The sequence below is a fragment of the Mercenaria mercenaria genome, chromosome 14 (genome assembly GCF_021730395.1).
Source record: "Mercenaria mercenaria strain notata chromosome 14, MADL_Memer_1, whole genome shotgun sequence".
Taxonomy (NCBI): Eukaryota; Metazoa; Mollusca; class Bivalvia; order Venerida; family Veneridae; genus Mercenaria; species Mercenaria mercenaria.
Genome location: NC_069374.1, coordinates 74113162 through 74257340, shown reverse-complemented (window position 1 = coordinate 74257340; position 144179 = coordinate 74113162). Strand labels below are relative to the sequence as shown.

The following is a 144179-nucleotide window of genomic DNA, read 5'->3' as shown; positions in this document are numbered from 1 at the left end:
ATAAAACATTTATGCCCCCAATGATGGCTTGTCAGAGGCAGGTCGGGATGTATTTTGATGCCTTGGCCAAATGACTTCAAAAGCAACGAAGATCATCCACTGACTACATGCAAACGCCCTATGTAGACTGACAGTCAGATTGTTCTTTAGTTATCAAGCAGAAGCCATTATTATTCTACAGATCATTGTGACATTGACATTTGACCTAATAAATGCCCAAAAACATTATTGATCATAACATTAAACTGACCATGCATAGGCAATAATTGTTTGAAGTTTGACGTTTGAAGGTCAAAGCGTTCTTTAGTTACTGAGGGGAGATTGTTTTCCGTCTAATGGTCATTGTAATGTTGAACTTTAATCTACTGACCCCCAAAACAAGAACGATCATTTACAAAATACATGCTATCATCCTATAGAGTTCTACTTTCGTGAGAACGAGCATTCTCTAGATTTAAGATTTAGATAAGAAACAAAGAAGTCCACCGACCGACCGAAAGCCAGTTAGCCAGACGGACACCGAGCAAAGCAATAAACCCCATGTTCTTCAAATAGTTCGGGAGGATGTTACAATTTCCGATTTAGTTATGTTCAGCCTCTTTATCATTATAATATAATAATTCATTAATTTTTACACTTTATATATTGTCATGTTATTCACAGTTATGCAGAAAGCTTTTGAGATTGTTCTATTGTAGGGATAAAAACAGTTATTAGCTTCGAATTAATGATGAAGTATGAATTGGTGGAACAAAAAGGCATATTAGAAGGCAAAAACCAAATTGCCACATTTTTACATGACCGGTTTCAAATTTCCCTTCGAGATATATATGACATAACTTTAATGGAAACAAAAGAGGGTAAGTGATATGTTATGCTAATTTGCTATTTTTTTGTATGTTTGATTTCCGCCCAAGTGCGTAGTGTATCGTTGTTCAGATAAAAATAACTACCGAATCATTTGTACTTTTAAATCAAATAATCCTACCGTCCTGCAACTTAAGCCTGGACATTGTAGTAAGTATTCCGAAGAGAAGCGATGACGATTACAGACAGTAGGATGGACAGACAGACAGATAAGTGGATACACATTTTTCTATGCTAATATGATTGTTTCCCAATGGTTCGCGGTACAATTTAACTGACACGTATTATAGTTTACTTTTACATCTAATTTTGTTATCTTAAAACACATTTTCAACAAAAATTATTTACAATCGTCATAAAGCATCAGTCTGTTTCATGAAATTTTCATTACAACAGGAAATACTGCTATCGTGTTTTCGGTGCCACCAGTGATGACAATAGACAGACAGGTATTGTTGGCGAATGCGGAGTTGTTCGTAGTAGGTCCGTGTAAGGATACATGCAAACTGCCTGGTGGTACGAACACGGAGGATGAATGTAAATTCTGCGGTTACGTTAACTTGTTTGGAACAAATGCATACACAAACCAACAGTCCTTCCAGTCAAGACAAGAAACATGGACAGGTTTGATTACTTTTTGTGGTACGAAATACAGAATGGACCACCCGATATTAACTTTTTTTCTGAAGTATTGGTATATCGCGCCTTATTTGTTTTACATAGTAATAGATGTGTGAAAATGACTAAAACAAAGCGCAGTTTTACGGGAGGCTCCGTTGCAATATTTGACTCACGTTAATGATTTGTTGTGTTTAGGTCCTATCGAACAAATGTGGATCATATGGCGACTTTATATTTATTTACCTTTTTGCATCACAGGAAACGAAAAGAAATTTGAAATGACGAAAATTGAAAAGAAGTTGTGCCCGGATCACCAGGTTTTCTCTTTTTTTATTGTTAGTTTCTTTATTATAATTATTACATTTTGCAACATGCTCATCAGTAAAGATATAACTATTTACGAGCTCACTAGTTATATGTTAAAACGCGTTGAAAGCAATTTTCAACGATTAACAAGGGAAGATACTTCCGGCATGCGCACTTGCTAAATGGATACTGTTTGAATGGAGTTCACGTCGCCTGACGCACTGGACATTTAATTTCATCATTCCCTATAAATAAGCTATATCTCCGTATCAAACGTACAGTACACTAGTGCTTACAAGGAAGGAATATCAGCAATGTAAGGGCTTGTGCAGGCTGATCTTTATCTACACTGGTCGCAAAGGCAGAATATATCGTGCCCAGCATAAAAGGTGTTGATTAAAAGCTTCGATATAGAAAAGGGTGATAAGTAAAGTAAGGGAAATTAACGAAACATAAAGCAATATTTTTAAAGTTTAGTTCTCTTAGAACTTCTATGTGAAAACATGATCGTGCGAGAGTGCGGTGTAAATGTGATTCTTTGAACTATTTCTATTTCATTTATTATGTTTCCCACTGTCAATATTTCTCATCCGATCTTTAAGAAACTTGAACAAAATGTGTTTGACCATGACCAAGTTCAATAACTAGCCAAATCGACCAAGGCACTTCGCAATTATGACCCTTGAATTACCGATATGCCGCTTACTCCAATACTATTAAAGGCAATTCACTCCAAAACTTACGAGACATGCGCTTTTCTCAAAAGCAGCTTTTTTTTCTTTTTCTTTTTTGTTAAATATCTTAAAACTCGACTTAAGTTTTAAGTACACATATTGGTAAATACTGATATTCTTGTCTACCACTGCTGAACAGAAATTAAATATAAACGTTTAAGCGGTAAAAGAATTTATTTGTTGGACTCGCTGATATATCATAAAAAATGTATTGTTACAGACAATCATTTCATGCAGGGGTAATCTCGGAACTGGTGTATAATTCAGAGCGTATTCAACATTCTTTTCAAGCTTTAACGTATCATTGGTATGGCTGTTTTCATAGAGGATAACCTAAAAAATCAAACATAAAACGCCGACTTCAAGACTGTGGAAATTCCATTTAAAGTTATCCATTCAGCAGGTCCGTATGCGGTATATTATATCTGCTACGAGTGCATGAAAGTGTGGACAAATACAAACTCATTGCACGTAGAAGTTGTTACATTATTGAAGTAATTAGTTTCCAGATTTCAATTATAATTAGGGAAAACATAGAAATATACGGTTCTTCCAATATTCATTTTCAAAGACGACCTGTCTTATAATGTCTTATAACTATGACTATGAGTAATTTTATCAACGTCTCCATTCAATTGAATGTAAATTATGTATTTCAAAACTGACTTTGCTACTTAATAGATGGACCCTTGTATATATGTACAAATATGGCGTCGGTAGCAAACGGAAATGCATTGAAATAGGTTAGAGCAAGGACATTTTCTTACCAGGAAATAGTATACATCAATTTAAATAGCACCGTCGTATACCGAGGGTATCACACACGGTTAGAGCAGGTGGTACATGTATATGTAATCTAGAACTTACCTGAATCATTTCTGAAAAGGTCTTATTTGTATGCTGTCTTAACATGTTCCTCTCTTTTTAAGGAATTTTGCACAGACGGCAAGAGTAATTCTAAGTGTGTTGGAGTTGGACGGTGTGAGCCAAACTTTTACAAGACCATTAGATAAGTATTTACACGTTTGATTGTACTGAAGATTGCAGGGTAGTCGCGATTTAAAGGCTCATAATAAATTTGTTTCATAAGTGGCTGCCGCATTTTCCATTATGAACATAAAATACTTTAATTTCTTGTTTAGATCCTATTTCTGATAATTACTTTCTTAATCATTTGTTGTCAAAGTTTTGGATATTGCTAAATATACCAAAATGTTTTATTAAATCTATTGTTTTTGATTACCTCCCTTTATGACTCTTACTATAATAGTTCGTAAGCAATAATAAAAGTAGTGCATTTCTAACCACGTAACTACGCATAGCACCTATTTGGAAAGCTGTTTCCAATGTTTTTAAGATCAAAATTGAAGCATTATACAATGTAATATATAGAAACGATTATCTTCATGCTAGTTTTTGAACATTTACATGACCTTTACACGTGTAAAGGCCTTTCAGATGGCTGAATTGAGCGGCAGCTAGCATACCTTTATTAACCCTTCATCAATATTTAAAAACACAGGCCCAAATCTATATTTGAAAAACAAAAAGAAATAACTTCTAAGTATCCGAGTAAACATAAAATGAACATGCTTGTTTGTATGAACAGTACTGTGTGTTAGGTTTAAAATATTACACACCTGATACATAATTATATAACTAAGCAGATTTAATAAAACAAAACAAAAATGTAAATGTAGTTCTGCAAACATAGAACATAGAAGAGGATTTTCTATATTTAATTTTAGTATCTAAAAACTACTTGAGTGAAAAATGCGCATTGTGTATCTTTAAAATTAATGTATATTTCCCCAATGAAACAGAAAACTAATTTTATCAGCTCGGACAAGCTCATTTAGGTTTTACGCAACTGCTAGATTTTATCATTTAGTCATAGAATGTGTAATATTGGAAGCAAACAAAATATATTGATAATGGCAGTTGATACTAGATACGTATTCATTAGTATTGTTAGGATGGACCGAGGTCCAAATCAGAAAAGCACTTAAAGTTTAATACCTTTACTTTTTGCACTCAACCTGGTGTAAAAATATTTTTCTATTTAATTATAAAACAGAACTAAAAATGTCACTTATTCATGAACAAATACCTGTAATTTCTATATATTAATCATTTAATATATCTTTTCCTTGTTCTATCTTATCTATTTTCTATAACCGATTTCTATCTGCTATGTAGGCCTAATTCCATACAACAGATAACAATTTGAATAAATACTATAGTTTACATTGCGACGTCTTCAGAAATTATGTTTTACCGTAGAAACAGAGTCGCCCTCCAGAATTCTGGGATACAAAATGGCGGACAATTATGACTTTGATGTAGGAGCAACTATACACAATTAATACATTGTCAAGATAATATATAGTGATTATATACTTAAGAAGGTACATGTCTAAATGCTAGTATCTATTATTTTTGATAGAAAAGACATCAAGTAGGTGGAGAAAAGCACAGTCATCATTATAGCAACTTTTTATCTAGTGTAATTTGCAAAGGTTGCATTTAATTAGTAATGAAATTTATTAAGGGATTTGTCAGTGAAGTTCAAATACCATAAGTAAAATAATAAAGGTCAAAAAGAAAATGATAAGGAAAGTAGAATATCATATTTTAATTTTTAAGGTCTATAAAAGTATGCACTGAGGCTTCAACCTATTCTTCTTTTGTTGGAGTATTCAAATCTCTCTATCGTTTATGACAAATCTGTATCTTCATTTTCTATTGAGCTGTAAAGCAAACCTTTATGACATACTACCAATATTCTAAATAGAATGTTTTCCATTTCAGCTGTTTGTTGTTGTTTGTTCTTAACCACCTATAAGCTCATTATAAGCTGTGTCGGTGTTGCATGTCTATATCACATCATTTGTGAGAATATACAATATTTCATCATTTGTATGTAACGCACCTTGCTAAATTCTAAAACATTGGTAGGAAAAGACAGCAAGACATAATCTATAGGCCTTATGGCTTTCCGAAAATTGAAATATTTCTGTTCAGCCTCTTAGTATTGTTTGAATGAGACTTACCATAACGTTCTTAAAATACGTTTCAGTTGAACAAATATCTCCTCTATATCTTCTGTATCTAGTAACAATGCGTGGAATAGCAGCTTGCTTTAACTATTGGATTCTTGTAGGCACTTTGCAAAATGGTTACACAATTTACAATGTACAGGTTATAAAAGAATGACTTAAGTAGAAAACTGAAAAGAATAGTATGACTGAAGATCATCGATTTTACATTTTACACAAAATACAATCTTAAGCCGAATTTTGATTATCTCGATGACTTTGAATTCGAAATATCGAATTTGCACTGTATTTATAAGATCTGCAATCTAAATTTCTACAGGATCTGTTGAAGTTTATGGAAGCATTAGGGTTTTAGATATTGACGGTTTAGATACAGCGATTGCCACAATAGAGAACAGCATGACTGCATTACATGGATTTTGTAGGAGTGCTGTACATGCCTCATTATTTGATCATGGTGAGAGATTTAAACATAGTACTATAGTATATATTAATAGAGATCTATCAATGGCGCAGATATTAATACTACCTTTTATTTATGTATGCAGCTGTATGACACCAGAACTATGAACAAGATGGTTAAAATTTAGTGAAAAGTCATTTTCATAAATTTCATAGAGTTGTTTCTTGGTTTTACATGTGGCGTGTTGTATGAATCATATAACATAAGGTCTTCCAGTAGTAACCTAATTAAAACTGGGGATTACATATTTATCAATGGCATGACAAGTAGCACATTTTGCTAGGGCAGATACATGAAAATTAGATAAGAAGATACAGAAAAGCTTAAACAATATGCTGAAAATGATCAAAACAAGACTTTATACTCGGTTTTAAACGTTATATATAAGAACTCAACTGAAGTTTTAAAATTGCTTTTCATGATTTATTTTTTAGGTATTATTATATAAAATGTTCTAGAATTCAAAAACCGAGTATACAGTTATACCAAACCCCATTGCTAAGCAACATAACTCTAACCCATGTCTAAAGACATTTTCCCCGCGATACACATATATAAGTGGAGCGGTACTGTAGTAGTTAAAGGTGTAGGCTGCTTAATTCGGATGTCGTTCCCACTGGGATCACGGCCATGCCTTGCAATATGACACCAGCACTATTTTGTCCAGGACGCGGACTCGAGGCTGAATAAAAAATAGTTTCAAACATACATCACAGTAGAGATAAAGTATATATGTATAAATTAAACATAATAATTTTATTATATAAACAAGAGTTCGAATTTGCATAGCTTAATATAAATTGTGGAAAATTTGACCAACATTATCAAATAAAAATTTCAAAACTGATTCTTATTAGGTAGAATCAAAACAGGAATGACTTTCACGGTAGATCCTTCTCTTGGGAGGAAAGAGGCTGTGGACAAGTTTCTATACATGATAGAGAGCACTGATTATATAGAGATTTCAGGTCTAACTGTGTCCAAAGTTGAAAATTCACTCTCCGTAAAATATTTGGATCCACGTAAGTCTTATATGATTTGTTTAAATAGATCTGTATTATAATTATCTTATAATTCAGACATACTGACTAAACCCTTTCCAAAAATTGCCTTTAATGTCATGCTTGTTTCAAAATGACGCTATTATATTGGTTTTATCAAACAACAAAGCAAATATGCAAAATGCATATGTCCTGGCTGCTCATTAATTACAAATCACCTTGCAATCAAGGATACATATTTCGTTGATCTAAGGGCTTTTGGGGTTCTTTCGGGTTTTGTTTTAAATACATAATACACATTACTTTGAATGAGACAAAAGACATAATATTAAATTAGGAAAATATCATTACGATTCGTACACCTGCAAAAATGGTAAATAAAAGTAATAGAGGTGCTGCTATTTTAATATATACAATATACTAAAATTTTCCGTTTCGTTTATTGGAACCGCTTCAGGTATGTCTATACGTGTATGTTGATTTTAAGGTTTTCTGTAATGTATGGAATACTTTATAACAAGGTATTGCTAAATAATAAAATTGCAAAACAGAAACATACTCAAGCTGGAAAATAAAAACTGATGTAAGAGTTATGTATTCTATTTCAGACAAGCCGATTCCTAGATATATTGATAACGACTGTTTTGGCTGTACCAACAAAGAGGTATTCTCGTTTTCTGCATGTATATTGAAAGGAACTGTAATAGGGATCAAAGGCTATAAAGACTTAAAATGAAGTTTGTGTCATCTTTTCGTGGTATATTTGTACATAGAAAATGATTTATTTTCTCATGCACTTAGCATCTTTATTACAATTTTTTTTATATTTTTTTTTACATATATCAACACTTTGTCTGGAAACAGACATAAGTGGTTTAATTTTGGGTTCATACTAAATGAGTAATATTCTGAAACAAGTGAAAGTGTCGTAAGAAACAATTTGGTGTCCATGCAGTTTAATATCATAAAAATAAGAGAGCACTGATGAACCATTAAGCAATATAAACTAGTACACTGTGTGGTTACATAACCTGGACTTGAAGAAAATTTGATCAGCTATGACTCGCAATGTGTGTTAATTTGAAAACATTGTTTTCGGGTATATTTGTTTCGTGATTAACCCATACCATGCTGGACATTCTGCCTTTGCGACCAGTGTAGATCATGATCAGCCTGCACGTCATGATCTGCACTGTCCGCTATTTAGCCAGTATCATTTTGGTATGAACCCCTTTTAACAGTTTATAGTTCTGTTCAAAGTGGAAGATGGACTAGTTAGTTATAGAAACCTAGCAGGGAAAGGGCTAATTACATTGTTTTAAACATTTCTTAGAAATATTACTTGTATTCTCGAAAACATATGATGCGATGCACTTAAAGGCAATACATGCATAAAGCCATTCTTACACTATTACAATGTTTGAATCCATATAACGATTATTCCGTTTAATTTTTATGTATGTCTACAGCAGCAGAAAAGTTTCAGTGAACTATTTTATATCTGTCATAATACAACTGTAGAAAACAATTGTAGTTTATTCATTAAATAATCAAGGCCTTTGAGTGATTGGAAGCCTGATTTATCACAGTTCAGAGATCAGATCCGCAGGTATAGAACCACGAGGGCGTTAGCCCGAGTGTTCAATTATCAGAAGTGTTTAATTTTACGCCAGACCACAAGAAGTTCTTGATTTTCTTTTCGTTTTTACAGATTCATTGAAATATTTTGATAAAATTATGCTGAAGTTCATTAATTCAAGTAGAAATGAACTGGACGTCATGCGACAATTTTACATCATAATTGACGTCATAATGCTCCCTTATATATCCGTATGTCAACCGTTGTTTATCGCAGAATATACAAACTTTGACCTTCTTTCTTAATTAACTGGCAGTCAAATCGAGACATATTAGAATTGTCGCTTAAGAGCGTGCCCATTACTTTCTGTATATCATTATTCTGCATACCGTCAGGTTCGTTTTTCAATATGTCCAAATTTTTATCAAACTTTATTCAACTTACGCCTGTATAAATATGCTCTTGAATTAATTTATTAATTATTATCTGATTATTTTTTCAGATATGGTGCATATTGCCGAATATATCATTGTGTCTTTCGAAATTTGAGTGCCTAGGTTTAGTATTGCATTTTCATATGATATAAGATATATTTATTTGTTCAATTCATTTTCAATGTATTTGTTTTATTTTGACAATAACTAGAAATGCATGAGCAAGAAAATATTCGAACGTGTGTATTTCAATTAAAATCAATAATACCCGATAATTACATTGCTAATATCCCTTTAACTACTCCAAACATCCTGCACACACTCTGAGGAAGAGTGGACTGTTCTAAATAAAACCCGGCGCAGAGGGAACAGTCACGTGATTAAATATTTACGATAGCAGAAAGCATGCCCCAATTTCACGCAAAATAAAAAGAAATTGCTTATCTAAGCCTATTATCTTGTATGCGTCTTAAATACTGACTGTTTTTATCTGTATCAGAATGGTATATGACTATTTCTTAGATAAAATCACAACAATTCTGAATTTTACAGAAAACGAAGTATAGAAGTAAGAAATATACTGAGCAAATACTTACGTTCGTTATATCGGGCTTAAATAGATATATCATATTTACTTTATATTTGTTTTAGTTCGATCCCCGGGCGGGGCGTATGTTCCCTGTGACGATTTGATAATTTAATATAAAAAAGACATTGTGTCTGAAATCATTCGTCCTCCGCCTCTGATAATTCATGTGGGGAAGTTGGCAGTTACCTGCGGAGAACAGGTTTGTACTGGTACAGAATCCATGAACACTGGTTAGGTTAACTGCCTGTCGTTACATGACTGAAATACTGTTGAAAAAACGGCGTTAAGGGGACGCATACTTTGAAATTAGAAAAAAGTGGGTGGGGTATGATAAAATTTACCTGCAAAAAAGTACAAGATTTTGGTACATGAAATGGATACTGTTTCAACTGTTATAAGTACACAAAGGATTGCTCACTAAAATAAAAATGAGAAAAACTGAAACAAGAAAGTTATTGTTGAATTACATAAGACTTGTTGTGTACATTCAAAGTCAACAATTAATACTTTTTTGTGCGAAAATAATAGTGCTTCACCTTGTCCAAACATTTATCAATGTCCTACAGATCCTAATTTAAAGAAAGAATGTGAAATAAGTTCACTGTCTTGCTTTTCATTTCGCATATGTAAGCTAAAACACATTATTTAGTTTGTTTACAAAGTAGTGCATAAGAAAAGATACGGTGGTCAAGGAATGCCACATTCCAAAACTTAAAGAGTATATTCCCCTTGATACATTAAACATTTATCGTTACAGAAGTCTAGTGGCTTACAATAAGGGCCTAGAAATGTTGCCATTATTAATTTTTAACTTGGTATTCATGAACTACAATGCACTTAAATATCAAAACACATTCAACAAACTTTTGAAAATGTATTTTCTTAAAAATCCCTGAAATAAGGTATGGAATTTGGTTGAGAGGTCCAATCAATGTGTATATGTGCAAAAGTAACATTCTAATCTTGTTCACAAAATTTACTAATACACAGCAGGAATGTCAATGATCAAAACTGGACGAATATACAGTTATCCTCACTTTAATGTCTTTTATAATTTGTCCTTGAATTCTCCACCATACTTTTCATAACTCTGTTTGCACGAGTTGCACGAGAATGCTGTCATTCACGTAAAAAACGGGGTCAAATAAGTTGTAAATGCAATATCATCTAAACGTAATTAATGGATTATTTTTCAAGATAAACTTTATCTCATAACGTAACGAACATGTATAATGTTGTAACAACAGTATACTCACACTGATTTAAGTAGCAATCGGTTTATAAATGACTTTATTGATTCATTTTGTGTTTTGTTATTGTTGTCAAAAAGTATAACGGAAGTGCCTCACAACTGAAGCGGAAACCAGTTTGATGCGCAAAGTAGTCCACTGTAAGTAATATTTTTTGATAAATGTCCACAGAAATTAATAATTTTCTAATATTAAAGACGAATATCTGAATAGGATTCATTATTTGATAAGAAATTATAATCATCGGCATGTTTTTTTTAAAATCGTACACGTGCTGACACCTAAGTTGTCTCCCGTTGTTTATTAGAGTTACCTTTCGTCCGGCGCAGTAATACATTTGCAGTGAATCGCCGAGAAGTCGTGGGAAAATTAAAAACCATGTAAATAAACTAAAATTAATCACCTTTTCAAGATGAATTTCAAGTGATCGACATTATGCATTTAACCCGCCTGACCTGTGTAGCATCTTAGATATCTGATCTAAGGTATTCATTGTGTAGAATGTCATGTTATGCCCTTGCAATGCTAATCCCACTCTGATTTGTTTGTTTACATTTTTTATCAATGAGAAATATGGCGTCCATCCCGAGCTGAAATAACGTGGCGTTAAATTTTTACATGTTTAAGCAAACCTGGTGTGTTAGAAAGAAAATTTCATCCCTTCAACATTATTTGGAACACTGTCATTGTAAAAAACCTGTTTTTTCCTTATACAAAAGCTTAATATTTTGTGTTGAATGTACTTTCACAAAGACCTCTGTTTTCCTGTTACATTCATAGTACCGCATCCTTATCCACAAAGTACTGAATATTACAGGTGTCCATCAGTATTATATCGGTTTAGGAATATGTTTTTTATTTTCCCACCATCGATTTCTTGAATATGCACCCCTTCCGCATTTCTGTATGAACTGTGAATGTAGCAATATGCGTCCCCTTAAACCCAAAACAAAAAAATATGAAATAAGTACTGTAGAGAAATGCTACTAACCATAATGTAATTTAGCTATAAATACATTGTTATAGAAAACAAATCAACATTAAATACCAATAACTTAAGCAATAGCACGGTTTTAAAATAACAGACTTTACTAAGAAATTAATTAAGTTTTTTCGTGACATTGGGGACAGGTTTTGGTTCCTACAAACCATAGATAATGTCAGTAGTGCTGGGTACCAAAGCACATCAGTGCACTACTTCATTCCTTTGACAACAATTAGAAAATTACTCTAGTATGTTTTAACACTGTTCTGAATAGTCGAAGGAATATAACTATAAGCATATTTAGTTCCGTTGTACTTTAGTATAAATGGAAAAGAACAGAGCCCAAGAGCAATTATTCTGAAACTTCTTAATACTAAGGTCACTTTATCCGAATTATGTTTACGGACAAGTACATTTACTTCATCAGAAATCTTACTCTTTTTTTTTTTTCAGAAAAACAGGCAGTTTCTAAGAAATTTGCACCTGATACAGAAATAGTTCGTGTCAGTATTTTGATGTCAAGCGAAACAGAATTTGTCAGTATTACTGATCAGTTAAAAGATGTGATGAAACAGCAAATAGCAGGCCAGCTGTATTGCTCAGATGAACTGTTGAAACGTGTCAATATGGTTACGGTTACATCAGGTAATCTTTTGAATTGACATATTTCATGATATATCATGTATGTTTAAAATCCAAGTATAGCCGCATTTTAGTGCAACATTTCAGAGGAGATTTAATTGTGAGTGTAGCACAGTGGATATTGTATAGCTAGAACGAACAAACAGCATGGGATTTTCATTAAATGATTGATTTAATTTGTTTGTTTTGAGTTGGAGTTTAATGCTATTTTTCAACAGTATTTCAGTTATGCCACGACGTTAGGCAGTTAAACTAACCCGTTTTACTGGATCCTGTACCAGTGCAAACCTGTTCTCAGCAAGTAACTGCCAACTTCCCTACATGAATCAGAGGTGGAGGACGAATGATATCAGACACAACGTCATTTATCAAATCGGCACGGAGAATATACGCCCCGCCCGGGGATCGAACTCACAACACAGAGATCCGTAGAACTGTTCTCTCCCTATTAAGCTAAGCGGGTTGGCATTAAATAATTGAAAACAGTATTTGTAATAGTTGTAAAGCTGCATGAAAGATTTTGTTCTAAACAGATTTATTCACGTACAAATTGTCTAGCTAGAACGAAAATAGCAGTCTTTAAATTGTTATAGAGCGCGAGATTGTTATTATAGACTGATATAGAGAATCTAAATCTTTAAGATGTAATAAATGTAAATCTATGAGCTGTAGAGAATCGATATGTATAAGATAAAACGAATCTAAATTTATAAAATATAGTAAATCTATAATATATAGAGTCTAAATCTATAAGATATGGTAAATCTGAATCTATAAAATACAGTGAATATATACATAAATGTATCTATAAGATAAAAAGTATCTAAATCTACAGAATATAGAATATAAATCAGCAAGAATATATAAGAATTTTCTTCGGTGGACCTAAAGGAGCATTCAATTTTTGCGTTGGCAAGCACTTCCTTAAATTTTGTTCGATAATGCAAACAGTGTATATAATTGTTTGATGTGTATGCGGACTGATTGAATCTAAGTATCGATGTAGTTAAAAAGGAAAGGTTTTAATACCAACCTGGCGCTTAATTACTATTGTAATAAAGTTTACATTGACATACTCACATAGCATATACATTGACAAAACATACACTTATATTGAAAATAAGCAAATGCTGTCATTTATATTAATAACTATGCTGTAAACCGTCCCACAAATTTATTAGAGCCACTCTGAAATTTGATTTATCTCATGCATATAAAAATGAGACGAAAAGGTTACTTAACCTTTAGTTTGCTGGCGGCAAGTGATTCTGCCTTTGTGACCAGCGCAGACCAAGATCAGGCTGATCATGGTCTGCACTGTTCGCTATTCGGTCAGTACGTTTTCAGTGAACACCCCTTCGAATAATAAATGCTATTGCCCAAAATGAATGATGGACCAGTTCGTTGTAGAAATTTAGCAGAGTAAAGGTTCAGATAGAACTTATATTCTATTTCAGAAAAGGACACATATGAATTAGGATTTGACATTGTTCTCCGAGATAACAACACAGAACTCAGAGAAATTGTTATCTTTCTTCAACGTATCGTTGACAGAGAGGAATTGCACATCGAAACACCAGAAGTATCATTGAAAGCTATCTCAGAAAGTCTAATATATCAGCAGTTCATCTCCGGCTATCCGAAACCAAAGAAAGACGACATAGTTTCCTCACATCTAGGGAATGCAATAACAGGCGGAAGCTTTGTCGCTTTAGTGATTTTGGTCATTACACTCTTGGTGAAAGCTAGAAGACAGTCACGCGATAAACATGTACACCAAACACCAGGCATCAGTGGTAATAAGTCTTAGTATTTTACAGAGATAAAAATGCCTATTAAAATACACAATTATATATGTCCTAGACGATATTTTCCATAACTTTAAAACAACAATTTAAGAAGAAGTTGAACAAGTATATCTACGTAGGGCAGTAAGTTTGAAAATTGGTGAAACTCGATATCTCGAGCTCGCTTATCTATAAATTCCGGCTGTCTCGAAGACAGCCGAAAACACGTACACAAAAATCCTTTTTAGTCCAATTTCGGTAATCTCCCTTGGAATTCGAAATATTTAGTTTCAGCTGTATACAGTTTGCCAGTTTTAGTCCAATTTCGGTAATCTCTAAGTAAAACGCTCGGTCTCTTGGAATTTGAGATACTGAGGTTCAGCTGTATACAATTTGCCCCGTAAAATTGTTGCTGACTATCGGCAATTTAATAGACGACATAAATTTTAAAATATTTCTTGGTGTCTCATATATATTCGATACAAGTTATAGCACCAGTGGTACAATGCTATAAAAATATGTACGTTTTAAAAATATGAAAATAGGACAGTCATAATTACAAAATACTTCTGCATTTAAAAAATGATATAGCAAAAAGGATTGTTGTTCTAAATAAAAAATAAGGGGACGCATATTGTTATTCGTGCAGAAATGAAGAAGGGGTGGATTTTTAAGACATTGATGGTGGGAAGATTAAAAGAAAAACACAGTCCTAAATTGATATAATACTCATGGACACCTGTTATATTTAGTACTTTGTAGATAAGGATGTGGTACTATGAATGTAATAAGAAAACAGAGGTTCCGTGAAATTACATCCAACATAAGATATTAAGCTTTTGTATAATGAAAAAAAAACAGGTTTTATATAATACCAGTGTTACTAATAATATTGTACTTCTGAGTTGTTCTTTCTAACGTACAAGGTTTGCTTTAAACAGGTAAAACATTAACGCCCCGTCATCTCAACTCGGGATCGACGCCATCTTTCTCATTTATAAAAATGTAAACCAAAAAATCAGAGTGGGATTAGCATTGCAAGGGCATAACATGACATTCTACAAAATGAATACCTCAGTACAGGTATCTAAGATGCTACACTGGTCTAGTGGGTTAAATACAAAAAGTCGGTTACTTGAAATTAAACTTGAAAAAGTGAATATTTTTCGTTTTCCCACGACTTCTCGGGGATTCGCTGCAAAAAGAAGTTACTACGCTGGAAGAACGGTATCTCTAATCATACAACGGGAGACAACATAGATGTCAGCACGTGTATAATTTAAAAAAAAACTTATCGATGTTTTCTTATCAAATAATGAATCATATTCAGAAAATGCCTCTTCAATATCTGAAAATTGTTAATTTCTATGGACCTTTATAAAAAAATATAACTTACAGCGGACTATTTTCCGAATCGAAGTCATTTCCGCTTTCAGTTATGAGGCACTTCCGTTATACTTTTTGACAATAATAACAAATACAGAATGAATTAATAATAAAGTCACATATAAATTGACTGCTACTCAGATCAGTGTAAGTGTAGTTGTTGATACAACATTAAACTTGTTAATTACGAGATAAAGAATTTCTTGAACTGCATTATCAATTAATTACGTTTACATGGTATTGCATTTACAACTTTTCTGACCCCGATTTTTTACGTGAATGACAGCAATTTCGTGCAGCACGTGGGAGTAATAAAAAGTATGGTGGAGAATTCAAGGGCACATTTTAAATAGCATCAAAGTGAGGATAATTGTATTTATGTCAAGTTTTGATCATTGACATTCCTGCTGTGTATTAGTAAGTTTTGTGAATGAGATTTGAAAGTTATTTTGCACATATTCACATTGAAGCAACCAAATTTCATATTTTAAAGATTTTTAAGAAAATATATTTTCAAAAGTTTGTTGAATGTGTTTTGATATTTAAGTGCATTGTATTTCGTGAATATCATGTTGACAATTAATAATGGAATCATTTCTATGCCCTTATTGCAAGCAACTCGACTTCTACAACAATAATTGTTTAATGTATAAAGGGGAATATACTCTTTTAGGTTTAGAATGTGTCCTTCCTTGACCACCTTATCTTTAAATATGCACTACTTTGCAAACAAACTAAATATTTTGTTTTACTTTACGTATACAAAATGAAAATAAAGATAGTGAACTTATTTCACATTTTGTTCTTTAAATTGGAATCTGTAGAATATTGATAAATGTTTGTACAAGGTAAACTGCTATTATTTTCACACACACACACACACACACACACACACACACACACACACACAAATTAATTGTTTACTTTGAATGTTCAACAATAATCAACAATATCTTTCTTATTTGAGTTTTTTTATCTTTATTTTATTGAGTATTTCTTAACGTACTAGTATCAGTTGAAACAGTATCCATTTCATGTATCGAAACTTTGTATTTTTATGCAGATAAATTTTATCATACCCCACCCACTTTTTTCTAATTTCAAAATATGCGTCCCCTTAAAATAAATAAATAAACACGAGCATACCATGTAATAAAAGGGCAAAAATAGTTCTTACACAGTAAACTATCTAGAAAGTAATTGCTACAATTGAATAGTTTGACACCCGTTGTATAATGGTTATTTCTGAGCTGACAAAGAACGACTATCGTGGCCTCCGATTAATATCTGTTACTTATCAGGTATCATTCGAGCATTTAAATTTCAGTTTTGTAGTCAAGAGAGGTCATTATGAAGACGCGATATGCTATTATGTAATATTTGTTTGTTTTAACAATCTAGCCAAGTAGAAAATATGCACTTGCATAACAATTTCACGTGTATCGTTGAGACTGTTCCGTCTTTGAGATGATTTACTGATAACACTTCGATAATACTTGTTAGTTACCAATCTTTATGAATTGAAACAGACGGTATTTTCTTCTATTTCCAGCAAAGCAAGAAACGAAGTATCAAAAAGCTTCCATTAAGCGACCAGATATTCGTACCCTTTTGAGAAGAAAATAGTTGGTTGGAGCTTCTATATGCTATTCAGTTTTATTACCACACCATTTGATTCAGATGAAAATCTGCTACATAGACTTTCCAGTTAAATTTAGGGTTACTTTTAAAACTGATTTGCTGTAACGGGCGTGCATTGTAACAGACTGAAACTCTTGTTAAAGAAGACCTATAGATACTAACATTTATGTTGTGAACACATATGTAATGCATTTTGTACTTGTACATCACCCATTGTATCTCATTTTTTTTGGAGAAAAAAAAAACTTACCCAGCCTTACCCTGTCATATACCGTTAAGGCAGTTCTACAGGTTCGGATTAGTTTTTTTTATTAAACCCTGATTTTTCAAATCTTCATAATATGCTTAGAAAAGTCTGCAAATAAAAAAAGATGCTTGATATTTTGCTAGACTAATTAAAACATATATGTTTTCAAAATAGGAGTCACAATTTCGATAACATTTTCGCAAATAGATTTTTTTTTCTACGATTTAGATTTTAATGAATCTTCTCACAGTTGTAAATAAACACAATGTCCTATAATATGTTGAAATAAGATGCAAAGTGGGCTTATCGATTTCGACCCATGATTTGACAGATGATTCAAGAGATCCTCGCATTTAAGGCTTATTTTAAGACATTTTTTGAAATTATTTAATATGTCAGATGTTTTGATATCATATTTTAAATTTAGAAAGATAGTTATGTTGGCGTTGCAGTTAATTTACTCACCGCTTGCCATTTATTAAAAAAAAAAAAAGATTTTTATTTCCGTATGTTTTCATTTTATTGTCCGATATTTGACACTGGTATGAACTGAATCTGTAACTTTTGAAAATTTATTTGTCTTGGAAAGTTTCATTGGATATTCTTTTTTTGTGTTTCAAAGCCATACGAACAGGAAACAATAGTGAAGACACTAGTATAGATCTAGAATACCCGACGAACTGTTGTAAATTTCACCACATTCGTGTATATTAGATAAGTTTATTCACTTTATGTATGACAGTTGAGTATCAACTTTGAATTTGGAGTATATCTTTGGCAGGGAACTCCGTTAGGGAATAAACTTTTAAAAATAGCAAGGAATAAGCGTGTTGGGGGTCAGGGGGATTATTTTTCTAAATTTTTCAAATGGGTAGATTTTATCAAACAGTTGTGACGGTATAATATTATTACGATCTACGAGAAAGTACAAATTCAATTTAAAAACCAATCATCTTGAAATAGTGCATATTTTCAAATGTTCATATTAAACATGGAAAAAAATCATTTGTACAAAAACAAGATTCGCGATCCTAATAAAATCACTACGTATTGTTTATAAATTATAATTGACATCATTTTATTTGGTTGACTTAACGTCATACCGTCACAATTTAGGCCTTATCTTGCTGAATTTCTATACTGAACTTGTCCATCTTCCAATTTGGATAGTACCATTAACTGTTAAAAGTGGTGCTGACCAAACAGGTACTGACTGAATGGCTAATAATGCAGATCTTGATCAGACTGCATGGATGTGCAGGCTGATCATGATTTACACTGGTCGGAAAGGCAGAGTCAGTCGTGTCCAGCATGATAATGGTTAAGCTATATAGACGAATGTTCCAGCTTTTGATTGTAAAGACACTGGCTACCTCTCCGGGCTTTGTTTCTGGCATCCACTTGCATCTTGGTTGAACCATATATCGGTGAGGTGTCGAAGCCAGTCCCTAATTGGTATAGTTTAGATTCAACATTTGCTGTAGTTTATATTTTGTTTATGTCATGGTTACATGTCTATGAATTCTGCTTCACTTCAAAACCTACATATTTATATGTGTTTTAGCTGTTGTTATGCTTTCCGTTTTGTATAAAATAAATACTCGTGCTACCCCTCAAAAAAGCATATGTGGTTCAATATCGTGACGTCCATACAATTGTATTGCAATATTTCTGCTTACACCGCATTTCACCACGATTTAGTCAGAACATTTACTTAAATGATGTATGATTATAGTTCATATGGATCAAATAAAAGACTAGCAAGTGTATAAACAGTTTTCGTTTTTATTAGATTTGCATTCTACGAATGCCACTAGACATAGAGTGTATATATGTGTGTGTGTGTGTGTGTGTGTGTGTGTGTTCAGGTTTACGTCTTTTTCAACAATTTTACATTCGTTTTATTCTTTTCCATTGAAAATTATGACGTTCATTTCGTATGAACTGCAGAAGGAAAGGCGCAAGAGTTACGTCAACGCTGCTTAGTGATAAAAGTTAGAGACCATCAAGTGTTTTCCCATAGACTTACATTATATCATTATGGCGTGTACGGCCTTCCATAAATCGAAACATGCATATCTTATTTCAAGAACTATCTTAGTTTTACCAAAATATCGCACGAAAAACATATGAATATTGATACTTTATTTAAGTAATTTTCGTGTGAATGAGACCCCATCGTTGGCATGGCGGGAGAAATTCGTTTGATAAAACTTTTTTCAATACACATAAAGTGTAGCAAATTTTGTAACAATGTATAATTAAATACTGTAAATGCGGTCTCAATTTTGAAAACAATAATCACTTCTTGGGTGTGTTTACATGACTGACCAATCAGAACGCACAGACGTTACCTTATTCCCAAGTATACACTTGCCTAATTCCCAATATTTTTTTAATTGGTGGTCTCTGACAATAACGGGATGTCCGCGTATAGTCAGGGAAAACGTTCCTTAGATGAGGTCACAGTTGTTCCGTCTGGTGAACAGAATGGCGGTAAAGCTGATTTTAATGTAAATGCAAAATAGTGTGTGCACTTTATAATAAAACATTGTTTACATATGGAAAGTAATTGTAATGTAAATATGAGAAATGAAACTTTTTTTGCGGTGCTCATCCGAAATGAACGGCAGAATAGGATCAGCAAATTAAACATGGAATTGCTAGCGCGATTCATGGAGTTGGCGATTCTATTGTTATTTATTTTCGATTCTATTCTGTCGTTCATTTCGAAGAAAATGTTCTTTTCTTAAATAAACGACGGTGTCTACTTGTAGCAATGAGTACAGTGCCCAACTTTATAGTGCTGCCTCACTGGAATATCACGTCGTAAACACGTGACATGATACCTCACCCAGCCACATTATACCGGCACCGAGCTGACCAGTCCTATCACTATGCTCTAATGCTGAGCGCCAGGCGAGGAAACTACTACAAATGTCCACTCTGCTGTTCTCGATCACTACACAGTAAAGCGCCCAAGGACAGGGGCGCATGGCATCAAGCTGCTACATGACAACGCCTAGGCCCATTGTTCAGCCGTAGTACAGGAATACCACAAGTAGAATGATACCGAGGTTTTACCACACCCACCATATAGCCAAGATCTCACCCTTTGTGACTTTTGGATGAACCCATTCCTTAAATGCTTAATGGGCCTCAGCTTTGAAACGCGCAGCGCAGTTGGAAGCGCTTTAACAAACTGTATAAACAAAATACATAAAAAGCGCTTCCAAAATACATTTTCTGATTGGCTTTTGAGCCTGGAAAAGTGTGTACAGTCAGGTGGGGAGTACTTTGAAGGTCTGACACATAGTCATTTCCTGGAAAATGACTGCGGTATGGATAGCCTGCCACTGTTGCCACTACTGCTCAAACGCTCCTCGATATCAATACGTTTCGCGATTGTGTCAATCCAAACAAAGAAGAAAAATTCCAATGTATATCTTCTTTATTCTTAAATGTTGGCGGATTTAAGTCCCAAAGAAATATAAGCTTTGGCAAAAGCCGTGACATTTTACGCAAAAGAAATAACATTTTTGCAGTACTTGTTATATTTTCTGGTACTTCGGGATCATTGATTTCAACTCATTTAGATTTGAAGATTGAATACTGCTCAAGCCGATGCTAGGGTCATGGGTAATGTTGCATTACTGCCCACGAACAGACTCAAGCGAAACGAGTCTGCAATTTTCACTGTTTGTTTTGTTCTCGGTGCTTCCGAGGCATCTACTTTTCAGATTGTATTGTTTCAATTGGCAAGCCTAAAACTTGGTAGTATCTTTAAATCAAACGATCCAGAAAGTATGGCCGGGCAATGCTTTTATTGATGTGAAGTGTAAGATTGTTATACAACTTATAAAACTAACCCGTACAGCTTTAAAAATATCACAGAAAAGCTTAAAAAACATTCTCCAGATCATATTAAAGGTGAAGTGTATTTAAAAATAATTACTTGTCAATTGTGACATATATAATTTTAGTTAACATGTTAGAACTACATTTACTAACCCATTTTGTATTCATTGACTCATATAAAAGAAAGAAAAATTAAATACAGCTTTAAAGACAACAATTAAAATCTTAACGGGTCTGGGAATCGAACTCACGACGAAAAAGTATAATACGAATACAGTAACCGCCAACGAGAATCCTATAGAAAATTCATGCGGGGTCCCAGTGGAATCCCAGTGCAATAATTCTAAAGACTTTTGTTTTTGTTGGGCTTTACATTACTTTATCTTGGGACCAAACGCCGCTTTTCATGGAATTACACGCCACAACACGTGTATCATTGAAGGTTCCATGTTCACCGCCGTTTGAATATATCTGCGGATGTCTTTAAATTGCTTTTTGTACTTTTAGCATGTGTAAATGTTGAGTTCTGCTCAACCCGGGGCTAGAGGGCGTGGACGGTAGCATGATTTTCCACTATCGTCCATGAACAGGCTCAATCAAACCCAGCCTGCAACATTTTCGTTTTTGTCGTGTTGAGCGACCTGTGACGTTTCCATATTTTCTATTTTATGCCGCACGACACAATGATAAGTTATATGATTACTTTTCAGCTTTGTTGGTGGAGGAAGACCCCAGGTGCCCCTTTCGGGTGGCCATTCGGGTAGAACCACCGACCGTCCGTAAGCCAGCTGGCTGACTTCCTCACATGAAGAAGTCAACGCCCCGAGTAAGGCTCGAATCCACAAGAGGCAAATGATTTGAAGTCAGCAACCTTATCCACTCGGCCACGGAGGCCCCTAATTATTGTGTATTACTGTGTAGACGGTTAGGCACAGAAGAAGATGAATAAGAAGGAATTAATATCTTATTGTAGGTTATAGGATATTCTTTCTGGAATTAAAAACGATTACAACATTACTGTCAGAATATGTAGGATATGGAAAAGAATAGTACAGTCAGTAAAATATGTCAAATACTGTAATATAATAATAAGAGCGAAGCTAGCGAGATTATTTTGGAATAAACTTCGTGAATTTTTTTTCTTTATAACTAAAACCAGACGATTAGTATATATTAAATCTAATGTTGGTGCTGGATTTTACCTTTCTGTCAGGTTCGTCCCTGATTTTCTAATTGTCATCGCTTTTTTAAATAAAGATATGAATAGTTCGATTGCTCCAAGTCAGCTTTGAAATATGGTTGTGACTACAATTTTAATAAACATTTCACACTGGGTACATAACTACGGAGCGAAAATCAGAGTTCGGGTGGAAGAAGAGCAGATATCGAGGGTTCGGCGCAAGACTATTGTAACTGCTTTTCTACAGGAGAAGGACTGTAAGTTCCCTTTAAAATGTGAACTAGAAGCAGGAGCTACTTCATTATAAAACTACAGATATACCAAAAAAGAATTGCATTTGTGACTTTAATAGGAAAGTTTGAATTACGATAGTCTTGCCTCTGGAAACACCAATTTGTAGCTAGAAGTTATGGTGCAAGACTATGGTAACTTGACTTACGATAGTCTTGTCAATAATCTTTTCAATATTTGATATCAAAATCCAATGCAAGACTATAGTAAGATAAAAAAAGCTTTTAAATATAACTACCTTATATTCTTTGAATTAAATTTTATTTTATCAACTGTTAAGAAACAGATTTAAACATAATGAATTGTACATACATGTAGTCAATTATGAATATTAGCATCATTAATTTGAGATGCAGTTTCATTCATCATCTTCATCACAAATCACTTATGATTTAAGTATTAATTATTATATTTTTTTCGAAATTTATATCTTCAGATAAGCAACAAATAGAAACATTAGAATGACATGCATTATGTTAAAGGTCCAGTAACACATTAAATTTACTTACAAAAACGTTAAATTTTGTTATTAGCTCAACTATTCCAAGAATAGTCTAGCTATTCTACTCACCCTGGCTTCAGCATTGGCGTCACACCTTGGTTAAAGTTTTGCATGCAAGTACATGCAGCTATCATTTAAAGGCATATAACTTTGAAACTTTTGTTTTAGCTCACCTGAGCACTAAGTGCTCAAGGTGAGCATTTGTGATCGCCCTGTGTCCGTCGTCCGTCGTCGTCCGTCCGTCGTCAACAATTTGACTGTTAACACTCTAGAGGTCACAATTCTGGCCTAATCTTAATGAAACTTTATCAGAATGTTACCCTCATAAAAATCTTGGACAAGCTCGATATTGGGTCATCTGGAATCAAAAACTAGGTCACCAGGTCAAATCAAAGGAAAAGCTTGTTAACACTCTAGAGGTTACAATTTTGGCTCAATCTTAATGAAACTTGGTCAGAATGTTACCCTTAACTCCCTGGGGCCGAAATGCGACTATAGGCGTTATATTTTCTACCCCTGTAGCGTCGATATGCGACTATACGCGCGTTATCAGGACTCCCCAGGACGGCGATTGACGAGTATAGTCGCGGCACCGAGATCATGATGATTGCGATAAGTACTTGTTAATTTTTGATAAGTTTGACAAAAGCAAAATCACTTTGCATACGGCTATTATTTCTTTGATGTAATAATTACTAGTTGTGCTAATAATTAGTCCCCTTGTTAAAATAAATGTCTGTAACTATGCGGTAATGTAAATGAAATAAAATCTCCGCTGTGTTTCGTTCATACTGTATTTCAAAAGAGTAGTTTAAAAATAATGTCGTCGGCCAGAGATCTTTCTTAAAATGAAGAAAATATTTATTTATTATCATGCTGATTCTGAAATATCAGTTCCGTCGGATGATGATTCCGACGATGCGATTCCATTATCAGACAAATGAATGGTCGGAAAATGTTAAGTTTTAGAAGGCTGAAATATTGGTACACTTACATCACATACGATACAAATGGATTAAAAATAACACAACAAAGCATGTTTCATAAAATACAAAAATGTATATGTAAATAAACGCATGTTTGTAAATTTAATAATTATTCAAAGATGGATGTAAATATTACAACTTAACTGTATCAGCGCGTGGCACACAACATTTGTGTACATGTTTAGAAATAGATTATACATCAAAATAAACCACTGATATTCACACAAAAACGGGTGTAAATTTATGTAATGCTGATGTAAATATTCAGTGATGCATTTCTATTTATTGGATTTTAATGTTCAAATATCTATTAAACGCAGTAGGTGTGTTAAAATTGTGAATATTTCGAAGTGAAAATTGTGTTCTATTTGGATATAAGCTACGGACGAAATTGGATATAAAAATATTTGTTCAAACTTCGAGTATTTTGTAAGTATATTTTAATTTACACCCAAGTTAATAATGTTTCCCTGCATGATTTCAACGGACTGTATGCGGGTGTGATTATGATAAGGTTAGATAATGTCTTCGACGCCAGGTGGTAATTCTTATCCCGCCGCAGCAGGTATGTTACGATATCGGCCTCAGGGAGTTAATAAAATCTTGGAAGAATTTGATATTTGGTCATCTGGGGTCAAAAACTAGGTCACCGGGTTAAATCAAAGGAAAAGCTTGTTAACACTCTAGAGGTCACAATTTTGACCCAATCTTAATGAAACTTAGTTAGAATGTTACCCTCAATAAAATCTTGGATGAGTTCGATATTGGATTATCTGGGGTTAAAAACTAGGTCACCAGGCCAAATCAAAGGAAAAGCTTATTAACACTCTAGAGGTCACAATTTTTGCCTTATCTTAATGAAACTTAGTCAGAATGTCACCCTCAATAAAATCTTGGATGACTTTGATATTAGGTTATCTGGGGTCAGAAACTAGGTCACCAGGCCAAATCAAAGGAAAAGCTTGTTAACACTGTACTGTAGAGGCCACATTTATGAATATATCTTCATGAAACTTAGTCAGAATGTTACTCATGATGATCTCAAAGATCATTTTGAATCTGGGTCATGTAGGGTCAAAAACTAGACCACCAGGTCAAATAAAAGGAAAAGCTAGTTAACACTCTAGAGGCAACATTTATAATCATATCTTAATGAACCTTTATCAGAATGTTACTCATGATGGCCTCAAAGTCCATTTTGAATCTGGGTCATGTAGGGTCAAAAACTAGGTCATTGGGTCAAATCAAAGGAAAAGCTTGTTAACACTCTAGAGGCCACATTTATGACTGTATCTTCATGAAAGTTAATCAAAATGTTAATCTTGATAATCTTTAGGTCAAGTTCGAATCTGGGTCATGTGGGGTCAAAAACTAGGTCCTCAGGTCAAATCAAAGGAAAAGTTAGTTAACACTTTAGAGACCACATTTATGACCATATCTTAATGAAACTATCTTGATGATCTTTAGGTCAATAGGTCAGGTGAGCGATACAGGGCCTTCGTGGCCCTCTTGTTTCTTTTTTATAGGTGAATTACCAACCTCATTGGGTCAAGTTCCATAACTCTGACATGTATTTTGAGCAAATTATGACTCCTTTTGGACTTAGAAAATTCTGGTTAAAGTTAAACATGCAAGTTACTATCTCCAAAACTAATGCAGATATTGAATTGAAACTTCACATGTGTCTTCGGGGTTATAAAACTAGTTGATAGTACCAAGACCCGTAACTCTGATCTTAATTTTGGCCAAATTATGCCCCCTTTTGTACTTAGAAAATCCTGGTTAAAGTTTTGTGTGCAAGTACATACAGTTATTACTAAAAGGCATATAGATTTGAAACTTATTTTTTCTTTTTCTAGATCAATTTCCAACCTCACTGGGTCAAGTCCCATAACTCTGACATGTATTTTGGCCAAACTATGCCCCTTTTCTGACTTAGAAAATTCTGATTAAAGTTTGCATGCAAGTTACTATCTGCAGAACAAATGCAGCTATTAAGTTGAAACTTAACATGTGCCTTTGGGGTTATAAATTTAGTTGATTGCATGAAGTCCCATAACTCTGACATGCATTTTGGTCAAATTATGTTCCATTTTGAACTTAAAACTTCTAGTTAAAGTTTAGCATTGCAGGAACTGGATTGAAACTCTATAGAGATTTTAATATTTTGGGAAATATTTTCCTGCTTCTGGGACAATATTTAAAATAGGCTAGCATTGGCTGTCTTACAGACAACTTTTGTTAGTTGTGTTTAGTGTTTAATTTTTACTTTAAAACAATGTTACCATGATATAACTTTCTGTGGCATTTATAGTCGTCGTCTCTTCATGGAAAACAGTTAACAAAAACATTTAATATCTTTTCATGGTACTGTATAAGAGAATATTTCCATTTGTCGAAAAACAATTTTGAAAATCTAGACGTTTAGTGAGCGGAAATATTATGAGATGTCAATGAAGGAGTTCTATGAATAATTTACAAGTACTGCCTGAAGCAATCACAATTATAGTTCGACCACGAAATGAAATTTTTACAAACATTTTGAACTGTATGGATGGCCAAAATCTTGAAATTCGGCAGCATAATACAAAAAATATTATTAAAATTTAATATGAATCCATTATAAAAGGAAGAGGTGAGAGGAAACTTAGTGCATGTAATTTCAATCCAGGATCTCTCAATATTAGAATAATTTCTCTGAGTCATTATATAGTTTCAAATGACTTTGATTTGAAAGCGCTCACTGAAACCTGGTTCAGAAATACATTGGATAAAACATTCATTGGCGAACTTATACCAAATGTTAATTATTCAATTAAAAATGTTGCATGGTGCAGCGGCAGCAGTGGAAGGAGCTGCGGCTGTCAAACGTAAATCTGCATTTACTCTTTGTGTTATTGCATCTAGTTGTGACAAAAATTTTACATGAATTGCAACTTGAGTATAAATGGATTTTCTGCATGAGTGACAGTGATACATAGACAATGACCAACAAAACAAAATGGTTTACAAACTAGTATGTTTCTATAGGAAGAATGCATGGTCTGCTTTCCTTGGCAGATATGCTACAGTTGATAAAGATATCACCATTGTGGGACACATGAATTTCTGTCCCGATATTCCATCAGATCGAGATACTGTCAGATTTACCAGTGTACTTCACTCATGTGGTATGTATCAACATGTGAATGGACGTACCCATGCCCGCGACCATACACAAGATGTTATTAAAACCAGGGACAGCAGCAGACTAATATCAGGTGTCGAGGTGATCAATCCAGGTCTTTGTGACAATACTGGTGATATGTTTCAAGACTGTTATGCAATTTATTTCAATGCCTGTGCCACAAAAACCAGCTCCAGTGAGGAAGACGCTTTCTTTTTATGAAATTATGCTCTACTGACGTATGTTCTAGCTTTCAAACAAGGCATCTCAGCGTCACTTGTACTAAATACATTTCCAGAAGGCACACAAGAATCAGCCAGTGAGTGCATATTCAGATAAAAACGCTCCCCTACGCACAAAAATCTTTCTTCGACCTAGCTGTCATGGTTTTCAAAAAAAAACTTCATGGGGTTAAACACTTAAAACGCAAACGTGAAAAGAAATAGCATAAATATAAAGTAACAACCAACGATCAACTTTATAGGGACCAATGTGCTACCGTAAACTTCCCTGATAAGGTAAAGTCATGTCGCACTGACCAAAAATTATCAGCCAAGATAACTAAAAGCTAGGAGATGGTTAAGATGCTGCCCGTTGCCTCCAACGCATCCTCAAAGGAACTTGCGCAGAAGCTTAGTGACTTTTTCATTGATAAAATTAAAAACATTCGTATAGCCAGACTGATTGTGATTTAGCATACTTTACTTATTCAAAGCATCAAGAAGTAGCAAAATGTCCTGTTGATTTGGCTTCTGCAACAACAGAAGAAGTAAAACATATAATACAAAAAATTCCAAACAAATTCTGTGAACTTGACCCTTAGACCTTTACCATTATGGCTTTTGAAAAATGGCTTGATGAGCTCTTGCTGTTGATGACAAACATCATAAATACATCAATGGAATTAGGTTATATACCAAAAGAGTTTAAGAGTGGGAGGATAAGACGTCTGCTTAGGAAACCAGGTCTTGAACCAAATATTCTCAAAAACTATAAGCTTGAAGCTCCCTTTCATTAAAAAAATCTTAGGAAAGGTAGTAGATGTGCGTCTTGAGCGGCACTTGAGTGAAAATAAGCTACATGAGGGACTGCTGTCTGCGTACATAAAGTTTTATTCAGCTGAGTCGGCTTTGATAAAGGAACAGAATGACATCTTCACATTTATTGACCAAATTTCTAAACAGTCCTCGTACTACTTGATCAGCTTTCGTCACTATTGTCCACCAAATACTGTTACAAAGACTCGAAACCCCAGCCACCCCTCTCTGAAAATATTTGGTGACGCCTATGAAATACAGGAAGGATTTTTTAAAAGCTGCCGACTTTCATTTTGAAATGTAATTTTGCAGATAAAGCTTCACAACAGAAAATATCCTGGTAGTCTTTAAGATGATCTACTTGCATGTTGTTCACAGTCTTCAAATTGTATAAAAACAAACAATGAGTTCATAGGTCCATAACATTTAATTCAACATAGTTGATTTAATATCAAAGTGCATTAAAAACTCATTTATGCCAAGTGGACCTCATATTATTTAGTAAAAAAGCAGCACTAATTTATTTTGAAGTACCTGAAGGTAAGTAAATTTGAAATAAAATAAAAAAAAAAACATTGATTCGTCAGTATAAGTTAAAATTCACATCAATTATTGAAAAAAAAATCATTTTCATTTCAGATACAACGTTTTGCACTTAAGCATTTTCCCCAAATCTCTGCATTTTAAGTGAAGAACGGTTGTAACTGACAGATACAACTGTTTGCACTTAAATGTTTTCCCCAAATCTCTGCTTTTTTTTAGTGCAAAATGGTTGTAACTGACTGTTTAACAAATATCTTTTTTTTTAATGCAAGAACAAGGCCAGTGCTGAAAATATGTTAAATAAAATGCAAAATATGTTTCCATGCAATAAACTTGGTTTGAATGATGAAAGTTCCAAATATTATTAAGTATTATTGTCTTCCTTTAAAATTTTCAAAATTGCAATTACAACCGTTTTGCGCTAAGCCGCAAAATCTGATGTCATAACAGACTTTCTTTCTAAGAAATTCATATATTTTATGCATGTACTTTATGACTTATTATACTCTTGCGCTGAAAGAATATAGCAAGTTATGTGTTTTTCACATGCACAACTATAGTAAGTTGAGTTACAATAGTCTTACAATCAATAATGTTTCAAGTTGATGATATTTCCCAATGCAAGACTATCGTAACTCGAGTTACAATAGTCTTGCAATTAAGAAAATATGCATTTTGAGTTACCATACTTTTGCATTTATGTTATACTTTTAAAATATTTAGTGTATGTGTGTAAAATTTTGTCAGGACATGAATACATAAAAAATGTTTCTAAAATCAATAAAAGGTCATTTTTGAGATAAAAAAGCAGTTACGATAGTCTTGCGCCAAACCCTCGATATGTTCGGTCATTGTACAATATTTTATACGTTTTTAATAGTATTAAATATGGCTATAAGCATCGTTTCTAAGGGTGGTCAACTTCAGTTGTGCCATTACTTTGTGATTTAGTATTAATATTAACTGATGATATTCGTTGTTGCCTCGAGAAAACCCCCAATTTCTGACCGAAGTGCATAATACATGTACGTAGTTGTAAGTAAATACATTTACGCCGAAAAGGTCTTATAAAATACTTACAGACATACTGTTGCAATATACGCTCTAAAATATTACGTAAGAAAAACTGTATGAGGTAAGATTTTTTCGATACCCGAATTGATACTTTATATGCATATTAAATCCACAAATCAAACCGTGCGGATATGCATGTAAAGTTATAAGCAAATCACAATTTCATTAAATGCACAAACTGAGCACAATAATAACAACTTAATATATGCATAAATCGAAAAACGTATCTTCCTGTAGATTAAATGAAATAGATGGGTCATGATACGGTCCACGGTAAAGCGTAGGCAGTCTGATTCTGAGGATGCGGGTTGGAATACCAGCAATGACCAGAGTCCCCATTGCTGTTACGACACGCGATAATTGGTCAGAAATGATCGACGTACCTACATACATTGCGAGAACTTTCTTCACAAACTTGACTAAAACATCTATTTAAATTCGCTGACATTTGCTTATGGTATAATATTTGGAAAAAGTATCGAATTTAAAGCTGTTGCACTGAACAAACAAGTTTGACCCTGATGGACGCTTGGAAAATCTAGCACTAATTTCGAGCGAGCTTGAACATTGAATTCAAAATTTCAAAACGTTTGGATATCGAATTTTTCTCTAAGCCAGCTAATAGATCGAAATTCAAGTTTTCCAAAGAAAATATTAAGGTTCGACCTGGAGCTGAAACTGACCTACCTAGAAAATAAGGATTTAAAAAGGTAGATTCCACATTCGAAATCAGATGTATATATTTAATAGGTTTCCATGTAAATTAACTTGTATCACGCGACGACCATCATCACTTCCGTTAATTGGAAATTAAAATCACACTGGAAGAACTGAATATATTATTGCCAGTCGTGAAAAGTAAACAATAAAACAATCAAATTTCATAAACATACGGTTTATTTGACTTACTTTACACAGAATTTGATATTGTATACGACTAAGCGTATTTGTTAGAAATATTGTACACGAGATAATAGCATACCTTATTATGTCGGTTAGTGATGTTCCTTTCCTGAAATGAAAGCCAATAGTTAACTGGTAAAATAATAAACCGTGCCTACTGCTTATACATTGTAAATGAAAAGTTTTAGATATAGAGTTTTAATTAGACTTGGCAGTTTTGTTATGCAAAACGTACCCGTGTATGGTGTAAGTATGTTAAGAAATTCTCTTTCTCCCCGTAAATTAGTTTTATATTTTTGGACCTTTCGGATCATGGAATGCATTCAAGTTTAATAAATATTCGGTACCAGATATGTACAGATTCAATCAAACCGAGACTGCAATTGTTTTGCGTGGTTGCATTATATGTTTCCAAATGAACTACTTCTAGATTTTATTAATTATCACTCAGCAGAAAAGTGATGTAAAGAAAATCTGAAAAAAAAAATCGATTAACATACATTTGTAGATGATACTTTGGTATCTTATTTAAATTGCCGTTATAATTTTTTATAGATTTACTCTGTAATTTCAATCAAAATTTGCTTAAAATTATTTACATGTCATTTAGTTTGGTGAATACCTTCTGTGGTCAGTACTGTAGGAAAAATAATCACATAAACATTTTGGTTTGAGCGGTTCATAACATTTTCTTCATTTATAATGATGCCATGTTACTTTTTCCTTCAAAATTGTAAGCTATCAAGAGGGCAATCTTATTTAAGCAGTATTTTATGGTATTTTACACTTTGCGTTTATTCTATTAGACAAATATATTTATAGAATTAAAGATACTTTAGAGGTATATCTCTATCAAAAATGTAGATTTTACTGACTTTTTCAAAATTTTGTCGTAATCCTCTTTAAAGCTAACTGGGAAAATAGTTCAACATGTTCATTTTCACAGTTTGAATCATGTTTAATGTACTGTTCTTTTACTTTTAAAAGAAAAGTGCAAAAAGGCTTTACAAATTTTAATGAGCTTACAAATAAGTATTAATTTTAGCAGAATTAGAGGCTTCTTTCCTAAGTTTTGAAAATATTTATTCTGTTAACTTTTATGTGAATTCATTATGTCAGGATAAGTACTTTCGCCTCTGCTTTTATCTATTAAATTGCCGATAACACAATGTCCTCAAGAAACTCGAATGGATGATAGTGAGAAAGGTGAATTGAAATACAGTATTTCAGAGAGTAGTAGGGATGAATATAATAGAATTTTAGCCGAGAGCATAATAAATGGTTGTTTTAATTCAGTAGAAGTTATGCTGAACGATGACAGCAGTGATATAACGTAATCGTAGTTGAATTTGAGACCGCGATATTAAGTAGCAGTGAACAGTTTCGTCACTGTAAGAAACGCATTACTGGTGGTACAAAGAAAACATGGTTTGACAAAGACAGTAAAAAAGCCAAGTCTGAATCAAGGAGGCTTTTAAAACGTTATCGTTCGAATCGTTCTGAACAAAATCTAAATCAATTTCTAAACAGCAAACGTAAATATAAAAATATGTGTAAACAGAAACGTAATTGGTATAGTAAGGTGACGCTTACAAAGCTTGAGCGGAATACTGGAGACCCCAGGTCTTTTTGGTAGGAGATTAAAAGGCTTACCGGTAAACATCGCTCTGTGCCAAATATACCACTGAACAGATGGTATGACCATTTCAGTAGTTTATTTACGGTTGATACTGATCAAAATAATGAACATTTGGATCATGCCACAGTGTATGATGCTGATCTGGATGAAATAGAGCAACTTGTATTTAACTCTACTATTACGGACACTGAAGTAGTTAGCAGTATAAAATCGTTCAAACTAAATAAAGCTGTAAATGGAGATATTATTCCTCAACATTTAGTTTATGGTGTCAATGTGTTATTGCCTTTTATAGTTAAGCTTTTCAATAGGCTATTTTCAAAAGGCGAATTCCCGGAACAGTGGACCCAATCAGTTATAATTCTAATACTTAAAAAGGGGGATGTTAATAACCCAAATAACTATCGGGGAATAACTTTGTTGGAAGCGTTGAGTAAAGTTTACATTTCTGTAATAACTAAGCGTTTAACATTTTATGTAAATGCATACAATAAAATCTGTGAGTCACAGTGTGGCTTTAGAGCTAGTTATTGCACGATTGATAATGGTTTTATACTCTATTCTATTGTCTCAAAGTACTTCTGTATGAAGAAAAAGCCTGTATATGTAGCCTTTATTGATTTTCAGAAGGCCTTTGATTCTGTTGATAGGTCTTTACTGTACGAGATTTTAAGAAAAAAAGGTGTAAAGGGTAATTTATTTAAGTCTATACAAGCAATATATGTTTCAGTGAAGGCATGTGTTAAAACAGATAATGGTGTTACTAGTAATTTTGAATGTCCAATGGGCTTGCGTCAAGGATGCAGCTTGAGCCCTATATTGTTTGTAATGTTTATTGATGAATTGTACATGCTATTTAGTGAAAACAATATCCGGGGAATTCAGTTATTCCCAAGTACTGTGGAAATATTTTTACTGATGTTTGCTGACGATATTGCCCTTCTCTCCGATACTATTTCAGGTTTACAGAAAGAACTCAACCTGTTATATCAATTTAGTAATCAATACAAGTTAAATTTTAATATAACAAAAACAAAAGTTCTAGTATTCAAAAGAGGCGGGAGATTAAGTAGAAGAGAGAAGTGGAAATATGGAGGTAGCTATCTTGAAATTGTTAATGTTTTTACTTATGTTGGAGTTTACTTCTCAAATAGATTATCTTTATACAAAATGGCCGAAAGTATGTCTGTTAAAGCCAGAAAAGTTCTTCTTTATCTTTTAAATTCATTACAGCAGTTTCAATGTATGCCATATAAGACTTATTTTAAAATATTTGATACCAAAAGTGCACCAATTTTGTTGTATGGGGCAGAGATTTGGGGTTTGAAAAAGCCACAAAGTGTTGAAAATGTACAAGTAACTGCATGTAAACGTTTTTTAAACGTTGGTGAAAATGCTTGTAATGATGCAGTAATGGGCGATGTTGGTAGATACCCAATGTATATATTTGCTGCTAAACGATGTATTAAGTTTTGGATTAGGCTTTTAAATATGCAAAGTCACAGATATATCCGGCTTTGTTATGAAATGTTACTGTACTTAGACAGATTAGGTTATAGTAACTTGGTTGCGGAGGTGAGAACTAACCTTTATGAAAACGGGTTCGGGTATGTTTGGGAAGAACAAACAGTTGCACATCCAGAAAAGTTTTTAATGGTATATGTTCAGCGATTAAAAGACCGGTATATACAATCTTGGAAAGTTACATGTGAACAAAATGTAAAACTAAATTATTACGTGAACTTTAAAACCTCTTATATTGTTGATAAATACATATATGTTGTTAATGTTAAAAAATATAGAAAACAACTTGCTATGTTTCGAAGCTCAAACCATAATCTTATGGTTGGAAAATGTAGGCATTATGGTATTGACAGAGAATATCGGCATTGTTCCTTTTGTGAAAGTTCACTAGAGGATGAGCTTCATTTTACATTATTCTGTCCTCTGTATAATGACACCAGAGCTATATATATCTCAGACTTTTACAGTACATATGCGAATGAAGAAAAGTTTAACATGCTTATGTCGAACGGAAATGTCGAAACAATACGGAATCTTTCAATGTATTTATATTATGCCTTTCAGAAGAGAGAAGAATACTTGTCTATATTCAAATAGTCTATTGTACAGGGAAATAAAACATATCTTTTTATATAGAATGATTGTAATACGCTGGCTTGTAACTGTCACTGTATATTATGATGTTTACACTGTATTTGTGTATGGGCCGGAGGCCTTATGTACAATAAAGAATTGAATTGAATTGAATTGAAACAGATTTAGGTTGTATTATATACTTCACTCTTGCTGATTTGTGCTTTAATGTCTCATAATTTTTTTTAAAGAATATCAAAATATTTAAAGGACGATGACAGCATTTACTTTCTGCATTCGCTCATTTCTTCATCACGCCTTTCTGTATCCGTTATACTCATTGGTTTCATTTAAGACATGAATTGGTCGCAGAGGTTTAGTTAAGGATGCGCTAGAGTTTTCGAGCCACTTCTTAAATTTTCTAGTATTGGTCTTACTGTCCGAACGCCCTTCAATTTATCCCGCATTTAAATTTTAAAAAGAGAAACTTGATCACATGGTCATTATTATTTAAGTTATGAACCAGATCTTTGATATTGCTGCTGACGTATTGATTATTTGCTTTATCTGAATTACATTTTAAATGACAATGTATATGGCTTTTGTTTTGTAATTTACAGAATTTCGTCTTTGTTTGTCATTATTTTCTTTTTTTTATTATAAATGTGTTGTATTAAACAGCATATGTAAGTTGGCATTCTCATTTAACAATACCATATTTAGTTCTATTTCTCATTATCTTGTATCTTAAATATTAAAATATTAAACTATATGTTTCTTTTAACTTTTAGCGACTTTATTCTATAAAAGATAGTTCATGAGCGTATTTTTGCTTTACTGTATCTTACATTATCTTTTTCTAACTTGAATTCATGACAAATGTCCTATATTGTACTCACGGAATTTACATATATAGCCATGTTTCTGGCCACATGGGTAGTCATGCCATTTACCCTCATCTAACAAAGTCATCAGAGCGCAGTCTTCCAGATCACTTAGATTATTTGGCTGACCAGGATTCCAATTTTGATAGTAAAATTCTTTAAAATCTGCAAACACGTATGGAACAAATTGCATTTTCGGTTTCTTTTGGTATTAGATAAATATATTTCGAAAATAATTGAAAAAATGTTGTACGTGAAGTAAAAGCTACGTTTGTATGGTACATAGAACTCGGACCGATACCATTACCGCATGTGTTTCTGACGTGTTTCTTAAGTATTCATACTTTGGGAACGTATTCATATATTGTGTCAGGGTGGCTAAAAAAATTGCCTTCGATTTTATCACAGATCTTTCTTTGCAGGAAAGCAGCTATGAGTATATACGTACTTTCACATCATATCATTTATCCGCTCAAAGTAAACAATTACAAATACAGTCAAACCTGTCTATAAAGACCACCATTGGGAAAGCCACAATGTGGTACTTATTGGGAGGTGGTCTTTATTGGGAGGTGGTCTTTATTCACAGGTAAAAATACACTGTAAATGTTAAAATGGAAAACAAAACATGTGGTCTTTAGAGCCAGGTGGTCTCTGTTCAGAGGTGGTCTTTAACACAGGTTTGATGTATATAGTTATGAAAGGACAAAAAAAGACAAAACTGTTTAAGCTATATAAAAAGACTACCGAGAAGCGTTTGCCTCAGTTTAACGAGGAAAGTATACAACTTTACGATTGTATGCTGAGAATAGTATATCATTGTCGTTCATTGGAGAAGCACATTATCTAGAATCGTACGAATTTAGGTGCACCAATAGGGACATCATTGTTTGTACTTGATAACTAACTTGAGTTTCACAGCTCTTAAAAAAGCAAATTTAGTAATCATACATGATCAGACAAAGTATTTTCAAAGCAAGCCTGCATATGGAGATGAGATAATTTTCAAAAGTTCAATATAACATAATTCGATATAAGAAAGAAGAAAAATAGACGGTCCCCTTTTGGCAATATTTTTTTGATGAATCAAGATGATTTGAACACTTTTGAACACTTTTGAAAATTGGTCACCCGAAGAAAATATCTATCAAACTATATTGAAATTAGGCTAGTAGTTCTGACTAGAAGGTGTTTAAAGTGATGCATATAAGGAAATGTATATTGTTTTAGGAATAGTTTGAATATTACGCGTGGAAAGAAACTATGTCACCCACGCCAGGTTTAACCGAATGATTTTGAAAAAAATACTTGATAAAATGTCACACAAGGAATATTTTGTCAGCGCTGTTTAAAAGGAAGGATAAAAGTTTACTGAACAACAAAAGAAACTATCCAGTTTTATAACTGGGGTATTTTTTCGTTAAAAATTTTAATTTATAAATAACCTGTATTTTTCATAAAACATTACACTTGAAGACCTTCACGTGTAAAATAAAAAAAAAATCAATCAACCGTGAAGTCAGTAGTTCTACAAAAGCCGTTTTGCACGAAATTCACGTGCACAATTTTCTTTGTGAAATTTTATTGTCATTGGAAATATTGATAATTGGCTAACTCGAAAAAAAGCATAAAGTTTAAAAGATATTGTTGGTTGCACCGCACGACTGAATCAAATTTAGCGCGAGCGCCCAACTGGGACGTTACAATGCAACTGACGCGCAGAAGATAAAGCCTTTCAAACGGCTATTGTTGGACTACTGACTTCACGGTTGACTGATGTTTTAGAATTTATCACGTGTAGATCTTAAAGTGTAATTTTGGTAAGAAGAAACAATTCAAATTTGAAAAATTATTTTTTTATTTCAAAATATACCAGTTATACATCTGGATAGTTTCTTTTGCTGTTCAGTATATTTCCGTGATAGCCTGGTTTCTCAATTTCTCTCTATTCCTAGGGTAACGAAAATCCTGTCTTACACAAGTAGACATGTTATATCTTTATACTGTGTAAATTAAAATTGTATGTACCACGTCACTGTGTAGAAAATCAAGACATTGCAAAAAGAAACGACACTACCATGACGGGCGAATATGTTCAAAAGTTGAAAGAACAAAACAAAAATTAAATTGCAGTTTTCTAATGCGATATAATTATAAAGTCAATATTACTTGATGTCCAGTTCCACCTTCCCTCCTCAGAATAGTTTTGTCCGTCCGTCAAGCCAATCCATCGTCCTATATCTGGATAGCCATAGGTTCGAAAACTCTACAAGAACACAATGTACATTAAAATATTATAACATTGAAGAAAAGAGGACTTATTTAATGTATCTGGTACTATACACTTCATAAAATTCGTCCGGAGCTGAGTAGCGACATAACAAATTTATGTATATGCGTAAAACAGAATAGAAAGGAAATTAATACATCGCTTAACAGAACCAAATAGACGCTTAATGCAATATCGGAATACCAAATATATTGTTCTAAGAAAATACGCACCTTCGAGGAATCATATATAAATTTTTGCTCTTCCTGCGAATGAATATCAACCAGGTAACCTCCACTGGCTAAACAGCTCATGTCCGCATGATGCCAGTCTCCCAACTCGTTCAGAACAAATAAGTAACAATGGTCTCCCCATGGCAGTAAATTGTCAGTTCGAGGCAGCTTTGCAGGACAGTCAAAGTGTGTGGTCGCGCCTGTTAAAATAAAACAGATATATTCATTCAATCATTAAACTGTCGTAAATCTAGCGTCTTAGATATTCTATAGGAGATTTTATGTATATGACTAAATGCCATCTTGTTACTCCCGTCGCAGAAGTTCTTGAGCTAAGTAAGATCTGGAAAAAAACAACATATGTAAGTAATTCAGTTCTTGCTTCTTGAATAATATTACTGAATATATAACAAGAAAAGTGTAGCTAAATGTGTGTTTTTAATATATTCAGTTTTCTCACCGATGAGAGTTCATTCAAAATTAGACATGGATGAGATACCCTTACTATAAATTTGGCTCTTTATTTATGTCACAACCTCCAAAAACACATGAAAAGTAAAGATTTTGCTACGCCAATTTTGGCAAAACATAGATTACGTTTTATCCACATGCTGAAACAACACACGAACATACGCATTTATACGGAAATTGTCGATTGTCGTTACGGCTTCAAAACCTTAAATCGATGAATTATTTCTTACAGACTATGTAAACATTTGACGGTCTTGAAAAGAACTTCAAGTAATTATCACGTCATGAACCATTAACTAATTTATAAACTTTATATGTTTGATAATTACCGCGTGTAAATCAAAATGATGTTTACATTGAATATTAACTTCAATCAGACATACTGACTTTTATTGTAGCGATGCTCAAAGAGCTTCTATTGCATGTTTAAGTTTTATTTACCAATCATATTGTACAAACACCTGTTAGGCAAGCCTGATCATTGACAGATTCTTACAGGATGCAAAAATGCTTCATGTAACCAGGGCGGCAGTTCTCAATATGAAACGTTAAAATGTCAGAGAAAGAAAAAAAGTGTATGAATCTGGTTTTCTGTGATATTATCATAAATCATTTCTGTGATGTTATCATAAAGCACCTGATTTACGAATCAGTGCTGAATGTTAAGTTGGCATGTGCCTTAAATATGTTAATTCACAAATACTTGATTAACCTTACATGTGACAGAATGTGAAGTCCATCGTACACTTATGTATCGATGATCTCGCAGTTTAACAAAAATCCCTTGACGTGTAGTCAATACTTGACAACACTGTCATTTAGGTGGATGATTCACTAATTTAGCCAAATCCCCAAAAGAGATAAAAAATACAATCTAAAATATAATAGTATACATGTAAGCTAACTGGGTAAAATAGTTCAACATGTTCATTTTCACAATTTGAATCATGTTTAATGTGCTGTTCTTTTACTTTTAAAAGAAAAGTGCAAAAAGGCTTTACAAATTTTAATGAGCTTACAAATAAGTATTAATTTTAGCAGAATTTGAGGCTTCTTTCCTCAGTTTTGAAAATATTTATTCTGTTAACTTTTATGTGAATTCATTATGTCAGGATAAGTACTTTCGCCTCTGCTTTTATCTATTAAATTGCCGATAACACAATGTCCTCAAGAAACTCGAATGGATGATAGTGAAAAAGGTGAATTGAAATACAGTATTTCAGAGAGTAGTAGGGACGAATATAATAGAATTTTAGCCGAGAGCATAATAAATGGTTGTTTTAATTCAGTAGAAGTTATGCTGAACGATGACAGCAGTGATATAAACGTAATCGTAGCTGAATTTGAGACCGCGATATTAAGTAGCAGTGAACAGTTTCGTCACTGTAAGAAACGCATTACTGGTGGTACAAAGAAAACATGGTTTGACAAAGACTGTAAAAAAGCCAAGTCTGAATCAAGGAGGCTTTTAAAACGTTATCGTTCGAATCGTTCTGAACAAAATCTAAATCAATTTCTAAACAGCAAACGTAAATATAAAAATATGTGTAAACAGAAACGTAATTTGTATAGTAAGGTGACGCTTACAAAGTTTGAGCGGAATACTGGAGACCCCAGGTCTTTTTGGCAGGAGATTAAAAGGCTTACCGGTAAACATCGCTCTGTGCCAAATATACCACTGAACAGATGGTATGACCATTTCAGTAGTTTATTTACGGTTGATACTGATCAAAATAATGAACATTTGGATCATGCCACAGTGTATGATGCTGATCTGGATGAAATAGAGCAACTTGTATTTAACTCTAGTATTACGGACACTGAAGTAGTTAGCAGTATAAAATCGTTCAAACTAAATAAAGCTGTAAATGGAGATATTATTCCTCAGCATTTAGTTTATGGTGTCAATGTGTTATTGCCTTTTATAGTTAAGCTTTTCAATAGGCTATTTTCAAAAGGCGAATTCCCGGAACAGTGGACCCAATCAGTTATAATTCTAATACTTAAAAAGGGGGATGTTAATAACCCAAATAACTATCGGGGAATAGCTTTGTTGGAAGCGTTGAGTAAAGTTTACATTTCTGTAATAACTAAGCGTTTAACTTTTTATGTAAATGCATACAATAAAATCTGTGAGTCACAGTGTGGCTTTAGAGCTAGCTATTGCACAATTGATAATGGTTTTATACTCTATTCTATTGTCTCAAAGTACTTCTGTATAAAGAAAAAGCCTGTATATGTAGCCTTTATTGATTTTCAGAAGGCCTTTGATTCTGTTGATAGGTCTTTACTGTACGAGATTTTAAGAAAAAAAGGTGTAAAGGGTAATTTATTTAAGTCTATACAAGCGATATATGTTTCAGTGAAGGCATGTGTTAAAACAGATAATGGTGTTACTAGTAATTTTGAATGTCCAATGGGCTTGCGTCAAGGATGCAGCTTGAGCTCTATATTGTTTGTAATGTTTATTGATGAATTGTACATGCTATTTAGTGAAAACAATATCCGGGGAATTCAGTTATTCCCAAGTATTGTGGAAATATTTTTACTGATGTTTGCTGACGATATTGCCCTTCTCTCCGATACTATTTCAGGTTTACAGAAAGAACTCAACTTGTTATATCAATTTAGTAATCAATACAAGTTAAATGTTAATATAACAAAAACAAAAGTTCTAGTATTCAAAAGAGGCGGGAGATTAAGTAGAAGAGAGAAGTGGAAATATGGAGGTAGCTATCTTGAAATTGTTAATGTTTTTACTTATGTTGGAGTTTACTTCTCAAATAGATTATCTTTATACAAAATGGCCGAAAGTATGTCTGTTAAAGCCAGAAAAGTTCTTCTTTATCTTTTAAATTCATTACAGCAGTTTCAATGTATGCCATATAAGACTTATTTTAAAATATTTGATACCAAAAGTGCACCAATTTTGTTGTATGGGGCAGAGATTTGGGGTTTGAAAAAGCCACAAAGTGTTGAAAATGTACAAGTAACTGCATGTAAACGTTTTTTAAACGTTGGTGAAAATGCTTGTAATGATGCAGTAATGGGCGATGTTGGTAGATACCCAATGTATATATTTGCTGCTAAACGATGTATTAAGTTTTGGATTAGGCTTTTAAATATGCAAAGTCACAGATATATCCGGCTTTGTTATGAAATGTTACTGTACTTAGACAGATTAGGTTATAGTAACTGGGTTGCGGAGGTGAGAACTAACCTTTATGAAAACGGGTTCGGGTATGTTTGGGAAGAACAAACAGTTGCACATCCAGAAAAGTTTTTAATGGTATATGTTCAGCGATTAAAAGACCGGTATATACAATCTTGGAAAGTTACATGTGAACAAAATGTAAAACTAAATTATTACGTGAACTTTAAAACCTCTTATATTGTCGATAAATACATATATGTTGTTAATGTTAAAAAATATAGAAAACAACTTGCTATGTTTCGAAGCTCAAACCATAATCTTATGGTTGAAAAATGTAGGCATTATGGTATTGACAGAGAATATCGGCATTGTTCCTTTTGTGAAAGTTCACTAGAGGATGAGCTTCGTTTTACATTATTCTGTCCTCTGTATAATGACACCAGAGCTATATATATCTCAGACTTTTACAGTACATATGCGAATGAAGAAAAGTTTAATATGCTTATGTCGAACGTAAATGTCGAAACAATACGGAATCTTTCAATGTATTTATATTATGCCTTTCAGAAGAGAGAAGAATACTTGTCTATATTCAAATAGTCTATTGTACAGGGAAATAGAACATATCTTTTTATATAGAATGATTGTAATACGCTGGCTTGTAACTGTCACTGTATATTATGATGTTTACACTGTATTTGTGTATGGGCCGGAGGCCTTATGTACAATAAAGAATTGAATTGAATTGAATTGAAACAGATTTAGGGTGTATTATATACTTCACTCTTGCTGATTTGTGCTTTAATGCCTCATAATTTTTTTTAAAGAATATCAAAATATTTAACGGACGATGACAGCATTTACTTTCTGCATTCGCTCATTTCTTCATCACGCCTTTCTGTATCCGCTATACTCATTGGTTTCATTTAAGACATGAATTGGTCGCAGAGGTTTAGTTAAGGATGCGCTAGAGTTTTCGAGCCACTTCTTAAATTTTCTAGTATTGATCTTACTGTCTCGAACAAATTTACTTCCGAACGCCCTTCAATTTATCCCCACATTTAAATTTTAAAAAGAGAAACCTGATCACATGGTCATTATTATTTAAGTTATGAACCAGAGTCTTTGATATTGCTGCTGACGTTTTTTATTGATTATTTGCTTTATCTGAATTACATTTTAAATGACAATGTATATGGCTTTTGTTTTGTAATTTACAGAATTTCGTCTTTGTTTGTCATTATTTTCTTTTTTTATTATAAATGTGTTGTATTAAACAGCATATGTAAGTTGGCATTCTCATTTAACAATACCATATTTAGTTCTATTTCTCATTATCTTGTATCTTAAATATTAAAATATTAAACTATATGTTTCTTTTAACTTTTAGCGACTTTATTCTATAAAAGATAGTTCATGAGCGTATTTTTGCTTTACTGTATCTTACATTATCTTTTTCTAACTTGAATTCATGACAAATGTCCTATATTGTACGCACGGAATTTACATATATAGCCATGTTTCTGGCCACATGGGTAGTCATGCCATTTACCATCATCTGACCAAATCATCAGAGCGCAGTCTTCCAGATCACTTAGCTTATTTGGCTGACCAGGATTCCAATTTTGATAGTCAAGTTCTTTAAAATCTGCAAACAAGTATGGAACAAATTGCATTTTCGGTTTCTTTTGGTATTAGATAAATATATTTCGAAAATAATTGAAAAAATGTTGTACGTGAAGTAAAAGCTACGTTTGTATGGTACATAGAACTCGGACCGATACCATTACCGCATGTGTTTCTGACGTGTTTCTTAAGTATTCATACTTTGGGAACGTATTCATATATAGTGGCAGGGTGGCTAAAAAAATTGCCTTCGATTTTATCACAGATCTTTCTTTGCAGGAAAGCAGCTATGAGTATATACGTACTTTCGCATCATATCATATATCCGCTCAAAGTAAACAATTACAAATACAGTCAAACCTGTCTATAAAGACCACCATTGGGAAAGCCACAATGTGGTACTTATTGGGAGGTTGTCTTTATTGGGAGGTGGTCTTTATTCACAGGTAAAAATACACTGTAAATGTTAAAATGGAAAACAAAACATGTGGTCTTTAGAGCCAGGTGGTCTCTGTTCAGAGGTGGTCTTTAACACAGGTTTGATGTATATAGTTATGAAAGGACAAAAAAAGACAAAACTGTTTAAGCTATATAAAAAGACTACCGAGAAGCGTTTGCCTCAGTTTAACGAGGAAAGTATACAACTTTACGATTGTATGCTGAGAATAGTATATCATTGTCGTTCATTGGAGAAGCACATTGTCTAGAATCGTACGAATTTAGGTGCACCAATAGGGACATCATTGTTTGTACTTGATAACTAACCTGAGTTTCACAGCTCTTAAAAAAGCAAATTTAGTAATCATACATGATCAGACAAAGTATTTTCAAAGCAAGCCTGCATATGGAGATGAGATAATTTTCAAAAGTTCAATATAACATAATTCGATATAAGAAAGAAGAAAAATAGACGGTCCCCTTTTGGCAATATTTTTTGATGAATCAAGATGATTTGAACACTTTTGAACACTTTTGAAAATTGGTCACCCGAAGAAAATATCTATCAAACTATATTGAAATTAGGCTAGTAGTTCTGACTAGAAGGTGTTTAAAGTGATGCATATAAGGAAATGTATATTGTTTTAGGAATAGTTTGAATATTACGCGTGGAAAGAAACTATGTCACCCACGCCAGGTTTAACCGAATGATTTTGAAAAAAATACTTGATAAAATGTCACACAAGGAATATTTTGTCAGCGCTGTTTAAAAGGAAGGATAAAAGTATACTGAACAACAGAAGAAACTATCCAGTTTTATAACTGGGGTATTTTTTCGTTAAAAATTTTAATTTATAAATAACCTGTATTTTTCATATAACATTACACTTGAAGACCTTCACGTGTAAAATTAAAAAAAAATCAATCAACCGTGAAGTCAGTAGTTCTACAAAAGCCGTTTTGCACGAAATTCACGTGCACAATTTTCTTTGTGAAATTTTATTGTCATTAGAAATATTGATAATTGGCTAACTCGAAAAAAAGCATAAAGTTTAAAAGATATTGTTGGTTGCACCGCACGACTGAATCAAATTTAGCGCGAGCGCCCAATTGGGACGTTACAATGCAACTGACGCGCAGAAGATAAAGCCTTTCAAACGGCTATTGTTGGACTACTGACTTCACGGTTGACTGATGTTTTAGAATTTATCACGTGTAGATCTTAAAGTGTAATTTTGGTAAGAAGAAACAATTCAAATTTGAAAAATTATCTTTTTATTTCAAAATATACCAGTTATACATCTGGATAGTTTCTTTTGCTGTTCAGTATATTCCGTGATAGCCTGGTTTCTCAATTTCTCTCTATTCCTAGGGTAACGAAAATCCTGATTACACAAGTAGACATGTTATATCTTTATACTGTGTAAATTAAAATTGTATGTACCACGTCACTGTGTAGAAAATCAAGACATTGCAAAAAGAAACGACACTACCATGACGGGCGAATATGTTCAAAAGTTGAAAGAACAAAACAAAAATTAAATTGCAGTTTTCTAATGCGATATAATTATAAAGTCAATATTACTTGATGTCCAGTTCCACCTTCCCTCCTCAGAATAGTTTTGTCCGTCCGTCAAGCCAATCCATCGTCCTATATCTGGAAAGCCATAGGTTCGAAAACTCTACAAGAACACAATGTACATTAAAATATTATAACATTGAAGAAAAGAGGACTTATTTAATGTATCTGGTACTATACACTTCATAAAATTCGTCCGGAGCTGAGTAGCGACATAACAAATTTATGTATATGCGTATAACAGAATAGAAAGGAAATTAATACATCGCTTAATGGAACCAAATAGACGCTTAATGCAATATCGGAATACCAAATATATTGTTCTAAGAAAATACGCATCTCCGAGGAATCACATATAAATTTTTGCTCTTCCTGCGAATGAATATCAACCAGGTAACCTCCACTGGCTAAACAGCTCATGTCCGCATAATGCCAGTCTCCCAACTCGTTCAGAACAAATAAGTAACAATGGTCTCCCCATGGCAGTAAATTGTCAGTTCGAGGCAGCTTTGCAGGACAGACAAAGTTTGTGATCGTGTCTGTTAAAATAAAACAGATATATTCATTCAATCATTAAACTGTCGTAAATCTAGCGTCTAAGATAGTCTATAGGGGATTTTATGTATATGACTAAATGCCATCTTGTTACTCCCGTCAAAGAAGTTCTTGAGCTAAGTAAGATCTGGAAAAAAAAAACATATGTAAGTAATTCAGTTCTTGCTTCTTGAAAAATATTACTGAATATATAACAAGAAAAGTGTAGCTAAATGTGTGTTTTTAATATATTCAGTTTTCTCACCGATGAGAGTTCATTCAAAATTAGACATGGATGAGATACCCTTACTATAAATTTGGCTCTTTATTTATGTCACAACCTCCAAAAACACATGAAAAGTAAAGATTTTGCTACGCCAATTTTGGCAAAACATAGATTACGTTTTATCCACATGCTGAAACAACACACGAACATACGCATTTATACGGAAATTGTCGATTGTCGTTATGGCTTCAAAACCTTAAATCGATGAATTATTTCTTACAGACTATGTAAACATTTGACGGACTTGAAAAGAACTTCAAGTAATTATCACGTCATGAACCATTAACTAATTTATAAACTTTATATGTTTGATAATTACCGTGTGTAGATCAAAATGATGTTTACATTGAATATTAACTTCAATCAGACATACTGATTTTTAATGTAGCGATGCTCAAAGAGCTTCTATTGCATGTTTAAGTTTTATTTACCAATCATATTGTACAAACACCTGTTAGGCAAGCCTGATCATTGACAGATTCTTACAGGATGCAAAAATTCTTCATGTAACCAGGGCGGCAGTTCTCAATATGAAACGTTAAAATGTCAGAGAAAGAAAAAATATGTATGAATCTGGTTTTCTGTGATATTATCATAAATCATTTCTGTGATGTTATCATAAAGCACCTGTTATACCAATCAGTGCTGAATGTTAAGTTGGCATGTGCCTTAAATATGTTAATTCACAAATACTTGATTAACCTTACATGTGACAGAATGTGAAGTCCATCGTACACTTATGTATCGATGATCTCGCAGTTTAGCAAAAATCCCTTGACGTGTAGTCAATACTTGACAACACTGTAATTTAGGTGGATGATTCATTAATTTAGCCAAATCCCCAAAAGACATAAAAAAATACAATCTTAAATATAATAGTATACATGTTAACAATGACAAAGATACTATTGTCAATTTAAACCTGGGTCAGTTTATAACATTTTTGTCGATATATTTTTAGTCATATAAAAATGTTCTTTCGTATATTGAAAAGCATTGTACCTTATGCTATATGCTACTGTGTTTTGTATACATTACATATACTACAAAGTTTAGTACAATTTTCGAAAATACCTTTGAAGTGAAAGTATTTGACCCCACATGTGTCCTCAAAGAGAAATAATGATAGTACCTTCGTGCCATTTTATAAAATCTCACTATAGGGTGGTCCATCATCAAGTTTGGTTAAATGTGCAAACAATCGCATGTAAGAATCGAACATTTACGGAAAGTTGAGCTATTTGAATTGTATCTGACTATGTTTTCCGATATAAATATTTTTCTCCAATTCTGAAATAAGACTTACAAAAGAATAGCAAAAGATTTAGCAAATGCAATTGATTACATTACGCCGTAACGTTTTTATAATTTGAAAAATCGGTTTTGAACTCAAAACGTCTTTTTTCAGGAAACAACTGCATTTCTTAGATTTTTCACTTATTCAGTATTGCGAGATAATTTTCCGTATATCACTTACCGAATTCACATATCCAGTTGTTCAAATCATCACAATCATAATCTTTCCATTTACCAGATAACGTCATCAGACCACACTGTTTCTGGCTTTCATTCCCTGGCTGTCCTGAAGCCAAATTCTGGAAATCAATTTCTTTCCCTCCTGTAAACCAAGGAAGTGTAAGACTGTTTGTCTTGTAAATATTAATATAGGACAAGCTATGCGTCAAACAAGCTTAAGCACTTAAACACGCTATGCGTCAAACATTCTTAAACACGTCAAACTCGCTATGCGTCAAACACGATATGCGGCAAAAACAAGCTTTTGGATGTTATATGGTAATCAAACACACTAATACAGTGGAAATAAGCTTTAGGATAAGTGATTACTATATTTGGATTTCGGCTTCTTTTGACAAGAGAGAGACCTCCGTGGCCGAGTGGTTAAGGTCGCTGACTTCAAATCACTTGCTCCCCATCGATGTGGGTTCGAGCCTAACTCGGTTCTTTGAATTCTTCATGTGAGGAAGCCATCTAGCTGGCTTACGGAAGGTCGGTGGTTCTGCCCAGGTGCCCGCTCGTGATGAAATAGTGCAAGGAGGGACACCTGGGGTCTTCCTCCACCATCAAAGCTGGAAAGTCGCCATATGACCTATAATTGTGTCGGTGCGACGTTAAACATAACAAATAAATTAATAAATCTTTTGACAGGAAAATCACCTGTATATATAATACAAAATAGCATATATTTTTATACTGTTTCATTTTAAGAACGTACTTATTCATGTTTTAATTTTAACATCCTCGTGGGTTGTTTTTAAACAATTTACGTAATAATAAAAATATTCGGAAAATGTTTAACTACGAAACGGACCTTAAGGCTCATAGGTTCAATTTATATTTGTTTACAAGTGGTTTTTAGTACAGGTTTGACTTCACACGCTTTATTATGATAGCAGATAATGGTGGCGCACCTGAGGCGTTTATTGTCACGACTGAACCTTCAGTTGCACGAGGCATTTGCTTTTGTGCTCATGTAGGTCTAAGTGAGGCAATAGTCACTTGAAGTTTAGTAAGATTGTTTATGAAATACATATACTTAAGTTCTAGTTATTGGAAGGTCGCGGGAAGATCCAATATCCAGTGATTGTGTATATTTCCGATATTTCGGAATTAGTAAAAGGAATTATGTCCTTTACAATTGTCGTTTCAATATATAGTAAGGTATATAACAAGCTGATAAATTTGTCCAACATCGAATGATAACTTTCCCAGTTTATTGATGACAATTGCGTATTACAGCTAAAGTGGTCTGTAAGATGGTATTTTGCAACTAACACTAACACAGAAAATATAAGAAATTAATATAAAAGTATTGCAAAGGTATACAAAAATATCTTTGTAAGAGGAATGAAGTTATGGGCAAATGTTATACCAAAATGCTTTACTTAAGGTATTAGACCACTAATAAAGAACCTCCTTTTTGAAGAGTATTCAATTTCTACCATAAACCTACTTTTACTGCAATTCTTAGCGGGGCGTAGGTTCAAGCCCTACTGGGACCAAATTTTTTTTTCCTTATTTTCTTTTTTTTCTTGTAAGTTTTTACTTCTTTCAAGACTTATTATTGATTTCTTGTATAAAAATTGAAAAAGATTAATCTTATAAGCGATATTTTGCTGTTCAAAGTGAATGTACTACTTCAACAGAAGGGGTAGGGTTACACATCTTTAAAAATATTAAGTTACACGCGGTGAAAGTTCTCTATTTTGCTTTCACTCTTAGATTATATATTGTGGAAGAAATTCAGGTAGGTTTTACGTCAGCCCTAAGGTTATTTTTAAATGGAGTAAGCAAAATTCAAAACAGAAACACAGCATTCGATCTTATTTTTAAAATGTTGAAGTATGAATTCTGTCTCATTAAATCCGTTTACTTGAGGCACAATAGAAAAAATAATATTGACATTTTTATTTTGTGTTTTATAATTGTTTACCAATAGTTTGATGTTTCTTTTATTAAAATTAATGGTAAAATGAGTTCTCTGCAAACGTTTTGGATAGTGGCTATCACTTTGGAATTTGTCTCTACTTGAGCTTGAGGAGATACCATAAGTTATACAAAATTGATAAAAAACGGCACGGTAAAAATTGTTTAAAAAATGCAGAATAGTGCAAAACACGGTTACCTTTCAGAATATACCAAGCAAAGGCCGTTTTGTAAACATTACTATTCAATTGCAGCTATGTAGGAATACTGGTATTTCACTTGAGAAAACCCTGAGAATGCAACTTTATCGCCAAGAATCAATAAAATAAGAAAATTAATTTAGTTGTTTATATCATTTACTTCCGGAATCAAAGTAATTATGTTTAAGGAAAAAGGCACGACGAATTGCGTAATTTTACATAGCGGCCAGACTGCTAGTTGAATATATATGTTGAAACATAATTATCTTGAGGTGATCAGATGGGGAGAAGATGATAGACATAAAGTCACGTACACTTGATGATATTTTCGTGAAAATGTTATGTTTAAATTAATAAAAGGACTGTTGCTATGTTAAATAAAAAGAGCTGTCAGTGGACAGCGTGCTCGACTATTCTCAGTGCTTGATAGTATAATATAAGCTATGAGTAAAATGCTCAAGTCTAAAAAGTCAACTGAAAACAAGACAATAATTTTGAAATATATTGCCTGCTTTACATTTTGGGGTGAAGTAGTGTTAAGTATAAAAGCAATATGACAACAAGTGGTGCTACAATAAATGCTACATCATCGACATAGGATAGAAAATCAAAGGCGACAATAATAGATTACTAATTTCTCTTTCACAATTTGTTTTTTTTGGGGGGTTTAACGCCGTTTTTCAACAGTATTTCAGTCATGTAACAGCGGGCAGTTAACCTAACCAGTGTTCCTGGATTCTGTACCAGTACAAACCTGTTCTCCGCAAGTAACTGCCAACTTCCCCACATGAATCAGAGGTGGAGGACTAATGATTTCAGATGTCGTTTATCAAATAGTCACGGAGAACATACGCCCCGCCCGAGGATCGAACTCGCGACCCCGCGATCCGTAGACCAACGCTCTTACCTACTGAGCTAAGCGGGCGGGCTCTTTCACAATTTATACTGTACCCAAGGGAGGCAATCATATTAGCAATTCAACTTTTTCCTATACTGGAAAGAAAACAAAGTCACTAGTGTGAGATTTCTTTAAACTTCAAAAACGAGATGATGGGACCATAGATACTAGTATCCCTTTATGTAAGATTTGTAAAAAAATCCTATGTAAGCAAGACGAAATAAGTACCAGGAAAATAAATTAATTTCATATAATCAATATGAAATGAGCATAAACACCTTTATTCAAACAAACTGACTGCATGGTCTGCAATGTTATGCCATGGATGCAATAATCCTTGCTGCAACATGGGCTTGGAACAGGATAATCATTATTGGTCTTGCTGCCCGATATTGTGGTATATTTTTGTCACTAATGCTGGCTGTAGTTTTAATTCAAATGTAAATAATGTGACACTTCCTGGGTTTTTGCGGTTCAACAACAAATTTATAGTAGAAGTAAGAATGTTTTCACAATAACTGATATGACGCGACGTCATAAGTTGGAGCCAAGTCATTTTTGACTATATTTTCTATTAAAGAAGTTTCACTATCGCCATTTATTATACAATACATATATTATGTAATATATCTTCTGAAACTAGAAACCAAGCTCTATTTCATTTTATAACTTTTAGTTAATCTAAATAAGCTATTAGCGTTTCTTTTTGGGCCTAACAGGACCTTACACAAAGGAATTCTCCTGTAGAGATGTAATGGGAAATTTCATGCATCTACGGTAAAACAGACAGATGAAAAACAAAAACATGTCTGACGCTCATGAAATTTCCGTGAAATGATCGTCTGCCGTAAGCTACTGACGTCATACACGTAAAACAAAAAACGTAACCAGAAACGCATCAGATACACTTAAAAAGTTCAGACATGGATGTGTAGAGATTCAGTAGAAATAGGACTTGTGGATTTAAGAAAAGTTTTTAATTCTTACTTAAAGACACTGATTCTGGTATGCAAGGTATGTGGCCTATGGTCTGCGTATTGGCAGTAAGAGTCTATATACAAGACTGGATGATTGATAGACTTGCTTCTGTTTAACATATACTGAATAGCAAAAGAAACTATCCAGTTTTATAACTGGGGTATTTTTTATTTAAAAAATTAAATTTATAAATAACTTGTGTTTTTCATATCACATTACACTTGAAGAACCTCACGTGTAAAATTTAAAAAAAAACAATCAATCGTGAAGTCAGTAGTCCAAAAATAGCCGTTTTGCACGAAATTCGCGTGTGCCTGTAATTAACAATTTTCTTTGTGAAATTGTATTGTCATTGGAATTATTGATAAGTGGCTAACTCGAAAAAAAAAGGCTTAAAATTTAAAAAATATTGTTGGTTGCACCGCACGACTGAATCAAATTTAGCGCAAGCGCCCAATTGTGATGTTACAATGCAACTGACACGCAGAAGATATAGACTTTCAAAAGGCTATTGTTGGACTACTGACTTCACGGTTGATTGATTTTTAAAAAATTATCACGTGAAGATCTTAAAGTGTAATTTTGAAACGAAGAAACAATTCAAATTTTAAAAATTATTTTTTTAATTTCAAAATATACCAGTTATACATCTGGATAGTTTCTTTTGCTGTTCAGTATATTTAGCTACTGTATAGCTACTGTGCAGTACACAGATTGCATGTGGTATTTTTCACCTTTATAGCAAACCAGTTCTCACTTTTATAACGAGTTTAGAAAGCTTGATTAAATTGGGACTAAACAAACAAAGTGATAAAATACAACAGCATATTTATTTTTCAATTAATCAAGCTTTATGAACAATTATATCTCATTTAGCTTGATTTCTATAAAAAAAAAAGAAAAGAAAGAAAAAAAATGCATTCAGGCACCCTTTTTTAAAATAATGAATAATTCATCTATAAATAAATCATGCGTATTTTGAACAATGATATCTGTTTATTGCTGGATTTTATCATGAAAGTCCATGGTTTTTCATTTAATGAAAATACAATTGAGCGCTTCTTTGCTTTCTAATAAAATCCAGCAATATTCAATTTTTCTGTTTTTATTTTGTTACTTAGATAAAAAGATCATAATGAGTTAAAAATTTAAAAAAAATCTTGTCATTTCTTTTCTTGAGTTTTAAATAATTATTTCATTTTTCATTAAATAAAGATGAGAGTTTTCTAAAACGTTGAAAATTTTCTTGATGTAAGAATTTTAATTTGATTGGTCAGGACATTACTCAACAAGAAAGAGCAATTACAATTAGTATATTATCAATTAAAATAGTTTTGTGTATAATCTGAAAAAAAGCATTTCAATCATTGAAATGTATAGTACGTGTAATAACCAATTATCTTTAGATATCAATAAAATTTATGATCCTATGACATGGACTACATGTAAAGTCTATAGGGGTTTTATGAACCCTTATCAGACTGGACCAGACAGGATCTTGTTTATTGGGGATTAAAGTGTCTGGCTTTTAGGAGGGTGTGGGAATCACTTATATAGGAGATTTTCTTTGCCTTTAACTCGTTTTTTTTTTAAAAATAAAAAATCTATAATATTTCACACAGAAAATATTATTTTTGTACTTATTTGGAATATGTATATATCTGACATTTAATTTCAATGTCAGAAATGTACATATATATTTTTCATGTCTAGTACAAATGTCCCATGCTACTTGTAAAGAGTATAACTGAAACAAACTTCATGCAATATATCACAAAGTTATTACGTTTTATCCGTGTCCAAGTAAAATGTCTCATAGTGTACTTTTGTTTACTGACGTTACGATATTTTCTTTAAGTAAAGGCGCTGTTGACACATTGACTCTTTTATTTTGCGAAAGGGTAGAATTCTGTAGAAATCGCTTTACTTTAATAAGAAACCATATAAATACAACTTATAAAATAGATTCCAGATACATGTTTATGAATATATTAAGTTCATAAAATGCCAGAATTCCAAGATCCTACGTGGTAGAAAATGACGAAACAGATGCCTGGAGAGCTAACTGGATGTCCGGAGGGCAAATACTATGAGATCTCCAGCACCACCGCTAAAATATAAATTCAAAGAACATTTTGCGCTCATGCCGTCGTCGTCCGTAATCTTTATAATTGAAACTTCTTCAAGAACACTTGTTAAATTGTTAAATATTCCCGAAGATGACCATCATAAAATTTTGAATACTTGAGAAACAAGATATGTTCAGAATTATAATGATCCTGTCATTTGAACTACAAAAATAAAGTACATGTATATGTTGATTTAAAAAATATTCGTACCCTTTGACATACATACATGATGTGCATTATGATATGCACTTAGGAACAATTTATAAACTTATAAGCTTTGAAAATATTTTAGTGTAAAAATATGAAATATTAGAAATGAAATTAGAAAGATTTATGTTTTCTTGTCGTTTAAATAAAAAAAAATAATGGAAAACAGAATAATAGAAACGTAATATGATTTTTAGAAGAAATAAATGCTCGAGTTTCCAAGCGTCAAATGTAAGAAAACGGCGTTTTTCTGGCGTTACGCTTTTTAGTTCTAACATATGACGTCGCGTCTATAGTTTTAAACTGTCCACCCTTGGAAGTTTGATCACTGTGAAGCATGATTATGTATATCATGTTCATAATCAAAGTATAATGGCCAAACTTTATCCTTGCATGTAACACTAGTATCATTTAAGTTTTCAGTCACTTTAAAAGAGCCGTTTACATAAAAACACTGTACAATATTCAAAGTTGCTTCTCAACTTGTAGGACAACAGATTTGCGGTCAGAAAAGAAAGTTTCCAACACTACACAACTGGCACTATGTACATTTCCACTGACATACACATGGTCAGGCAATGCTTGGTAGTCTGTTGTTGGTGAACTGACAATTTGAGTACAGTTCAGAATAGACTGGATATAGTTATCACTGGGTATCTTGTTCAAATCATTATTAAAATCACCAATGAAAATATGTGGCTCCTTATTGTCTTCTTTAGATATATTGGACAGGAATGTCCTAACAGCCTGCTTCTTTGTTTTTGGTGAAACATACAGTCCAGAAACAGTGACAAATGGAATGTATGGAGATATTCCATGTACCTGAAACTGGACCATCTTAATAATGTCACTGCCTGAGTATAGCCTTTTGTATGTAAAACTGGAAGAATCAGTGATTTCTTTGGAATATATAGATAAGCCATAAGCTGGACGTTGGTTTCCAGTGTGCGGCCAGTCAAATCTATACAGGTGGTAACCAGGATTTGTGTCAATTTCAACTTGATCTAAAGTCTTCATTTTTGTTTCTGCAAATATCAAACAGTCTGGAAATTCATAGATGCAGCTTCATTGTATATCACTGATGTGTTTGTGTAATGACCTAACATTTGGAAACATTACAGAATAACAAACATCTGGCTGCTTGAGTTGTGTGATGAAACATTCTGTATGCATTTCCTTTCTCAATCTTTATTGTTCCGTTTGTACTCAATTATCAACTTTGATTTTTGTTTCATTTAAAAAAATAAAGAAAAGTGGAAACTTCACAGGTCGCTCAACACGACAGAAACGAAAATGTTGCAGGCTTAAGTTTCTGATGAAAAGTTGGTTGAGGTTGGTTACTCTACTGACTGCAACATAATGGGAGTGTGGAAAAGTTTTACCAGTAAAATCAACAACAGCACTCTGCGTTGTGTCACCTTGGCATCTATGTGTAGTTTTTGCGGCAGGACAGCGAATAGGAAATTGTTCCCATTGTGCAGATTTGTATCTTCCTACAAGGAACTGTCGTTTCACTGTGAATATTGGGGTTAGATGTTTGCTGACTGTGTTTCTGTACAAATTCCTGTTTTCCTGTCTGCATTGCTTTCCAATATCATTGTTTTCAAATTGGGCCCAAATATATTTCAAATTTCCTTTATTGTTAGTAGGTCCTAGTCCAGCTAGTATAAATGCTGCACCATTGCTCAGATCATCGTCAACTTTTACATTGCAAGATAATTCATTTCTTAGTCCAATGGCAGTTGTCAATTCTTTCGCAAGCCCCATCGTCTTTGCTGTGTCTTTTGGAATATTACTGAGAATTCGATCTTTTACATCTTGACTAACATCTCCTAATACATCAACTTCAGGAATCTTTGCACTTTTAGATCCTTGTATATCACAGACAATTTTGTTGTGTGAGTCAACATCAACATTTCTAGTATAGATATGTGGTACCGCAAGTGAGTAATCTGGCTCCATCAAGTCTGTAGAAATTTTTCTCTGTAGTAAGAATTTGATGTCGTTTTTGGTGTGATTTGCTTCCCTAAGTCTATTAAGAACTTGGACAAATTGTTTAGGATCTTTTTGTCTCATTATTTCTTTAAGTTCATACATTTTGAAGTTGTCTTTCCAAAGGTTTACAGCATGTGGTCCATACTTATGTGTGAATTTTTCGAAAATCCATCCGTCAAAAACTGGCTTCCGCTGAAACATATCCCCCACAGCTAATATGGATAATCCTCCAAACAGTTTGTTTGAGCCCATTATTTGTTGCAGTCTCTGGTGTATAAAGGTGAACATTTTGTTTCCAACTATGGAAATCTCATCAATTATAAGCAAAAGAACATGTCTGAAGGTGCACTGCAAAGTGTTCAATTTTTGTTGTATTAAAGGTTTGTAGTCAAATCCCTGATTGTTTGGAATTTGGAGCAAAGAATGAAGTGTGTTGCCTTTAATAAGATGAGCTGCTTTGCCTGTTGGTGCTGCTAGAAGTACTTTGGGATCATCTGGATTTGCTCCAGGTCTTGAATTGAAAGAACGAGTCAATGCCTGATATATGACATTAACAAGAACAGATTTTCATACTCTTGTTCCATCTGTTAAGAACTGATCAAGTGGTTTATCAGAATATTTAAAGTGGTGTAGAACATGTAGAAAGAAATGTTGTTGTTGTTGATTCAATGATCTGACAAGCTTGAAGTAGTCCTCGTCTCTCATTTATTTATTAAGAATGCCACAGGAACTAATATCTTGATGATCCAAATCTTGATCTGATACTGCTAATTCTGGAGGAGAAAGTTCTGCATACAGATCTGAACCTGTTTTCCCAAGTCGATGTTGTCTTCCCGCGCTTCTTTGGCTGCTGCATAAAGAAGGTTGCTCATACCTCTTTGGCTCTTGGCTATATAGGTGACAATGGACATGGCACAAGCGTAAGGATCCAGCACAAACTGCAAATCTATGTTCGCTCTCCAGCATTATAAAAGTATTTTGTTGTATCTGTTGATGCGACATTCTTCAACACGTCTTTCAAGGAAAACTTTTTTCACGGAAATAGAAGACCTCAGTGCAAGAATGTAATCCTCAAAACTCAAATCCAGTTTCTCAAGGAAAGTGTCAAAGTCCATAGGTTCATTTATCTTCATAGTATTTAGAATTTTGGAGATCTTTTTCCAATTGTTGTTGTGTTTTTCTGTATCTGGTTCACCAGCATCAAGGGTTGTTAAGAGATGAGTTTTTGGTAAAGGAGGAATTGGGTAGCCAAATCTGCATATGTTTATGCCTCTTTTTCTACATGTTCTGCTGTGTGCATGTTCTTGCATTTTTACAAGCTGTTGTATTTCTGGATCTTTACAGACTGTGACATGTACATCTACAAACGCTGTGATATCTGACTCATTTTCACAGTTGTCGTCCAGCACGGGTGCACTTTCAACCCACCTTAGCTTATGTATATTCGGTGATCCCATCATCTGGAACTCGTCTTTATAGAAATAATTGATGACCTTGCCAACTGGGCTCTTAGATGTTACTAAAATGTCAGAAATGAGTTTGTCAGCTTGATGTTTGAAATGGCGAGCACATGTGACTGGGTCCTGTCTGATCAAGTGACACTTGTCAAACCAGTTTGTGTTATTTATCTCATCTGTTGTTAGTGTTTTTACATTTATCATATGAAACAGAATTCGAAGCAGGTGCACCCAACGAGTCTCTGCTGAAGAAAATGAATAAAACCATGTTGGAATTCCAAGACAGCGTAACATAGCAAATAAGTCTTTCTTTGTTCTTTCCCAGTATGGAGGTGAACCTCTAAGGTCTTTGAATGCTTTGTAACCTTCAACGAGATGGCCCAATTTTTCGACAATGTCTTTGCTTTTAAGAAATCCTGCTGTGATATTAGAGGTATTTTTAGTCTTTCTTAAGCATAAGTTTGCCTTGTCTTGGATGTGTTCTGCCTGTATTTTTTTTACTTTGAAAAATGAGTTTGGAATATTAGCCGAAACTCTCCTGTCGGATCGCCTTAATTCAGATTTGCAGATATCAGAGTAATGCACTGGGACTTGTCTGTCTTTGTTGTCTGGTCGTTTCTCACCACAGAAAATAGTTGGGAAAGAAAGTTCTTCAGAACATGTATCCAAAAAATGTTTACAGGTGTATTTCCTTCTGCTGGCGCAAAGGCTAGTACTTTACTTGCATCTGCTGTAGTGTCAATTGGTTGCATTAAGGTATCAAGAATTCCAACAGCGTGGTCTTCAATAGAGGTTTCATCCCATTTATCTTCAGACTTTTCTTTAACTGTATAACTTTGTTTTCCATTTGATAATTGTTCCTGATTGTGTATACTGACTTTTGGGGTGGTGTCATGATCTAAATTTGAAGATATGTCCTCAATATCAGGACCAAATATTTTCTCTGTCATTACTTCCTCATTTGTGGATTGAAGCATTGTTTCTTTGTTTATTGTTGCACCAAGATTCCATGAATAATCATATGTGATATCTTCATCCTGGTATAATTTACTGTTTTTTATTAAATATTTGAGTGCCTGTTTCACTTTGTTTGGACGTATCATCTCCATGTGAACATGATGAGAATATGAGAGTTTCCGTTTTAACTGTAGAGGGATACACATGTTGTCCGATTCTGTTCTAGGTAACTTGCTTACAGTTGAATTAATGTTGGTTGGTACATTGACAACATTACCATTAATACTGACCTGACCTTCTCTAGGTAACTCTCTCAATTTCATGAATGGAGCTATAAGCCTTTCTTCAAGGTGAGTCAAATTCAAGCACTCTGATATTTCTGGGAAAATAACAAGATTTGTCATTGCCAATGGTGGCAGTTTTCCTTTCTTGACATTAAAAACACATGTCAGGCAAATCTATTCTGTATTTTTATCACTAATTTTCCCTGAAGGAACTTTTTCCTTCAAAGTTATGTCTTTAATATGGACACTTCATGCCTTCTGTACACTTTCACGGTACCATACTTGATCGCAACATGTGCACACAAACGTTGGTCCAATTTTTAAGACTTTGATGAAATGTTTCTACTAAAGCACGCATATCTATCAACGAAGTTTTTGCTTTCTTTCTTTCTTTCTTTCTTTTTCTACCTCCCTTATTCCAGAATTGGATCTCTTTAGTTGCTTGTGTTCTTTCTTTTTGTAACGACTTGAAATGTCATTTCTTTTTCTAAAATTTTCTTCTTCTCTATACTCTAATGATGCTGTCTTATTACTCACTGATCTTCTCTGTTTGTCTCTGTATTCTTGATATTCTGTTTTCCGTTTGCATTCTTGTTCTCTATATTCTGATGATGCTCTCTTATTACTTATTGATCTTTTCTGTTTGTCTCTGTATTCTTGATTTTCTGCTTTCCGTTTGCATTCTTGTTCTCTATATTCTGATGATGCTCTTTTATTATTCATTGACCTTCTATGTTTGTCTTTGTAGTCTTGATTTTCTGTCCTACGATTATTTTCTGCATGGCGATTTTCACTTATGCTTCTCTATTTTTGCTTTCTTATTTTATCTTTTTCCTTTTTCATAATGTCACCGTGTGATTTCTTTTCAACTTTAATTTGATCTCCACTGTGCAATTGTTGCTGTGCTTTCATTGTTTGGTCTCGTAATTCTTTATATATTGATTCATTTTTGAAAGTATCTGGTATACGAGTGTTGGCTACATCTAACACTACTTCATAATGATTTCTATTCTGATGATTCAAGTAGACTGGACACACTCATATTTCTATCTAGAAACTTTCCAGAATGTTTCAACCACTGGAATGAAAATGACGGTTTTTTAAAAGATGTGCCATTAGAAACATTTCTGTTTGTGATGCCCATGTGTTATTAGTTGCCATTTTTGTTATGTTTAAATGTTGTCCAACACTTTGTTGACTGTCAAGAACTGGAGTGCATAAATGGCAAATATCATGCATATGGGTCACTAACTTGGACCTAAAGAAGTGAAAATTATTTTCAAATCCTGTCATCACATAAGAAATACACCTGAAAAAACAATTTCCATCTCCGATAATTTGTTTAACATTTGATGGTGTGTCTAATTCATGGATGACGGAATTTCTTTCAAATGTTATCTTTCCATTTAATTTGAAGTCTAAACAGGTCTTTCTCTGCCAATCTGCTCTCACTGGATTGAAATACTGTATCCTCTGTGTGTATCCGGTTACTGTCTCACATGATTTATTTGGTACAGTTGGTTGACATGATGGCTGACATGATTTGTTTGGTACAGTTGGGTGACATTATTTATTTGGTCCAGTTGGCTGACATGATTTATTTGGTCCAGTTGGCTGACATGATTTATTTGGTCCAGTTGGCTGACATGACTTATTTGGTCCAGTTGGCTGACATGACTTTTTTGGTTCAGTTGGCTGATATGATCCATTTGGTCCAGTTGGCTGACATGATTTATTTGGTTCACTAAAAGAAAGAGAACAAAGTCTCTGGTAACTGATTTGATGGTGTGTCTAATTCATGAATGACTGAATTTCTTTCAAATGTTATCTTTCCATTTAAATTGAAGTTTAAACAGGTCTTTCTCTGCCAATCTGCTCTCACTGGATTGAAATACTGTATCAATGATGACAGAAAGAATTTAATTTGCTATCAGACTGCAACGGGGCCAGTGTCAGAATTTATACATATAATTATGAACGAAAATCAAGACTGTACTTGGAATGCTTTGAAAAATGCTTTATTTTCTAGATTTTCCGAGGTACACGACTCACAGCATGCTTTATATCTTTTGCGAAATGTAAAACAAAAAACCAGGTGAAAATGTAAATGTCTATGCTGAAAGGTTATTAACTCTGGCAGAAGATGCCTATGAAAATCAAGATCAAGGTCAAAATCATACTGCAAATTTAGCAATTATTCAGAAACAATTAATAGGTCATTTTATTGACGGGTTATCCGAAAATTTTCTTAAAATGAGGGTTATGCGTGATTACCGGAAACATTACAGGCTGCAGTTACGTCGGCTATGGATGAGCAAAATTTAAGAAATCGGTTTACTTTACGATTTGGAAATGTTTCTAGCCAGCAAAATTCTTCAGAAACTTGTCAAAAAAGCTAAAGAGTTAGATCACGTTCAGCCACAAATTCGTTGTCAATATTGCCGAGGAATGTAGGACATGTCAGAAATATGTTCATGTAGTATTATTACGAAAGAAAGCCGGCAGAAATTAAGCCAAAATAAATTTCAAAACAATGATGGTTGGAAAAAATATATTAATTGCTGGAATTGTGGAAAATTAGGACATTTTATGAGAGAATGTAGGAGTGTATTGAGACCTAAAAAGAACACATTTAGGCCTTTAAACTAAAATCTTCCTGTCATAAAGAAGTCGATGGAAGGAAAAATGATTTATCAACATATTTCATAGCGCTAGCAGGGAATCCAAACTCTTGTACAATTAGAATAGGGAAACAGACGATTAGAGCATTAGTAGACTCTGGAGCAGAAGTCTCATTAATAAATAGGAGGATATATAAATCATTAAATAGGAAGCCAAAACTATTTAAAAATCATAAAGTTTCATTATAGTCTGTAAATAGTAATTCACTCCATGTAAGACGGATATACCAATCTTATTTTTCGAATACGTGGAGAAAAAATAGAACATAAATTTTATGTGATCTCAAACATGAATAGAAAAGCAATACTTGAAAGGGACTTTCTCATTCAGAACAAATGCAGAATTTATTTTGATCTTTTATCAATGAGAGTTAAAAATAGCTAGGTCACATTACAAGAAGATGTACATATTGCTTCAGATTGCAAAAAGATACTGTAATTAAACCTCAAACAGTGCAGATTTGTTCAGAACAATTAAGAAAAGGCTCTAAACTAAAGAATTTTAAAACATATGAATTAAAAAGTGTTGAAGATGGTTATCTTAGTACAGAACCTGGTTTAATGGTTGCTATTTCAGTCATAAATTTACGAAAGCATCGTAGCTTTCCTGTTATGTTAGTAAATTCTACAGATAGAACAATTAAATTAAGAAAAGGATCTGCTGTCGCAACTGTTGAAAAAATTGATGAAAAATGTATAGCTTCTGATTCTGATGTAAAAAAATTATCACACAATAAGGGTGAAAAATCAAGTATTAATACAAAGGAAATAATAGCACCTAAAGAACACTTTCAGTATGTAGAAAAATTAGTTCAAACAAATAGAGCCGTTTTTGCGAATAATGACTCAGAGTTGTCATAGACAGACACAATTACAATGAAACTTCCTAATGTGGAACATGAACCGATAAAGCAGCGACAATATAGGGTACCATTAAACGATAGGAAAATTATGAGTGATGCTATAGATGAAATGCTTAATGCTTACGTAATAAGACCTTCTCAAAATCCTTATGCAAGTCCTGTTGTACTGGTTTAAAAGAAAAACGACAACAATCGCAGATTTTGTATCGATTTTAGAAGGATCAATGCCGTGGTGAGGCCCACAGCATACTCCTCCCTCATATCGATGATATATTGGCTCTTTTAGGCGAAGCTAAATACTTTACAACCCTAGACTGTCGCTCTGGATTTTAGCAAATACCAAACTGATGAAAAAGATAAAGAAAAACTGCATTTACCACATTCAGGGGTCTATTTGAATTTAACGTAATGTGCTTCGGATTAGTTAACGCCCCTGGGGCGTTCCAGGAATGAATGTCTAAAGTCTTAGAAGGCCTAGAATTTGCTGTGGCATATTTAGATGACTGTCTTATCTACAGTAAAACTAATATTAGAGGAGCACAAACGGCACTTAGACATTATCTTTCAAAGATTACGAGATCACAAATTTAAGTTGAAAAAGTGTTAATGCATACAGTCTAAAACAGAATACTTAGGGTTTGTCATAAATGAAGACGGTATAGACCAAACCGTGATAAAGTTAAAGCTATTAGGTCACTTCCGGTTCCAAAATGTGTGCGCGAAGTTCGAAAATTAATCGGGGCATCAAGTTTTTATCGTCGATTCATTCCCTCATTCTCAGAAATAGCAAAACCCCTTATAAACATAACAAGGAAAAAGTCTCCATTTATTTGGACAGAAGAATGTCAGAAAAATTTTGAGAAAATTAAAGAATAATTAACAGCTATCCCCTTCTTGTCCTAAAAGATCCAAACAAGCCGTATACATTATACACAGATGCCAGTGATAGTCATGTGGCTGCATGCTTAATTCAAGCCTGTAATTCACCAGAATCAGATGAAAATAAAGAAAGACCTATATATTTTCTGTCTCATAAACTAAGTGATACACAAAGGAAATAGAGCAATATTGAGAAGGAGACATTCGCCATCTTTTATTCATTGCAACGTCTAGATTTTTTCTTATACAACGCTTAATTTACAATCAAATGCGACCATTCCCCCCTTCAATATTTATCAAAATGTCCAATGCAAAACAAAAAAATTCAGTTATGTGCGTTATCTTAGATAAGTGGTTATAACTGTAAGATAGAGTGTCTTCCAGGAAAAGCAAATGTTATTGCTCATTTCTTTTCACGACCACCAGAATCTGAAAATAAACAGACAGAAAGTGAGCATGAAATTGATCCAGACATTAATGACTATATCTACAAAATGTCTGACAGATATACAGTTAAAAGCATAAATGTTATAAACTCTAACAACTTAAACCCAAAAGAAGTAGCTAACAAAGAATATCAAAAACAAGATTCTTTAGTAGAATCCGTCCCAGAATTTGCAGAGTTAGATATGAGATTAGAACAAGATTAAGATCATGCAATTGTTAAGATGAAAATGCAACTTAAGCATGGTGACTCAAATAAGGCTGAATTCAAGAATATTTAGAAGTAGACAATGTTCTATATTATACTAGTACTACTGGCCAAATATGTTTAAAGAACTTCATAGATATGTTACAATTTGTGTTGATTGCCAAGCTAGAAATTTGACAAAGGTTTAAGCCCCCTTGAGAGAAACAAATATTGCACCATTTCTATTTGCTATTGTTTCAATAGACATATGTGGTCCTTATGAGAAAACACTTAGTGGCAACCGTTACCTCATTTGTTTTGTTGATATGTTCAGTGGTTTTAAAGAAGCTTTCGCAGCTCCTGATAAAATTGCAAATACAGTAATAGACTTACTTTTGAATGAGATATATCCTAGATATGGATGTCCTCTGCAGATAATTCATGACCGAGAGTCAGAATTGACAAGTTCTGCCTTTAGGGAAGTTCTAAAAGAGTTAAACATTGACAATGTATCATGTACAGCATACCACCCAGAAAGTAATGCAAAGCAAGAACGAATGCACAGAGTTCTGCATGATATTTTAGCAAAAAGAGTTCAAGGTAATACACGAGGATGGGATCTTCATCTTAATATGTCTTTAGCAGGCATACGTCACAATATTTCTTCAAGTTCAAAATTCACAGCTTTCTATTGAGTTTATAACAGAGATTCAATTTTACCTATTGATAATTTGTTAAAACCTAGAGCTAAATACCATGGCGAAGAGATTCACAAGATAGTTCTTCAAGAACAACATTCAAGTTTCCTTTCAGCTTATAGACATTTAAAACGCTCAAAAAGAAAGCATAAGGCACAAGTAGACAAAAAAGCAAAATACATTAAGTTTGAAATAAATGACCCTGTCTATTATAAGAACTATCAAAGAAAAACAAGCTTGAAGATCGCTGGAATTCACATTACAGAATTCTTGAACAAAAAGGTCCAGTTACATACCTAATTAAGAACCAGCTTGACAAAAAGCACTAATAGAGTCCGTCAAGAACGTGAAAATTCTTCCTCAGAAGATAACATTCCTTTAGCTCAGCTAAGAAAACATTTAAGAGAAGGGAACAAAATGACTCAGAAACTGAACAAACTGCAAGCAATACTGGCGACAATTCAGCTAGTTGGGTAAAATACAGAAGATAATGAATCCCGCATGGAATCAGGTGCTTCGCATTCTGATCAGTCCATAGAGATGGATGACATGGATACACAGTCTTTGTCAAATGAGTCTGAAAATAATCAAAGTAATATGGTTGTTGAAAATGTAACAAGACACACAAAGACATCTAATCCTGTAATGAAACATGATACTGATGACAAACAAAAATGTCTGCAAATGATATTAAGTAACATGACCGAGAGTGAAAAAAGCAAAAATATGATGCTAAGTCAAATGGCTGAGAGTGAAAAAAGCAAAGATGACATGACATTTTGCAAGGTCTGCTAAAGACATTGTTTTAGACCTAAACTGCTAGACAATTGTTTCAGGATTTAAGCGAAGGTCCCATCTTAGAGAATAGTTTGCTATTTTATAGCAAAAAATGATACACAAGAGATTGGTAAAAGTAGCGCTATATGATGACGTTGATAAATCAAAATGACTTCACCAAGGTGTATATACATATACACTGTATTGTCTTTGTAAATATCTTCGATTAAAGTTATTGTTCATACATTTATTATTATAATTGTTCGGTATTGGTTAATTGGTTAAGTTCCTCATGCACAAAGTTATATTTTCTGCATAGTAAAAGGCTAGTAGAAAATACAGAATACAACCTCAAAGTAACATTTTCTTTAATTCTGTTGAGAACAGAATACCTTTGCTGTTATTCACATTTGTAATTATTGTTATCATAATATTTCAATGTGAAATCAATTAGTGTTCCTAGACCTTTGAGAACAATTATATCGTGAGGTCCACTAGTTTAAGCATACTTTAGTATTGTAAGACACGTGAAAACAGTCATAATGTAAGGTTAACAATAATAGTGATTATTTTCGAATGAAAATAAATCCGAAGTTATTTAGGCCAGGAATTATCTGGTTTTTTTCTCGTTGTTATTTTTAGATAAATGCTATTTTTAGACAACTTGTCATTATATATGTATGCCATTTGGAATGCTTCGGTTTCAACAGCAAAACTATCTCTGACGTCACATTATCAATTGCAAACATGGCAGATGAAACAGACACAAAATTCTTTAATTTAAATCTGATTTCATCTTGTGAAATTAAACTATCGGGCCATGTTAAAAGCTTTTGCAGGAAGGCTGGACATCCTGTTAATCTAGAGGAGCAACGTATTGACGTGTCGAATGTTCCTGATTCGGAGAAAATTACAGGTAATATAACACGCTATGGACGAAAAATAATGTCGTCTCTGTGAAGCAAACATATTGCTTTCTATCACTGGTTTGAAGAAATAATTCAGGCTTACAAATATAGAGATAATGGAATGAACGTGTAGCGTGTGGTGTGTCTGTTATTATTTCTCAGCTGGATATATTACGCGATACCGCGGTCATGAATTTGATTTTGAAACATAAATATTTGTAAGGGAAAACATGTTAATATGTGGTTTAATACTGGTCTGACTTACATGGTAAATAATGAAGCAAACATATAAGATACACGTAGAATTTTGAATGGGTTGAATTTACATGTAATTTAACCAAAGACTTTAATCTTCGATATGAAAAGTGAGTAGAGATATTTACCCTGACACCGGTTAGATATTTTACCCCGACACCGGTTTCAATATGTAACGGCAGCAGTGAAGTTTTCTATAGGCAGTATGCTGAGCGTATATAAAGTATAATTATGTAACATTACTGCCACAAATAACATTAATACTGCCTTTAGTGTTAAGGGGATTACAGTTGCAGGAAAGAAAACGGTAAACGAACATAAATATACATAACAAAAAAGTTGAGTAATGCACTTTCTTATGCTTTGTCATTAAAATACTCATTAATATAGATATATCAGAGAAGTTATTGTTACAAAGACATTTGAACTAGGACAGCCAATTAGGGGAGGCTACATTGCGGACTGTCTAGGGTCTTTTTGTTAGGTACATTTGTACCAGGATTTATAGAAGTAATATAGACAAAGCATCAATTGATATTTTTTGTTTTACATGAGAACCTATTTTAATTTCAATCAGAAGATACAGTGGTACGTTTAAATCCCTTTACTTTCGGTTTGAATTACATTTTTCAGATCTGCATTTTGCAAAGGCATGTATAGGCCATAGAGATAATTTAGGAATATAAAATTCAACATAAATTTGGTTCTGTTGTTCAATATCAATTGGAAAAGAAATTTTGAATTCACATGTCTCGGGTGATGCTATAGTACAAAACTTTCAAGTTTCATTGAAATATTAAATGTATTTAATGGTTTGATTGTATTTATAGTTTGAGAATTTTACAAAATGCGTTCAAGTGAGTAAAATGCAATCGTTACCTAAATCAAATGAATAATTTTTTACAATGTTTCGGGCATGAGAAAATTATGAATGGTAATTTTAATTCTGTTTGACACAGGTTTGCATTCTTTTTGTTACATGTACATTAATTGTGTTAAGCAGTATTTATGTACAGGAGTATGGACCTATCTGCTAATTGTTTGATAACCATCAAAAATAGTATTCATTTAAGTTATTGACAAATATAGAAGACTCTCTTTTAGTCCCCTTTTGATAGGTGGTGGCTTCAATTTTTGTTGTATATATAAAGTATATTACTATATCTTAGTAAGTCTACGATTTTGTTTTCCCGCAGTATCTACCAAGGGTTGGAATGCTGAGGAACATATTGGAAACTTTATTTCGCCAGGTTATCGATTAACTACTTCTTATAATTTTCTTGTAAAAACCCAAGTGCTTAGAGTATATAAAGTGGTAACTTCACATGTCGCTTATTACCGTACGAATATGTAGGTCATTTATTGCAAAGTAAATTTGCGTTATATCTATACTGAGAGCGTGTTAATATGCTGTTAACAAAAAAAAATTTGAAGACTGATGAAAAACTTAAAAGTACAAATGTACAGTGTATATTGAATTCTTGTTTACATAAATAATTTGTTGACAAATGCTTACCCATGGATCGTTTATTAGTTGTAGTCTGTTTATATATAAATACTAAATATACATGTTCTGCTAGAAACTGAAGTCAAACTGAATCATTAGTTTTCCTGTGAGAAACGGTCATGCAAATTTTCTTCGTTGATTGCACTAATTCTTTAGTGTTCTAAGACTGAATGCAAGCAGTTTTGAGCAAAACGGTTATAGAATTTTTGTTAACAGCAAACACTGTGTATATTCAGGTTTGTGTTTGGGACTTTTTAGGACCCCATTTCTCATCTGTTTAAAATGCTTCTATAATCATTAATGTCATTTCAGTTATAAAATAATTGAAATCTGCTACTTTTTACTGGAAATCTGCTCATAGCAGTCATTGTATTAGTCTGTAAATTTGTTCAACATGGGGATGGTTATAATGCAGCTTGAGCTTAATAGACTCATTCAGTATGTAAATGTTACAATTTAATTGCATATTAAATTGAGGACAATATAAAAAATGTCGAAATGAAATCATTATTTAAATCGATAAGTGCCATCAAACTTTAAAAGGTTACAGTGTGAAAATAATGAGAAGTTGTGGTTACTCGATGCGTAATCATTCATATATTTTTTCTGTGACTGAAAATAAAGGGTTTGTTATTATACAATGTATTGTGATTAAAAATGATTAATATACAGATGCCAGTTTTGATATTATGCATGTTCTTTAAGTTATTTGGTAATATTGGATCACATTTGTTTTCTAATTGGTAGTACAACTTAATTGGTAACAATGCTGTTGCTTATAGAAGTTTGTGGTTTTATAATTATATTTTCATATTCATAAACATGATAATTTTATAAATCCAATACATAATATGATAATGAGTTAACATGTTATTATATTTCTTGAGTAAAGTATCTGTTTGGCTGTAAATCCAATGATTCAGAAATATTTTATGTATATAAAGGTTAAACATTGATAGTTTATATAACAAATTGTCAGTTTTTAAACCGACATGGATTTGAAAAACTCACTTCTGGATAGCTACTATTACAATATGAACCTTTCATCAGGTCATTATAAGTTTGAAATTTATAACATATGGAGCATCTAGATAAACTACTGGTTATGAATAGGCTAATTAGTTAGCACTCAGATTGTTTTACTGTTGAGTGTGATACCTTGACAGAGATAAATCGGAATGCCTATCAGATTTACATCACGAAGGGTCCATTTGGTCTAGGGGAACTATTTTGTTCATTGTAATTAGTATACTACTTCCCCTGGAATTTTTAATACAGCTGTTAATTGAGATATTAAGGATTTGGACTGAGTAATTTTGATATACATTGAGTATAAATTTACATTCAGTAAATTTAGATATACTATTATCCCGGCTTTGAATTTTGGGGGATAAATTTATAAAGTAAATTTATTGTGGCGGAAAATTCTGACAGCCGGGGATCATTTTGTTAAATAAATATCCTAGCAATTACTTGGCCGGGTCGTTTGTCTTACTTAGGTGGAATATTCTTCGATCTGGTGAAGTTGCTGGAGTACATTTCAAAATTTAGTTTTTTCTGTGAGCACTGGGTTTTGCCCACAAGCTGTTGCTAGGCTTGGTATCTCCTATGTTTCTCTTTGGCATTGTAAATTTCCTTTCGATTGGATCGAATATTGATATAGTGTTCGCAGAAAAATGCTAGTGTCTGTGTCGTATTGTATGGCAGAAATATTGGTAAATTATTGTACGTGTATTGTACACGGCTGAAATATTGCTAAATTATTTACGTGTATTGTACACGGCAAACATATTGCTAGTCCGTATTGTGCACAGCTGAAATATTGCTAAATTATTTACGTGTATTGTACACGGCAAAAATATTGCTAGTCCGTATGGTGCACAGCTGAAATATTGCTAAATTATTTACGTGTATTGTACACGGCAGATATATTGCTAGTCCGTAGTGTGCACGGCAGAAGTATTGCTAATTTATTATACGTGTATTGTGCACGGCAGAAATATTGCTAATTTATTATACGTGTATTGTACACGGCAGAAATATTGCTAGTCCGTATTGTGCACGGCAGAAGTATTGCTAATTTATTATACATGTATTGTACACGGCAGACATATTGCTAGTCCGTATTTTGCAAGGTAGAAATGTTGCTAAATCAGTGTACTTTTGTTGTATTGCTAGTCCATATTGTATGGCTGAAATGGGTGTGAAATTATGGTACGTATATTGTACATGACAAAGTGCAGTGTACACGGCAGAAATATAGCTATTGAATTTGTCCGGATAGATATATATATAGCGCCGCAGAAATTTTGCGTAAAGTTTATTCAAGTGTGCAGGCATGATTGGTCCTCGGTTGTTAGAATTTTCATTACATTGTCTTTCCTGGGTCATTTTATGTGACAAAATTCAGGCTTACATTTAGACAGAAAGATGCGGCCACAAATTATCCAAACTTATTAAATTGTCAATGAATAATTTGCATAACTTGAAGTGATATTGAATCACCAATTTGTAAATGAAATATTTGTCAGTGTTTGAGAAATTAAAAGGAAGTGTATTTCAGAATTTGTGTTTATTATTATTCTTATGATTCATAATTCTGGTCCTTAAATAATGGTTATTGATTAATGTTAACATTAAAGCATAAAAATTTCCTCGCTGACATTTAAATGCATATTTTGTGTTTGTTCCTGCAATTTAATGTCATCTGCAGCCTGTAGAGTATTAAAACCGGTGTCACGACAAGTTTCTCAACGCACCTGTTTACAGAAACCGGTGTCACGATAGATTTCTCCACGCACCTGTTCTAGAAACCGGTGTCATGATAGGTTTATACACGCACCTGTTACAGAAACCGGTGTCAGGGTAGATATCTCCTAGCACTTGTTTAAACGTAATTCCGAAGATTTATTTTTTTTTATAAAAAATAGTAATATTAAACCCATTCGAAGTTTCTATATGAAAATTAATATTTAATTAAAGCACATACGCTTTACCAGTATTTAATGACTTTTGGATTTTTTTACACGGTTTCGTTTCTTAATAGTAAAATGCAGATACGACTAGAATTTAGAGGCGTAACGACAATATAATAACAGATCATAGGATAAGCCAAATAAGTAAATAAGCCAAATAAGTAACTTCTTCAGCAAGGCTACCGTTATTACAAATTGCGTAAATATTTTGCTAAATTTTACTATCGTAATTCTGATTTAGTTTTAAAATTCAATAGTAACTTAAAGACACATCTGCGAGAAGGTATTTTTAAACCGTTTTTATGGGGATGTGGTTTAAAATCTTGGTTCATGGTAATTTTCCAAATGTATTTGGTAAAATTATTAAAAGAGGTTATGACGCAACTGTTTTGAGACATACCGCATGTTTAGTGTTCAACCCGTTTACAGGACTGAACTGTTTTGATATCTGTCTTCTGGCCTGTTTCCTCGGGCCCTTAAGGGTGTTTCTCTTGTTGCTCTGTCTTCTGAAAAGGCATTGAGTACATACGTATTTGGTTATAAAGGTTTGCTTTTTATATATTTATACACGAGCATTTTTGTGTTTTACATGTCTTGCCTTTTTGTTTCCATTACGTGTGTTAGAGATTCACCTGGAGGGGATTACAGTGTAACTTCCGAAAACCGGACCTTCTGAAAACCGGAAACCTTTGAAAACCGCACGAAATTCAAGGTCTCGATTTTTTCTGTTCTTATTTCTATTTATTTTTAACTTCTGAAAACCGGAACTTCCGAATTCTGAAAACCGGACGATTTTTGAAGGACCGTTTATATTTCAACACTAAAATTGACTTCCGAAAACCGAACAGCAAAATTTTTGCTGGGTTAAAATGTCACCTGTAAATCAAAAAAGGCTGTCAACATGTTCTTTTGTTTATCTATCAGCAGCCCGCGTTTATTTTGACAAGCTAGATAATCACAATGATCATTTGATGCAAAAGTAAGCAAGTAATCAGTGATTACTTTTATTTGTATTCATATTATGAAAACGTTATAAATTACATATCTTAGTGTGACAAAACTTTTTAATGTTTGAACGAAAGAAAGATAGGTGTTTTAGTTCATTTAGTTACATCAATTAAACTACGCATTGTCAACATTAATGAAATGTTGACGAACTCCGAACTCCAAAAATGGTAAATCTAAGTCGAAAATATTTGCGTAGATGCTATTATTTAAGATATGTGGTTCTTTTTATATTTTTCATTTATGTATTTATTATCCTTAATGTTTGTAATTAATTAATAAATTAATAAATTAATTAATCATTTACTTTTAATTAAATTGTAAAATCAAAAAGGACAATAATCTCCTTCATCCTACGTGTAAGAAAACATAACTCTTGTGCACCAAGTCCACTTCACCTACAAACTTTCAAACTTCTGAATTCCGGAAACTTCCAAAAACCGAACTTTTAGACTGGTCCGGATGTCGTTCGGTTTTCGGAAGTTACACTGTACTTTTATTTACACTGTCCCATGTCTTTGGAACATGGTGGGGGTAAGATTGAGGCTGGGTGCGCACCATAAACCGGTGTTTTTGCCACTGACCGTTCCAAGGCGGTGCCCCACTGTGTTCCTTTGTTTGTTCGTTTTGTCCTAACGTGTTGGCTTTGTGTGTGTGTGTTTGTGGTGTGCGCGTCTGCGTGCTGTTGGTTTCGTTTTGGGGAGGCTGCATTTTTGGTACGTGGCATTCCCTGTTTGATATTTGTCTTTGTTTTTATTTCAATACGTAATTACTTTCATTGTATATATAATTTTGTTGATTTAGATTTAGTGTTATCAGACTTTTTTTTTCTGAGAACAAGCATTTTGTATTACTAGCCATTTTAGTAAAAGCACATTTACCGCAATACATTTCCTTACATGAACAAATTGTTATAGTCGTAAGAAAGTAAGCATGGTCACAAATGCTGTGAAATAAAAAGAAAAAGTGCGGCAACCAGTACAAACAATTTGTGATTCGTTTAACTATGTATAAAATTCACTTGCCCGAATGATTTTGGCGAAATAAGCAACAAAATATAAGCCTGTTAATATACGCAAATTAAATGCTAAAGTATTTTTTTTTTAATTCAAAATAACTTATACAAGTTTAAAGATAAATAAATAATGTACTTACCTTATACATGTAATCATTCTTCTTGTCAATTGTTATATCCTCTTATTATCTCTAAGTGTTCGTATTACGGTGGAATTCTAATTAAATTTTAAACGAAAATTCTAAAAACACGTTTGCAAACAATACAAGCAAAAAGTAAACTGACACGTTTATCTGACAATTTCTGCCACGAATGCAACCGGAGACAAGCAAATTCACGGTTGAACGCACGATATTGACCAATCAGCGACTATCTTACATTTAAAGCCCTGGAGAATCCATTATCAGTCAACTATATCAGCAGCTTCCTGGTTGAACGTCAAAGTGATAAAGTGATAAAGATAAAATCATGAATAATACAACAACGAAAAATAACATTGAGCTATAATGATATATCAAGTTTTCTCTCCATCTATAGTTAAAGAAACTTTGTTAAGACAGAATTTATGAACAATGTTAACATGAAAAAAAATAATGAGAAATTCTGTGTAGAAAACAGCAAAGAAACAAGACAAACAAGAAACATTTTAGCAACAGATATATTTACACGATGTCAGATTCTCGTCAATGTATTATACCTTTATTCCCATGCAATACTTCTTGAAGACACCCGACACAGTTTGCAAATAAATAGATTATGAAGACTTAATTTTACACAGCTGATAAGAAGACTTTATTTTACCCAGCTGAAAACTGTCCAAGCTGAAAACTGCACACATTTAACATATTGAAACTAACTGGAAGTATTTTTAGAAACTTTTAGTGATTAGCAAATTCAATATGTCACGAACTGCTTTACTACGCCACAACGAGATGTATGCATATAGAATTCTACAACAATAGAAACTTATTACGGAACTATGGGGCGCCGATGTGAACAATGCGAAACAGCAGACTTAGTGCCACTTGCCCGAAAATTGATGTTTGTACACTGCAGAAAAATGGCTGATATTGGAGGCTGATCTGTTTAAAAACTTGTATCATTTATTGTTTATTTCATTTCAATATTTAAAAGAAAGAAAGGAAATTTATGAAAAATAAATGTTTAGGTGCATACACATGTATTTATAAAATGTATACTTTAGATACAAGTCTTTCAGCATTTGTACTTTTGAAAGAATCTTCAGTATTTTTTAAATTTGTACTTTAGATATCCGACTTTCGGCGTATACACTTGTAAAGAACCATGAATAGTTTATATAAGCATGCGCGCAATTAAAAAAATACATGTTCAAGGCATATAAATACATTCATCTTTAACCTGTACTTTATACATGTGCGCGTAATTTTAAAATATTAGCATGTTTCTAACGATATCTCGTATCTATAGAAGATGTGATTTTACGGCTGTTGATATCTATAAACATGTACATGTAAAATTTAAAAACAGATGTAATTTTGCTTTCTAATTTCAGAACCACTCATGTTTTATATGTATGGCAAGCTCTGTGTGTGCCATCCAGCTGGCTTACGGAAGGTCGGTGGTTCTACCCAGGTGCCCGCTCATGATGAAATATGGCACGGAGGGGCACCTGGGGTCTTCCTCCACCATCAAAGCTGGAAAGTCGCCATATGACCTAAAATTGTGTCGGTGCGACGTTAAACCCAACCAAAAAAAGAAAAAGAAAAAAAGCTCTGTATGTGCATCAGAAAGACGGAATTTCCACAAAATGAATGAAAAAACCAAACAAACAGACACTTATCTGACAAATGTGATACTGTTCACGTTATATGTTTTATCTATATTCCGTTATATACATGTATTTGTGAAAATATAGACAGATTTGACTTTAGCAAATGAAGTACTGTTTGATTTCAATGTATAATATTGTTTAATTTCAATGCATAATATCCTAATATTGTAAAGCTACAGATGAATGTTATAAAAGAATATAATGCACTTTATTTGTATGAAAGAAATCACCACATTTAAGGAAAGTCCTTGATTATATTTGTTTTATGCTTGCACTTACTTATCTGATGCCTAAAATACCGAAAAGATTGTATTTATCTGTAATATTAAGTACTTTAAATTGTATTTTAATATGTATGTGTACAATTACCCATCTGTTTTAAGTCGTGCATTAAAAAATCTAATTCCGTTTACTAAATAATACCGGGCGAACCCTCGGAGACATTTCTAAACAATCAATATAAAGGATTTGTTATGGCAGAGATTTACTATAAATCTTTTTTTTATTTTATTTTTTTTTTGTGGAAGAAATGAAGGGATCTGTAATGTAACATAATTTTCTATAAAGCTTTTGTTTGATATGTTACGTTGTAATATTTGAATCTAAATAAATATTCTATTCTGTTCTGATCTATAAATTGAAATATTGAAAGCTTGCTGAATTATCAAACCTGTCACAAAACATGTAGCCCAAGGGTTAAACAGGTATACTTAGTTGTTTATATCATATACTTTCGAGATCAAAGTAATTATGTTTAAGGAAAAAGGCACGACGAATTGCGTAATTTTACATAGCAGCCAGACTGCTAGTTGAATATATATGTTGAATATAATTATCTTGAGGTGATCAGATGGGGAGAAGATAATAGACATAAGGCCACGTACACTTGATAATATTTACGTGAAAATGTTAGGTTTAAATTAATAAAAAGACTGTTGCTATGTTTAATAAAAACTGTTATAAGGTTCTGTTTTCTTGTATTAACGGCCACGCTACGTTACAACGCGCGTTTCTGTGTAATGGCAAAATTCTTTGTATTCTGTATTTTAATTTGGATATTCCTTTCAGAGATTTGGGATGTTAAAAATCACACAAAAACTTTACATTTCATGAATTATAAGTCAGACAAAACTTGTTAAATCTTCAGTAGCTTGAAGCTATGAACATGTACACATCAGTGGTTTCTTTTCTACGTATCCTTAAGTGAACGGGAAGTGAAATAATAGAGAGTTTGAGATTTCAACCTACGCCTTCCCCTAAAACGTCTCTTGCGAAGTTAACGTATGAAGTTGAAGTTCGATTAAAATTCCTTGAGATTCAAACTTTAGAATGAACCTTACTTCTTTTAATCCGCCCATTCAATTTATCCGTAATTATGATCGTTCTTTTCGTGCATTTTGATGTCAATTGTCCGGAAGGGCAGGACTTTTACAAGAGATTTAAAAAAAAAAGTAAATAAAAACATTTCAATTAATATAATCATCGCATGGATATTAGTGCGATTACGATAAAAAAAATCCAACAAAAAAAAAAAAAAAAAAAAACAACAAACGAAACAATGTGAACAATGTAAAAACTCGTTGTTGTTGCTCCGAACATTTAGGTTTTATGTAAAATGATGTCAGTATACAATGCACGATTGTAAATCATACATTAGAGGAAATAAAAATGACAAGAGCTGTCCGTAAGACAGCGCGATCGACTTTTCTCAGTGCTTGACTGAATTCGAGCTTTCCCAGTAAAAAATTATCCAAGTTGGAAAGGGACATATCTTTGTCAAAATTCAAAAAAGAGTTATGGGAATTGTGTCTCCTGGTGTAGACTTTGATAGTAAATAACTATTTTGAGTTTCAAGTCAAAAGCTTTAATAGAAACAGAGATATTGGACTTTATCAAAAGTTTTAACAAAATATTCTAAGTTAAAAAGGGGCATTATTCTGTCAAAATTCAAATAAGTGTTATGGGAATGGTGTCTCCTGGTGTAGACTTTGATAGTAGATAACTATTTTGAGTTTCAAGTCAAAAGCTTTAATAGTAACAGAGATATTTGACTTTATCAAAAACTTTAACCAAAACTCTAAGTTAAAAAGGGGCATAATTCTTTCAAATTCAAATCAGAGTTATGGGGATTGTTTCTCCTGGTGTAGACTTTGATAGTAAATAACTATTTTAAGTTTCAAGTCAATAGCTTGGATAGTAACAGAGATATTTGACTTTATCAAAAACTTTAACCAACGGCGACGCCCACGCCCACGCCCACGCCCACGCCCACGCCCACGCCGACCCCGGGGCGAGTGCAATAGCTCTTCTTTTTCTTCCTAAAGGTCGTGTAATAAACATATCAACGTATTCTATTGTTGATGGTGTTCTTGAAAGATAATACAATATTTTTTAAACAAAATCAAGAGACACAAACTATTACAAATGCACTTTTCGATATATAAGTTAAATATATGCGATAAAGCAAACGCGAAAGGCATGACCATAAAATATAAAAGACAGATTCATCCGTCATGCTGTTGATTTTCTTAAAGTTTTTTTTTTACTTTGAGTTGGTACTTTGTACATCGAATTCCTTAAAAGACGCGTTTTACTTGTAGACTCTCATAAACAATGTTCCTGATGAAAATCTAATCTTTTAAAAGATATGTTTATAACATGAGCCACCGAGTTTCAAGACCGATTTTCTTTGTAAAATGTAAAAATCAAAGGGGAGATTGACCCACAATGCCCCTCTGCCAGGCTCTGGGTCCGTGCATGTAAAGAATGGAGTTACCCTTACGGCTAACAGGAAACTTCTCGCATCATGATATCATAGATCTGAAATTGTCTGATACTTCAGAAGAATTTTCCGTCTTACTAGTACAATTTTATGTTTATAAATAAAACGCAATTGTCGTATTTAGTGTCCGACAGAAACGGATTGATTTTATTTGGAAGTGAAAATAAAATGTTCCACCAAATGATAATCGCGCGTTATTATTTATTTTTCAAGTAAAATGACCGTCATGCCATGTGCCTCCATGCAGATTTCAGTCTTTGATGCCAAGTATGTGGACAGAGTAGATGTAAAATGACTGAAGTTTTGACTTTCGTGATATCACATCTTCGGACGTTCAAAACTTCACTTCGTACGACAAAAAGGCTTATCTGGTATAATCGATACCGCCTGGGGACTCAAATATGCCGTAGAAGTTAAGTTTGAACAAAATCTCAAAGTTTCTCAAAATGAGTTGATAACTTCATACTTCCAGGTTCAATTCAATGTATTTAGTTAAAATCATTAGCCATACAAAACTTCATTATTCTTATACTTATTGATAGTGTTTCGCATCAAATTTAGTCTAATTATACATTTGGATAATCGAATAACTTAATAAGAAGAGATCCTGAGACTAAGCTTTTTATTTCACATAGTAATAAAGAGAAGTCTTAGGCTTACTTGATATTACATGGAAAACTTTAGTAGCAACGTCTGATATAAATAAAATACACGCATATCGGTGACGTTTTACTCCAATCCTTTATTAACTCAATATACTCTGTGATCAGGGTGTGGGGGTGGGGAGGGGGGGGGGGGGGGGGCAGCCCAGGTGACGGGCAAGGCACATGGTCGTCCCGTTCCCGCTAAAACTCAATTATCATTGTTTGTTTGTTTGTTTGTTTTGGGTTTAACGCCGTTTTTCAACAGTATTTCAGTCATGTAACGGCGGGCAGTAAACTTAACCAGTATTCCTGGATTCTGTACCAGTGCAAACCTATTCTCCGCAAGTAACTGCCAACTTCCCCACATGAAATATCAGAGGTGGAGGACGAATGAATTCAGACATAGTGTCTTTTATCAAATCGTCACGGAGAACATACGCCCCGTCCGAGGATCGAACTCGCGACCCCGCGATCCGTAGACCAACGCTCTCCCTACTGAGCTAAGCGGGCGGGCCAATAATTATTGTTAAAAGCTAGGCTGAAGTACATTTATAATTAAGAACTTGTGTTTATAGAGTTGTTAACAGAACTGTTTTAAAAGGCTAATCGAACATTGATTATATCTTTGAAATTCGAGTGAACATTCATAAGTAACTGTGCATTGCTCTTCGTAGGAAATAAAAATGTTAGAACTGTCATAATGGTATTGTGTTTTAAAGAAAGCTTCAGGTCCACATGTCACTACATTACAATGTACATGTACAAAATGTTTTAAATGAAAGTAACATTCATTTTGAAATCTGCACTAAGCCTCCTTTTTACACAGTTACATGTTCCTTTTACATCCTTGCAACATATAAAGTATGAAAGTAAGTATTAAAGGGAGATAACGCAACAATAACTCGAGCAACAATCACAGTACTAGTGATATGTACTTTCCACTAAATACAATCTGTGGTTATAGTTTCTTTACAACTGCAAATCAATTGTCCAGACCACATTGTATAACCGATAGAGCAAATAAAAACAAACGAAGACTTTTCAAACACAATTATAGATATATTTCTTCTTCTCTACCCTTTTGTTTGTTTGAACGTACCAAAGGTTTATTTGATTTTTTGTACTTTGAATATAATGGAAAAACTACGGTGTTCCGTTTGGACAATCGTGACTTTTTATTTAATCCTAAACCGCGATGTACAATGGTACGATGGTGATAATGCGATGGTGCGATGGCACGATGATGAAACAACGATGGTACGATGGTGAAAACGCGATGGCACGATGACGAAATCGCGATGATGCGATTGTACGATTGTGAAATGTCGATGTAATATCGCGTTTTCATCATCGTACCAGCGCGGTATCACCATCGTGCCATCGCGTTTTCATCATCGTACCATCGCCTTTCACCATCGTACCATCGGGTTATCACCATCGTACCATCGCATTTTCACCATCGTACCATCGCCTTCCGATGGTCATGCGCAGTGGTACAGTATATGTGTCAGTAAAATACAGACTTGATACAATCTCATTTTCACATTGCACTATGTACCTCCTACACCCCTAACAAGAATAAGCTGAGTTTGAATAATTACCATGTGACTTTTACACCCAGCTTTTTATTTACTTTCATGCATACATAAAATAAAAAGGACGTGGCCTTGAAGATTTTACAGTTTTAATGCACTGAACATTTTGTAAAACATTTTGCAAAACAGCAGAATCTAAATGGTAAATTTCTTCTCACAAAATACATTGAGATACATTCATCTATTGTTGACAAAAATACAAGTGCACGGGACTACGCATTTCTAACTGGAAGGCGATGGTTTCGATGGTGAAAACGCGATGGTACGTGGTGAAAGCGCGATGGTACGATGGTGAAACCAAAGTTTGGGACGATGATGATAACGCGATGGACGATGGTGAAAACGCGATGGTACGATGGTGAAAACGCGGTGGTACGATGGTGAAACCACGATGGTACGATGATGATATCGCGATGGTACGATGGTAAAAACAAGATAGCACGATGGTACGATGATGAAAACGCGATGGCACGATGGTACGATGATGAAAACGCGATGGTACGATGATGAAAACGCGATATTACATCGTCATTTCATCATCGTACCATCGCACCATCGCGATTTCAGAATCGTGCCATCGCGTTTTCACCATCGTACCATCGTTGTTTCATCACCGTGCCTTCGCGCCATCGCGTTTTCGTCATCGTACCATCGTGCATCGCGGTTTAGTATTAAATAAAAAGTCACGATTGTCCAAACGGAACACCGGAAAAAACACTAATGCTTAAAGAAGGAGATAACCAAGAAATATTAAAGGTAGAGCTACGCTTTTCACGATCCGTCTACATTTGCCATCGCTCACGATATAGCTATTACATTCCCTTTTACAACTTTTATCTTGGCAAATGTGACAGACAGGTAGACATCATTTTATTTCAACATTGATTATAACTGCGGAAAGTTTAAGTAAAATCTACAATGCAGAAAAATTATATTTGAGAAATGTTATCAAACTTGTAATTTTCCGTAGACTCCATTATGAAATCTTGCATTAGGTCCTCTCTTTTCATATCAGTCTAGCAAAAGGCCAAAAACATGACCTTATCTTTGTAATTTGCCGAATGTTCTAGAATATTCTGAAGTATTGAAAAATTAGGTTTTTAATCTACATTTGCCTTTTATTGTTTAGTATAAGGGTAAATGTGCTTTGTTTTGTTTTGTCCTCGGTTTCTGGTTTTGTGACTTTGCATTTTTCTGTAAATAAATGTTATTTGCACAACTATACGAACACTGCATTGGTAGGATTAAAATTTATGAGACATATGCTTTAATTTAGATAGAACATAAATGAGATGATATGTCAAACTGTGAGATAAACAGCAGATTTTGTTTCTTACTTAGTATATACCAAACATACCTGGAAACCAGGCCCAAATCCCTGGTGGTGAAATGTCGTTCAGAGCAATCCATATCCTACTGTTTTCAAAAAATGGGTTTCTTACGTTCTGCAAGAATAAAAGTAAATTCAAAGTGTTTTATCATACATGTAAAAGCTTTAACTCAAGCTAAGCTGAATTTACAATATCGATTTTATTTAGTTCTAAGTGAAGCTATATAGCGATGTGAAGGACTTTATATTTTGGCAAAAAATAAAACCGGAAAGGAACAATGAATATATAATGTTACTAAAAAGAGAGCTAGCTACGTAGTATACATCAATAAGACCTGCCTTCCAGTTGCTGATGACAAATTCCTGCTCAGCGTCTGAGTGGATATCAACAAGATAACCATCTTTTGTATAACAGTCTACCACAGAATCGTGCCAGTTCTTAAGCCCCGTATTAACCTGATAGCAACTCGTTCCAAACTGATACAAAAAGCGGTTTCTAGGTAGGTGAATAGGACAGTATCTGGTATCGGCTGTGCCTGTCAAAGTAAAACAATTATATTCATACAACGTTAAGTTTTATAGACAACATATTTGAAAATACATTTGTACATATCATGTAAGGAAATAAATAATAGTATGTATAAGAGAAGCATCACATCAGCGCACTGGATAAAATTACGTCTATTTACCAAATGATAAGTACGGTATTATGAACTTAAGCGTTAAATTTGTTTCATATTTTTGCTTCATTTATTCAAAAATAGAAAACAGCAAATCCTGTATTTATCTTTTACTTTTAAATTTTAAAACCAATCAGTTACAGTTATTAATATTAACTTAAATACATGTATAATAACAACAATAATAATAATAATAATGATACTAATATTTATAACGAATCAACATATACAAAAACTGATGAAGTGATTCAGTGCTAATGTTTGTATCAGTTAAAAAACCTGTAGTTGTTACAGGTCGTATTCGCCTTGTGTTTTTGAAACGTGGCATTCCCTGTTTGATACGTAACTTTGTTTTTCATGTAGAAAGACAAATCTTTTTGAACAGCTGGCGGATTTAATTCAAATTTGCATATTTAATTCAATTCTATATAAGCAGTGTATTTTATATCCTTGTTATTAAGTTATTACAAAATAAGGCAATAAATTCATAAGACTAACCACGGTATCGGCAAGAAAAGCAAGCGGTAGAGGTTTGTCCCATTAACATCTATACCGATGAACTCTTAGTGGATAATATGTCTTCTATCGCGCTATAAACCCTGTGTTCTCTCTTTTTGGACTTCAACTTTGTTCTGACATGTCATAGTGAAACGGGTTCGAAAGACAAGAAATTTATTTTTGTAAACAAAAAGTCACCTTCGAAAATTTCAAGAAATTTGCAGCCCGTACCGCTGATTTTATTTTCTCTTTGGCAACTCGCTGTCGCCATTACCAAAGAGTCTTTTTTCTGCACAATTACGGATAATTTTAACGCGTTATTTTTAACAAAATAATATACAGTCCTCGAGGACGTTTCATACTTTCATTATAGCAATTACGTTTTTCCGCAAAGGGTGGCTTTTAATACAAACAATAAATATGGAGAAAATGTAAAAATAAAAAATTAGAAATAACAAATCCTCTCATTTTCATTGTTGTCAGTTCCACTGCGAAAAAAGAGTTAATATACGGGAGTGTACGGGATCCCGTATATTACCCGTATACGGGAAGAAATACGGGAAAACTAAAATACGGGCGTGTACGAGGCTTGTATATTTAAAAGTCCGTATGCTAATAAAATACGGATTTCCGTATACTATGAAATACGGAATTCTTAGTATACGATACCCCGTATATTATTGAAATACGGGAAATTCTAAAAAGGGTTATTCTGATCGTATACAACACCGTATATTCCCGTATATGTCTGGTGTACGGGAATACATAAATCCATATATTACGAAAATACGGGACGTATATTTCCCGAATATGTTTCATATACAACCCCGTATATTTCCCGTATATTCTGGATATACGGGATATGTATAGTGTGTATATTTCGAAAATACAGGGATTAAATTTCCCGTATATTCTTTGTATACAACTCCGTATATTTCCCGTATATGCCGGAAATACGGGATTTAAATAATTTGTATATTTCGAAAATACGGGACGTATATGTCCCGTATATGTTTCATATACAACCCCGTATATTTCCCGTATATTCTGGATATACGGGATATGTTAGTTTGTATATTTCGAAAATACAGGGATTAAATTTCCCGTATATTCTTCGTATACAACTCCGTATATTTCCCGTATATGCCGGAAATACGGGATTTAAATAATTTGTATATTTCGAAAATACGGGACGTATGTGTCCCGTATATGCTTGGTGTACAACTCCGTATATTTCCCGTATATGCCAGAAATACGGGATTTAAATAATTTGTATATTTTGAAAATACGGGACTTATATTTCCCGTATATTCTTTGTATACAACTCCGTATATTTCCCGTATATTCTGGATATACGGGGTATGTATAGTTTGTATACTTCGAAAATACAGGGATTAAATTTCCCGTATATTCTTCGTATACAACTCCGGAAATACGGGATTTAAATAATTTGTATATTTCGAAAATACGGGACGTATATGTCCGTATATGCTTGGTATACAACTCCATATATTTCCCGTATATGCCGGAAATACGGGGTTTAAATAATTTATATATTTCAAAAATACGGGATGCAATCAATATGTGTAGTGAAAATTATATTCTCCGGCCATTTCAAAGGTCAAACGTTTTGCATGTTTTCGACCTTGTACGTGTATGTAGAATGAATGCCAATATTGAAAGAAAGAAATGTTTAATACTAATATGACATGAACTGAAAAAAGCATTCACGGACCAGAACAGGTATAAATTTAAAATCAAACATGAATGAATCCATCATTTCATCTAGCGCGTTCCCGATTTATTTTAACATTTAATCTAAATATCCGACTGAGAAAAGAAAAAGATTAATCAATTCATCCCTATTTATTTGTAGTGATAAATACATCCGTGGATCATCGCCATTGTAAAAATCTAATGCAAGCATAAATTAACTCTTTTTCTGCACATTTCCAACGCTTGTGCATACAATGCAAATATTTATAGAAAAAAAGAGGAACTAATCCATTTATATTTTGTACTGAAAAAGTATATAAGACATGTATTGATACTTTACTTATGAAATCAATTCTAATATTTTTACAAACGCAAAAAAACCGATATAATGTGTCTGCGTCCAAAGATTCGAACAAACGCTTTTCGTTCGATTTAATATAGTATCGCGATCGTCTGCTACCGACCGTGTAGGTCGTTTTTTGCGTTTTTGTTGGGATTAACGTTGCGCTGACACACTTATAGGTCCTTTAGCGACCTTCCTGTTTTCTTGGTGGAGGAATACCCCAGGTGCCCTAACGTGCATTATTTCATCGTGACGAGCGAGCACCTGCTTAATGTCTTCCTCACATGGAGAATTTTAACACTCTGAGTGAGGCTTGAACCCGCATCGGTGATGGGCAACTGGTTTGAAGTCATCCATCTTAACCACTCGACCACGGAGACCCACTCCGGGTAGGTCGAACCTATAAACCAACATGTAGATAACATAGCATTTTGGTAATAAAGAAAGCACATAATCTACCGAAATCATTCAGTTTAATATAATTCAAAGAGCTATAAAATATGTATTTTATACCTTTTTGTTCAATGTTCACTTTCAGCTGTTACTTAATTATAAATCATTAAGCGAAAAATGTTTTCATATCCGTTGACTTTTGTTTCGAAGTAATTCTGCAGATGTTCTATGTATAGTACGGTGGCATAGCGAGGACATAGGAAATATTTTATTTTTTCTGTGCGCACGTGTTAGCTACCACGTGCGTATGTGGTAATTCACACGTGCGCGGGTGATAACTATCACGTGCGCAAGTGACAGCACGTTATACTACCATGTGCCCATGTGATAACTAACACGTGCGCACGTGTTAGCTGATCAATGAAAAAGCGTGAAAGATCTGCAATTTTTCTAAATGGATGTCTTTCATAAGGAAGTGTTATTTATAGTTAGCTGTAATTTACGAAGTAAGTGTTTCTTGTTTTTGAAAAAAGGCTGATATCTCGATTAGTTTCGTTGGTAATTTTTCACGTTCGCACGTGTCAGCTAACAACTGCGAACGTGTTAGCTAAGATAGTTATTACGTGCGCACGTGTTAATCAACACATTCGCACGTGGTATCTAGCATGTGCGAATGTGGTGCTAACACGTGTGCACGTGATAAATAAAATGTTTCCTATGTCCCCTCTATTCCACTGTAGTATACACTGTGGGAGACTATTTTATTTCTCGTGGATGTAGGGTCCTTTAGTGTTGACCTAGCACATGTGAATATTTCGTATATTTTCGTAAATTCATTTTCAATGTCCAAACATAAATAGCGATACAAATATTACATATATAATTCTTAGTTGATATTATACTGTCGCATGTGCAGGTAGCTGAGCGGCAAAGCGTTTAGCTGCCAATATCAGGGTAGTGGGTTCGAGTTTTGGCCATACCTTTCCCCCTAAATTTTATTTGCAAACTTTCCACTTATTTGTCAAACGCACCGTGATATTTATGGTCCATTTATTAAAAGTTATCATATTCACCCGTTGTAAAAAAGTCAATTATTTAAAATATTCTAGACAAAAAGACACATTACCTGTCACAAGCGTACTAGAAAATAAATACTTTAAGAGAAAAAAATTTTATAAAGATAAAACAGGTAGCGATAACATCACATTACTTTACTTTAAAGAAATGATAACCGTGGTAACGTGGATGGCGTGACACTGATTAACTGTATAAAATACAAATATTGCTTAAAATTAACGAAAACGCTCGAAAAATATTGGCAAAGATTAATGAGTGCCTTTCATTAAATCAGATGATATAAGCTTTTACACTGATTTACCCATCTCCACGAAAATAAACTGTACATATAATTTCTGCCGAACAGATTTACTGCAACATTAATTGATAATAATTGTATGCATATTAACTAAATCAGATAGATAGCCCATGTACCCTAAGCCTGGTAATCCAGTCTGACAATTTCTAACATTTTTCTACCTGCAAATTGACAATATCAGAAACTCGATGAATGCCAATTAACACAAATTAGCGCAAATTAAGTGGGATCTTTAATGCATAGATATTAGGTATCCAATCAGTGGGGAACACGCTTCGCGCGTTCATATCCCGAAGCGATAACATCTGGCTCAAGTGACCGCACGCGATAATCTGTATATTGCATATTTCAGAGGGAAAGGAAGTCACGAGTAAGTACTTATTTGATTTAATATGTTTTAATTTTTAATAAACTGATTTTTTTTTGTGACAAACCAGACCATGAATTATATTTCAATTAATCGGAAACACGGGTTGCTTTTTATTGCTTTAACAAAGTCAGAAGCGTCAAAAAGGTCAGTTTAATTTTGTAATCTTAATATAAAAAAGAAATTCAGAATAGCCGTTAAATAGTTCATTCATTCATTCATTCATTCATTCATTGATCATTTCTTCAAAACTCACCATTTAACTATTATTTCATTCATTCTTTCATCCAATAGTCTACAAGGATGTCAGTCACCAAAAGTTGATGTTGCAAGTGTTTGAAATAAAAAAAATATCGTGCAAAAATCATTTGATGAATACCATTGGGGTTTAACGAGATTAAAGTTGAAAGGACAAAAAAAAAACTCCTGATAGAAGATTTATTTCGTAGAAGCTAGGTAGCCGAGGCTAGCTTTAAGAATGAAAATGGCGGCACGCACATTCATTCATTCGATCAAAACTGGAATCTCGGAAAAGCATTAATGAAGTTAATAATTACAATCTTTTATTTTTAGAAAATGGGTACCGGTAATCTGACAAATAACGCTTTTTTCTTAGATGGCACTTTTGCAAAAAAATTACAACATTCTCTTGCCTTTGTCTAGAGAGAAAATGTTTTCTCTGCGAAAATATCAGTGTCAGTATGAAGAAATTATACTATTACAGATTATTTTATCTCTACAGACTTGTAGTCTATGTAAGCGGTTGTCATGCGTATTGTTTTTTCAAAGTATTATATAAAAAAAGGTTGGTAATAATAAAGATTTATATTATGTAGAATTTGATTATTAATCTGAAAGTTTAAGAATTTTATAGTGACCTAAAATTCATACATATATAGATCTTTTGCATTATCAATTTTAAGTAACATCTTTAAAACCGATAATGCGGGAGAACAAATAATCCAATTTGTCGATTTCCGTACAAAGTGTTGTTGTTGTAACACGGGGTGTGGGGGTGGGGTGAATCGATAACTAATAGCTTTGGTCATTATAATTTTTTATCTGATGCATTTACAGGCGAACGGTTTACTAACGATGTACTTGAATGAAGTTTAAATTATATTAAAGTGAAATGCGGAACAAGTCTAATATGTATATAATACTTTATTTATTGTCAAATAAAAGTAATATTTGTAATATGAATATGGTATCTAATATTTAAAATCGTTACATATTATACATCTAAAACAAACATTTACTCTCAGGACCATACATGTACAAACAATAAGTAATTGCTCAGCTTAGTCTGTTATTTTAAATCGATTTTCAACGGACCATTTTGACATTTTAACAAATTAAAGTTGACGATATTTCCGATTGACTGGTATTTTTTCAGTTCTCAGTTTTACTCCATTTTACAGCTGTAAATCTTCAAATATGACCACAAACGTCTTTTTTTTCAGCAGGGCGCAAAATGATGTACTTAACAGGTTTTCTAAGTAGCGTTTCTATATACAACAAAAAATACGGCAAAAATTGGTTGTGTTAAAATTATCACTCCGTGATTATAATTTGTCAAGTTTAATTAGACGTCATATTGGAGCAAACGATTTTGAACGCAAAACACTGACGTCGAGTTTCACCAAAAATTTTGCGTAAAGACGCCGTATTTATTGAAACTGCCCGATTGTTTTTTAACAATTTTAAAAAAGCGTACATGATTTCATTCACTATCGATTCCAAAAATAAAAAAGGAGAAAAATGATGGAGGTGGTCACCATTTAAGAATTCGATCTATTTACCATTGCGCTTCCCCTACCCCAGTAAAAATAATGATACCTTAAGTGTTTTCGTGAAATTTGTGCCAGGATCTTTACTGTTCAATATTCACTCAGTATATGCAACTCTATTAACATGTCCATTACGATAACTTATTACTGTTAATTCTAAGGCTGGGTAATAGTTTGTACTGATTCCTCCGTCTGTCATAAGATTTATGACATGAGTGGCAAAAATCATGAAAGCTAAATCCCGAGAGAAAGAAAAAAAAGACGATATAAAGACTGAAGAAGGAAAGTGATATGTATATTACAATGCAAAAGCATAAAACCATAAAAAAGTACCTATCACTTGTAGTAAGTGGGTTAACGTATTCTTATGACCCAGCTTGAAACAACACTGACCGGATATTTCTTATCCCCAGGCAATATTGTAATACACAATGAAATGTAAAGGGTGATTAAACATTTGACACAATTAAATTATTTTATTTTTAATTTAACCGTATGCAATCTTGGGGTTAAAATAAATTTAAGAAATAACGCTGTTTTTAAACGAATACTAAAAAAGGCACTGGCCTCCAGATCGTCCGACAAGAACAGAAAAAAATATATAATTGAGCCGTGCCATGAGAAAACCAACATAGTGTGGGTTTTCGACCAGCATGGATCGAGACCAACCTGCGCATCCGCGCAGTCTGCTCAGGATCCATGCTGTTCGCTAACAGTTTTTCTAATTCCAATAGGCTTTGAAAGCGAACAGCATGGATCCCGACCAGACTGCACGGATGCGGAGGCTGGTCTCAATCCATGCTGGTCGCAAACCCACTATGCTGGTTTTCTCATGGCATGGCATTATATTTTTTTAGATATATGGAAATTAATGGTGTATAATTATGCTACGTATACTGACAGACTATAATGTTGCGGAAACACATGAGAATTAGATGTTTTAACTAATTTTTACGATAAAAATTGTATATTCAACGCGCATTAAACACTAAATCCTCCCTTGCGTTATTGGTAACGACAGTGGAAAACTTCTTTATTGCCGCTGCGGTCAGGGTTCGTTTCCCGGCGCGACCATCTTTTTTACTATACATGACATTTTTTAATAGTTTATAGAAACGAAAATTCCTATTTCAAGTTTCATAATGTGACAACTTCAGCTTAAAAGGTATCCTTGATGAACTGATAATTCTGCTTTTTAATCGAACCTCCTTTCAATATTTTACTCCGTAGATGTAATTTGTAGAATTTTATCGTCAAGCATATCCTGTGCATTTAAGGAATATTGATTAAGGAATATTAAAGCCTGTTTGCCTAGGGTCTATATATTTCGAAAAAACAAACAAAAAAAACTGTGAGAACAATAAACATCTCGCGGGAAGGTCTATCTTTGCATGTCTACCGTTTTTCTGTTACTCTAGCCAGGCCTGTTCACGAATAGACATGCGCTCGTGCAAAACCAATCATTCTGAAAACAAAGTGGTCATTTGTTAGGAATGAAATCGAGTATGTCTGTAAATTCGATCTTCAAACATTCAATCAAACTAGTACCATTTCTTTCATTTTACCACAGATTAGACATATATACACTGTTACATAATTATTATCGAATATTCGGCAACTCTAATACGAAATAATGTAAATTATATTGATACCCTGATATTATTTATTATATTTTAGTTAGGTTAATCTATGAGATTTGGATAATTTTAAATCCAGATTTACAGATGCATTATATTTATTTGAACATAAAGAGATGAGACGTTTATGATGAATATTTTACTTGTCTAAGAATATTATACTGACCGCGAGATTGGAAATTCTGGAAACTCTTCAGATTGTTTAACCAATACTAAAACGTTTAGAGGCAATATATCGTTCAGAACTTGTTCAGTCACAAGTTTAAAGAGATGTTTGAAATATTAAATTAAAAACAAAAAGCTTAACAACGCGACTGTTATGCATTCTCATCAGTCAGATGTTCGTCCAAAATCCCGGGAAAACCACGGTTAGACCTCTGGTATGCGAGAATTGCTGTTATGTCACTCTCATATACTTATCCAAACTGTACAAAGATTTATTGTGCATTTGAATAAGTTCTAACACGGAGGATTGCGTAATGGCGGACAGGTTAAGGAACACTAATTTAGCATAGTTTACGTTAACACTAGCGTTGGTTTAAATTATACTGTGGCTGTAGTTTTGACATTTTGGTAGGAATAAAATGGGGAAGTGTTATTTAGATCCCATTACCGCACTTTATGTGCTTTTGAAGTTTTGTGACAGGTAAAATCTCTCTTGAAAAAGTCTCTCCCGTATTTATGTTATGACTGTATGTCAGTTTGAAGACAATTCATCAAAATGAGGTGAGGATTGACCGGACAACGTGTGACGGCACTATGAACACCATGCATTTTATATTAAATATAATTTGGGAGATAGATTTTAATGTAATATAATCATAAAATGCAAATAAAACACTACATAGATAACTTGTATTAAATATCAACAGGCACGTTTAATGATATCTAATTTCTTTTCGCGACGAAATGAGTATGGGCGTTCTGACACTTAATGATGTCGTCATCCCTGCCCACATGTCATTTTATTCGTCATAATTTTCACATCATTTAATAGATATAATTATCAGTATCTATGAATTGCAAGAGTCCATTTTTTATAACTTTTAATGCGTGCATTTTTTTTATTCCAGGTTGACACAAGAGTTGTTTACTGGAATCAGGAGAACGGTGACGACTATTTATTTTCACGATAGAGAATATACTTATGTGTGAAGTTTCTACTAGTTTGATCAACAGATGCAGACAGACAGCCCGGATGAGCCATTCGTTCTCAGTGACATTCGTAATATCAGATAAAAGCTTATACTTATTGAGATCAGTAAACTGAATATTTCCATGTGGTTCATCATTTGTAACCTGCTTACATATCGTGTTCCAGTACAGAACCAACATGCGTCTTTTTAAAGTACATCTTCGGACATTAGGAGGGGTGTACTGCTCTTTTTAGAAGACGGCAAATCGAAAAGCCTATAGCGCTAATCAGCATTCATAAGAATAACGAAAACATGTACAGACAATAGTAAAAGAAGTGATACTCAACTGATTTGTTGAGTCAACACGCAGAATTAAATGTGCGAATTGCTAGTTTTTCAATTAGAAATGAACATATAATATAAGAAATGCTTGATGTTATTGATTACTCACATTTTAATTCTGCTTATTTCATTTGGACAAGAAATGAAAATGATTCATAACGTTTGAAAAACTGATTTAAAAGGTATTTAAGTTGAATAAATGTTAGTTTAATCTGACATGTCTCCAATTAATAACAATATGATTTTTTTCTCATACCCTGTCTTTGTCTTGCTTTTTTCTAACATACCGTATTCTGCTGTAGGTATCACGACATTCATTTTGTCATCTTTCAGTATGTGCCCATATACAAATCAGTTCACATAAAGAAAAATACGGGATTTGTATACTACACATGCATATACGAGAAAAGTCTGGTAAATGTATCTTTTAGAAATACTGGTCCGTGAATTCCCCGAATACGAAAACCAAATTCAGACTAAATGTGACACAAATATGGAATCTGTATACTCTGCATATCTTGCATAAACGGGGAAAAACCTGGCCCGTATATCAGAAACTACAGGTTCGTATATCCCGTATATCAGATGCAAATACATTCCGTATACGACACAAGTACGGGATCCGTATATTGCGTATTACCATGGATATACGGGACTAGTCCGTAGCCGTATAGTAAAAAATACAGTTTCGTATTTTCCCGTATATGACACAAGTACGGGATCCGTATATTGCGTATACCATGCATATACGGGACTAGTCCGTAGCCGTATATCAAAAAGAACAGTTTCGTATATGCCCCGTATATGACAAAAGTACGGGATCCGTATACTTAGTATATCATGCGTATACGGAAAAAATCCGAAGCCCGTATATTAGAAAATACAAGTCCGTATATGCCCCGTATATTAGATGCAATCACAGTCCGTATATGACAAAAATACGGGATCCGTTAACTACGTATATCATGCGTATACGGAAAAAATCCGAAGCCCGTATATTAGAAAATACAAGTCCGTATATGCCCCGTATATTAGATGCAATCACAGTCCGTATATGACAAAAATACGGGATCCGTATACTACGTATATTCGGAATATACAGGCTCGTATACGTGTTCCGTATATTCTAAAATACGGAAAGTATACGGGAAAAAAAGTCTCAAGACCCTTCGAATACTTGAAAATGAAACTTATGTTAAAGCAGGACACGAATAAACACCATTTCTAGGGATTTTTTTTTAAAGTTCGTATTTTGCATATATACGGGAAATATACATTTATGTATATTCGGCGTATACGGGATCCCGTATATGCATGACAAATATACGGACTTCCCGTATACTAGATGTTCCGAATACGGGATCGTATATTAGGTCCGTATATTTGTAATATACATCCCGTATACTCCCGTATTTTCGAAATATACGGGACCGTACACTCCCGTATATTGACCATTTTTTCGCAGTGTGTGTCGACGTTAAATCCAAAAAAAGAAAAAGATCCAAACATACGTAATTTATTGATGTATAAAGAATATTTGTATTCTGAGTCAAAGGGCTTAGGGCTTATTTTCTAAATATGCTCTGTTTATGCACGCAATGAATACTGATTTTCCTTAGGCATACCCGGGTTTCAAAAAGTGAAATTGAAATGATGTCACCCCAACTATTCTGAAAAGTACGTAACAGTAAGTATGGCAATAGGGCAAGTAATTAGGATATTGTTAGCATATCTGGTAGCATGACAGATTCACAATACGGCCGATGTCGAATGATGTTGGCATATTTCGAAAAATACACATTAAGGCAACTAGCTACGTATTTTGGCATGTCTGGAAAGAATTACGAATACAAAATACGGTAAATAGATAGGTTTGTCGGTATATATAAACATTAATAAAACACACCATTCTGAAGTGCTATTTATACAGCCATATGGTTATTGCAATTGTTTGCTTAGTTCCGGTACCTGCTCGGATCAAAATATCAAAAACCTTGTTAAAACAAGTTTGTAGATACAAGTTATACCAGAAACATTATAGCTTTTCTTGAAACATTGCTTCATGTTTGTGATCTCAAGCGATCAGCAAGGTATTGTTACTTATATAAAACATGGCAAAACATGTGCTGCAAAACGAGCCACCAATATAAAAAAAGAACAGGCTTGCCATGTTCTTTACAATTCGAAGGGGAGTTTGTTGACACTACAACAGTTCTGCGGGTGAAAGGTGCTTACAGAAAAGATAAAAATGCTTTTTTTATAGGCTGGCCTTTCACAGGTCTGTAGTAGAGAAGAAACAGCTAAGGTGAAAATATTGCAATAAAATTCGCTATAACTTGTTTGTATAGTATGCCAAGTTGCATTCATATTTGATGTTATTCCTATTATAGTAGTTTGGTTTATTACATGACTCCTTATTTACAACGCCGGACAAAAGTGTATGTTATATACCGGTCTATAGTGCAGCACAGGTTTGCTGTGCTTTAGTCAATAAGTGCAACATTAAACATAAATCCATTTCAGGCATAGAAGGACGAGAATTCATCTTTGGTATCATACAGACAGCGAGGTTGAACTGGTACGACTATTCAAACCCCAAAAGCAACGACACCATTGAATTACACATAACTAACGCTTCGCCAAATCATAATAGGATTCATCTACAAATACCGTACTCCAATATAGATACATATCACGACATACCACCTGATCAGAGTAAAACTGTCAATATAAATCACAGTATACAAAAAGCTGGTACTTTCCATGGAAAAAGGGGTATACATATAACATCAGATTATGATATATCAATCCTAGTTACATGCATGAAATCGGAGTCGAATGAGTCCTCCGCTGTCGAATCGTATAATGCATTCCCGACAAAAAGTGCAGGGAGGCGCTATTTTATTTCTCCGGGGACACAAGGGACCTATGGGTATGGATCGAGTACTGTCCTTGTAACAAGTAACGTTGACAATAATCTTGTAAAATTTTATAACACCTCGACTGGTCTCCTTAACGCCACGATAATTGGCAGGTTTGATGTTTACCAGTATCACAGCAATTACGAACTGACTACCGGCCTACTTATCGAAGCTCAAGGTGATATTACGGTGACAGTTGGACTAGAAAAACATTATGGTTATGGCTACTATGGCTATAGAGATAACGAGTTCAGAGCTAGAACGGTATCCGTGATTCCAACCAAATATTGGTCGAATAGATATATAGTACCCCAGACGAGACATGCTGACACAGCTTCGCTCAAAATAAGGTCTGAATATGTTTCGCTTCGAGTCCATTTAAGTACAGATACCCAGTCATTACTGTCTATGAATAAAAACCAAACATTTGCTGATACATCCGTGGTTCTAACAGCTGAAAAACCATTCTCAATTTCACAAACCAGTTTCTATTCCAACAACACCAATGATGATTTCACGGTTCTGGTGCCGGGAGTCACATCAATGACTACCGTTTTACCATTCCACATCTACACTTGAATAGCACGCAGTTGCATCTACATATGAAGAATTATATAGCAATCATTGTTCCAACAACGTTCAAAGACAACTTGCTCATAGACGGCGTGCGTATGCAATATATGGGAGACTCGAGAACAAAAACTCAGTTTCCCGTCCCGTCACCGTTTAGTAATTACACTGTTCTGTCATTTGAAATGAGTGAAGGTTATCACAGAGTTCGTCACCGTTTGTCACATGTGAAGTTTGGACTGCTTGTTTATGGGTTTGGAAAATCAGATGCAAGTGATTACGACTATTGGTATAGCGGTATAGAAGAATATACAAACAGTTATGGCTTTTATGCTGGCTTCAATTTACAAGGTATACATATTTCATATTGAACATCTCTAATCCTTAAGCTCTCAAATTAATATAAACTATTTCATAGAAAATTCTTAATGACATGAAGTGTTTATGATAAAACTTCACACCAAATCTATACTGTGCTTGTTGCTGAATTAACTTGGAAGCTTTTTACTAATTAAATTTGTTTTGATTTGTTGGTGTATATTCTACTTGACGGTTTTCTTAATTGATCATATTTGAATATCATATGTGAATATTCAAGGCAGAACCTATCATTCTTTTGAAATAACGCGTTTTTATCCATTTTCATCAAAGTACCGTTAAAGTACTTATTTCTGCGGGCTTAATTTTCTGCGATTTTTTCAAAAATGAGGTGGTATTAAATTTCTGCGCACCTTATTTCTGCGGTGTCTTCCTTCTCAAGTTGATTGGATTTATTTCTGCGGTTCTGTATTCACCGGTTGTTTTATTAATTTCAAATAGACAGGTACGTATTTTATTGTTATCTTGACAGTTATGTTGGCTTCCGGATTGAAAATAAAAGTTGACGAATACTAATGTGACATCGTCATCATCACATAATGTTGAGTGTTAAATAAAAACGCAAGAAAAACAGTCATTTTACAAATACAGTCATGCCAAACAGACACGAAAAATGCTTGAATCTATATTTTGCAGACATTCTCATCTGTGCATTGTAAAGGTATGATAACTTTTGTTAATCACGCCTTTTTCAAGTCCCATATAAATAACGGTAAATATGACTATCACCAGACGGATCGGTTTACAATAGACACAAAGGATACAATGGATTGTGTTTGTCACATAATTTAAGAAAATTGAAACTGGCAGCTGACTGCTCAATAGTGAACGAAAATCAAAACAAGTTTGATGCTTTTATTATGTTTATTCAACAGCAAAACAATAATAAAACAGTTCTATTATATTACCGTTACTACTATTTTTTTTTTAAACTTGCTTCTTCGGCCTTCGGCTACATGTGGGACAACAGCCAATAACGCTACCGGACATTGTCTTATACTTAACCGGATTATAACGGCGGCTTGTATCATCGTATCGCAGCATGTCAGGACAAAATTTTCTGCGGATTTTAAATCTGCGGTCTTGTTGTCTTCCGCAGAAAACGCAGAAATAAAGTTCCCGCAGAAAAAAGTACTTATACGGTATTCTAAAGCCGATCGATTCAAAATACAAGCCACCTATAGTTGTTGTTAATTTTCGGCTTGTAACGTAAACATGTACCTTTTTCCTGCGGTCGCAAACAAACTATTAATACACTTTAGGCGGCCAGTGCGAGTACCCTGGTACTGCGCCCACAACATATTCAGTACCCCATGTCTATACAAGCTCAGCTGGTACAGGTACAAAGGGACCCGGTAAGAATGATTTATTGTGGTAATTTTCCTAATATGTCGTTGATTACATTACAATATTGATTTTGATTCATTGATACAAAACAGTTGTCCGAGAGTTTATTTATTCTTATACAGTTGTTGATATTTCGGACAGTTTAAGAATAGTTTTGATTAATTTCGTGTATTTTCTAAAACGGTATTCATGAACTGTATAATATCTTGATTAAAGGCGAGACATAAGTTTTTTTCCTTTAAGAGTCAACAATTATAGACAATGTATGTGAAATGATCAAACACGTCGATACATATCATAATAATAAAATCTTACTGGATCTTTTCATTGAATGAAACAAAGTGGAATATATTATATACTAATACCACAAAATGATATACCTCACGACCTTGATATTTAACTGTGGTCTCTGCGACAGAAGCTTAAAATTTTTTTTATATTTTGAAAGACTATTTTTGAACTATGGAATAAGATGGAGCATTCAATTAAATTAAGAACGATAAATTATTCTTTAAAATTGTGCATCTAGATAGAAAGAGATATTTTATGCAATAAGTAATTCAGGATAATTTCATGCTTTGAAATGAATAAATTTTGTTTAAAGAACAATATAAATTATGTGTTATGTACTAAAGAAAACCTATTATACGATCAACTTATGAAGTAATAATCAATTGACAGAAGTACATGAAGTTCATAGAACACAACATGAGATGTTTGTTTAGTTAAATGAAATTGTCTTATTATCGTTATAAATATTTCAGATCAAAACAACGTTACAATGTGCTACAGTTGTGAAGATCTCGGACGGATTGACCTGTGTGACACTGTCAACGCATGCCATGTAAAAGAGGTAGACATTATCTAGTGATAATAATTTTTACAGTGACATATGTACAAGTTAAAAACCAAACAAACAGGTATGTTGAAAAGAAATTTGAAATGTCTTGCTTATAACATAAAATAAGTTCTCACATTTGAACAAATAAACCAATGACCAGAGAGCGGCTCTGATACCAAGTATAATATTTAGAGACCAAAAAAATGAGTATCTCTCAATTAAAGACAAAAGGAAACAAGAACTACTCGTAATCTTTATTATGTCTGTAATATCTTTCCATATAATGCGCTCTCATTTTCCCTAGGTGTGCTTTGTGGAAAGACAGAACAAATCAGGACGTATCGTTTACAGATCTGGATGCTTAGCTGCCGATGTAAGAATAAAAAAATCTATATAATATTTCAAAGCTCCTGAAGCTATTTAGATTTTGTATACTTAAGTCTCATTTCTTCTCAGAACATACGGAGATAACCAAGCCGGGTCTGGATTTTGCTGAGACAGTAAATTGGAAAAACACAGAAGTTAGAAAATCAATTTAAAATGGTTAAAAAGATTGTCTAGACGTTAGCCAGACTTAAGAGAATGGTGGAGAATAAGAGTAAGGTTTTAACCAGTTCAAATACACCAGTGGAGTTTTGGAGTTTATGCCTCACTGTGTTCATTTATCTGTTTGCGTTTTGCCTTGTTTTCGATATGGTTTATAAGTATCTTATTTGCCTGCCTGTGTAAGACAGTATATCCTCAAACTCGAGAAACAGCGCGAGGTGATAAATCGAGCTCTAGCGAGTTTTTTTTATTCACACTGTCATGGTTTAGAAACACTTGCCTTACTCAGGAAGACATGATATATCATTTTCCATGCCTACCGTTGATATTACTGCAACATTTAAAAACATATTGAGCTACATTAAAAACATCGCCACTACTATAAGACGTTAAAATATGACGTCAAACTATGAAGTTAATGTGCGTACGAGTAGCTTATCTTAGATGATTTCCTACCAGGATAATAATATCTTACCCCATTAGATAAGCAAGAACATTCCATCTATGTATATTCGTGTATACATTAATGATGCACATACTCATATAAACTATTGCATGTAGTTAAGAGATTGCCGCCTTAAAACGTTGATTTCCTTGTTTAAGGTATGCGCCAGCGAGCATCAAGAGTCACTGTCTAAGGACGACTTCTGTGTGGAATGCTGCAGTGGCAGCTTCTGTAACAACAAAGGGTGTGGAAATACAGGTAAATGAATCTTTCAGAATTTCAACGTTACAGAGGAAAATAAGTTAGCCTACTCCTGTGTGGTTATGAAAAGCGCAATGTTCACCGCTCATACTCAGCAGAACTATGAGCGGAACTCGATCATAAAAGAACATTGATCTTAAAGACCCAGATGAACAACCAGGGAATCAAAATATTTTATAAGATACTCCTGATTATCAGAGTATAGCTTTCTCTTGAATAAGGTTGTCATTTTAGAAATATTTTATACGGTGTTGTCATTCAAAAATTCTTAATATTTATTACAGTAATCAAATGTATATAATTATATGAATGGGTTTGTGTGTAAGCTTATCGTTGTTTCTTATTAGCAGTGCTCAGGTGAGTTTTTGTGATCGCTCGATGCCTTGATGAAATCTAGGTCGAGTTCGAATATGGATTATCTGAGGTCAAAAAATAGATCACTAGATCAAATCAAAGAAAAGCCTTATGTATGCGATGGAGACTGTATTTTTCAATTGGTCCTCGTGAAATTTTGTCAGAATGATTGCCTTGATAAAATCTAAGTCGAGTTTGAATATGTGTTAAATGGGATCAAAAAGTAGGTCACTGGGTCAAATCAATGAAAATCCTTGTGTATGCGATAGAGACTATATTTTTCAATTGATCTTCATGAAATTTTGTCAAAATGATTGCTTTGATAAAATCTAGGTCAGGTTTGAATATGGAGTCTGGAGTCAAAAACTAGGTCATTAGGTCATATCTAAGAAAATACTTGTTTAAACTCAAGATACCACATTTTTGGTCCAGTCTTAATGAAAATTGGCCATAATATTTGTTTCCATGAAATCACTAGGTCGGACATGTTTACACTGTTATGGTGTGTTTCTCAGGTGAGCGACCTAGGGCCATCTTGGTCCTCTTGTTAACATACTTACAATAAGGAAACTTGTAAGGACAACCATGGTCTGGGGCTGCATTCGTCAACGTTTTAAATCAGAAATATTCAAGTCCGTAAAAAATCACGTATAAAGCTATAGGGTAAAATGTAATTTTAGCATTTCAAAGTTCAAGTTTCAGACTTGAAATGTTGATGAATACAGATCCTGGTTATTAAGATGATACTCCATGTTCATAATATCCTCCTGAATGTATGAAATAATACATTATGGTACAAACAGACTTTCCCATCACAATTGATTGTGGGTTGTCTTTGTGTTTACGCTATTTCAATTTTAGGGCTTCCAAACCGTGATCAAAGAGGTCCAGTATGCTACGACTGTCAACACGTGTTGTCACCTGAACTATGTACCTCTGTGACGTTGTGCTCACATCATCAGGTAGATTTGTCTCTATATATATACACTGGCTCAGTTTTGAAAACTTTTTGTCACCATTTCTTCAGCCAATCTTATCCAAAAGTATATATGGAATAAAATAAGGATACCATATACCTATATATTTTTGTACATTTGATCAACACTGTCAATCATATCCTGATAACATAAGAGAAATATAGAATTTTAGCGTGTACACAGCAATAAAAAGTATCAGCAGCACGCTACAGCTGACGGTATTGGTAATGAGTTGTTTTGCAGGTATGTCGTATTGAAAAGTTGACATGGGGTGAAGGCTATCATTACAAGATGGGATGTGCAAACAACCTTGTAAGACAGTTTCTGTACTTTTTATGCATTTTATTTGGTGTTTAGAATGTCGTACCGACATACGTCATCCTTCGTAAATTTGACTGCAACATTTTTAAGGAACATGCCTGTGTTTCCGCGGTTCAGCTTAATATACTGTTTTGATACACAGCAGTGCCAATGGAGATATGTTTATCATATTTTACATAAATGTATCATTCATATCAATTATTTTATTAGTTCTTTAAACTATTCAGTAACGTTTAGATTCACGATAAAAACGCACAACCACAATGTGCTACTAATTGTGTCTGGATACAAAAATGTTGATCTCTAACGTCGAAAATTTAATTAAGACTTTTTAGATAACGGACAAAGTACTATACGAAGGACCTAGCCGGTGTTACAGTCATTTGTTGAGTTTTTCTTTTTAAAGTGTGATCCTCTGACGAGAAGTGTTCATCATCTGTCAAAAAGAGCAACACCAGTCTGCCATTCTTGTTGCCATGATGATTACTGCAATAAGAACTGTACCAGAACTTCTAACGGAGCTGATGGATCTTTTTTTGTTGGTAAGGAAATTTGATTTAGACAGTTAAACAGGTACTATTAATGCTTAATGTAGGTACACAATAAGGAATGAAAGATCACGAGAAATTTGGCAACAAAGGCAAAGTTGTAGAATATCAGAAGTATCATATATCAAAACTAAAGGCTCGTCTACACTATTCAAGAAAACTTGCACAAGATATAAATCACAGCAACTTGTATAGTGTACACAGTACATTGTGTCCCCCATTAGTGTCTTTTGGAGTGGCAGTTTCCAGATAATTTTCGGCTACAAGATCTTGTAGCATTTAGAACTCATCCTATTTTTCTTGGATGGTAGTGCTGTCAAATGCTCTGATAAAGGGTTTTTGATGAGGAGCACCTGCCCAGTATAGTATTTGGTTTACATTTTTTTATTAAATGTATATTGAGATCTAATAAAACCATCATTGATTGTTTGGCTTTGATAATTTAACGATAAACATGGCTGTGTTGACAACAGAAAAAAATGATGTTTTAATTGAATGACATGCTTAAAAGCCAAGTTTATATAATTCAATAATAAAATTATATCTAGTACTCCAGCGGAAGAGTAGCAAGTTCGGTGTTCTCAAAAAGTATTTTTACATTATCAATGATGTTTCTCACAAGGTTACATATTAACAAAATATGATCGTTTTATCATATTTCCTGAAATAATATCTTTTTAGTAGCTCTGTTCTTCAACTGGATATGTATCACTTCAACTAGAGTTTTTCTCAATCAATGTTTTCACCAATGATTCATTTTTTTAAATATACAAATATTTGATCTTTATAAACACTGTACCGGTATCATTTCGGCCATCTTTTTTATTTACCTGTCATGATTTCCCTCCATTCAAAATTAATATGTCTTCCAAGTTCAAGAAATATTGCAAAGCACTAATTGCTTGTACAAAATATAAATTATCTAGTGATTTATGGGCCCTACAAGATTTTCTTGAATAGTGTAGACATGTATCTGTTTAACTTATCATAAATGATGACTTCAAAAGTGATCTAGTGAATGTCTGGGATAACTGTTATATCCGGCTTTTATTTAGTTAAAGTGTTTGAAGCATTTTTGATTAAACAATGTATATGCCTCTTTGCATTTTAGGCTGAGTTTGAAATCTTACAGACAAAACTGACAGAAGTTGAAGAGTAGCATTTCGCGCCATTTGTAAATAAACTATATGTTTGATTATTTACGTGTAAGCAGACTATGTATAACATTAACGTATATATTGAGACATTGTACTTTGCATTACGAACTTTTAGTAATATTGCTTAACCGTTAAAGCGTATTATAAATTGCATAACAAATAGAAGAAAAAGTGAATGAACATATTTATCTGGTAATTCAATATAGATATAGCTGTATTGTTCTAATGAACATTACAATATTTTCAAATTCGTTTGCATTTGTTTTTTTTTTTTTTTATTTAATGAGGATATTTTACAAAACCGCTCAATTGTGTAAATATTTGGACGACTTATTTGTTTTTATTAAAATCCCTCAACCTGAAAACTTTGTAGATAGCCGTTTAATATTTAGAAAGAACAAAAAGGTATCTAAAAATAGAAATATTGTTTCTGCTTGCATGCCAAGTGCATTCAACATTTTCCGCGGAGAACTCGAACTGACATGGCTCTTAGATGCTTGGATGGATGGTTACCCGCTATTTCCGAAATCAATAAACGAAAATTAAATTTCCGTCAAAAACTCTGCACGATGCCTCCAGGTTTACTTACATGTAAAATCTTTAACTTTAGATTGCACTTATATGCTAATATATGTTTTACGGGACAGACTGGATATATTCCTGATGTCTGCAGAATTTTGAGAAAATATTCTCTATATGCTATCGAATCTTACTTAAAAACTGCAAAATTTCCTGGCAAATTCGAATGGAAACGAACAGTCTTATATGCTATACGCATGTACCATACTCAGCAATGGTCAGAACGATTAAATAACGATGACGATTTTGTTCGTTTTAAAGCTGTGCACACAGATATCAGCCTATCAATAATGTGAAGACACTCAGATTCTCTAACCTCAGTGAAACATGCTTTACGTACTGTAGAATTGTTTTTCAAGCAAAGCAAAGTGATTTAAAAGCTTGTAAATATTGTAATACACAAACCACTGACTTAAATTTCCATTAAGTATCAGAATGTACATCTCATAAAATGTCTCTTTCCACCTTTCTGTCTTGTATCGGAAGATAATACCATATTGAACTAAGCAACTTTTTTTAAAGATTGCGATGCAGAAGCATTTTAAGGAGTATACTTAATGTTCATGTGTTTGATATATATTGCATAGATGAATTACCCCACTAAAAGCTATAGCCTGTGATGACTAACCAACTTGTCATATAAACAAGTAGTTTGTCAAGCTATAGAAGAGTAATTGTATCCAAACATTATCAGTATTACCTGCCCTAAAAAGCTTATGTTTCGTTTCGATAAGCTTTAAGATTCCAGGTGCAATATTGAAGCATCTTCATTGTATACATCATGTGGAAAGATGTACTGATAATTAATATATTCATATTGCTATTGTGGAAAACAATACTTCTTTTATTTTCTTGCCTTTCAGTTGTATATATTGTGAGCTTTCCTTAGGTAATTTACTCAACTGAAAATATTTGTACATTATGTCGCTAAGAATCCTTCATTTTGTTCTTAGATATAACTGCTTTAAACGATACTTTAACAATTCATCGTGCATGTATATAAATTCTTTAATACACCGTCAACTGTCCATGATATTTGTTAAAAAGATGTATATATATTACAAGATCAGTGATATTTAATGACATTATTTCGAATGATGTATATATCAACATGACAGACAGTGAAAAACTAGTTTTCCTTATGAAAAATTATCAGAATAAAGTTATAAAGTTTCTAGTTAGAGCATATATGTTAAGAAGAAGCTTACTTTATGATAAGTAAATATAAGATACTTTGCAATTATTAAAACACAATATTCTGTAATATGTTTTTATCCATTTTTATCAGTGTTCAATTTATATATAGAGATGTATACTCGATCTCATTCATGTTTCACTCTTGGTATTGTTCACAACTTATGTTAAATGTAGTAATAAGGTGACTTATAGGTCCGATGGGCCGGGTGTCTTTTGATGTATTTGTATTATGTATTCGGAATTTATGTATACACAAGTCACTATAATAAACAATTTACTTACTTACTTACTTACTTATTTCTTACTATTATGTACAATACGTTAGACATGTTTCTTGTTATATATGTTGTAATCGCGAAAAGGCGGAAATAAAGAGTATATATACAGAAACAAAAAATGTCATGGAATCCTGTTTTATTCATATCTTACCATCGCCCATCGCCCAATACTAAAAGTGCAATAGTAGGATGACAATGGTAGGATAATAAAATTGCTGGATGACGATGTGATAGTAGGCATGTAGGGCAGCGATAGTAAGGTTTTTGTCTTCTGGCCTGTTTCGTCGGGCACTTAAGGGTGTTTCTCTTGTCGCTCTGTCTTCTGAAAAGGCATTGAGTACATACGTTTTTGGTTCTTAAGGTTTGCTTTTTATATATTTATACACGAGCTTTTTGTGTTTTACATGCCATGCCTTTTTGTTTCTATTACGTGTGTAAGAGATTCACCTGGAGGGGATTACTTTTATTTACACTGTCCCGTGTCTTTGGAACATGGTGGGGGTAAGAGTGAGGTTGGGTGCGCACCATAAAACGGTTTAAGCTCCCCAGTGGTGTTTTTGCCACTGACCGTTCCAAGGCGATGCCCCACTGTGTTCCTTTGTTTGTTCGTTTTGTCCTAATGTGTTGGCTTTGTGTGTGTGTGTGTGTGTGTGTGTGTGTGTGTGTGTGTGGTGGGTGGGTGGTGCACGCGTCTGCGTGCTGTGGGTTTCGTTTTGAGGAGGCTGCGTTTTTGGTGCGTGGCATTCCCTGTTTGATATTTGTCTTTGTTTTTTAGGGCAGCAATGACAGAAAAGTATGATGACATCATCACCATCTAATTGTCCTACTATTTATATTATTGCTTGATAATCTGTTTTGGTCTATGAAGCAGGCTTTTTGATCAACATCATTGTAAAATTATCCCCAGAACATATAAATCAACAGTGGTGACTTTGACATTGCCTTCGATATTACACTAATGATTAATACATGCGACAAAAATGCCGCGAAATAGTCAACTGATGTGTACTTTTTTATTTAATACCTGGCATTGTCTCTTTGTATTCAGCCTGTCAAAACATACTTTTCATTTCATCGATGATAACATCTGAAACTCGTCTTCAAATATTTCGCGTGATTCTTTTATTCTTAGGTGTAAATTCGTTTGGTTGCGTTGGCGGCGTGTTTGTTTGTTTTGGGTTTAACGCCGTTTTTCAACAGTATTTCAGTTATGTAACGGCGGGCAGTTTACCTAACCAGTGTTCCTGGATTCTGTACCAGTACAAACATGTTCTCCGCAAGTAACTGCCATCTTCTCCACATAATTCAGCGGTAGAGGACAAATGCTTGGAGACAAAATTGCCTTTTATCAAATCGTCACGGAGAATATACGCCTCGTCCAAGGCTCGAACTTGAGCTAAGCGGGCGAGTGCGTAGGGCGGCTTGCACGCGGTTTATGTAATACGTTTCTTTGTCCTGGCGCACACGCGAACGCGCCATTACGAAATTTTGAAAGTTTTGTGTGTTTTGGTGCGCGCGACAACGCGACAAATCGAAACAGATAATGCGACATAAAGACACATAGAACGCGACAGATGAAAACATTTAATTTCATATTTATTTCATATTTAACAGAGAGCTCGAAGAGAAAGCCCAAAGGGCGTGTTCCAAAATCGAGTTTACCGTAACTTGGGTAAACTTTCACACATGTGATGGATTCTAAAGCTTTCACTGGAAGCTGAAAAGGCGCACATGTTGACGTTATCCGGTTGCTCAAAATTATTTATCACTTAGAAGTCCCTCAAGGATGTTTCAAGCTAGTTGGAAAACAACAGTTTTTTAAAGGAAATTGGAAAAGCATGCCATTAATATTAATAAGCAAACGCGGCGAATGGCAAATTACGTCACGGTGTAATCGGCACCTAGTGAGGCATATCCGGCGACTTACTACCTTCGTTAATATAATGCCAAAGGTTTCAAAATCATATGGTTACACTAAATTATTTTACATAAGTCAATTGTCAACCTTTTTGAAAAATTTCAGTTTGATTTAGTGGTTAGTCTTAGGTGTGCCGGTGGTCTAGTGGTAACACGCTTGACTGTCAATCCAGAGGTCAGGGGTTCGAATCCCGGTCCAGACACTGGAAATTTCTGAGATGCTCTTGAGTGTCTCCCACCTAACTTAGAGGCCTTGACTGGTTCTTCCCAGGAAAGACGGCTTCGCGTGTATCGATGCTATACTCCGGGCACGTTAAAGAACCAGACTATCTATTCGCAAAGAGCTAGGCTAAGTTAGCCGGACAAGTCTGTATCTAAAAACAGGATTTCTCTCTATCTGTTCTGGGGGCTTTATCTCACTCTGTCCCTCTGGTCAGATCGCTCTAGAGGATGAATTTCGCGCCCTGTGTGGCTGCTTTGCTATATGTAAAGCGCCTTTGAACGTGTTTATCATGAAAAGGGCGCTATATAAATCTGGTATAATAATAATAATAATAATAATAATAATAATAATAGTTTTAGTTTACTTATTTCTAATACTTTTCAAGGGACAGCTGAAAGTACTCGAAAAGCCGTCAATTTCTGTTATGATGTCCCTTATCGAAACAAAGGTGTGGAGACACCTTTAAATCACTTTAAATAATCTAGGAAATACAAATTAAAACAAACAAAATAAAAATATCGAAATTCACCAGATTTTTTTGTAAATAAATCTCTGATGCACGGTGACCACAACTTTTTTTCTTTCCATTTTGAAACATTTTTATGTGTCATTAATGCTGCAAAATATTTTTACAATCTTAACGGGAATTTTGTTTGCAGATTTAAATAAGGTGGGTGGGGTAATTATGTCAACATGTAAAAATGAAAGAGATTTGTTAGTGACATATATGCTTATGTATTACTGATATAACCTTGTATTCATAGTAACCTATAAAACCTGAAATCCCCATAATATTAAGTGATATATTATATGTTTTATAAAGTACCACCATTTGTTCAATTTTACAAAATTTCAGAAATGCTCAAACAGTGGGTGAAGAAAATTCCCTATAAGATTAAAACGAGTTCGGTGACCCGTGCTTTTTCTTCGCTTGTTTGTCTTAGAAGTTAATGTTCTTCATGCTCAGAGAGTATGAAAAAATAAATTCTCAACGGTTTGGAAAAATAATCCCACATCCTTAGTTTAAGTAAAGAAATGTCAAAATTTAAAATAAATTGTGAAGAAAAGCCTTATGTTGCTTTATAACTATATCAAAGTAATATTTGAAAGTCATATTGAAACAGCCTTGTAAGATTTCAGACGATATCGTTTTCAGAGAGAGTGAGTGTGTGTGAGAGAGAGAGAGAGAGAGAGAGAGAGAGATCCGGACTTTTCTCACACCAGGTTAATTAAAACATGTATAATATTTGTTTGACATACGATGGAAAGTGACATCTGGCCTTAAAAGATCCCAAAACGAAATATTTATGACTGAAATAGACAAGCTTTTGCCTAATATCTGGGTTTCAGAACCGAAACAATGGATGAACTACAGGAACTGGTCGACCAGCCATAAAGTTTCAATGGAAAATTCACGATGAAATTCGTTTATTGTTTTGGCAATTAATTCTTGGACAAAACAATAACGTCAATACATGTACGTTTCACTGTGAACGAATGACTGCTATGTATATCGTTTATTTCTGTGTTTGTTTTGTAGGTTATGCTGGTAACTACATCACGTGCCTCCTCACGGCGTCAGTCAAGTAAGTTCCCCGTGCTTGTAGTTTTCCTAATTCGCCTTGATATCAAAGTACACGTATACTTTCACAATGAAATAAATCACTGCTTTTAACTTTTTAAAACCAAAGGGGTCCCCCCCCCCCCATGATTAACTTATTTTTGTGTCCTGGAGCCAATATGATAAAAAAAAGAAACAAACACAGTACTATACAGGCGTAGTCATAGCTATATGGGATACACTTTGGATCTAGGGCACAAAAATAAGTCATTAACGTAATTCGCCTGTATTTAAACACAATTCACCCATGTGCCGCAACCCTTTCAAGTGAACATACCGAAAAGTAAGTTACGATGAGCGTTTAGATATTTGAATTATACTCACTAGACTATTCGAAAATATTACATATCTATTGAATAGCGTTTGATACACACACCAAAATGGTGGGAGAGATCCAAACATACGTTTGAACTACAGTCATTTATTGATGTATAAAGAATGTTTGTATTCTGTGTCAAATGGCTTAGGGCTTATTTTCTAAGTATGCCCTGCTTTTGTACGTAATGAGCAGTCATTTTCCTCAGGTATACCCGAATACCCAATCAGGCCATTATCTAATTATGTTGGCATATCTCGAAAAATACACAATAAGGCAACTAGCTAGGTATTTTGGCATGTCTGGAAAAAATTACGAATACACAATACTGTTAATAGATAGGATTGTCGGTATATAAACATTAATAAAACACACCATTCTGAAGTGCTATTTATACATCATATGGGTATTGCACTTGATTGCTTATTTCCGGTACCTGCTCGGATCACAATATCAAAAACCTTGTTAAAACAAGTTCATAGATACAAGTAATACCAGAAACATTATAGCTTTTCTTGAAACATTGTCTCAAGCGATCAGCAAGGGAGGCAGTATTTCATTTCTCTAGGGACACAAAGGGACTATGCGTGGTCTATTTGAAGTACGGTTCTAGTAACAAGTAACGTTGACAATAATCTTGTAACATTTTATAACACCTCAACCGGTCGCCTTAACGCCAAGATAATTGATAAGTTTGATGTTTATCAGTATCACAGCAATTTCGAAGAGATTGCTGGCCTTCTTATCGAAGCTGAAAGTGATATTAGGGTGATAGTTGGAGTAGAAAGGCATTATGGCTACTATGCCTTAAATGTGATATTCGTTCCTGTGTTGAGTCGTATACGAATGCGGACCCCTCAAATTGTAGATCACAATCTTAACTTTAAAGATATACCTTCAATGACAGGGAGGAACAAACACATAAGTCACTGTAGCCCGAGATTAAAACAGGCTTGTAATGTAACTTTTATTCCTTCGTTGAGTCGTATACGCACGAGTTTTGTGAAAACTGAAAAAAAATTAACTAGTGACATATATCTTAAGTCAGAGTAGCATGAATTACTAAGGCTTTTAATATCATATGGGGTCCTCAATTACGTTGAGCCCTATACGGATAAGTTTCGTGAAAGCTCAAAGTAATCACCCGGTACCATATTTTTTTTTTCGTATCTTTAAATTATGTCTCTAAAACTTATACGAAGGAAATCGAAAATGCCCATTGGAGGACACGATTCGGATAGAAACTGATCTCTTTCTAAGGTTGAGGTTTTGCCCAGTGCTCTAACCACTGGCACCAGATCAGAAAGAAAATGCCTCTGTACATGTTATACCCTACCCCTAGGTATTCTATAAGAACCATGGTCGTGAACGGGAAAATATACTAACCTATTTCAATCGCGTATTTCATACCTAAAACACGCAGTTCAGTAAATGTGTACTATTGATATTAAACAAGTAGTAATTTATCTTCCGTTGTGTACCGGTCACATTTCTTCAAAACTTCTTATCTTAGAAAAACAACGTGTAGTTTATAGTTTTTTCGAAGGTACACAAAAAACTTGTTTGAACTTCCCTGGTGAAGTTCCGGTCTAGATTACAGACACACTCTGATTGGCTGATGTGAAAATGTATGTCAGTTGTCATTTTACTACACGTGTGTGCTAAACTGTTTATATGCAGCACAAATGTGCACAATGAATTAACTAAACAGAATAGATGTATACCAATGTATGATTTCAAATTCAAAATCATATACAAGATGAATTTCATTCATCATTTCGAGTCTTATCGTAAAACTGAGAATATATTGCATTCTGTTTTTGTTTGTTTACATTTCGCTTAACATGTGCACACTGCCATGACCTCTAGACCGGATGTTCATTAGGGGAGTTCACGCAAGATTTTTCTGTAACGTTGACTAAAGCATAAAATATATGGAGCATATCTGCAATATGGAATATTGAGACAATGTGGCTAGTGCACGATGGAAGATAAATTATCGCTTGTTTAATATCAGTAGTACACATTTACTGAACTGCGTGTTTTAGGTATGAAATACGCGATTGAAAAGGGTTAGTATATTTTCCCGTTCATGACCATGGTTCTTATAGAATACCTAGTGGTAGGGTATAACATGTACAGAGGCATTTTCTTTCTGATCTGGCGCCAGTCGCTCTAACTATAACAATGATATTATTGGTATCTGTCGATGACTGTGATAGCAACAGATCGGCCAGTTTGGAACAAAGGAAATCGTTTCTCCTCACCACCACTTTATACTTTCCGCATAAAATAGTTATTGAATTTTGTCAATTTAAATTGAAAGTTACAACAAAGTCTCTAATTATTTGTCCGCATAAGCCGACTTTGGGATCATTACGATACAACATTTTGAAATAAAATAAACTGTATGTATAAGGTCCGCGAGTCTTTAACTAGTTCTGTACAACACTTTCTTCTTTTAGTGAAAAAAATACACTTTCCTTGACTGTTTACTGATCTGTCATATATATGCAACACATTTATTCCATTGTTGTTTATAACTATAGAATTGTTCGAAAATGTAAGTAAAATATGATTCAGAAGTGTGTTTGCTTCATCAGATGTCATATTTCCTAAACAATCTTCCGCTTCTTGTTTTAAGGTTATCTGTATATATGCGATGCCATAGGACAACGTCCCGAGCAAAAACAAAACAACAAAAAAAAAACAAAAAAAAAAAAAAAAACAACAAAACAAAACAAAATGGTCTGATAACAAAAGTAAACGCTGTCTCAAAACTGATATTGTAAAAAAACATTTTTCCAGGTTGGACACATGGCGATGAAGTATTCCAATGTACGGTTATGTCCATTTAATTAAACGCTTGTCGTCACTTATCAATTGGTTGAGTTTAAGTATCATCCTTGCTGAAGCCGGTTTAAGAGTGCAATTCAAAATGTCTTTTGTTACATGTTTTCCCATTACCGTTGAGTTTTCCTGTAATGTATGAGCTGAATACACATGAAAAATTAAAACAGTAATTTTTTTCAGTGTCAACATTTTCATCTTTCCAATCGCTTTTGTCTCGGTAATTTCTTTTTTTTCTACACACGTTGCAAAGTGATACTTTATTTCCTATAAATAAAGCATGTTCACTATACAAATCTGTGTACTATTATCTGATATGGTTGGTATACCTATGTGTTCTTATATTCTAGAAGTTAATGTACTGTTCCAGATAATACAAAGATTAAATTTGAACTGCGCTCACTTGTTGTCAATGGTGTTTGTTAGATCTGATTGGCTTATGTTCAGATATTTGGATTGCTTTTCACATGACAGGTATGTAATAGCAAAAATGTAATAGGTTTTTATATTTATTGCTATATTAGTGCTATATAATGAATTAAACGCATATGTCTTTTGATGTCAATTTGATTTTGTTTATACGGCAAGTGGTCTGGAATTTGTTTACTTAAGTCTTTTAGAATTTACCGATACCGATTATTCGTTTTCGTAAAGAAATATTTGAAGTCTGACAATATTAGTTTGAGACTATTGATTTTTTTTGATAAAAGTTTCGAGACAATCATCTAATATATTTTTCTAAATGTGACTTGTAAATTCGTTACACTATACTACATTTTCCACCTTTCTTTTCTATTAGGACGATCTCATCAGAATTCCTTAACACATTGACTTCATGTGATACATGTAAATCTGCCACATGCCCCATCCTACTCATATGTTTAAGCATTGTAGGTTTGTCCCTCATGATTTTGGTTTAAGGTTGTGGATGACAATGTTTTCAGTTTTACTCTCTGTGATTGCAATTGGCCATTCAATATACAATGTACAAAAGAAAGGTGCATTTAAAGTTTTCATTTTTTTTCTCTTTGCTGACATACCACATTAGTATGACGAACCATACTTCTATCAATGTGGCTGTGTTTCAAGTATCACAAAAGTTGCCACCGTATGAGCTTAGATAATTTTCTTTTATAAAGTTTCTGAATATTTGCATACAACTTGAAATAAAAAAAAAAACAACCTGAAATGTATGCTTGATTTTTATCTATGTATTTGTGTCAGTATTTCTGAAATGTGTCACTTGAATAAGAATTGCTAGATCTTCACGTTATGCAATATAGTGTAGAATGAATGTTATTATAGTACAATGAGCGTCCAATGAAGCGTGAAGTCACGTCACTTTATACAGAAAGACTGGATTAATTAGATGGAACATCGAGTTCTAGGATTGATTTCGGCTAAGTAAGACGTACTTTCACCATGGACGAAGGAGATATGGAAATAATGGTTCAAGAAACAGCACATTCAGCACTGAAAGCGAATAAAGATTTATTGAATAACATAGGAGCAATGATGGAAAAGATAATTTCACCTTCCGTTCGTCAGTTACTAACATTGAAATACCAAAATGTTAACGTAAGATAAATGATGAACAGTTAAAACATAATTTCAAAGTTATGACGAAGTTAGAACATGTTGGCAGTCACATCAGCTCGGGCAATATTGAAAAAGGAAAAAAAAAAAAAAAAAAAAAAAAAAAAAAATTTGCTTGGTGTATTCTTAATGTTGTTAAATGTTTCGCACTGTGTTGCAATTTTTGAACAAGTTTTACCGTGCCGTTTTTTATGAATTTTGGGTAATTTATGATATTTCCTAAAGCTCAAGTAGAGACATATTTCAAAGTGATGGCCACTATCCAAAACGTTTGCAGAGAGTTCAATATACCATTAATTATGGTCGAATCCTGCGGGTCTGTTTTGAATTTTGCTAACCTAATTCAAAAATAACTTTGGGGCAGAAGTAAAACCTACCTACATTTCTTTCACAATATGTAGTCTAAACAGTGAAGGCAAAATAGAGAACTTTTACCGCATGAAACTCTGTATTTTTAAAGATGTCTAACTCTACCCCTTCTGTTTCAGGGGTAAATTCCCCTTGAACAGCAAGAAATTGCTGATCAAACGAAAATTTTCCACTTTTGTACAATAAATCAATAATGAGTCTTGAAAGAAGTAAAAACTTACTAGAAAAAATGGAAAATAAGGAACACAAATTTTGGTCCCAGTGGGGCTTGAACCTACGTCCCACTGAAAATTGCAGTCAAAGTAGGTTTATGGTAGAAATTAAATACTCTTCAAAAAGGAGGTACACTATTATGGGTCTAATATCTTAAGGTAAACCGGTAATCTTTACCTGTGTATTTATCTGTTCACGTTAACAGTTGTATATACTTCACATATTTATTTCATTATTTTTAGCTAAAGATATTGTGAAAAGGAGACAGAAATTGATACAGCTGGCAGATTCGTCGACTTTATGCTGGCGGGTTGTTGCAGAATACGAGATGAGCCGCGCACTGAGAAAACCAAAATAGTGCGTTTGCGACTAGCATGGATCCTGACCAGACTGTGCGAATGCTAATAGTTTCTCTAATTGCAATAGGCCTTGAAAGCGAACAGCATGGATCCTGACCAGACTGCGCGGATGCTGGTCACAAACGCACTATGTTGGCTTTCTCATGGTGCGGCTCAGACAAGCGTCTGACAGTGAAGACGAGAAAAGGATTTTCAAGGCGGAAGCTAGGGCTACAAGAAAAATGAGCTCTGAAAAAAGCAATTCACAATTAAGGTCTAGGAGCTGGTCTTTTACATACAAGAGACCCTCACAGGCTTCAGAGTCGCCACTGACACCCGGGACTAAGCGTAACGGGCAGACGAATATTTCCGGCCAACGAACCCGGCACGATCTATGTTTCTTCTGCGGAAACCCGGGACATTTGAAAGTTGAAAGTCCACAGAATAAAGCTTCTAATAACAAGATAAGTACTTGTATTAGTTATGTTGCATGTACTGAAGATGTATTAACAAATAATTAGACATATCAGATACAAAATTTAGTAGTAAAAGTTCACAGATAGAGCATAAATCAGATTGCAGTAACAAAATATTGCATCAAAAGCAAATTCAACCGTTTCACCGGTTGGCAGCTTAAAAAGTTGTATTAATAAGTGGAAAGAAATTTCACAAGACGGATATATACTAGATGTCGTAAAAAATTGATATAAGGTTCCATTTAAGTCCGTACCACCGCAAGTACAATTGCGAAATAACAAATCAGCGAGAGAAAATCCGGAATTTGTAACTTCCGAAATAGAAAGTTTACTTGTTAAGGGCGTAATTTCAGAGGTATACGAAAAACTTTTTATTACCAACCCACTAACAGTAGCATACAATAGGGCAGGTAAACCTAGATTAGTACTTGACTGCAGGCACATCAATCCATTTTTGCATATCTTTAACGTAAAATTTGACGATATTCATATTGCATAACATATGTTTGATAAAATACACGTATGCTTATGTTTTTGATCTCAAAAGTGCATTATCAGCACATGAGCATAAGTTTAAATCATACGACATACTTGCCAACAAAAGAGGGAACAAAATATTAGGTATTCAATTCTCTTCCTTTTGGTATTGACACAGCAGATCATATATTCACAAAAACACTTAAATGTGTAATAAGATACTTGGATGATGGTATAGGTGGTGATAGAAATTTTGAGAAGGTCGTAAAATCAAGCAGAATTGTTAGAGAAAGTCTATGTGAGCTAGGGTTTCTAAAAGCTGAAGACAAATCTAGCTGGTTCCCATCACACATGGTTACTTGGCATGGTCACGTACTGAATTATAATGAAAACTTGTTGTTTATCACAGAAGAGCGTATTAAACGCATAGAAGTTTCATTACACTCTCTGAAACTTTAGACGCCTACTGATAGGACGCATTTCATACAGTTAGATTTTTAGTAAAGTAGGCCAAATAATATCACTTTGAAGTGTTTTGGGCACAGTCGTATGTCCTAAAACAAGATTCTTGCAAAAGTGTATATATTCACGCAGTAGCTAGAACTCTACAGTGTTGATTGAAAAGAAAACGTTAGGTAAGTTAAACATTTGGCGTCAAAATGTTCGGCTCATGAATAACGCCGGCAGGGTTATTAAAGAAAACGTTTCAATAGACTTTAAGATGTACACGGATGCAGGTCACATCGGTACGGCTGGTTTATTGAAGTATGTTAAGTAAGGCAAACACTGACGATGTTACTGACGATTTTGAGTCAATTTATGCTGAAACTAGACATTTTAGTACAGAATTGTCAAAACGGTTTGTATAATACACTAACAGAACCAAATAATGAAGTAAGTTTAGTTTAAGGGCACTCTAAATTGGAAAGACTCTCTGAAGTGGGTCGGTTAATGTCCCCGGAAGCGCATTTTAAGTCAGGGGACCTCCGGAAGTAAGTCCTGTCAAGATCCCGGAAATGGACTTGAGGTTAGCGAGATTATCGAAAGTGCATCAATTAAAGTTCCCGGAAGTGAACTTCAGGTCAGATAGGCTCACGAAAGTGAGTCTGTTCAAGTCCACGGAGATTAGAGAGACTGTCGGTAGTGCGTCAATTAAAGTCCCCGGAAGTGGACTTAAGCCATAAAGGCTCCCGAAAGTGAGTCTGATCAAGTCCCCGGAAGAGTACTTTAGGTCACAGAAGCTCCCGGTAGTAAGTCTGATCAAGGCCCCGGAATGGGACTTGAGGTTACAGAAACCACCGGTATTGCGGCAGTTAAAGTCCCCGGAAGTGGACATAAATTTAAAGGAAATCTCGGGAGTGAGTTGATTTAGGTCTCATAAGATGACATAGGGTTAAAGAGACTTATGGAAGTAAGTTTTCAGAAATTCCCGGAAGTGGACAGCAGGTTAACGCTCTCGGAAACAGCCAGTTAGGATTTAAGGTGATAGAAAGTTGTAAGACAAACATGTTCGCACAAAAATATAAGCAGACAAGTAATGTCGTAAGTAGTTGTGTTCATGTACAAAATAACGAAGTTACAGGGAGTTGGAACGCATACGAATCGTGTAGAAGTTCTACCTGAAGAAAATTAAAGGCTATACGTAGTGTTTTACTAAACAACATAAAACTGTTCATGAATAAAGTAGTAAAAATTTACACGGATAACAAGAATATTTAGGCCTAGAGCTGGAAGGTGAAACCCTCTCACCATCTAGGGATTTTTGTAGACCCCATTAGTTTTGAAGCCCCTTGTATGTAGATCATATTTCTGAATTCTGCCATCTGGCAAGCGGGTTCTCTATGAGTTACAGCCTGTTATTTACGTTACTTTAACATTTATTTAATAAATGATAGAACTGGAATGTGGTGATTTATATGGTAGAAACAACCAGAATCATTAGCAAGTGGGTTCAGTGATATGCAGAATATGCTGTTGTCATTGTTCCCGCCTAGTTTTGTTCTCTAAATTGATCAATTCATTTTGTAATTTACGTTACCAATATAATTTATAAAAAATACTCGTATCAATTACGTCAATAGATTTAATTGTCAGAAAATATCAGATATGTCTAAAGTATAGTATTTTCAGATACATAATACATTAGTATTTAAAAATTTATTGTTCAACAGTTTTAAGAACAAGTACGTTACCATTATTATATATGTTACTAAAAGTTACGATATATAGATTTTCATTTCTCAATCAATAGATTGTTTATGTAATCCTTAAAATTATTTCAGACTTAGATAATGCAAGTATCTTATCAAGTTCGATATAAAAATGCATATAGCACAGCACTGACATTGTAACCTACGTTATGATACGTTACTTAATATGTATTTTAGTAACTGAAAAATACACGCTTATAATCGCTTATCTGTTTAACCAGATAAATTCACGTAAACCAAAATTGAGAAACAACTAAGTTGCGGGGTCCAGGCATCTAAGTCGTCATAATCACTGTCTGTTTCGTATATGTTGTCAATTATATTGGTCATCTCTACTTCTTCATAGTCATCATCAGAGTCATCAGTCACATGTGCCGATGTGTCACAATTTCAGCTAGACTCATGTCCATACCATTATATGTACTAGTACTCGGGGCATTGCCAGCACGTACTTGATACTTTGCAAGAAACATGTCATATATAAGTTTATTGATGTTATTGTATTCTTCAGTCCATCTGATCAGTGATGTGTATGAACTACTTCTGCTAATGTTGCAACATACACCTGTTTTTCCCCTACTAATTTGAGGGGTGTAACTTTCCCCGTGCGAACAAAATCACTGGTTGTTTCAACCAGTCAGACAGAGTATTGCAGGCGAAATTGAGCAGATTCTTTCTCCTTTGCTTATCAAGATGTTGTGAGCATTTATATGGCGTCTCTTATTGCCTGTTCCAGTGTAAAATAAAACAGTATTTCGTTGTTGTTTTTTTTGACGATATTGTTTTCACTATCTGACATGAATGCATTTCAGTCACATGGTACTTTGGTCTTTACTCCTGACACGTAAGAATTTGGAGCAAATTCACGTCTTCCACGCAGATATGATTTGATCGACTGAGTACTCTAAGTGTCAGTTACAAAATCGACACGAGCTGTCTTAGGTAGTTGAATGAACACAGCTTCGGCTACGTCTTGGATTGTTGCAGGGATGGTTACTAAGCTTTGCAGCAGGGCGTTACTGTCAATCAACAAAACAATGTCATCTTTTTTTGATGACTGCAGCCTCTACATAGTGAAATAATTTTTGACTTGTCTGTTTTCATTGGCATTCCAGTCGCAGTAGCTATAACGGCCAGGTGACAGGTCCTAAAGGAAAAGAAAGTGTCAATTCTAGATCTATGTTGTGCTGAACAGCTAAAAGTACCAATTGTTCATACACGTTACGTTCTGCTCTTATCTGTAGTATTTTGTTTTGAGAACTGGTTTCTTTCCTTTTAACTTCAGCTGTGGCAAATATATTAACTTTTCTTCTCTTAATGGGGTCTTGGAAAGGCACTGATTTTTCAATCAATCTTCTTTTGATAATCCATCCATTGTTTTTTTTTCACCTATTTCAGTTGCCTTAAGGTCATGAGCGACTTCTGCTTTCGCATGAATACCAGACCACACGCAGTAAATTTTATCTTTGTTGTTTTATTTTTTTCGGCCTGGAATGGGTTCGTGAAGGATTATATGCCGTCATAATCCTGTTAACTTCTTCACTCAAGCCTATCTGAACAAGTTATACTTCTTCGTGGTCGGACATGTCTTCTCTATGTACGTCTGCATTCTGAAGTGTTGCTTCAACATACCTGGCGCTGTAATGACGGGTCATGCACCAATGGAAATATGCAGCATAGTTTCTACTGAAACCAAGTATGCCAACCACAGACTTTGCATGTCTGTTAATTGTCTGCTCTGTAGTTATATCTACTGCATTTCTCAATGCCGGTACAGAAGACCCAGATACACTAAAACCATTACTTCAGAGTAGATCTTCTGCACTTGGATCAATATTCATCAATGTTAACAGGTAAACGAGGAGGTAGCGGGCATAATTATTGCGGTCAAATGCGAAGAACAAAGAGCACAGTTTGTACAGAGATCATATATGTAAATCAAAAGCATAAATCTGTGTTGCTTTGAAGAGGAACAATATCACGTGAATTATGTCTATATACATTAACCAAAATTGAGCAGTTTTGCCACTTTCACCCTTTCTGATTTCTGATTTGAACTGCTCACGTCTGTTGAAATTCTCTTTTTATTTCAAACACTTTTTCTTTGCATGAACTTTCAGTTTGTTTCTGTAATATAAGTGCCTTCTTAAATGCTTTCCTTACGGGGTTCTGTCTCTTCAAACTTGCATAGAAGCAAACGCTCAAGAACTTCCATTACAGTCCTGTGTACATTTACGGTATGGTTGTAGCGTTTACCTGGTACAAATGTAGTACTTCATCAAGTGAACCACTAGAACAAATTCCTTATTCTATTTTAAGTTCTACAAGGCCATTGTCCTTCGTTAATTTTCCTACAGGCCCAAATATGGAGCAGATTGTGTGAAATACACCCATTCTAACATAACAATTATGTTACCAAGTCCATCTCTAGACAGCAGAACCAAAGAATATGCCTTCTTAGCAACAGCCGAGTCACATGTCACTATAGTATATTTCTGGCTAACTTCATTACTTGCATCTACTGACGTTTTTAACATATGCTGGACTGTAGCATTATCATTGATTGAATAATTCCAAGGTGCCATATATATGAAACAAGTTTGAACACTCACTCTCTGCAAATCATTTCACACATTTGTAATTTATTTATTTATTTATTTATTTATTTCATTCTACTTCAGTTCATTTCATTTTCCACTCAATGAAATCAGTTTCATTTCACGATCATGAAAAATGATTTTCTATTAATCTTGTTTAAAGAAAACTATATATAATTTATGTAATTAGTAATTTTCGTTACATAGATTTATAATTTGTGATATATTTATACGTTTTAAAATATATAATACATATTTATGGAATTTGTACAAGTTACATATATGTTTAAACAAAATATTTTACCATATCCCAAATATTTTTCGACTTTTGTAAAAAAAAATTTTTTTTATAAATTTGAAACTCATATTGTCAACATTATATCATTTATCTTCTTTACTATACTTTATCGCTTATTTTTTTTCGTAATAATTAGAAATATTTCACAATCGATAAAATTATGTCAAACTCATATCTGTTATAACCACAACCTCTTTTTATAACACTTTTGACATAGACATTTCAAATAAAATATAAAATCACATAGTTATATTTTCTATTTTCGTCACAATTTTTGGTAATGTACATTTGATCATGTAAAGCACATGCCTATAAGTGTCAATTTTACCTTCAAGATATAGATCTGTATATTCTGTCTTTATATATTGATATATTGTGTAGCTGGAAAACCATTTATGGGAAACTGTAGTGCCAGTCAGTATTTTCTAGAAATTATTAATGGTAACGTATAAAGTAGGCTGTAACGTAAAAAGAACCCGACTGCCAGATGGCAGAATTTCTGGAATGATAGCTCATGTTATATGCTTTAAGAAAATCATAGCGTAGAAATATCCCTAGAGGGGGGATGTGGGGTTATTGTCAGCTCAAGGTCTAATTACATACATTCTCAGATCGGGAATTAATATAGAGAACCTACATACAGTTTGTTTACAAATTAATGATGTATGATAATTGCACAATATTAGATATAATGTTGAGTGGATACGTAGAGCTGGAAATCAGAGGCAGAATATTATAGTCACTGTTAAGATCTAGATGACTGGTCAGTAAATGAACATATTTACAGTTATTAGATAAATTATTGTGACCGCAGTTTTGATAGATTTTTTAAACATTATAATAATAACTGTGTTGGATTCAATGCAAAATGGTGGGAACCGGGCAGAGAAGTTGTAAATTGTTTAGACGAATGTGGTCAAAAGAACTTAACTGGCTAGTTCCGCCACCAAGTATGATTACAGAATGTATAAATAAGATGGCAAAAGATAAATGTACAGGTATATTAGTAATAACAAGGTGGCAGTCGGCACCGTTTTGGCAATTGTTTTTAGACCCTGATGACAAATACAAAGTGTTTGTGAAAGATGAGTATGTATTGCCTATTGTAGGTTCTGTTTGTCAAGGCCGAGGAAACAGTGGTGTTTTTAGTAAAGAACCATTTTCTTTCTGAATGGTAGCGCTGAGATACAGCTTCGCGGACAAAGAGAACGTTTATTTATAAACGAAAATGTGGAAGTTTTACATATATTTGTATAAAGTTATATGTTTTTCAGGTGTTGACTTAAGATAAATCTCAAGAGGAAATTTGACTAAATTTGACGAGGCAGGGGGTCACAGTGGAAAATTCTGACTATGTAGTAGATCGCATGGCAACATATATTCTTAAGTCCAGAGCAGATAGAACTGTGTTAAAATATTCCTATCAGGTTCAGCGAAGTAAAGCAAGCGACTTACGATATTGTGACATAACGTTAATTCAGATCAATAGTTTTTCGTATTAAGCATAGTAAAACAGATTTTTATAGAGCTGGTAGAGATGTTTTCATTTCTAGAGGTTCCACTAGTGCATGCCCGGTATCAATATTACAGAAATACATAAAGCTCGCTAAGCTCCGCAATAATTCAGAAGTATATTTATTTCAACCCGCGTGCAGACCAGGTACTCAACAAGAATTGAAAGCTGAGTTGTACTCGTGCTAGCGAGTGTATTGTTCAAAAAGTAAGGTATGTAGCACCTGATTTGAAATTAGGTACTCACACATTATGTGCTACTGGAGCCACTACTGTTGCAAACACAAGTGATGTTTCAGAGCGTTGTATTAAACGCCATGGAAGTTGGAAAACAGATGTTTCCAAAGATCATATATTGATGATTCAGTTGAAAAGAAATTACATATTACCAATCAACTAAAGTTGTAGAAAGGTAAAGTATAGAACATGTCAGTGACAAGTGACAAGGTTTTTTCTTGTATTGTTCTTGTCTAAAGAGGGATAAGTTTTCGAATTTGAAAACGCTATGCTAATCTTTTTTTTACCGTTCCATAAAAGTCTTGCAATTGTGTTGGTTTTGTTGTACCCAGGTGTGTTGTGGCTTGCTAGTTCAGCACGTTACGCAGTATAGTGCAGAACGAATGTCTCAACGTTATTGTAGTACAATGAGCGGTTCGTCGAAGCCTGAATTCATACAAAATGACTGGTTTTATTGGAGGGAAAATCCAGTTCTGGGTTTGACTTCGGCTAAGTAACACGTAGTTTTCAAATCCGAAAAATATGTGAATTGTATATTTACATATATCTAAAGATAAGTAATTACAGATCGAGGGCTTAGAGCGAAACTGGTCTATCTGTATATAGAAATAGAAGCAGATAGACCAGTTTCGCTCTAAGCCCTCGAGATGTACTCATTTTACGAAACATATTTGCATACTCGGAGTCCGTATTAAGAGGATTGAATTAGGGTTTATCTGGGTTTTTTTCTGTATTAGTTAAACCCTACGTGCATACGCTACGGTCACACGTTCTTTTGCCTCACAGAGGTTTTGGTTCGTGGGCGGCTGTCATTCCTGTGACGAATTTTCGGTGGGATCTGTCAAACTTGCTATTGTATAGTTTATAGAAACATAGAAACATAGATAGAAGCAATATGTTTTCAACATGCAAAATATGTCAGTTAAATTGGATAATTTTTATCATGTGACTGCTCCTTCATCTAAAATAAAATACTTGCCCACTGCATTTTTGTTGTACGTATGTTTGTTGAGACTATTTTAAAAACACTGACGCGTATAATGTATTACCGGAAACAATCTGTCTTTATTGATCGCGGCCTGGAGGGTTAGGGTAACCCTAACCCTAACCCTGGAGGCCGCGATCATATCGAATAGGTAAAGTATATGCGCGCTGGGGAAATATGGACCTGTGAATTCTTTACTTATGGGTGAAACAGGTCTCATAAGCGTAAATACGACTAGCTTCTACTGATTATGAAACATACCGTACGATTTGTTGTGAATTAACTGTTGTTGTACTTTTTGTAGTTAAACCGCCACCCTTGTTTAGGAGCAACATTTAAAAAACACGTTTTTTTCATCCTCAAGTAATAAGTAAGTAGACTCGCCCAGTGTAATCAATAACCCACAATTGACCGACCCCTCTGGTACAGTATCAAGACGCATATTAATCTAACTCTATACATAGAGCGCTTACTTCACCCGATTTACATTCGTAATATTTTCACGCGTTTCGGGCTTTATCGTATGTTTAACATGGGATTTTTGAACCGTCCAAAGATGTTGGAAATGTTTGTCTCATTGTTTATTTTTTTTTTAAAAAATAAAAATGTTACTGCTTTCATTGTCTACCACTTTTTTTCCACCCTTGCCTGAAAAAACAGAAATGAGTTTGTACACTGTTCAGACAATGGTGCTCTGTTGAAATTTAACCAAACACAAGTTTACCTGCATAATCTTAAACGTATGTCACTATACCTGTCCAGTACTGGACATTAAGGTAAACGCTTCTTTCCTGCACAAATGACAATTTCGCAACTTCTGTCCGGTTTGTACAAATTTCTGGCCGCGATAAACCATTTGACTTGTTATAAACATGTATTTATTATGTAGATTCTGAAGGTAAGGGGTTAAGGATTTAGTTGTAGTAATTTTATATACGCAAGTTTTTCTGAATGGCTTGTTGTTATTGTTATTTTCACTGAAAACATAGAGCGTGTTCACAGAAAATACTATTTTTGCTCAATGTTTAAACCTCCACAAGTAATTCAGCATTATATGGAGAACTTGGTAGATTCCCGTTATATGTGATAAGGCAACTTAGAATTGTAAAATATTATCTTAGATTACATTTAGACAAAAGTAGTAATTGTTTGCTATCAACTATGTTAAATGATATTAGAATAGAAGCTGAAAATAATTTGCAAGTTATAAATTGGGCCTCAAAAGTTAGGGCTCTATTACAAAAGACAGGTTTTTACGATGTATGGTTGTTCCCAAATTCTGTAAATGCTAAGGTATTTTTACCATTATTTCGATGTAGATTGTTTGACATGTACATAAACGACTGGAGGCAAGACATTTCATTAAAAACATCTTTAACACTTTATAGAGAACTTAAAACAAATTTTGAATTGTCAGAGTATATAATAAAGATTCAGAATGTAAAGCATAGAAATGCCATTGCTCAACTGCGTTTATCATCACACCAACTAAATATAGAGACTGGAAGACACCGCAATATTCCAAGAAATGAACGCAAATGTATTCTCTGTGAAAAAAATGATATAGAAGATGAGTTTCATTTTATTCTGATATGTCCTGTGTATAATCAATTAAGAAAATATTATATTCCAAGGTATTATTATAAACGACCTAATATGTTAAAGTTCATAGAATTAATGAATGTTACAAGTGTGAAATTGTTGAATAAAATAGCAGTTTACAGCATTAAAGCATTCAAGCAAAGACATGATTACTTGAATTACTTAGCTGACTTATAATCATACAATCGATTGGTAGGCATCCGACAATTGGGATAATGTGAACCATAACATAGATGTACTGGCATAGTATAATCAATATGAAATGACAAACATACACACAGACGGACAAATGAGTCGAAATGACGGACGGACGGACAGACAGACAGACAGACAGCCAGCCAGCCAGCCAGACAGGCACACAGACAGACAAACAGATAGACACACAGAAATACAGACACACAGAAATACAGACACACAGACAGACAAACACACACACACAGACAGACTCACATACAGACAGACAGACACACACACACACAGACAGAATCACAAACAGGTAGCACACAGACAGTCACTCAGAGGCACACAGACAGACACACAGACGCACACAGACAGTCACACAGACAGGTAGTTATAATTTTTAGCCAACTTCCAACCATTTGCAGTTGGATGCCTAGCAACCTTTTGGAATGTAACCAATATTTTACGCCTATATTGTGTTGAGTGCAAGCAGACGCAAAAATCGACATTAAAGAGTCGCAGTATTTAAATAATATTAGTAAGAGACAAATTCTCTACAGCCTGATAGTATACAAATACAGCCTGATAGTATACAAATATGATCTGGACACGTAACTAGCTAAATATGTTAATACTTAAGCCTATGACAAACCTTGAATTTCGTTTCGGTAAGGTTTGTCGTCATATGTGAGAGTTTAGTTTACGTGTCTCCATGTTGATGGTCGGTAGTAATTCTTGCACTTTCATTTCGGTAAGAATTACTCAAGCCTCTCATTACTGAAATTATGATTACAGTTACTATTTAACTGCATTAAGTCATTTATAATTGCATTTCAACTCTGGTAAGGCGAATATGAAAAATGAAATCAGAGCAACCAACATATTGTCCATATATAAAATAAATATGAAATCAAAAAGAGAACAACGCACCATCTTGTCGATTTTTGCGTCCTTTCAGCGCTTAAGTATGCATTTATTGTTTAACCTAGTAATGTATGGGCAGGTTACTTTCAACTTGTGCACTTGACCCCGTTGACCTGTGTTATACGGACCGTCCTATTTTGATAAAAGGGAATTTTTGATATGTTGAACATTTTCAAACTATGATTACAGTTATTTTGAAAAGACGCGTTGATCAAAATTTCTTCATACTTAACGTATTAAAGTATAATTATGCTGAAAATCTCATATTGTATGCTACTTAATTTCAGGAAAAGCACGTGCATTAAAATTACCGTTAAAAAATTACCTATCGATAGGTCTGAACTAATCAAATGAAAATTCAGGGTCAAGGGGGTGAGCAAGTTGAAAGATATCGACCTATAATAATGTATTATGGAAAATCTCATTGCTGATATGTGTTATGCACCGGTGATTGCTTGACAAAGATAAAATAAAATTGAAGTCACTATGTATGACTAATCTACGGAAGCCTATTAGGGACATTTTGTCTTAGTTTTTAAGCATTACCTCTTATGTGTGATGTATTATGCGTTACGTATTATTTATTACCTCTTAGATTATACACGTAAGGTAGAGGTGAAGCGGGAAACATGAACTGAATCCTTTACTGATATGTGGAATGTATAAAGTTTTTTTCACAAAGCTTGACCGAATAGCTACTAGAATCTACATTCCGCATGGAAAGCCTGATCTAATGTACTTTGCTACCAAAATATTTGATCGGTATGATTAAGAAGATGTCAATATATGCTGTGAAATGTGTGGTTCCAATAGGAAGATATATAGCCAAGACTCAGAATGTCTTGTAAGACTGCTCAAACCTATAGTGTTCAAATTTCCATACATGTACAAGATGCTATATAGAGAGCTATTAACACTTGTTGAAGAAAAGTTTGATTTAATCACTTATTAACATAATGAAAATATCTTTCATTTCATCATATCAGTTTTCATTGCATCTGTGAAAATAAAGATACATTGGATATGATACAGATTTGGTTAGGGGACACCTCTATGACGTTTGAACCAATTCCTTTGCCTCAGGGAAGTTTTATGTAAATTTAACTTGGGTTTACGCAGAACATTGATTTGTAGCAAAAGTCGCACGTACGCTTTAAGAATATTTTCATCGAAATTCTTAGCTGAAAAGGGACACTAAACTGCCGAATTGATACATGTTTTGTTTTTAAACGTTGGTGTAAGGTGTAAAATAGCTTTTGATACTGGTGAAGTTATAAATATGCTGGAAGAAAACTAGTCCTTAGTACGGCGCGAACTGCGAATTCCTACTAAAGTCTTATTTATCAGCTCTTGCACATGTAAAATGTACATAATTTTGCATTAGGTATTTCATCTTACATCTTATGTCAAAGGTATTAGGCATTAGGTATTTCATCTTATGTCAAAGGTTTTAGGATTTAGGTATTTCATCTTATGTCTAAGGACTTATATACTCTCTATTGTGGCTATCGTACTTTACAATAAAAAGTATATAGTTTGTATAAATATAGTGTACAGTTACAGACATAAGTTAGTTCAGATATTACTAACTGCGCAGTTAACAAAAGACGACGCACAAATCTGTAATGAAATATATAATGCAGCAAGACAACAAACCGAGAGAGAAAAAAAAGAAAAGAAATGGGTTTATTTAGTCTGTTTATGGGCAATAATGAAATATTTAATCCTGCAAGACAACAAACTGAAATGAATCACTAAGAAATAAGAAATGGGTTTTATCGAGTGTGTTTATGGGCAGTAATGAAATACATACCCATTTGCGCCAGTTTAAGCCATTCTCTATTTTTAGGAACAGCCAAACCTCGACTTCCTTTTACAATAAGTATATTTTAACTAAGTCATGGCCATGGTCTGGCTTTGTAAATTCAAACCACAACACCAGAAGTACAACGTAGCATGTTTAATAACAATCCTAGGTCTGGTGACTCTAGATTAAATACTTTTTGAGATATACATGACATATATTCGGACAGACGTACTGACAAGAACAATTTTAGGTCTCCCATAAAACAACAAGAAACAAAAGATGTTGGCTGACAGCGCACTCGACTATTCGAAGAATTGATGGAAGTATGGGTTCAAAATATTTACAGAGATTTTCTGACAAAAGATAAAAAGTAGATAAGACAAACAATCTGCCTGTATTTGTGGATCTGGATATATCTTGCACAATATGGCAATGTGTGGCCATGATGGTAAGCAAGTGTTCAAGTTTCGAAGTTATATATCAAACATTTCAGACAAAATATGGAATTGTATGCGAAACGTAACTAATTTCTATGCCAAAAGAAAACGCCATAACTGAGCTTAAGACCTGTCCTAGTTATGTAGTCTTGCCTACATATGTATACTATGATGATAAACACGTGGTCATCAGAACAAGTTGTTTAAAGGTACTTCTATTTCTGCCTCTAATGGCTTCAGAAAGGGATCAAATGCCCCATGTTTAAACTACAGACAAAGTTTAATGAAAATTCAGCAAAAGACTTCATGAAAAAATGTTTAAAGGTATTTCTGTATCTAGCTTTGGAGGACCCTACAAGGGAACCAATTCGCGTTTTGAAACAAATTTGGAAATGACCTTATAATGGTGGTACAGACCAGGTTTGATCAAGATCCATAATGCTCTTCATAGCATAAGACGTCTAAAGAATTTTTCTAGTTTTAGCTTTAGTGGTCACCAAAAGGGGTAAAGTGCCACAAGCAGTAATCGTTAACGTCCTCCAATTTTGTTTCCCTATTGAGAACTAGGCAAATCGAACTTTTGATAAGTAACACGCAAGATATAACACCTAAGAAGTAATACGTAACATGTGAGAGGTAACTGATAACACGTAACACATAATATGTCATACATAAGAGGTTATGCATAAAAACTAAGACAAAATGTCCCTAATAGGCTTCCGTACTAATCTCATCATACAGGATTTAAGAATGATTTTTCACCTCTCATGTTTTTATTAACAGATCCTATTATATGTTGAGTTAAATTATAAGTAATTTTTTAAGAATGAACTGTTACACGAAATTATACAAAAACCATCTTAATTAATAGAATTAATTAACAAAATATCAGTAAATGAATAAATTACATAAAACATATTAGTATTCAGATTTATTGTATGTGTATATTTGTGTTCATATTATTTCCATAAAATATATATTTTAACCTTCCGCTATAATCATGCATGTTTGTAATGTATATATATGACGATGAACGTTTAATGTTCAAGTCTTTCTGTAAATAAACTTCTGTTCTGTTCTGTTCTGTTATTTTCACTTTTCATCCCTTCCCAACGATTTGGCATACTTTTAGGTTATTTAACTTTTTTTTACAATAAGGTGATATATAGCAACGAAAGTCCTTAAAGGCATTGACCTCCAGATTTTGGGAAAAATATGATCTTTCTTTCAAATTTAAGTTTGGTCACATTACGAACATTAGAATTTGAAAAATGCAAATTCAAGGAAAATAAACGTCTTTTGACTTTCACCATAAAAAGTATCAAAAACAACTAATTATCATGTGTTTCCGTAACATATTAAGTTTCTTAAGAATTACAGCATTAATTTCCAGATTTTTTTAACAAATGGGGTTTTTGTTTTCTGATCTGGAGGCCTTAAACTGATATACATATTTAGACACATTCATTTAGAATGACACATTTTTCAATTAAAACTTTCAAAAAGCAAGATGTTGCTTTATTCCAAATAGGAAACTTTTTTTATTAATCGCGAGACCTAGTACAGGACATAACATCATAAACTCGCAATAATATATGTCCCAAAAGAAAGTATGGCCAGTCAAAATATGTGTTATAAATGGCAAAATTTACATTAATTTGCTTAACACAGCTCACTTGAGCACTTCTGTTTTTTTTTCAGAATATTTAAGCTTACTGCGCTTGTTTTGAGTGAAGAATGACAATGTTAATAAATGTTTGATAAAAAACCGCCGAATTATTTGGGGTTTTTTTGGTATAAAAAAGAGGTCATTTCACACATTTCATTGAAAGCTTTGTGGCTTTTTATAATTCGACTGTAGTTATGAAATGTGTCAAATTATATCGTAGAATTACTCGATTTTATTGACCTTTGTTCTATCTTATGAACAAAATAAATTAATTGTATTACAAATTTTAAGTATAAGGGAAGATAATACCAAAACTGTCGATGGGGCGTTAGAAGTTTCGATTAGTAAAGTTATAGTCCAAGAAGTACATAATTTTAATTATTAACTTTTACCCTGGTAAGTTTCTATAATGGACTAAGCCGTTCAATTTGGGCAGTGCCACTTATCATTTAAGGGGTATTCCGTGAAAATTTACTGACTGAATAGTGAACAGTGCAGACCAGGATGTGCAGGCTGATCTTGGTAAACACTGGTTGCAATGGCAAAATCACTTTCCGCAAACAGGCTAAAGGTTAATAGCTTCCTGGGTTTTATATTAATAACTTCTTAGGTTTTATATTTATGGCTTATTAGGTTCTTACATTTTTAAACTGTTGTTATTCAAGAATATAAAACTTTTTTAAAAAATCGTTACTAAGATTTTAAAAAGGTTGTAATAGTTTTGTGTCTGTTTATATACCTTATTCGAAAAACCTATTGACCGATTATAAAATACTGAATGGATTATACACATGTATAGTTTGCTTTTTATATTTTTGCCTCTATTTAATAGTTTCGTTCTTCTTCCGTTAATGCATATTTCAAGCAGCTGTATGTCTTAAGACGGAAAAACGCTTAATGATTTGTCTGATATCCCATGACAATAATAGCAATAAAATGTAAAACGATAATATACAGGTGCATAATTTATTATTATACACTTCCTCTTACTTTCTAATTAACATTAACTGTCTATTACATGTCACTGCATGAAACCAAATTGTAATGGGACAAAACATTTAGAAAATCCCCGGGTAAATTTTAGGATAAGTATTTTTCCTTATTAGTTTTATGACCAGAAATTTTTCATACAATACACACAATAATGCTTACTTTGTACATGTAACTAAGTTTACAGACACCTTCTGAAATCCGGACTGGCAAATTCTTAACTAGATGCCATTTAAAGACACATTGTATTAGTCGCAATGAGACACACAAATATTCTTGCCTACCTAGCGGGGAAAGTAAACATTTGTCTGAGCACGCGCCAGGTATAGATATTCCTGTCTTTCCCTAGGGAAAAACCTTGTCTAAAATAGCGTGCACTTAAGTGACGTCACATAGTAATGGCACTCATTATGACGTCATAATTATATAAATAATGCAAGGAAATACCCAAATTTGTTTGTCACCACGATCTATTTTTACCGTGATAGGCAAGAAAAATGATCTTACATGTCTGCCTACAACGCTCGGTTTTTCATTCCACACTGTCCCTCGGGTAGGGAAAACTGATCTTACACAGGCAGGCATGAAAGATCCTTATAAGGACGGGTTACACCAAACCGGAAGTGACTACTCAGTGTTAAGTAGTCCAAAATGTAGTTCCATGCTATGGATGAAATCTGGTATAATAAGTGACATGAGGAGGTGACAGTTAAACTTTTGGCTTATTTTTATTGCTTATTGTATTGAGAAAAGTTCTAGACCATTTTTATTGTGAATTTCCTGGAATAAGTTTTATTCTTTGCGAAAAATGTCTACCTACGCGTAATTGCTAAACGGCTGTTTTCATGGGGGCATTTTTAGTGGGTGTTGTTTTTCAGAACAGATTATTTTCCTTATATACAACATAATATGTCAATATTTTTCTATTTTTGATAAGAAGACATGTTATACTAAATGACCATATATGGTTATCATATCATTGAAATGCTCTAAAGTGCTGAAAATGGGGTCTGAATGTTTTGTTATTAATATGAAATAAATAAGGAATTGAATTGGTAGAATGTAACCTATAATCGTCTTATGTTCAGTTTTCTTGTCTGAAGACGACAAATGTAACTGAAACTGCGAAGCGGGACACCATACGCTAGGCTCATTTCTATTATTCAGTAGCTCAACTAATCGCAATGTGCTCTAGGTGGGCTATATTGACCATCCTGGGTTTGTCGTCCATCATCAACAAGTTGATTATTATCACTCTAGAGGTCACAATTTTGGTCCAGTCTTAAGGAAACTTGGTCAATATGTTACCATCAATACAACTTGGGAGAAATGTATTTGGGATCAGGAGTCAAAAACTAGGTCACCACGTCTAAAAAAAGGACACTCTTTTTAACATTCTAGAGGCCACACATTCTACTTCTTCTTATAAAACTTAGTCAGAATTTTTGCCTAAAGTTTGTAAAATCTATGCCAGCTTTAAAATTGAGTTATTTAGGTAAAAACTAGGTCACTAGACCAAATCATAGAAAAGCCTTGATAACACTATAGAGACCCCGCTTTCTGCTTCGTCTGCACACAACTTTGTCAGAATTATGTTTCTATGAAATCTAGGTCAGTTTCAAAACTGGGTTACCTGAGATCTTAATCAATGTCTCTGTATAAAATCATAGGAAAATCTCTAGAATTTCTATACGCCATTTTTTTTCCATTTGAACATCATATATTTTGTCAGAGTGTCCGTTTCTAACTAATCTAGGTCAGTATTACACTGGGTCACCAAAAACTTTCTAGGTTAAATCATATATTAAAAACATTACTGCCACTCTAGTGACCACATTATCTGCTCGATCTTCATCAAATTTTGTCAGGATATTTATCTCTAGGCTATCTAGGTCAATTTAGAAATTATATAGTCTTGGTAAAAAAAAAATCGCCACAGAGTTCTACCTAGGACAAGTTTTCCCTATATGGCGATATGGAAAACTTTGAAAACCTTCTACTTTGAAACCGTTGGCCCAATATCGCATTGATCTTAAAATGATTGCCTTAGATGGCCTCTACCAAATTATCTCATGTTATTAATATTTGTCTAAAATCATGATCGACAGGGGTCAGACTAGTTTTCTCTATATGGCTGTAATGATGGAACATTTGAAATTCATCACCTGAAGAAACCTATGGCCCGATTCTGAATTAATTTCACAGGAATGTACTTTGGTTGGCCCCTTTAATAAAGTCAGGAAAATGATCGAGAATCAACATGACCCTCTCGCTTTGTTTTCATTGAAAGTTCTGACGTTTGTATGGCCAACTTAGGGTAAGCCACTGAAAGATAATAGTACCAAAAAGACACATTCAACATTTACAATGTAGCAGATTATTCTGTTCACAGTTGTCATATTTTAATGAGCATCGAATTTAAATCAGTAAATTAGACATTTATTGTGCTCTTCTTGAACAGGACAAATATAATGCATTTAAGAAAATGATCTAATTAATGAATGTAAATACTTTATTTACAAGTTCCCAGCATGATATAAACTGTAGATTGGTTTAAGTATCGCAAAGTATTATGGCGTTTTTATTTTTAGCAATATGTAAATAAACAACCAGTAGCGCTCTCGTTTAAAACAAAAGATATACGAATTAAGAACAATAGTTGGCTTGATGGCGCAGTAGATTTAGTGGATGAACATGCAATTATTTTGTAGCGTTAGTTTTGACGGTTCGAACCTAGGATCCGTCCAATATATTTTTATTTTGCATTTATCTTACATACTTTGTATAAGGATGTTTTACTGTTGTTTCTAATCAACTGTTTTGTTTTATGTTTTCGTACAGAATCGGTAGTATCTTTAATACCCCAGTCACACATACGGCGCGGATAGCTACGTCCAGCTACGGATAGAAACGTAGTAATTCGTATCGATCCGTGCCTGAGCCGTACGGATTGATACGGATTACTACTTTAAGGTACGGCTCAGGTACGAATCGATACGGATCGATACGGATTACTACGTTTCTATCCGTGGCTAGACGTAGCTATCCGCGGACTATAAATCAATGGAGACTGAAATTATGATCGGGCAATAATATTTAAAGTGAAGTGTAAGACTGCTATAAAATTTATAAATCTAAACCGTTGAGCTTTAAAAATATCACAGGAAAGCTTCGATAAACATTAGCTCATATTAATGGCGATGTGTATTTATCGAAATTACGTTTTAATAGGTAGAACTAGATTTAACTAACTCGTGTTATCTTTGTTGATTCGTATTGAAAAAAAAGAATTATATACAGTTTTAGAAATATTTTTTACGGGTCTTGGAATCGATCTCCCAACGAAAAAGTATATCACAAATACCGTTTCCGTTTTTTTGTTGTTTTGTTTGTTTACATTTCTAAACGCCTTACTACTGCGATACCTACAATATTCTCGATGGATTTATTTACGCTTATGTTCACGAATAATACCACTCGCAAATAAAGTCCACGCTAAAATTAACATATCTACAGTAAACACGTATCTATTCCTCAAGTATGACAAGTATGACATGGTAATATTATAATGTGATTTCTTGGATTATCATAATTTTTTGGAACTGAAAAATTTATACTCAGAATTGTTATAAGTAAAGAGGGTTTCATGCACGGTCTCATGTGTTTTGGTTGGTGATCCACACGCGGTAATAACAATAATTATGTAATGAGATGGAGTCATTTTAAGTGATTTATACTGTTTTAACGTATTTGACTCATTTGTTGATCTTTTAAAGCATTTGGCCATTTTAGATGATGTTACAACATTTACTGTGACCATTTGGTTTGCAAAGATAACGTTATTTATATCATAATCCCTTTCTAAGAAATACCGACTTATTACACATAAAACGAAATATTTAATGCAGAAATCTATTAATAGACGTTAAGAAATATTAGTAAATTCTGAGGACCACATTTACACCTTATATCTACAATAGAATTGGCCAACCACATGTTACTTAAACATAAACAAGACACAAAAGCGTTTGTATACTCATATGTTACTCTATTAAACAGTTAATCTCTCGCTATTACATGCCTGTGATGTGTAAACTACACACGCTTGGTGTTAGGACCAACACTCCCAACCAATCCCAACACCAAATCTTCCATCCCTGGCAACAGTTAGTCAGAAGTTTTTTTTTTATTATAACACAAACTGGCCAAAGATGACGATCATAGAACACGTTTTATTACAAAAACCGCATGTATTACAATCAATGCTCTTTATATGCCTCGTGTAGTGCTTATGTGGTTCAGTAAAACCCCCCTCCCCCCGTGTATGGGAGCTTTACACACGACATGCTTAAGAACAAGGGTTGAATATGTTCTGTATCTTGCAATATCCTTTCACTTAATTACTCACAGTCTACTTGAGGAGTTACCCATATAGGTTAATGCAGACGACTATAAATAAACGTAAATGCACACCGGAACACTCCTATGTTCAGTTCATGTTAGATTGCTAAAAGATATCGACTGACAGTTGACAGGGGCGGAGGATGCGGGAGGAGGTCCTGACCTCAAGTGTCTGTGGTGTAAACCAGGGGGAGGCGTGGTGTAAATGAGACTGGGGCGGGTGTGTCCTGACCTCATGTCTCTCTGGGTTAAAATCAATCACAGACACTGGACATTAGTTTATTAAATACACAGGTGCCATTGTGCACAACTGAGTGCAAAAGTTTTGCATTTAATCGAATAATACATTTAGTTTGGCCTGTTAAACTATAGTGTGGTAGCTTGATATCTGCCAGCCATATTAAAATAACAAGGCTTTTTTTTATAGAGAAACGAATTAAACATTTAAAATTATAAGTGATTTAAGCTGTTTAGTTTCACTGTTAACATGACAGAACCAAACTTTAAAATATTTTATTAATGTATTTCCCGAGAATGAGAAAGGTGTATGGAGTTAAGAATTTATTTTTAGTTGCATAGAGTTTATCATTTCGGAAAATAATAACCTACTGGGAGTAAAGGTTCACAAACGTTGAATTAGAACAAGAGAAAGAGAATAACTATGGTGTGTTTAAGTTTTAAAATGGATTTGATATGCAAACTATCTTTTCTTTTGATGTGTTTTCAGTTTATACGCTGCAGAAAAAATTTAATAGTAAAGACAGAAAATTGCACTTTAAAGCCGGTTTCAAGAACACTGGTAGGTGAACTCGACAAATTGATTACTAGTGACAATCGTTTGATTGCATTAAACATTACCATAGAATGGAATACACCTACTCTAGACGAGCTGCATCCGTTACATATGAAATGGTTTATGACTACATCTGTTTCGGGACAGCGTTTACTGCCAGACCATTTTTCTGAGATGTCGCTATGGACATTGTCTTATGGTTATGAACACTTGCAGGTAATATTACAACAAAAGCCAGAGGATTGTCTAGAAAATCTATCTAACAATGATATAGAAAATATACTAAAGCACGTTCTACTTAAGCTACCGAACAACTCAATACAAACTGAAGATGGGGCTAGACATCTACATGTTTGCAACGGATCAATCAAGTCCAATGGTTATTGCTGCAACCTTTCATTGACAGGAAACAATTTGACTTGCAGTACAATTAAGGACGACCCTTGGATGAAACCATTAAAATACATTTTTGGTATACTTACGACTATTTTTTTATTACAGAGTGTTTCGTTCATTCCGAAACACATTTATGAGAAAAGCAAAAAGGAAATATTTACACTATCCGACACAAGTATTAACATGAAACTAAAAGTGACTGACCGCTTTATCCCTTCAAAAGGAAACAAGTGGGACGAAATATCACTTTCCTCGAATAAGTTTTTGATTGATTTTCGCAAGAAGCTAAACGGACCCCTGACGCAACCTGAATTAGGAAATACCAACAACAAAACATTTACTATTCGTGTAAAAACAAAAACAGTCATTGCAGACAAAGATCAGCTACATTCGGAGACATTTTCGTCTTCGGATATTTTTGATTTCCTTTACGTTAGTTATAAAGACGTTCTGCGGTCGTGCAAATCTAATGGACGTTGTTTCTGGTCGTTTTTTGATAAAATGACACTATTTTTATTTTTAATTGTGTTGTGTGTCCCTTTTATACTAAGAGTACTTTTCTTACTTAAGTATGAAAGTTATTACGAAACTGATGATGACGACCTCGTCCGTGTTTTATCTGGGTTAATAATGGTACTTCCTTTATGTTCCGTCTTATGTGCAATGAAAATAGAATGCATAATGAAGAGATCGAATATTGCTTGGAAAAGGCTATTAAAGAAAAGCCTGCGCATTACTTTTGAAACAGAGTCTATATCAGAAAAGAAATACAGAGGGTATCCTGTTTCTTCCGTCATAAATTTGATAATACACGTGAAGGCATATTTCCCTTCGCTTCAGTTTTTATTTCTGGTATCGTCTCAGGTTTTGCAACGTAATAAATTTGCTTTTTCCTTATGGACATTTTCCGTATCGAACGGTATTGTTGGATTGTCAGTTCTAGTTGTAGACTGCGTCCTGTTCTACGTTGAGTGCGTTTTTTGTACAATGCTCGGTCTTCTTTTGAACTACAATAAAGTATTTCAGTACGTGTTGCTACTTTTGATGATTGTCAAATATGCTTATGATTGCATCAGAGATGTTCAAAATATGACTAGTAAGTTGGCGATCAGGATATTCAAAGTTATCCGAGAACTAAGCAAAGACAGTCAAAATATACAATCAAATTCAGTTAGTCTACTTCAGGGGAATGAGGAAAGGCAAAATCGTTCTAGGTTTGTTCGTTGTGAATATGGTACTGTGTGTTGGTTACCAAAAGGTCTCAGTGTGTTTTATATATTAACTAAACCTGAGAATCTATATTTCATGCATGTATCCAGGAATTTCATTGACTATATCTCTGCTTTACCGGGACGTTTAACGCCAGGCTCAAAGTATTCTCTTCTTTGTTCAAGTTGTAAAGAAGTATTCAGTGTAATAGTTCTTCTTTTTCTTGTATTATACTTTGTTTTAGGATTTGGGCAGGAGAATGATTTATCAAGTAGTGTGTTAACAATTGTTACTTTTGTATCTGGGGCTGTTTCCTCTGTTTTAGCCAGGCTTTGGTTTAAACCTAAGAAATACTCTGACAGTAATAATGACGTTCACCTCAGTCAATTGATAAAGACTCATTTATACAAATATGAGGAGCCCTGGATAATTGAAGACTTTGATGTAATATCTTGTGAAAGAAACACTGAATCAGATGTTAATGAGGACGATACTGATATAGTAGTTGAAAGGTTGACTTCTGAGCAAGAGGTTTGGTATGTGAAACCATTAGTTAAGGGAAACAGTTTTGATTCAATGGCAGCTAAAACGCAACTGAAAAGAATGTTTATAATTCCAAGTAGTAATAATGAAGTAGAAAATAATTCTACAGCTAGGTTAGCTTCAAGTCATGTACATGAAACAGACACTTCTTCCAGGAGTTTAGCTTTTAGTCCCGAGCGTGACGCAGACAGCCATAGAGCACAATATGGATCAATACAAAATTTAATATAAGGAGACTCGAATAGGCATATTATTAAAATAAAATAAAACAATATGAAAATGTTTGATTTCAATACTATGTTAATCGTTGAAAAAAAGTTAAGAAATAATTAATAGTAAACCTTCTTATAACAATTTATACAAGAAGGGTGGTTATACGACGGGCGTAATAATTTCAGGAAGGCGCAGCCCGCGGATGAGATATTTCGTACGACGTTCAACCACATGAGTGTGTAAATAATGTTCTAAAACGGTTTTGCTGTATTTTATTTCGATTTTTATATATCTTCTATTGTAAAATTAACATAGAATATGATAGAACTGTTTACTGGCGCATGAATGACGCTAGATGGAAGGTCGTCACGTTCACTTGTTTATACACGCCTGACCAGAAATGGCAATACATCTTCCGCAATAGTTCCATTAGGGCGCAAATGATGGTACATTATTCTGTACAGCTAGTAACCAACTCCGGATGTGTGCAACTAAACTAAGACAGTTATGTTGTGTGACATTTTGTTTTAAACATTTATTTTCTAAAGTAAAATATTTGATCAAAATTGAAAACGCTTTTTCTCGATGCGTACATGGCACTAAATATCACGTCGACGTGACGTTAACGTAATACCGTTGTGATGATTAAAGCATTGTTTCTCATATCAAAATAATATCTAATGTGTATCATATCAATATTTAATTTTTTTATGGCATTGATTATGAATATGAACTACAATTACATGTTTGTTTTTCCCCCGTAACGACTCCAATGTACTTCAAATAGCGTTGAATCTGAATTTCAGCTCTGAGTTATTGAAGAAAAATTTAAAAGCATGTTTACCAAAACCGTTCTGGCTACATTTGATAATATTCATTATAGAAAACTACTCACTGGTAATAGTTAAATTTCTAAAGAAGTTTATTGTTTTTAAAGCTGTTGGAATATGAATATATATTTGAAAGTATTTTCTAATTAAAATTACAATGTAAGACATCTGTTATTTCTTTGTATCATTCTGATACGCTAATTCTACTGTTGATTCTACTTAGGGCGTAAAGAAAGTTCGTTCTGGTCAAACAAACAGCTTTATTATTGTACAAAGACTAAGAAAGATACTATTTACTGAAATAATACTTATAAAGGTGTTTAAAATAATAAACACATTAATTGGCAAGTTTGTTTTCAGAAGCTGAAATTTTCAGAAAGAATATGTATTGTCTCCTTTAAAACTGTCTGAAATTAACCAATTTACGTGCAATAAGCTGACAAACCGGTGTTTAATATTACTGAAAAACTATACATGTCCTCGTTGTGCTGTTTTACTTTTCCAGCTGGAACGAACCTCTCTTACATCCGTTATACTTAGTCATGGTTTTTCATTATTTTCAAATAATGTCAGTTTTTGCTTCATAAAACATATATACTTATATATGTTTTACCTAAGCAATCGGACATGACTTTTGAGACTTGCGCACTTAATCGCAAATTATTTCATATAATATACTGTTTGCTGTAAGATATTATTTATTACAATGCAGATTTTGCTTTATTATATCATTATTATTTATATGTCTTATTGTTTAGAACATTAAGAATAAATTTTAGGTGAAATCAAAAACAGTTTTTAAATGTCATTTGTACAATCGTTATTTTATTAGGTCTAGGTGGGATATTTTTATACGATTTTCATACCTGCATAAATTCATTTAATTGTTACCAATAGATCGTTTTCTTTGTAACCTTTACAATAAATTCACTAGATTCACTCTTAGTAATTATTTTGATTTATTTACATTTTAGTTTGGTTTCTTCTATTTTATCTGTATGTAATAGGTTTTACCTATGCATCGTGTTGTTATATATGCTCATGTTTTATGTGTATGTCGTACTGAAACAGACCAATATATCAATTCTGCGTATTTGATTGTACAAACAACGTCATATAACAAATGGCGTAAAATACATTCGTTTAAGTGTTTGTCATAGTTGTGTTTTAGGGGTGTTTGCATATATCTATAATGTACATGTTGCACCCAGTCTACAATATTTTTTCCGCTTTGTACAGTTTTTCATTTTGCGATGTATGACCTGTGGAGTTTCCACTTTTCTCTATTTTATGGTTGTGTTTTGGGGGCTCTGTGCTTTGCTGAATGCTGCTTTATAGAGATGAGCCACACCATGAGAAAACCAACATCGTACATTTGCGACCAGCAATGATCCGCGCAGTCTGGTCAGGATCCATGCTGTTCGCTAACGGGTTCTCTAATTGCAGTAGGTTTTGAAAACGAACAGCACGAATCCTGATCAGACTGCGTCTTTTTGTTGAAATTCCCATCAATGATCCGTGCAGGCTGGTCTGGATCCATGCTGTTCGCAAATGCACTATGTTGGTTTTCTCATGACACGGCTCATATATGAGTTTTTTATGTACACTCTTTTAGCAATATAATATTTAAATGCTCTAATGTATTGCTATTGTTTATAATGTTGAATATCAGTCAAGACTTTCACAAATAAATAAATCATATTTTAAATGTTTCATTTTATTTTTTTTCCCTTTCATTCCATCCCCAAAACACAAAACATAAAAAACAACTGCAACGTTGTTATAAATAAATACACAGAGTTTAGCCAAAGGCATTATTATGCCCCCTCCCACTTCGAAGAAGGATGGGTAAATTGTTTTGCAGATGTCGGTCGGTCTGTCGGTCGGTAGTCGGTCGGTCTGTCGGTATGTAGACCAATCCGTTTCCGGATGATAACTCAAGAACACTCAGGCTTAGGATCATGAAAGTCCATAGGGACGTTGGTCATAATCAGCAGATGATCCCTATTGATTTTAAGATTAGTAGGTCAAAGGTCAAGGTCACAGTTTCCCTGAACAATTAACCGGTTTCCAGATGATAACTCAAGAATGCTTAGGCCTAGGATCATGAAAGTTCATAGGGAGGTTGGTCATGACCAGCAGATGACCCCTATTGATTTTGAGGTCAGTAGGTCAAAGGTCAAGGTCACAGAGACCCGGAACAGTTAAACCGTTTCCGGACAATAACTTGAGAAGGCTTTGGCGTAGGATCACGAAACTTAATATGGAGGTTGATAATGACCAGCAAATGAACCCTATCGATTTTGAGGTCAATAAATCAAAGGTCAAGGTCACATTGACCCAGAACAGTAGAATTTTTCTGTACAGTGACCCAATAATTTCTGTTCCTTGTGCAATTACTGAATGCATCAAGGGAGCATTTCGTGTTCTACGAGCTCTTGTTCAAGTTGAATATGATTCGTAAATGTTTTTTGCCGTTTTAAAAATCCTAAAAAAATAATTGTTTCTCTCGCGACCCATGACATTAAAGGCAAGGTAGGTAAGTACATGTAGGGAAAGTATATTTTTTTTTATAAAACTCCTTTCTGTTTAATCCACTTCCAATTAACACAATTTTAAATATTTCAAGTGTAATAGAAGTTTTGAATAGTGTTTGTCTCCCGCATATTATATCACGCACGGCATATTTTGAAAAAATAAAGCTACAGAAGATCAAAAAGTCATCAGTAGGCAAAACAATCTGACGTATCACTATCAGTCTATCTGAAGAAAGATCGATCTTCAGATGTTTAGGTCTTTGTACTATGAAAAATAGAGAACAACACTGTTACATTCATAAACATGTTTGTACTCTTTACCATCACTTTGAAGTGAAAGCATTAACTCTGTCAGGGTTTCCGAATTATTATCAGTTAGATATAGTTACACCCCAAAATTAATTTGTATAATCCCTTCATACCAATTCATTTGTGTAAATAAGGTGAGAAGTCAATGACAGTACAGTCTGTCGCTGTCAGAGGTTAGTGACAGTAATACACATATTATCTTATAACGAAACATGAAATCAATTTAAAACAAATTAAAAAATAACTTGATATATAGCCCTAACATTTATTCAGTCATACTTTATACATTTAGTGAAATTTAAGTACAGTTTCAGTTCATACTATACACCATTTCATCATTTGATAGTGAACATGAAACCTAAAGATAACACATAAATGTTTTAGATATAACTAATAGGGAAGTAAGGGTGAACTGACAATGTAAAATTGAAAGTCTGTTTCGCAACAGTGAACTAATATATAAGATGAGTTAAGTACTTGTACATTACGCTTCTCATACATGTGTGCATTTTTCCATACTTTTTCACCAGTGTATAGTATTCATTAAATTCTTTCTAAATATATACATTGTCAAATGTTGCATATCCTATGTCTGTGACTCAGTGAAATGCAGCTCAAAATTCGTTTAGTCACACCAAACTCTGGTACACCAGCACAAACTTTATAAAAACTAGTCTCTGTACCTCCTTGAATATAGATACCGGACGAGCCCCCAAATTGTCAAGATGCGAGTTATATGACCCAGGGAAGTATCTACGCCTTTAGTATCTTGAGCAATTAAATAGGTTCAATCGCTAAGGTGACTATGTCTTAGACTAGCCCACTAACTATGTAGACTGTTATTTGTTAAAACGTTGAGCTGATGAGACCTATATTATCTCAAATAATGAAATGTTTCCCTGGCTACCTTGCCTAAATGATTTATATACTAATGATTCGTAAATGATTTGAATAATGAGCACGACAATTTCAGGGATCAGGCAAATCACTCAATTTTATAAACTAACAAGTAATGAATTTAGCTCAAACTCCTATAGGCTGGAGGTACTGTACTTTACTGGTTTTTTGTTGAAAATCACGACAAACGATGTCTGTGAATTACAAACGTACGAGCCATATATCATGAATGTTTAGCCTATGTCCTTTTGGTTGAAGCTGCAACTCAGTATGTTTACCCTAACTCAGTATGTTTACCCTGACTCAGTATGTTTACCCTAACTCAGTATGTTTACCCGGACTCAGTATGTTTACACTGACTCAGTATGTTTACCCTGACTCAGCATGTTTTCCCTAACTCAGCATGTTTACCCTGACTCAGTATGTTTACCCTAACTCAGTTTTTTTACCCTAACTCAGTATGTTTACCCTGACTCAGTATGTTTACCCTGACTCAGTATGTTTACCCTAACTCAGTATGTTTACCCTGACTCAGTTTGTTTACCTTTACCCAGACTCAGTATGTTTACCCTAACTCAGCATGTTTACCCTGACTCAGTATGTTTACCCTAACTCAGTATGTTTACCCTGACTCAGTATGTTTACCCTGATTCAGTATGTTTACCCTGATTCAGTATGTTTACCCTGACTCAGTATGTTTACCCTGACTCAGTATGTTTACACTAACTCAGTATGTTTACCCTGACTCCTCGAAGCTGCAACTCAGTATGTTTACCCTGACCCCTGGATGCTGCAACTCAGTATGTTTACCCTGACTCCTGGATGCTGCAACTCAGTATGTTTACCCTGACCCCTGGATGCTGCAACTCAGTATGTTTACCCTGACTCCTGGATGCTGAAACTCAGTATGTTTACCCTGACCCCTGGATGCTGCAACTCAGTATGTTTACCCTGACTCCTGGATGCTGCAACTCAATATGTTTACCCTAACTCAGTATGTTTACCCTGACTCCTGGATGCTGCAACTCAGTATGTTTACCCTGACTCCTGGATGCTGCAACTCAGTATTTTTATTCTGACCCCTGGATGCTGGAACTCAGTATGTAAACCCTGACTCCTGGATGCTGTAACTCAGTATGTTTACTCTGACTCCTGGAAGCTGCAACTCAGTATGTTTACCCTGACCCCTGGATGCTGCAACTCAGTATGTTTACCCTTACCCCTGGATGCTGCAACTCAGTATGTTTACCCTGACTCCTGGAAGCTGCAACTCAGTATGTTTACCCTGACTCCTGGAAGCTGCAACTCAGTATATTTACCCTAACTCAGTATGTTTACCCTGACTCCTGGTTGCTGCAACTCAGTATGTTTACCCTGACACTTGGATAGTACAACTCAGTATGTTTACCCTGACCCCTGGATGCTGCAACCCAGTATGTTTACCCTGACTCCTGGAAGCTGCAACTCAGTATGTTTACCCTGACTCCTGGATAGTACAACTCAGTATGTTTACCCTGACTCCTGGATGCTGCAACTCAATATGTTTACTCTGACTCCTGGAAGCTGCAACTCAGTATGTTTACCCTAACTCCTGGAAGCTGCAACTCAGTATGTTTACCCTGACCCCTGGATGCTGCAACTCAATATGTTTACCCTAACTCCTGGATGCTGCAACTCAGTATATTTACCCTAACTCCTGGAAGCTGCAACTCAGTATGTTTACCCTAACCCCTGGATGCTGCAACTCAGTATGTTTACCCTGACTCCTGGATGCTGCAACTCAGTATGTTTACCCTGACTCCTGGATAGTACAACTCAGTATGTTTACCCTGACCCCTGGATGCTGCAACCCAGTATGTTTACCCTGACTCCTGGAAGCTGCAACTCAGTATGTTTACCCTGACTCCTGGATAGTACAACTCAGTATGTTTACCCTGACTCCTGGATAGTACAACTCAGTAT

General features: G+C 33.9%; 2 protein-coding genes across 2 annotated transcripts; one reads left to right on the top strand and one right to left on the bottom strand.

Moving 5' to 3' along the window:
* The first annotated feature begins 24580 nt into the window (after window positions 1-24580).
* On the top strand, window positions 24581-104252 carry LOC123527708 (uncharacterized). Its single transcript, XM_045307338.2, has 10 exons — window positions 24581-24837; window positions 94049-95367; window positions 96657-96749; window positions 97506-97594; window positions 97887-97955; window positions 98732-98831; window positions 100050-100150; window positions 100409-100477; window positions 100893-101028; window positions 102146-104252. The coding sequence occupies exons 2-10, from the start codon at window positions 95049-95051 to the stop codon at window positions 102148-102150; spliced, it is 981 nt and encodes a 326-aa protein (XP_045163273.1). The 5' UTR covers window positions 24581-24837; window positions 94049-95048; the 3' UTR covers window positions 102151-104252.
* On the bottom strand, window positions 59254-59613 carry LOC128548241 (nuclear speckle splicing regulatory protein 1-like). The gene has a single exon (XM_053522718.1). The coding sequence runs from the start codon at window positions 59611-59613 to the stop codon at window positions 59254-59256; it is 360 nt and encodes a 119-aa protein (XP_053378693.1).
* Window positions 104253-144179: the final 39927 nt, after the last annotated feature.

What these genes read in the sequence shown, in the direction of transcription:
- LOC128548241 (XM_053522718.1), bottom strand. Translation starts at nt 59,613, where the DNA reads ATGAATAATAAAAGAGCATCATCAGAATATAGAGAACAAGAATGCAAA.
- LOC123527708 (XM_045307338.2), top strand. Translation starts at nt 95,049, where the DNA reads ATGAAGAATTATATAGCAATCATTGTTCCAACAACGTTCAAAGACAAC. An exon ending in TACAGGTACAAAGGGACCCG is followed by an intron (nt 96,750 to 97,505) that starts GTAAGAATGATT and finishes TAAATATTTCAG; the next exon opens with ATCAAAACAACGTTACAATG. An exon ending in TGGGATGTGCAAACAACCTT is followed by an intron (nt 100,478 to 100,892) that starts GTAAGACAGTTT and finishes TTCTTTTTAAAG; the next exon opens with TGTGATCCTCTGACGAGAAG.